The sequence below is a fragment of the Nelumbo nucifera genome, chromosome 2 (genome assembly GCF_055504915.1).
Source record: "Nelumbo nucifera cultivar China Antique chromosome 2, China Antique-T2T, whole genome shotgun sequence".
NCBI lineage: Eukaryota > Viridiplantae > Streptophyta > Magnoliopsida > Proteales > Nelumbonaceae > Nelumbo > Nelumbo nucifera.
The window spans coordinates 60,235,830-60,368,820 of NC_142650.1; the positions used below are offsets into that span (position 1 = coordinate 60,235,830).

Here is a 132,991-nt window from a genome sequence, read left to right on the forward strand (position 1 = left end):
ATTGGCCTGATTTGAGATCCAACGTTTGACATGAGGGGTTGGGAATAAAATGTGTGATAGTGGACGTTGGATCCATGGATTTCATTTTTGTTGCCCTTTCGGGATTAATGCCACGAGCCGAGTTGGCTTGTCAGCTCGAGTTTGCCGTTTTGGGCCCAACCAGGATTGACCAGCCAGAAATTAGACTGGACCGTTGATGGGCCCAGATGAAGGGCATGTTGCTTTTTGGATTAGGATACGCATCGGCCGGGTTAATGTGTTGAGGTTGAGGATATGAATTGAAACAGATGGGGACCATAGTGTTGGACCGGTTTGTATTGGTAGTAAGCCCATTGGATAAAATCAGTGAATCAAATGATTGGATTAATCACTGGCCCATAAATTTTTTATTGCTATTTATGTTTTGATACACCTAATAAAAAAAATAAGAATTTTCTTTTGAAGGAAAGACTATCCTTATGTAGAGCAACCACTAAGAACTGTTTCTCTACCCAAAGAAAAAAAAAACACTAAGAGGTAGGTAGCAATGTGAAGGTTGATGTCCTAAGTTCTCTGCTAGTTGTAGTGGAGATGTGGGATCAAATCCCACTGTCACCAAGGTTGGGGCGTAGGGGTATCAATTGGACCGGATTTGGTAACATATGTCCATTTACAAATTGAGCTGGGTTCAGGGTTTGCTCTTGTCAAAATTTGAATCGGTTCGGCCCAAAGCCCAAACCAACACAATACAAAGTTAGGCTCTAAGCCCTGCCTGTGAACAGGTCTCTTTACAGATGGACTAGATTAGGACTGTCAAATAGGTCGGGTCTACACAATGGACCCAAACCGATTGAACCAATTATAATGGTTCTGATTTCATGATTTTGTCCTGATTAATAATTGGGTTGGTTCCATTTCTAGCCTGTCCTAAACTGATTTTGTCCTAGAACCAATTATTTTATTAAATATATATTAACTTTTTTATTTTCTTACAATTTTTATTATATTTTATGTTTGAAATGGTAAATTTAATGGATAGTAAATAAAACAATATTATTAAAAAATGCTTAATTTTTAACATATAAACAATTCAGTATTTTTTTCTATCATTTTTATTAAGCTTATATTATTTAAATAAATATATATAGTTCTCAGAATAATCGGGTCTATTGGGTCTCTGGGTTTGTGATTTTGTCCCGATTAATAGGTTTGGGATTAGTTTTACCTGGACCTGACTCATTGACAGTCCTAGTCTGGACTAAATCTGGTCCGACCCCATACAGACCAGATCCAATCCAGTCCGAATGAAATGCAAATAGACGGGACCCAGTCCAGCCCCCCAAACTTGAGGGGGTTATGGGTTTGGGGGACGCATCACCCCATGTTGTGTAGCCCCAAAAAAAATATATCAATCATCAAGAGAAAATTACAATCCTTATGAAAAAAAAATCATTATTCCAGGATAAATGGAAAATTCATGGAATCTTAGAATCCTTAGCTACAACACAATTACGCCTACGCTTCTGTGTCAAAATAAGAGAGAAGCATAAAATTGAGGGAAACTTGACAAAATTTGCAAAATTCCTTAACAACTTTTCTCCGAACTTTATATTTCTCTCTTATTTTCTTTCAAACTAAACACAGCCTTAATGATTTAAATCCAAGGGTATTTTGGGTATACGTTAAGAATGTCTAGGAATGAGATAAAATAATCACTACAATGCCTGTATCTCACTATGCTCTCAAGTTACTGAAATATTGAATACCACATTTTTTTTAATTATCCACTGCCACCAAAGATTGGACCCATTAACATTTTGAATATGAGGCCCAGTGGGCCAAACTGTGACTCCAATCCCTACACAACCCACTTCAAATATCATCATAAATACTAGAAGAGAGGCCCACAGGGGGGGGGGACCATGACCATCTAACAAGCAAAAACTATTTTTTTAAATTTGCTGTTGGGTCCGTCTCTGGATTATTAGAACCATCCAACCCAAGATCGCTAATAATGGTTCATATTCAAATCCTGTTTTTTTTTTTCCTTTTGAACATTTTAAATGAATCATCGGTTGGGCTGTCTGTCAAAGGAGAATTGAACCAAAGTGGTCCCTTTTCTGGCTACTTTGTCTGGACCTCATTCTCATCTTCTAGAACAGAAAGCCTCACAGTTTTCAGGCACGAAAAGGATTTGATTGGAGAAGGCCCATTGGCTCCTTTACATCTGCCTGATATTTTGGGCTTCCACCCTCTTGCAATTGCTCCAGCTTCGACCATAGGAGCTGTGTTTATTGTGTCATTAACTCTCATACCAAACCAGAACAAGTGCAATTATAAATGAAAATTATTTTTTTTTTAGATCTTTGTTTTTTTAATATTTTTCGTGGGGTTTGGGCCTTTGGGGGAGCGTCAGTGTAATGGGCTTATAGTGATTAACGTTTTAATAATCTCATTTAGAGTCCACAGATTTAAATTGCTAACCAGGCCAACCTCACACTTCTGTGCTTGGGATGAAGACATTCTGGCCCACCACTCCATCGAGTACATTAGCGTATAAAGATTTCTTTTAAGCCCTAAGGCTGATTGCATTCAACTCAATAAAAATTACATCTCATCAAAAGCTAAAGACATTAATGAAGTCAGGAACAATATATGGGGTCATTGATTTATCATGATAAACTACTTATTTTGCTAATTTATGAGCTATCGTGTTATTAAGACAATATGTATGAGGAACATCCATATAGAAGAAGTCTCTAATTAGGCTCGGATATCTTACGATTCTTACCTACAAACTGTTCCCACAAGACATTAAAAATATCTCCCTTGTTATTCATTGAAAGATGTTCCTAATACATGGTGGTAGTGTCTTGTGGATATGGATGTGAAAACAGTTTATAGATAAGAGATCTGGAGTGTCGATAATCGGCAACTATACATCGAATGCACCATGGTGGATTAAGGTCAACTTCTGAAATCAATTTGATAATATATTAAGCATCTCATTTCCAAACAAATCAAGTTTAATTGCAGAACTTTTGCAAGAAAGAGGACTTCAAGTATAGCATTTGTTTTCACTTCTTCAAGAACCCCAAATTTGACAACTAAGGTTCTTCCCATAACGAACTTTTCAATAATGTTTTAAAAATTAATCTGGAACTGGAACTGCTTTGACCATTGTTTATGGGTCAGTGGTTTGTTCATCCGTCCCAAACGGATGATCCATTATAATTTAAAAAATAAAAAATAATTAAAATAAATAAATGGACAAAATCATTGGCCAAGTCGAATAGATTAACGGCTCAACCACCCAGATTAACTAATTAATGACCAAGTCAACAATTCTTGACAAAGGAACAATTTAGGGATGAAATGAAACCGATTGCTTAAACAATTTTCACGCCAAAATGGTTTGACTGTCCTGAACAATGATGGTATAAAAACCACGCCTTCTAGCATAATCTCTAAGAACAATATCCACACCAGCTGACTTAGAGGAGCTGAACCTATCCACTACATCCACATGTCTTCTCCCTCTACCCAACTATCTCACATGTAATACTGCACATGCCCCATTCTAAGCTAGTTACCCATAATAAAAGAAAGAGTTCAATACTCCATTTTTGTTGACTGTGCAAACATTTTAATGCCTACCATACCCTCATTTTTTAATCTTTCCCATCTATCCTCTGCAGCCCTCTTCAGCACTACCAACCCTGGTTGGTCTATCTCCTCCACTACTTTGGCTTCTCTTCTCCACAAATCATTCACTTTCTTCATTATTAGGGCTGCAAATGGATTGGACTGGGATACATAAATCCAAAATTTATTAATTAAAATTCAAATTTGAATTCAATAGCATCTACTAGAGCTAAATAGGATTCATTGAATTCGGGTATTAAATAGTATTAATAAATTAAACTAAAAGGATCAAAATATTATATATTATCAATAAAATGAACTACAAGAGACTTTATATTTTATATTGTAAATAAAATGACTTGAAACTGGCCGAGACTTCAAACTGTGACTTTTACTATGCTTGGTGAGAGAAACAAAAAGTTGAGGAAAAGTTCTTAACAAATTTTATGAAATTTTTTCGGTTGCATTTGGTTGTAGTGCAATTTTATTTGTAATAGTATAAATGCATGAGTGTGAAAGTGAAGGAATGCAAACTCTGATTTAATTTTGTTAGATTGGATCGTGGTGAATTTATATTTAATCCAATTATATTCATATAATTTTTTTTAAGTAATATACATCACAAGTTCGGATCACTTTAACCAGATAGTATTTGAATTGGGACAAACGGATATCATTTAGAGTCTTATCAAATAATGTACTCTTTTGCACTTGTTGTAACCCTAACGTGTCCATCTACAGACTCTCCATTGATGCTTCTCTGTCCACCCTCTCCTTTTCGTCTTCTCTCTGGTTCTCGTAAGGATGCAATCTAACAAAAGGAAAAACAACCCTTAAGGGGTAAGGGACTGGGCTATCTTGGCCCCATTAGTAAATCAAACTTTTGGCCACTTGCTCATTTCCGGTGCAAACCCATCATAGCATGTTGTGTCTCCACATCTCTAATTAATGCACCAAACGTTTGGGATAACTTAATCAAACTCGTGATGAACTAGGAAATGGGCTGGGCTGGATAAGGGCAAGAAGAGATGGGCCCCAATGTATGAATGTTTGCATGGGTCCCACGTGCGGGGCCCAATGTTGGGGAGTGGGTGGACGTTGGAAGAGAGCGTGGTGAGTGGAACCCACACGGAATTTTGGAAGAATAAAACTGTTTCTTCTTCAGAGTTATATCCACTTCACTGCAGAGGATGGTTGTGAGTTTGTTCATGAGATATTGGGATATTCTGCTTGGAGTCACCATTAACATTCAACGGTTCACAAACTGCAAATCCATTGCCACACCGTTTGGAGACGGGATCTGCTCTTCACATTCGGGTGCCTCATATGTACATTCGTACATTGGGAACATCTCCCGTAGATAATAACTTAAAAGTATGAAAAATATTCCCAATGCATAGTAGGATGTACTTGTGAGGAGCAGATCCGGTTGGGGATTTGAATTTTGGAAATTAATTTGCAGCAGTGGTTTCTGTATCTGATAGACTCTGAACTGTTTGTTTGTTTTTTTTTTCCTCCATTGGTTGTCAAAATAGAACACCAACAGGAGCAACAGCAGCTCTGAAAGTATGACAAGATTTCAATTCAATCAAGAGCAGGTAGCAAAATAGTTAGCAAATTTCTGATGACCATAAGATGATAGTGTACGGAGTGCATAAGGATGACAGGTTGAATTGAAGGAGTGACAACTTTGCTCTCAGAAGAATTTCATTGAAAAGATATAGTGCATAAGGCTGACAGTCAACTTCAAATATCTGTGATCTCTTAATAGCATTAGCACCATATATGCCTTGAGGCTTCAGCTCTATTCATCAATCATTCTTTGTGCTACCCTTCGCAAAGACAAAAGATGACCTGCTTAATCAGATTTTCAAGATACTGATTCGGATTCGAATATCTTATAGGATATATAATTCGATTTGAATTGTAGTAAAAATTTGATGATATAATATGAATATAATTATAAATAGTATATATATAATATTTCATGACTAGTGGATTGGATTGGGATAATTAGAATTTGATCTATTCATTAAATGAATAAATTTTTCCAATTCAATCCAATTTATTAGGATCAAGGGAGATATTCGAATCCAACTCTTACTGGATTGAATTTAGATTCGAATCGGATCTAATCTGATTTATTTGAAACCCTAAATGAAGAGTTGCTACATATTATATCTATGTTCCACAAGATCAAGTTAACTTCTCGTTAAGCTCTATGGATGTTGGGTAGCATATTAGCGTCATACTAGAACAATCCCATGTTCTAGAATTTCTTATTGATGATAAGAAATAGCTGATATTGTAACCATCTATTTTGCTGTTGTTATGGGATCTAAAATTCCTAATGGAACTAGCTAGTCACCTGAACTCCATGGAGTTGAGGTAGGAATGGAAATCAATTCCATTTTCATCCTTTTAGAAATTAGAATACTATACCTATCCATATATCTAAGAAAATTGCGGGGGTATTGATCATGTTATTCAAATGAGAGAAGGCCGCGTCATCTAAGTAACGGACGGGTGCTCTCCTGACATTTAACGTCCGTTTCTGAGTAAACTAAATATTTTATTAATTCGTAAAATTTTAAAACCCTCGCCCAATGTATAAAAAAATCTTGACATGAGTACTCAAGTTGAAATTACAGCAAATATGATCTTATAAATGATGGGTCTCAAGTTGCATGTAAATTGGAATTTAACAATGATATGGATAATAAGACATAAGAGCCACAAGAGATAATGTTTTTTGAAACACTGGATGATACATATTATTTCTACAATGGATATTTTAGAAGTAAAGGATTTAGTATTAGAAATAGCACAAATCATAAAAAAATGGGTTAATAAAATATAAGTAATTTTGTTGTTCTGCTGAGGATTTTCACTAAGAAGATAAGCAATCAATTAATGCAAAACATCATTACAACACAAGAAATGGTTTTAAGACACACATGTTAGTTGTATTGCAAGAAAATTGTAAATATGACATAACTAGATTTGTGGAGGAACACAATTACGAGGTTGTAACCCCAAGTAAGACATTCATGTTAAGGTCGCATAGAATGATGATAGTGGCCTAAACTTCTCAAATAGATCTTGCAGACAAGTCGGGAATAGCCCCAAAAGAAACTATGAAATATATGGCCAATCAAGTTGGAGAAACAAAGAACCTAGGTTTCACTCATGTTGATTATTGTAATTATTTATCTACAAAAACTGACTTAATTACAGTTACAAATGATTGTCGTAAAAAGCAAAATTTTAACAACACTTGTTCAACATTGTTGCTATGTTAAATGAATTGGCAACAAGGGTTACTCAACTGTTGCTCGTTGAATCTCCAACTGTTACTAAAACAATGAATTGGAAACAAAGGGTATCACTCATTGCTACCTGTATCACCAATTCTTACTAAATCAAGGTATCGATAACAAAGGTTAATCATTTGTTGGTAATTACATCTTTGGTTGTTGTTAATTTCATTGAACCTTTGGCAACAATCATAGAAAAACATAGTTATAGACATATTTAACACATTAGCAGATAGATTAAAGAACAAAAGTTTACTTTAATGGATAAGGTTTAACACTCAATTCTATGATAGCTAAAATTATGTCTCCAAAAAATATTGTGGGTCAAGTTTGGTAAATTTTGGCTTAACCCAAACTTGACAAGATCGATCATATCAAATTTGATTTGACTATGGAGTAATTAATCAAAATAGGGTCATCCTATGGCATAAATATAATTTATTCTTTTTAGAGTTTGACTATGATACCAGAACAAATTGCAACAATTAAGCAGTATAAATTCCTTCCACATTACAAAAGAATTGACTTTTGGCAACAATAATATTTTAAAATCATCTTGGAGCTGAACCATTTTTGTCTCCAAGTTATGGGTCACTAGTTTGATCATTCGAGTCGAATGGGTCAAATTGTAACACATCATCATATGTATATATGTATTTATATATGTATAAACATTTACTATGGCAATGAAAGAATGTATAATCATCTTCTATGTATGTTTAATTTACATTTTTATTTCAGTTATTATTGTTTTTATTTAAAAAAAAGTTAAAAATTGGGATTTGATGCCAAAAAATAGTTTTTTTTTATAAAAATAGTGGGGCAAGGTGTCGTTTGCCCTTCGAACAGATCTCAAAAGGTTACCCAAAACTAATATAAAGATCACCTTAATTAGACAATCGAGTACAAAGTTATGGCCTCTAAAAATTTGTATATACGTTTAGGAGAACTAGACCTAGATCATGGATGGGTGATGGTTTGAATGGTTCAACTATTCAAGTCGGTGGTTGGTTGAAAACATAGATAATTGTTGCTTGACCACAACTATAACTAGTTATTGCCAAAAACAAATAATAATTGTCAAAAATTGAACAAAACTATTACTAAACCAATGAATTGGGATAAACTTGGCAAAATGTTGACCTAAACTAAAAAAGCAAGTTAGGGTCTCCCTAAAAAAAGTGGGTTAGGCTCCCTTATGCAATGACCTGAACAAGAAGTCGATGTGACTAGACCTAACCTTAAAAGAATTTGGGTTAGGTTGGACCAGACCATGGGCCACCTATTTTTCGTATCAACATTTTCAAATTGATATTAACTTGGATGGTTGAACCATTCAAATCATTTGAATTAAATGATTAAACCTGTATTTTTTGTAAAAGCGATAGTTTGGTCAAATACTAGCTGACCCAAGTGGTTGAACCATTGACCTATTTGATCATTGGGTCAACCCAAAACTAAATATTAGGGTGATGGTACAACATTTATTGACTTAACCCCAACAACCAACCTGACCCGAAATGATCCAAAAAATGCACTAACCTGATTCAAACGGGCCTAACCCGATTTTAGGTCATAAGAAAAAAGATGCTATATCTTTAGTTTTTTATTGTCATATTAGGGCTGTACTCAGATCAGATGCAGAAAAATCCGCATCTGATCCGATTATTGATAGCATACATTTGAATCTGGTTCAAAATCCGATTGGATTTAAAGATTCAGATTCAAATCCGAATCCTAATGGATTCAGATCTGATTTGAATTTAATATGACTCTTCTACAAATTTTCTAAAATATTAGAAATATTGAAAATAACTTTTACATATATGCATCGTTCGAATTCAAGATAATCGGATCAGGTCTGAATTTTCGAATACCATTGACAACCCTATGTCAGATGCTATAGCTTAGTTTAATATTTTAGGTATCAGGTATTACTTTTAAAAAGAAAATTCAAAATTCTATTTAGATGGTTCAAATTAATTTAATTTAATCTTAACTTAAAAATAACATTGAGAGAGAAGGAACCCGCGCGCAAAATGAGTTTCCGCCTGGACCCTCCCCACAAACTCATTTTTCTTGGATTTCCCCTTTTCAAATTAAACATGTTTGTTTTCTTCTCAATATTGATTGTCTACCTCGATCAACCAGGTAAGGCTTTCAATCTTTTCTCAATTATTTCTATTTTCTCTGCTCTTATGGTTTGGGTTTAACGTATACAATCGTAGGATTGTTGTTGTTCTTCTTCTTCTCTCTCCTTTTTTCACTCAAGTAACACTTCGCTCATATACTCTCTCCCAAACTCAATTGCCAATATCACATCATTGTTTTTGCTCAATGGAAAAGGCTCCTCAATCTTGATTAATACTCACTTTTGTTGATTTTTGTCATCCTATTCAATGCTGGTGCTTAGTGGAAGTAGATAAGCTTTTCAATATTTCATTATTTTTTCCGTTCTTTAATTTAATTTGAATTGATGGATTCTTCTTCTTTTTCTTGTGAATTGTGAATCCTATGAACGTCTTTGTTATTTGAACCAAAACAGGGGTTATGCCCTTTTTGCCTTATTTATTTAGAAACCCCTTTTTAGAAATTTAATTTAAAAACCAAGATAGGTTAAGTTAGTGATTGCACCCATAGGCTCCGTTTGGTTTGTGGGAATATTTAGGTGGAATGGGATGGAAAAGTGTAAAAATTGGACTTTCCAGTGTTTGGTTTTATACATAGGAAAATAATAGGAAAAACATGCCAGTAGTTAGTTTTTCGTCGGAAGAAGAAGAAGGTGAGGGAGGAAGACGGGAAAAACAAAAAGAAGAAGAAGGTGAGGGAGAAGAGAGAATAGGGAAAATAGTCGCCTCTTCAAATCGCTACCACTGCCTGGTTCTCTTGCCACTGCCGCTTCCTCTATCAATGCCTTTTCAAATTGTCGCTGCCTAGTTCGTCGTTCCTTCATCCAAGGAATCTAGTGACGAGGGAAAATAGTTGGCCAAATAATCATCAAACCCAGAAAAAATTCCAAAATCCGACACGCTGTCTTCGGATCCCATTGGGAACATGTCGAAGAAGGACCAATTGATGGAAACATTGCTATCCGCAGGGGCTGGTCCATTAGAGACCGGTGAAGGCAAGGGGTATTCCAGCGTGGTCTCCATCGGTAAATGATCGGAACGCTCCTTATTCTGTGGGTCTGCAATCGCAAATCGAGACGTAGTAGCTCGATGGTAGCAGGGTAGCAGATCGTCGCTGCCTAGTTCTTTTGCCACCGCCGCCTCTTCAGATCTCCACTTCCTGGTTCGTCGTTCCTTCCTGCTGCCTAGTTCTCTTGCCATCGCCACCTCTCCAGATCTCCACTACCTGGTTTGTCGTTTCTTCCCGCTTCCTGGTTCTCTTGCCACCGTCGCCTCCTTTGTTTGAATGGGGAAGGCAATGAACAATGGTTACTTGCCGATATCTGATGAAGAAAACAGTGGAGAATAGATCGGATTGTACTGTTCGTGTCGATGTTTGTCGTCGTTGAAAGGCAATGAGCAATGGTTTCTCAAATTTTCCACCGGAATCGCATTGTTTTGGTGCGACCCAAATTCCACGTTTTTAGGATCTCTCATCCCATCCCTCTATTTCCCTCAAACCAAATGAAAGAAGAATATTCCCTTTTTCTCATCTTCATCCCACAAACCAAACGGAGTCATAGGGTTTTTTAAATATCACCCTTTGTGTCTAAGATGATTACTTTTGTTCGCAGGAGCATGAGGAGTATAGTCTTATTAGTATTTTAGGAGCAAGTTAGCTTCAATTTTAACTCAAAAACTAAAATCTTTTTTATGAAATATGAAATCGAATCATATTACAAACTTAAGCTTTTTGGTTACCAAAATGAGACAAAATACATAAGGTTTAACGTTCATCCCTGTTTCAAGAACTTAATGCAGCATTAAATGCAAATTACTAGCTATAAGGCCAATCTTTGTTACATCATTCATTTCCCATATAAATTGTTAAGTGTTTATATAACATGACTAATTGCTTATCTTTGCAGGTCAATGAGACTTAGGTCTTGTGCAAGCTATCCTTTCTATGAGAGTTGGGTGAGTTTATTCTCTATTCCCTACAACAAATTTAAGGGACCTTTGATTCCATTTCCATCTTTATAAGATAATAATTTTATTTAGATTTTCAAAGTTCATATATATATATATAAGATAATAATTTTATAATTTAAACATGTAGTTTAGATTGGGGTTCCTAAATCAATAATAATAGAAGTGGAGATATAGAAGTTCTTGTTTCGTGTGGGCATCCATGCTACTTCTCATGCCATGCCATTGTTGTTTTGATGTTAGTTAGAAGTTCTTGTTTCCTCTCGTCTTGACGATGAAGAAGATTCCTTTAATTAATAAAATCTCATAATTAATCCCTTTGAGGATGTGTTTGGAGTTGATTTAAGATATTAGGCAAAAGCCATGGAGTTTATGAATGGCAATGAAATTAAGGATTTGAAGTGATTAGTTTCACTCCCTTATTCTTGGCATGGGAAAACTACCATCATCTTGGATATTAAGATCATTACGTTCTTAAAAAATTTCAAAATTTAAGTTCAATTAGGTTTTCGTATTAAAATTTTACATTTTGTTGGATAAGCAAACCTGCCTCATGGACTATTATTATCATAATGTTGTTAGGTTATCTATACATTTTGAAGGAACTATGGTCGTTTTATAAGTTTTAAATATTTTTGTTTCATTTTGGTTCTCATACTTCCAACAATTGTCATTGAAATATAGATTGATATTCCCAATGACAAGGGGATAAATCTCATAACAAAGCCATGAAGGACAAAGTTGAAAGTTAAAATTAAAGAAGTGACAAATGGAATTGCAATATAACCATCCTAAACCACCACCTAGTTATTTATATATTAGTGGGGTTGTGGCAGCAGTAATGTATAGAGCCCACTAATACTACACAATGTGGAAAGCCTATTTTAACCAACCACCTACACAACTAGACTTCACATCATTGGCTATATATGTCAAAATTTATCAAAATTTTGAATGGTATAAATTCTTTAACTTGGGAACCTGACTACACCTAGAATACTAATAGAGCATTCTTCTTGCTTACTCTAGAAAGTGAAAATTTGTAATCACTTCATGTCTTAAATTAATTTGCACAACATCAATCAAAGGAAATGGGCACATAAACCACTAAATTAAAATATCAAGGCAGATCAATATGATTAATTTGTGTGGTTTTATTCTAGCATATGCATGTATAGCTTTGTATCTTTTCTTTCTTTGATCAAAGTTGTATTATTGTCGCTTCTTAGGTCTGTGTGCTTACACCTTGTATCCCTATATGTCCATGCCAAAATATGAAATAATAATGAGTGAAAAGTAGGTTAATAATTACCAAAAAAAACTCAGCTTCATTGCTAAGGGTCCATTTGGTTCATAGTCGGAATCGGAATGGTCCATTCCCATAATCTGTTTGGCTCAAACAGGAATGGGAATGGAAATTAAAATTAGCAAGAATAGGATTTCATTCTCAAGGGAGGGACAGGAAATGATCATTCCCTCAAATGGGGGGATGCCATTCCATTAGGAATGGGAATGAGATTCTGATTCCATCCAACCAAACAGTTGGAATGGAATAGCCCATTCCGATTCCGATTCCAGACCCCTATTCCTACAAACCAAACAGACCCTAAATTCAATTTTCTTGCCATTTCAATGCATGGTATTTGTATGTTATCTTGGAGGAAAGTAAATAAATGTTCATCTATATATAACTGATATTCTTTGTTTTCTTGAATTACCTTGTCAATGCCCTTTTCTTTATAGAAGATAGTTAAATGGACGTATGCAGTTCTTTTCTCTTTTTTTTTTTCCATTTTTCCTTTTGGAGAGCTATGCAGAAATTGGATTGGTTCAAAATGACAACCCCCAATGGATGAAAATGTACGAGGACAGGTTTTATCCTCCCCCGAGGAGGTTTGTTTATGCATCAGAAATTCTTGAATATTTTCGTATATTTGTAAAATGCTCTTACAGTTTTATGAAAAAAATTAACAAGCAATGCATGCAGATGTTTCCTATTTTAAGTTTCTCATATTTAATTTTATTCACATCATTAAATCTAGGACATTTAATGCTTCAACAAAAATACATCAAAATTTGCATTCAAATGATTAGCACTGCCATGCTTTTGCACCAATTCAAATGAAAACAACATCATGAGATTCATATCTTGCCTTTTGTTGAGAGCCCACACAGTGGCCTCGTTCCTATTGAAATGCCCAGCGCAAAGACCACAACCATTGGATTATAGTGGGATTTGAGTAAGTAGCTCACGTTCTATCAATTTTCACTAACCAAATAATTGGACTTTTTTAGTTTTTTTATGCTAACTAGGGTTGTTAATGGACCAGATACTGGTATAATTCGATCCGGTCCAATATGTGTCCATTGCAGATGGACCATGTCCAATCCAATCCGATGAATAGTTTTGACCGGTCCAATTTAATGTCTGGACCATCCAATCTGTTTCAATTTTGTTTTAATTTACATTAGTTCCAACCCAAACCTGGTCCATCGAAACATGTATTCTTATCTTCTATCAAGGGATTGGATATTGGTTCAATATGATCCAATCCAATATAAATCCATTGTCAGTGGACTAGGTCCAATCCAATCCAATTAATACTTTGCACCATTAACTCTGGATTCATCCAATTCAATGTCATATTGGTCCGTCCAATCCATTCAAATTGATTTTGATTTGGACAAGTTCAACCCAAAATTGGTCCATTCACACCCTTAATGCTAACTAATCACACTTAACATGATTGTGATAGTGCATCTCCCCTGTTAATTTGAGTTTTCTTTATGTTAATCTCCAACTAACACGAAGATGAGATTTGGTGGTTTGATTAGTACATCCAACATCACCAAAGAGAAAAAGATCACAGTGCGATTAGATTTAGATCTCATCTGGACAATATCCATTAAGAAGCTGAAGTGAATCCATCTGGGGATGTTAATATGCCACTCTAGGACCAGATCCACCCATTGTAATACCATAGATATTTTTAATGTAGACTGCAAAGGCCTCCTTTATTTGGAATTTTTGTTACAAGTAGGTTTATGTTTGGTGTTTATGCCCATCTTTGTCTTAACCAATTTCCTAAACAGATAATTAATGGACAATCTTTGTAATGTGATTATCCCATATGATGACAGCTCAATCTAGGTATAATTGTAAACAGGTTAGATTCAGATCCAACATACATAGATATGAATTCAATTTGATTACATATTTTCTATATGTAGCATTTACCAATTTGACCTAAACCCAACTAGTTGAAATAGAGGATAACAAGAACAGGATCTAAATAACACAAATACTAGCAAATAACACACATAATCCCTCGGGGTCAGGACCGAATCAGCCCCCACAACGTCCCATAGCACATCCTTGTCGTGTATTGGGATCATTTCTTGATGATGACATCATCATTCTTGGTATTATCATTGGGAGATGTTCCCAATACACGACGAGGATGTGCTGTGGGACATTGTGGGGGGGGGGGGAAGTCTCGTGGAGGGCTGATTTGAACTCCTTGGGGTCAGGACGGAGATTATAATTCCTGCCCATTGCCATTAGTTGTTGCCAAATCTGTAGGCGAGGGCAGTAAGGGAACTTCCAAGGCCAAGAGCTGAAGGTCCCACCTATAGAGAGCAAAAAGATGTTTGAGGCCCTGAGAGTGTTCCCAAGTGCGAGGACTCTGACGGTCAAGTTAGTTAAGAACTAAGGGAAGCTCAGGTCACAATAAGAGAGTAAAGTAGAATACTCAAGTGTGCATAAATGTACCTTTAGACTTTGGCACCCTTTTATAGCTGGAGTCCCTTAAGAGAGGAGTAATGGGCAATTGGTAATTGTCCCGTGAATCTCAATCATGGACAAAGTTATCACAAGGATGAGGGCCAAGCGTTACAGTCTCATAAGTGCGTTGAGGGTAAATGCAGTCGCCCACGTAACGCTTGTAGTAAATTCTCCTCTTTATTGATGATTCATCGGAGTTATGATAATGCCTTTGTCAAGGCTGAAGTGATGAAAATGCTCTCATAGGATGCCATGTGTCACCATTTGGTGAGCTAGTCAAATATACCCACATCACTTGCTCCCCACTCTCGAGACCAAGGCTTTGTGGTAATATTTTATTGGATATCTAAGGCTTGGCCTCGGTTGATGAGAGTAGAGTTAAAAATTTTCTAAGTTCTAGACCATTGACGGGTGACCGTGACTGGGATGACTATGCGGGTCTATTATTGAATAGCAGTGATAGGGATGAGTATGCACGTCTTCTATCGAAGAGATGTTACCAAGACCTGCACATATGTCTATTGCCAAATAGTTGTGACGAGGATGGGTTGGTTTGGCAGAGCTCGCTGCCAAATGTGTTCAATGTGAACATAAATATACAAAGTTCATGAAAATGACATTATTTGTATTTTCACTCTTCCCACAAATGAATTTAAGAAATTATGACTCAGTTTGGAAGGAGTACAAATACAAATATATCTATACTACTAATAAAAGAGCGAATAACCCCACTTTTCTGGACTTTTCATTAAACATATTTACCCCTTATCTAAGCAACATACAACAGGCATAAAAAATGGCATATATGTCCTTTGCTCTCACTCCAATAACTACCCACTTACAACAGTTAAGAAACTGCCCACTTATAACTACTCAAAAACTGTCCACTTATAACAGTTAAGAAATTGCCCACTTATAACTGTTCAAAAACTGTCCAAGAATTATAAATATAGTTTTGTCTTGGAGATTCTGTCACGTGCAAATGCACGTACATGTTTACTAGTACAGTACAAATGCATACAAATAATACAAAATGCAAGGTTACATATTTGTATTTGTACTCCTTCCAAACTGAGCCTATGTTAAATTTCTTAAAAAATTTTTGTTCCTCTTGCTTTATATCGAGCCATTGACAGCCTTATAGGGTCAATTACCATTTAGCTGTGTTAAGGAATGCTGAGAAACCTGTAACTTTTTAACTTTTCATTAACGTAGGGTATTATCATTGATTCCACAACCTGTTGAATAGCCATTGAATTCAGATAATCCATTTTATAAGAATTCAGTTGCACTTTTGCATGTTAAAAATATCTCCTCAAGAATTTGAAATAAATGTATGGGTGGTCTTTAACGTGGGGCTAGAATTTGACATAGATGTATGGTGACATTCTTAGGCCTTGTTCGCTTTTCGATAAGTTACTTACCCAGGTAAGTCTGGGAAAGACTTACCCGGGTAAGTGCATTTACCCATGTTCTTTTATTTCCCATGTAAATAAGGCAATGGCCATTTTAGCCATAAAAATCCATTATTAAATGGACATTTTTGTCCCATTCAAGTATTGTCAATTTTCCCCTAGGTGGGAAAGTTATTTACCCACCTAGGAGATGGGTATCACTTACCCGGGTAAATGATACCCAGGAAAATAAATTTCCCTGGTCCCCACATAAATCTGAAAAAAGAACATGGGATTCTTTTCCCCCTCTCAAAATCCAAAAAAAGAACACCCCCTTAATGTGGGGTTGCATGTCGTATACGCAAAGTTTTGGATTTCAAGAGATCTCGAATTCTCGATTAGTTGAGTCTTGTTTAGGAAGGCCAAAGCTTTTATTGTGTTACTTTTATCGAAGGTGACAAAAAGAAATTTTAGCAGAAGCAATTTTTTTTAATTTTTTTAATGAAGCATTTTTTTAGGGAAATTGTCTAAAACTCACCATGAGTTTTCAGAATTTCTCTTAAACTCATCACAACTTTTCAAAATGTCTAAAACTCACCATGTCACTAACTTGACGTTAAACAGGTTAACGGGTGTTAATATATTATCATTTTAACCTTCATAGAAAAATATAAAATATATACAAAATAAATTAGTGGGTGTTAATATATTACCATTTTAACATTTAGACATGAAAAAGGAAAAAGTTCAAAAAAATATTTTCAAATATAAAATACATAAAACATAGAAATTACAAAAAATATAAAAAATTATAGAAATTGCAAACAAAAAAAATTATTTTCAAATTATAAAAACTATAGAGATTGAAAAACAAAATAAAAAAATGAAAATTGTAAAAAAACACAAAAAATTATAGAAAAACATAGAAATTGCAAATAAATAACAAAAAATACAGGAAAATTTATAGATTGTAAAAAATAGAAAAAACGTAAAGAAACAGAAATCATAAAAACATTGGAAATTATAACAAAATACTAAAAATGCAAAAAAACAAGAAAATTGAAAACTAAAAAATACCATTATTTCAATAACTCACCATTCAAGGGTTATTTGGTCATGAAAATTGTTATTTATGTTGACATGGACACCTTTGTTAAGAAGCATTAACGGTGCACTAATGGAAGGTGAGTTTTAGAAAATAAAAACTTACTACATGGTGAGCTTTAGATATTTTGAAAAGTTGTGGTGAGTTTAAGAGAAATGTTAAAAACTCAGGGTGCGTTTTAGACAACTTCCATTTTTTTAATTATAAGGGGGCATTTGATTGCACTTTTTTAGGCGTCTGAATATGAAAACGTTACTTTTCAGACTTTAGACTCGTTTGATTTCTCCTCTTAAAATTGATTTGAATTTTGTTTTCAGATCTAAAACTATAGCGTGTGGGTCGGCTCTTAACGCACTTAGACGCGTTTCAGAGCCGGTGCATAGTTGGAACTACCCTTCCAATCTTTTGGAAATAACGCATGCTACCCCTGATTAACCCCAACCCAAAAAACCTAGTCATTCGTGTTTTCTTAGGGAGGAAACGCTGCTCGTGAATGCAAGCTCTAGGAAGAACGCCTCTCTCTCTCTCTCTCTCTCTCCCTGTCTTCCCGCCACCGTCGCTGCAACTTGCAGCAAGGACGGTACAATGAGTAATAATATAATAATAATTATAAATTATTTTTACTAATTATAAACTATATTAATATTTTTTATTAAATATTCAATATTTTTATTAATTTTGCTTATGCTATTTATTATTTATTAATTATTTTTATTAACTAGTAATTTTTAATTATTTCATTAATTTTTATTTGTGTAAATTATTAGTTATTAATTATTTTAATATTTTATAGTCATTAATTAGTTTTTTATATTTTAATTGTTTCATTTATTAATTATTAATTTTTTATTTGTATTGTTTCAATATTATTTTGAGGTTGAAAAATATTTTTTATGAGATAATGCAAATTGAACTAAACATTTCAAAATAGTACGTTCTAGGGGTAAAATAGTAAAATCAGTAAATTTTAAATGGTAAAGGGTTGATCCAACACAAACAAATTTATGGATTCAGAGCCTTTAAAAAGTAGAAAAGCACCTATGATTCTGTTTAGATTCCAGACACAAAAATGTATTTTTAACCTTTCAGATATGAAACTTTAGATTTATCAAACACCACCTAAGGCAGTAAATTTGTGCTTTCCAGAATTTTTTCACCAAACACTATTTGCAGGTGATCCGAATTGGGACCACCTCGAAAAGCCAAGAGCTGGCAACGGATAGCCCTCCCAAACATCCACAATACCAAGTCCTCTCCAAACGAGTCCTAAGTTGGATAGAACTCCGGATCTCCCGCTCATAAGAATTCTACCACGTTTACCCACAATTAGATTTGTTCATGGATTGGATTCGGGCTTGGCTTCTGCCAACAATTAAAAGAGACCCGACCCGAAACCCAAACCCGATACAGTATAAATCAGGCCCAAAGCCCAGCCCGTGAACCGGTCTACCCACAATGCAATACCTACATCTCCCGTGAGATCGAATCAGTCCCACACAATCCCACAACATCCCACATCACATTCCCGCCGTGTATTGAGAATATCCCACATCACATCAATGTTTCCAATACACGGCATGGATGTGCTGTGAGTAATTGTGGGGGCTGATTTTCCATGTGTAGTTGCGATGTTGTGTGATGTGGGTAAACGTGTTCTTTGTGGGCAGGAGATCCGGGCTCGGACAGTCGGACGTACAACACTGTCGGTAGGGCGAAGAAAGTCCTGCCTCCTGCGTCCCAACATAAAGCCCTACCTCATGCGTCCTTCCCAATCAAAAGACCAAAACCTCACTTCATCGGAAAAACCAAATGCCCGAGTGAGGAGCGGCCGGCGATTCCCAAGTATTCACCGTTTTCCTGGTAAGATTCTCCTCTCTCTCTCCCTCTCTTCTCTATTACGCACGGAAAACAGGGACTCTACCCCTTCTTTCTTGTACTTCTTTTTTACATTTGGTTTATTCTCAGAAAAATAGAGGCTTCAATAAGTCTCCTTCCCACCGTATCCCTCAATAGCAGTTCTGTTTATGCTGCATTTGTTGTGTTCTTGCAGATTAGGAGAAGCAGAGAAATCATTGAACCACTACAAACAGTCGGAATCTGGAGCCAACTTTAACGAGATTTCTCTAGCTGAAACTCTCCAAACCCACCTCAATCAGTGCACCAAAGCTCGGAAGCTAGCGGACTGGCAGACTTTTGTTAAACGCGTTCCCGTATGTTCATGAATTCTCAGCTATATTTTGTCATTAGAATGAATAGACCCGAAATCAAATAATCTGGATCACCTTACATAATTAATTCTGCATACCATAATTCCACGTTATCTATTCATCTTTAATTGTGAAGAACGACTATGCAGTATATACGATTTTGTTTGCCAAAGAATATTGAAAACACGACAGTAAATTGACTTGAACTTTATAAATCATTCATGAATCCTGTCGGTTCTCCATCGAAGACTCCAGCGCTTTTTTTAAAGGTTGCAAAGTCGATGGATGATATTTTCTTCTTCTTGAGAAATGTTCTTAATCTGTGGCTTGTTAGTTATGACCATAAGTGCTAGATATCTGGCCGATTTTGTTCTAATTGATATGTTATGCTTTTGAAAATTGTCTTGGGTAATCTATGCTTTGCGATTATGGCATTCAATATGTTCGATGTATGGACTGCTATGTCAACCTACCATTGTGTGGATTTTTAGAGATTACAATGGGAATGTTCTGGCCTTATTCTTAGGACTTATAGGCCACGGAAACTCTACAAAGGCAGACCTGACTGTAGTTTGGCAAGGACTGAAATTATTCAAGTCACTCAGTTGTAGCTTGTAAGAACTTAGAGTTAGAAGGAGATTCCAAAGTGGTGGTGAGATTGCTTAAGGATGAAGGGTTGGCTCCATGGCAAAATGAGAATATATTGAGGAGGGAGGGAGAAAGATTTAAAATGTAGGGTGGTTGGCCATAGCCTGGCCAAGTTTGGGGCGCATGGCACTTTTATATTACCTTTATTTATTTTATACTTCTTGAAGAGAATTTTTTTTTCTGCCATGAGGTTAAGGTGGGAATGAGTTGAGGTCCAGTAAATAAAATAAGATAAAAAGTTGAGGTGGTAAAATTGAATTTAGGCTAACCAAACTATTTAATAAGATAGTGAAAGAAATGAAGATGCCTGATGATTGGAAAAACAACAACATGGTGCCTATATTTAAGAACAAAGGCAATATACAAAGTTATAACAATAACTATTGGGGGATTAAACTTATGAAACCACACACACTGTGGAAGTATGTGAGAGAATAATTGAACAAAGATTACAACTTGAAACAAGTGTATTAGAGAACCAATTTGGCTTAACGTTAGGGAGATCAACCGTGGAAGCTATATTTCTTTTAAGATGATTGATAGAAAAGTTTAGAGCGAAGAGCAAGGATCTTCATATGGTGTCCATTGATCTAGAAAAAAGGCATATAATAGAGTTCCTAGAGAGATAATATGGTGGGTCTTGGAAAAGAAAGGGGTTCAAAATAGGTATATAGACTTAATTAAGGATATGTATGAGGGGGCAACAACCAATGTTAGAACACAAGTAGGGGAGACTTCAGATTTTATAATTACTATGGCTCTTCACAAAGGTTCAGCACTTAGCCCTTATTTGCATTGATTCTAGATGAATTAACTAAACATATTTAAGAGGAAGTTCCATGGTGCATGTTGTTTGCGGACGACATTGTTTTAATTGATGAAATTAATGAAGGATTAAATGCAAAATTAAGCTTATAGACAAATGCCTTAGAAACAAGAGGTTTTAAAATATGTAGGACTAAACAAGAGTATCTGACATATAAATTTAGTAATAATAGGAGTGTAAATCAAGATACACTTAGGATTGGAGACCAAGAGATAACTCAATGTGACCATTTCCGGTATCTTGGTTCAATAATTCATACGAAGGGAGAGATTGAGAAGGATATAACACAAAGAATTAGAGCAGAATGGGGAAAATGGAGGGGTGCATCTTGACTTATAAGTGATAGGCAAATACCACGTAGATTAAAAGGAAAGTTCTATAAAACAGTTGTAAGGCCAGCTATGTTGTACGGAACAGGGTTTTGGGCAACCAAGAAACATGTCCAGGAAATAGATGTGGTAGAAATGTGAATGCTAAGATGGATGAGTGGAAAAACCAGAATGGATAGGATTAGGAATGAAGTTATCTATGGGAACATAGGAGTAGCTCCAATAGGTGATAAAATGAGAGAGAGTAGACTAAGATTGTTTGGGCACATGCATAGAAGACCACCAACTGCACTAGTTAGAAGAAGTGATTTGTTACACATTAAGGGGCTAGAAGATCTTGGGGTAGACCAAAAAGGACATGGTTAGAAGTAGTAAGAAATGATTTAAGCACTAATAACTTAACAATGGATATGATTTTAAATAGAACAAATTGGCAAAATGGACTGACCCCATATAGCTAGGATAAGGCATGGATGATGATCATTATCATGGAGAAAACATGAGGTGGATTTATTTGAACATGATGATAGGCAGTAAATGTAAAACTTCTAAACTCAATTGAGACTAACTACATGACATTCTATCAATAACAACAAAGAGAACATGAGAAAGCATGAAGCTTTACTAGTTGGAAATCCTAATAAATGATAAAGAAAAGAAGAAAATCAAGTTGAGATGGCTTCTGCAGGCATTTGATGGGTTTCTATCCAGTTAGGGTTCTCGAAGCAATATGCTTAAGCTGGTTTTGAGTATCATCATTTTGGGCTGGTGCTCAGCCATTACCTATGTGCCTATACTCTAATGCTCATGCGATGGATGCAGAGTAATATTTGTCCTTTAAAGGGCTGAATCCCATAACTCCCACCAAATGTTTTTTTTTTTTTTGTTCTTTTCTTGCAATCAATCTTTTGAGGTTAGGTCCATCTGTGGCAAGTCTTGCTCTGTGGACATTCAAATCATGGGACTTCTGGTCCAACCGAACTATGGGTCTTGTGGTCTGGAGCACTGGTAAGGAGTTGCATAATTTCATTCTTGTATTTAATTGAAACGCAGTGCTATTATCATAGGCCTGTACCCTTGTGGAGTCCTTACGTCACAAGAGGATAAAGTGTGAGCAGTGAGATTCGAGGTTCAAAATTTTGACACAATATGCTCCATTTTGGGTGTGTCATATTGTATTGGTAGGTGACCAATATACCTTTTTAAGGATTTTCCGAAAACTCTTTTTTTTCTTTAATGTTAAAACGACATTTAAAAATTGACCCCTAATCAATATTTGAAAATAATGTGACATTGTGTTTGTTATGATTCGGCCTGCCTTAGAATTCTATCCGTCTAAGATCGGTTAGGTAGAAAGAGGTAGAAAGGTGGAAGAAAGAGAGAAAGAGAGAAAGGGAAATTCTGGTTCGAATTGGAAGTCTCAACATGACCTACTTCCAGTCGGCCAGACAAAACTTATATTATTAAAAATGATTGAAAAGACATATGTGCCCTTATTTAAGTTAGGAGCACTAGTTCCAACACAACATTACAGATCAACAACATTAATCTAGGTATAAAGACAAAAATACCCCTACGCTAACACTCCCCCTCAAGCTAGTGAGTATATTACATATGTAGTCCACTCTTCCCCGACTCAAGCCTTTTGTAAATAAGTCAGCCCACTGATTTCCTGTATTAACATGTGTAGTGTCTAGTTCTCCATTCAGCACCTTCTCCCTCACAAAGTGGCAGTCAACTTCAATGTGCTTGGTTCTTTCATGAAACACCGGATTAGAGGAAATATGAACTGTAGCCTGATTATCACAATAGAGCTTCATTGGAGTGTTGATGTTGTACCCTACTTCCTGTAGAAGGTTCCTTAGCCACACTAATTCACAAGCGGTGTGCGCCATAGCCCCATATTCTGCTTCTGCACTGCTTCTTGCCACAACCGTCTACTTCTTACTTTTCCATGTCACCAGGTTACCTCCTAGGAAAGTGCAATAGCCTGTAGTAGACCGCCTATCAGACATAGAATCGGCACAGTCAGCATCAAAATACCCATCTATTTCAAGCTTTCCGCCACTCTTGTATATCAGACCACGACCCGGAGCCCCTTTTAGATACCTCACAATTCTTAGAATTGCATTTCAATGAGGAATCAGAGGTTTTTGCATGAACTGGCTTACCACACTAACCACAAATGAGATGTCTGGTCTAGTAATGGTTAGGTAGTTCAGTTTACCCACAAGTCGTCGATATCTGCCAGGGTCTTCAAACTCTTCACCCATATCACTGCTTAGCTTGGTATTTGTGTCCATGGGTGTTTCAGCTGGTTTGACACCCAACAAGCCTGTTTCTTCCAGCAAATCAAGCACATATTTTCTCTGGCACAGGTTAATACCATACTTGGATCTTGCTACCTCTATCCCCAAGAAGTATTTCAGCTTACCAAGATCCTTTGTCTGAAAATGATCCTGCAGATAAGTCTTCAGCCTGTCAATACCCATGTTATCATTTCCAGTAATAACAATATCATGTACATACACCACCAACAGTATTTTTCCTCTCGGAGAGTCATGACTAAATACAGAATGGTCAACTTTGCACTGTTTCATAACAAACTTCTTTACCACCTCACTGAACCTACCAAACCATGCTCGAGGAGATTGTTTAAGCCCATATATAGCCTTCCTTAGTCTGCACACCTTACCATCCTCCCCCTGAGCAACAAACTCTGGAGGTTGCTCCATGTAGACCTCCTCGAGTAAGTCACCATGCAAAAAGGCATTCTTGATATCAAGCTGATATTAGTGGCCACTCATACATGGCTGCAAGAGAGATCACAACACGAACTGATCCTATCTTAGCAACCGGTGAGAAGGTTTCTGTGTAGTCAATACCATAGGTTTGAGAGTACCCTTTTGCAACCAATCGCGCTTTCAGGCGTTCAACACTACTATCAGGCAGATACTTGACCGTATAAACCCATTTACAACCAACAGCTTGCTTCCCAGGAGGAAGAGCAGTGAGGTCCTAAGTATGATTATGATGAAGGGTAGAGAGTTCTTCTTCCATGGCTCGGCACCACCCTGGAGAGGCAAGGGCTTCCTGGACATCCTTAGGGACAACAACTGATGATAACAAGGTGACAAACTGGCAATGGGAAGCGAAAATGTGAGTAAGTGAAACATAATTAGAAATGGGATGAAGGGTGCAAGTGCGTTTACCTTTCCGCAAAGCAATGGGGAGGTCAAGCTCAGATGCTGAGTGCGGGTCTGGTGCCTGATCCGTCGACGGAGATGTAGCCAGAGGAGTAGTAGCTGGTACGCGTGGGCGATGTGTACACACATGGCGGATAGGTGGGCGTTCAACTGGTGGTGGCACCGGAGGCAAGGGTTTGGTCACGGCTGGAACCAAGGGAAGAGGGTCGACAACGGGAAGTGGAAGAGGAGGAGCTGATGAGGAGGAAGAAGCATCACCGGACCCCAAAAAGAACGGAGTAGACTCAAAGAAGGTGACATCAACACACACAAAGGACTGTCGAGGGCTAGGATGGTAACACTATACACTTTCTGGGTTCGAGAATAGCCAAGGAAGATGCACTTAAGAGAACGAGCATCGAACTTGTCATTCCCGGGACCCAGATTATGGACGAAACAAATACACCCAAATATCCTCGGCGTAAGAGGAAACGGAGACAAGGCGGGAAACAAGACCTGAAACGGAGAATGACCATCAAGGATGAATGTGGGCATCCGATTAATCAGAAAGCACGAGGTAAGCACTGCATCACTCCAAAAGGGTTTGGGAACATGCATGTGATGCATGAGGGATCTTGCTGTTTCCAGGAGATGGCGATTCTTTCTCTCAGCCACCCCGTTTTGTTGTGGGGTGTAGGTACATGAGGTCTGATGTATAATGCTGTGTTGGTCCAGGTATTCCTGAAATGATGAGGATAAATATTCGCGGCCATTATCAGAACGGAAAACTTTGATGTGGGTACCAAACTAGTTACGAATCTCAGCATAAAATTTTTGAAAAATGGTAAACAATTCACTTCTTTCTTTCATTAGATAGAGCCACGTCATCCTTGAAAAATCATCTACAAAAATGACAAAATATCTGTATCCATTATACGACATCACTTTATAAGGACCCCAAACATCTGAATGAATTAAAGAAAAGGGACTCGACACACAGTTATCAACCCTAGAACTAAAGGGAATATGATGGTGTTTCTCAAATTGACACGACTCACAATCCAAAACAGAAAGCTGACTCAAGGACAAAACCAAAGACTTCAAGACTTTTAGCGATGGATGACCAAATCGGCAGTGCCACTGGAGAGGAGAAAGGGATGACTGGAGAGCTGTTGAAGTTCTACCACCACCACCGTCAAGGTAATACAGTCCACCAGCTTCATGCCCTCCACCAATCTTCATCCCCGTCTTGAGATCCTGAAAAACACACATAGAAGGATAAAAGGTAATGGAGCAGTTAAGTGATTTGGTCAGCTTACTAACAGACATAAGATTAAAAGGCAATTTAGGAACATACAAAACTGTGGAGAGGGATATAGGATCTAGGTCAACATTACCAACACCACAAATTGAGGATGTGGAACCATTAGCAAGGGTGACAGATTGTGATGTTGAACAATGAGATAAGGAAGAAAACACACCTGGAGTTCCAGTCATGTAATCGGAGGCTCCAGAGTTAATGATCCAGGGATTGGGTGTGGATGCCAGACAAGCCATACTAAGTGAGCGAAGGTCGTCGTGTTCTGCTGTGATTGGATAAACCTCTCATATTCATCACGGGGAACACTCACCATCTCCTTCACGGGACCATCTGTGGGTGTAGGAGGTATCTGATCAGATGAATGATTCTCCTGTCTAAAGCTGGAGCTTGAGTCACTGGTCGCGGCATGATTGGCCCAGGTTGAAGGTGGACCATGTAGATCATAACAATAGTTAATGGTATGTCCATCCATACCACAATGATTGCACTTCCTCGGGCCTGAGCCACGTCCTCTACCACGGGCTCCCCCTGAATCTCTGCCCCCCAGTACGACCACCACCACGATTATAAGTAGGCCCACCATTGCCACTTCGGCCATATACAGAACCACTACCACTACCACGGCCAGACTGAGCTCCCCTAGCTCCACCTCTAGTACCAAGACCTCTCGATACAGCAAAGGCAGATCTATCTGAGATATTAGAGTTCTCAGTAGATCCGATAGAAATCCTCCGGAGTCGAGCAAATACCTCTTCTAAGGAGGGAAGAGCTGGTCCTCCTAATATCTGAGCCCGTACTGGTTCATATTCAGACTTCAGTCCCACCAAAAATCTAGTCACATCAAGCTGTTCTCTTTGTTGTTGCTGAATCTTGACATCAGAGGAGAGAGGGTGATAGACATTCAACTCATTATGTATGTTTCTAATGTTGGCATAGTACTCCTCAAGACTCTGATTGCCCTGTTGCAGGTTAAAGTACTCTTGATACAGCTGATACACTCTGGTTGTATTGTCCTGACCCGAGTACAATTTCTTCGCATGGTCCCACACATCTTTGGCAGTGTCAAGAAACATGAAGTTTATACTAATCCTGGGTTCCATACTATTCCACAACCATGTGATGATCTGAGCATCCTCTTGCTTCCAGTCTTCATACTCGTGAGAGTTAGTGGAGGGTTTCTCCTCTCTTATGTGTTTTACCTTCTTCTTTGCCTTCAGAAAGACTTCGACGGATTTAGCCCAAGGCACATAATTCTCTCCATTTAGTTTAATGGAGGTCATCTGAACATTCAGGTAGTCTGTAGGCACCATCACACTAGGTTTACAATCACTGTTATCTCCCATTATGTTATCACCGATTCTGCACACTTGCTGAATTCTATTACCACTGAATTCTGCACACTGCACACAACTAGATCACACTTGTCACACTGGTTTCAGCACTTGTTGTTGCTGAAAAGTGTGCTCTTTACACCACAAACCCTACTCCTACGACTACCTGAAATCTCACCACTATATGATCATAACTCTTCCTTTAAAATACACAAAACCAGCATAAACCCTAGCACATTACTGTCTGAAACCCTAGTATATGGTCTGAAACACACTTCCTATTTGATCCGTAACAGATATCATGCACTGAGATCTCTTACCTTATCACTAACGTAACAACCACACGAGCAGGAATTCAGTCCACACACGACAGCCACTGCACCACACAGATCAGCCCACTATTCTTCATCGATTAGGGGAGGGCGATCTTAGAAATCACAGCAACCGACCCGACCACACACGACCTGACTAGAGGCATAGAAACCTCCAAGGGAAGAGGGCGATCACTCCTTTTCAGCCCTTTCCCTTATGAATCGGCCTGCCTTAGAATTCTATCCGTCTGAGATCAGTTAGGTAGAAAGAGGTAGAAAGGTGGAAGAAAGAGAGAAAGAGAGAGGGAAATTCTGATCTGGAAGTCTCAACATGACCTACTCCCAGTCGGCCAGACACATATGTGCCCTTATTTAAGTTAGGAGCACTAGTTCCAACACAACATTACAGATCAACAACATTAATCTAGGTATAAAGACAGAAATACCCCTACCCTAACAGTGTTTATTGCATCCTTTCTTTACCTTTGCTGCTGGGGGTGGGGGGTGGTTGAGTTTCAAATTGACGTGCTGATGCAATCTATTATCTGTGACTGCTGTTTAGTATGGCAGAATGTGGTTAAGCAAGTACAATTAAATTGAACATGACTAATGCTATGAAATGATGTAAACATAGTTGGCATGATCCACTTGAGTGGATTTTTTTCCTGAAGAATTTTAGATTTAATGTGTTCATGCAAAGAGTGTAAAGCTGTTTAACTGACCCTTGTACACAAATGGCTATACATTGGGTAATGTGTGGTTTACCTAAAAAATGCAACATATGGAAGCTAAAAGTTAATCCTCGTAAAATCTTTGCAAACGGTCATCCACGATCTTGTTTTGCCAATTCTTCTACTTCTTCTGGACAAGTTCTTTTGTTATGAAAAACATTGCATTCATTTCCATCCATGTTAGCCATATCACCACAAAAAGAAAAGAAAAGTGCCCCTTCTTTCTGAGAACTTTGGTTTGCTGACTGAAGAACAATTCTCTCAACTTAAGCAAATTGTTTTCTTAACTGTCTATGTTCTTCTACAACAAAGTGGTGTGTGTGTGTAGCCATAGGGAATTATGTAATTGATCGTCATACAGTTTTATATGGTTTCTTGTCTGCAATGCATGCACATTCCTTTGAATAGTTAATATCTTTGTCACTAACTGCAAGGACTATTCAGAACGGTCAATTTCATATCTGAAAATTCATTATTATTCTTTTGAGACATTCTTGCATCTGGGATTTGGTTTCCTTTTTTATGTTGTTGGTTTTACTTTGTAATGTAGCCAGGTTGGTCCTGATCCTCGCATACAATGAGATTAGAAAAGTGCTGGTTTTGTTCATCCACTGTTTACCCTGGTCATGGTATTCAGTTTGTACGCAATGATGCAAAGGTAGAGTTGTTCTTTTCTCTTCCTTTTTTCTACCTCATCCTTTTGCCTTTTTTTGACTAACTTATAAGGATAGTTGTCAAGACTACCTATAAAAAAATAAAAAAAAATAAATAAAAGGAAGTCATACAATCTTCAATAAGAAAACTTGGTGAAAATGGCACTGATAGGTGCCCAAAATCAGACTTGTTTTGGAATCCAACCATTTCATCTAAGATAGAGCAACTTTCATTGTATTGGTTCTACTGTAAAATCTCAGGCTGGCAAGTGTGGAAATGAAGGTTTAGTCTAAGAGTACGCAATTTGTGCTAAAATGAGTGAAGTGAGGTCTTTATCCAGTTCACCAGCCGGCAAGTGTGGAAATGCAGGTTTAAGTCTAAGAGTAGGCACTTTGTGCTAAAATGAGTGAAGTTAGGTCTTTATCTAGTCCACCCCTGTTATCTAGGACAAGCACTGGGTAGCTAGCCCAGATTTGCTACTAACAAACAAGGGTGCTAACTTCACACTTTTGTGCCACCAGTCCTTTACACACAAAACAATGCACTTGTGCCCAATAACTTAGTTGACCATGTATGCAAATAAACCCAAATTATTCGATTTTTAACACATTCTCTTTCTCCCTCATATATTTTGTTAGAATGAGCTTCACTAATGGGGAATCTCATAATAATTTTTGCATAATAAGCATGGCATAGCAAAAGGAAAAAAACGAGAGGGTTAAACAGGTCCACTCTGCCACCAGTCTGGTTTGCTCCTAATTAGGTTAGTTTCATGCTTGGTTTGATGGAAGTGAAACTACATGCTTAGCTTAGAGTCTAGGTTCAGAACTTTTTATTTCATGTTTTGTTTGGTGGAAATGAATTTACAAAGGTTTGACTTGGAGTATAGGCTCAATACTTTCAGGGATTTAAGTTCTGCATCTTTCATATATCTAAATAACTTCTCTCGTCTCCTCTTAATGGCTCAAGTCTTTATCTCTTTCTCTGCTTGTTTTTTTGATTGGTATCGCTTTCTCTGCTTGTTACTTGTCTTGCCTTGCCCAGACTGCACCATTATATTTGCCAGGTAAGCGTGTAATGGGCTAGGGCTGGAATTAAGCACAACTAGATGAGTTCAGGTTGGACTCAACCTGCACTACATATTCATGTAAACCTTCTTTTCCCAGTCAATATTCATCTTTATCTAATAGGTCACAAACTTTTAAGTTTAGCCAAAATAAGTTAATAATATTAGTTTTTAATCACTTGCATTAATGGTGTCTTGCTTAGACTATAACTTGAACAAACTGGATGGATGGATGCAACTTTGTAAAGATAGCTCCATGGTTGTGGGTAAATGTGTTTTGGCTAAGTTCTAATTGCACAAACACATGCTATTTTGTTTCAACACAACATTGATGTTGTTTTTACTCATTGATTGGGCAAGCCGCTTTTGATTACTACATCCTACCCGTCCCAAAACCCCAGATAGCTGGGACCAGCATTGGGTAATGGTCGTTTAGTTTTGATTATTATGTATGCTGCATAGTGCATATGCATGTCTTATTTTGAGGTTGATGTTGCTGGACCCTGATGAGCATTCCATATGCAGATTTTCCGGTTTTGTAGGTCAAAATGTCACAAGAACTTCAAAATGAAGAGGAATCCTCGCAAAGTAAAATGGACAAAAGCATACAGGCGGTTGCATGCGAAGGATATGACGCAGGTAAAGATGATTTGATTCAGCTTTATTTCCTTGTAGATCCTAAATGGAATATAGCTTTCTGCATCCAGAAAAGACAGGTGGTTGGTTTCTTACTTACCGTTTCATTTTGTTTGAAACAAGGATTCAACATTCGAGTTTGAGAGGAAGAGAAACAGGCCTGAGAGATATGACAGGAATCTCACTGAGAACACCTTAAAGGCTATTAAAAAGATTGATAAAGTCAGAGTGGATAGAGAGGCCAGACATCATGCCATGAGGTTTTCATCTCTCTTTCTCTCTCTCTCTCTCTCCCCCCCTGTTTTGTGTAGAGTTTGGGTCTACTATGCACAGGGTTGCTGCTAGGTGCTCGTACCAATCTCAATGGATGATATCAGTTCCACTAGTTGTGGCCTTGGATTCATGCAAGTTCAGAGTCCAGAACCATCACACATTGGAAGAACATCTTTCCACCTCTGACTAATTGGAGAACATCTTGTGCATAGCATATCCGAACTCCTTTGCCTGTAATAAGAAATTAATATGTTCTTATAATCTCATTTGTGTGGGTTTGTTAAAATGCTGCAGGATGAAGGGAAAGAAAGCCAAGGTGCAGAGAGAGGCTGCAAAGGAGTTGGAGCAGAGCATCCACATGGTCAAGGCTCCTGCTGTACTTCGAGAGGACTCATCATTCACACTTCCAAAGATCAAGGTCAAGGCTTCCCATCAGCAGGCCGAGGAGAATCATCCCATGGAAGAGTGATTTTAGTAATATCTATATTGCTTTTGCAGTTCAAGATGGTTAAAAAGTGGGCTTTTGGTGGGGGCAAATGGGCCATTCCAATTTTGATTGTACAAGGAAACACTAATCATTGTTCTTTTCTTTTCTGAAGAGATAGATGGTTTTGCTTGCTTGTTGTCATTTATTTTCTGAGGCTTTGTGTGGAATACCTGCATAAACAAGTTTTGCTTTGGGGTTTTCCCCCGATAAAGGAGTCAGTTCAGCTTACCTCCATGACTATCATTAAGAACGAAAGAAAACCAAGAAGTGTTTCTATTAAATTCATTTTCTGAAAGCGGTTTTCACCTTTCAATGTGTTCTAAACTGGTTCAGGGGGCCGGTTTAGGGTTCTTCCACCCCTTGAACTGGTCAGACCCCCAATACACTCACTGTAGGGGTCCCGGAATGATATATATGTAACGATTTTTTGAACCTTGGCCAAAATTGCTAATGCAACATTTTCAAGAGAAGGCGTTATTTGTCTGTTTGCAGGCTAGTGGACTTGTACTTGAAGCTTTAATAAAATCTAATGTTTTAAAAGCCAACTCAGGTTTTTTGCCTATGGATTGTGTTACCTAGGGGTGTCAAATGATTGGTTTTGGTTTGGATCTAATCCAATCCAAATCTTATTAAATCGGATTTGGATGTTCCATTATAATTATTGGATTGTGTCAATCCAAAATAAATTAGTTCTATTCTTATTGGTTTGAATTGGATCTAAACCAAATTTCTAATAATCCGATCATAAGGTCAAACCCTTGTCCAATTTGAAATCAATCAAAATTGAAGCCAGAATAAAATCACTTTTATGAAAGTATTTTTACGAAACCACTTTTATGATTTATGAAAAGTATTTTTATGAAAGCACTTTTATAAAAATACTTTTACGAAAACACTTTTATAGAAGTAGTTTTATAAAAGCATTTTTACAAAAACACTAATAAAAGCACTTTTGCAAAAGTACTTTTACGAAAGCACTTTTACAAAAGTACTTTTATGAAATCACTTTTACACAAACGCACTTATGAAATCACTTTTAAAAAAAAAACTTTTATGGAAGTACTTTTATGAAAGCAATTTTTTAATACTTTTGTAAAAGCACTTTTACGAAAGTATTTTTATGGAATCACTTTTATAAAACACTTTTATGAAAGCACTTTTACAAAAATACTTTTATAAAAGGACTTTTATACACTTCTACAAAAGTACTTTCATAAAAGTACTTTTACGAAAGCACTTTTACAAAAAACACTTTTACGAAAGCACTTTTATGAAAACACTTTTGCAAAAGTACTTTTACAAAAATACTTCTACAAAAGTACTTTTATAAAAAGTATATGAAAGTACTTTTATAAAAGTGCTTTTACAAAAGCACTTTTACGAAGTACTTTCAATAAAGTGCTTTTGTAAAAGCACTTTTATGAAAATACTTTTGTCAAAGTACTTTTACAAAAGTGCTTTTTCAATGCCAAAAGTGTTTATTATATAATTTTTGATATTTCATTCGGTTTGGATTGGATCCAATCCAATCCATTTACATTTTAATGGATTGGATTGGGTCCAGTCCATTTGTAAGTGGACACACATTGGACTAGATCGGGTTGGACCAAATCCATCCAATTGACACCTCTAGTGTCACCGGTTTGACAGTTGTCGAATGGGTCAGACCATGCCATATGTGTGTAATTATTTTTACACAATGTTTATTAACATATATTTGTGTAATTATTTTTACATATACACATGTATTTTATCAATAAAATAATTTATAATTATTTTTGCATGTAATATATGTATATATAAGTCTTATTTTTGTTTAGTTTATATTTTCTAAATCAAATTTTAATTTTTATTTATAAAAATGTTAAAAATTAATATTTGAGGCCCAAAAAGGGTATTTTTTTTTGGCAAAAATAGGGGGGCAAAGTGCCTTGGGATGCATAGACCTAGAAAAGTTACCCAAAATCAAGAAGAAAAGATCACCCTAATGGTCATTTGAGTACAAAATTATAGTTTCTTAAAGTTTACATACACATTTAGTGTGCAGAGTCGTCACTGGTCCAATCACCCAGGTTGGACAATTTTTGGCCAAAGTCTGAGTTTTAGAAGTAGATCCAGAACCATGATCGGGTGATAGTTGAAATGGTTCAACCTATCGGATCAATGGCAGGCGGGAAAGCCTCGTTTCATTGTATCCGTACAAGCACAATATCAGGAGTCTCCCCAATGTCCTTGCGAGAGAGATTTCTAAAATTAGGGCCAATGGTTCCTTTTAACATTTTGTTGGCTGTCTTGGTGCATTTGGATGTCTAGAAATGGCTTTGTTTACGCGGGGAGTAAAAAAATTTCGTCTTGCTCTCTCTGCAATTAGTCTGGGGCAGAAATCCATGGTGGCCATAACGAGAATGGAGACTCACTCGTCACTCCATGTCTCTCCCAAGTTGCAGGTCTGTGGATAATATTGACTCTCACCCTAAATCAATCCATGGCAATTTGATCGTGACAAGGTTGGATGGATCTTTTGTTCAATTGTTCCTAACGTTTTTTGCATGTTTAGGATCTATTAAAGATGGAGGAAGAAACATTTTTTATGCTGCTTCTAGTCTCGAGGTCATTTGATCTGGTTTCTACTCTGAAGTTAAAGCTGCTTTGGCAGGTGTTCATTGTGCAAAATCTTTAAGGTGCTTGAAGATTAGTCTTAAATCAGATTGCAGAGTTTTTGTCGAAGCGCTTACAAGGAATTCTAATCAAATTCCCCAGGATTCTTGGCTTCCTTTTTGTGATCTCTGCAATGAATTGAAGTCTATTAATCGTGTGCAAGTATCCTTTTAACCTAGAAGTGAAAACTATTGCTTACTTGCTAGTGTCTTTTAATAATGTGGAAATATCTCCCCTCTAAACACATTCAGCATTAAATTAAGAGATCATTTGGACAATATTACCTTCCAATAATTTCATCATCGACAAGATAAATAATTATGTATTTTTGATTGGTATATAATACATATATTCAGAGGGCAAAACTATGACATGGACGTTTTTTCAGAGGTTCCAGCATTCAGGATATTAAATAGCTTCAAATTAAAAAAAAAAAGAAAAGATTCTAAATTCAAAACTCTGGAAAAGTAGAAAAGTTGTTTCTAACAGTTGAAACTTTTTTAGTGAATCAAGAACAGATCAGCAAAAAATTTATTGATGGTGGAAAGAAGGCTAACTTGATTCAACTAGTTCTTTTTTTTTATTTTTGCTGCAAAGCAAAAAAAAAAAAAAAAAAAAAAAAAACTAGGAAGTCCCAAAAGTATGGTCATGAAAACACACAAGTAAGCCCTATATTACAATAAACAGCTTTCCAACTCAGGCCCCAATAAAAATCAGTACTATTGCCCATTTAAATGAGGCTTTTTGTTTTTCAGAGAGCAGAGTTCAGATTTACTGAAGTCACCTAACACTTTGTTCCTCCCAACCCTGAAGCCCCCAAATAATACCACATGATTGGTTTCTGGATAAGAAGCAACTAAGGACATCAGCTACTAAGGCTCCATTTAGGAAGAGTGCAAATAAAATATGCAAGATTCACAAAAAATGACAGCATTTGTATTTGCACTCTTCCCAAACAGAGCCTAAAGAAAAAAATGGAAGATAAAACAATGGGACCCCCTGCCTCAGCTCTAATTAGTTGGGTAAAAACCTTCTTCTAGCTCATTGATTAATTGCATGCCTGCATGGTACTGGGGCATCTTCTATTCTAATCCATTTTCTCTAGGCACTCACAACACTTTTTTCTAGCACCATGTCCAAGAAAAACCAGTACATATAGTTAAAAACCTTCTCCAGATCCATTATAACATGTCCAGACATCCTTTATGAAGATAAAATTTGCACTAATTTCACAGTATACTTCTCATACACTATAAAGGGCCGTTACCCAATGTTGGTCCTGGCCATCTAGGGTCTTGGGAGGATTGAACAGGATACAAGACTAACCTATGGCATTTTTGCACAAAGTAGCTACTCTTAGGCTCAAACCTACATTCCTGAGATTTTAGCATTGCACCAAACAATGAACCCTACTTAGCACACACTGTTTTCATCATATCCAATTGAATCAGGCCCCTCACTTAACTGCTTGCTTCATATTATACCATGATGAAGAGTGTAAAGTATTTTAATGGCTATAGTGAAAACCTTATTTAAATGGTTGCCGAAATCATCCAACTCTTTCAGAGAAATCCATGCTAGATCAGGAGTGGATTGTGGAAAAAATTGAATTATATTCTAGGGCGCAGCTGTTGAATAGAGGATAGCATTGAGATTCATTACTCTATGCTACTGAAATTCCTTTTTTCTTCTCTTCCTCCATCCCCCAAAAAAGCCTATTGGGCTCTCTATGCTTTGTAAATGTTGTACTTTCTACTCTCATTTAACTGTTACAAATAAAGTCTTTTGTTATTAACAGAAAAACTTAAATCATTCATTGGGACAAATATTTATTTATCATATGACAAAGAAGACCATTTTTATCTAAATCACTTTTGAAATGATTTGGCAAAGAGGATGAAAAATGAAAACCATACAAGCTGTTTAAAAACTAAAGTTGGTGAATGGTGATGCTGCACACCTGGTTCAGAAATCAGAACCCATCTTCACCTATTGGCCTACTAGGAACTACGGAAAGAATATAAAAGAAGAAACTAACAATTGTTTCATCCCTTCTCTCCTGTATGACATACAGAGGTTTGGCCCTAGAGGAGGGGGGGGGGGGGGGGGTAGCAGGACAATGGGATTGGGATAGGAATTATAGACAAGTGATTCCACTCTGCAATTTATCCCCATTTTAGACTGCAGTAGCTAAATTGTCAATTGAATTTGATGGCATGAGACAACTTGAACATGATGGAAAACCTCAATTTGATTATAATCTTCTTGTAAGTAATCCCTCAAAATGGAAGTTCCAAATTTAAATGGGATAGTTTTAGTATCTCTTACAATATTGTTTTTGTTATTTTCAGTTGATGTCTTGATGAAAGTCTCAGGCATCACGAACACTAATCTTGATGGCAACAAGATCATTATAAAAACTGCATCTTGAAGGCCACGACTGAGTATAGTGCCAGAAAAAAAGAGTGAAAGGATTCATATCAAGATATATCAATTACCTAGTGAAAGCACCATTTTGGTATATCCTTTGGCAGGGACCTGATAAAAATGTACATGCATTGGTATTAACAGCTCAACCAGCAAAATAACAGCTTATTAGGTTAGGATTCTCTTCAAATTAATCTGACTGCCATTATTGTAGTAAAATTAGGCATAATTGGAGTCTAAAATGAAGGCTTGATTGATGTACACTTCTTATGGCAAGTTTGATAGCAGATGCAAAATTGCATATGCAAGTTCTATTTCTATTCTTGGTGGTTGGAGGTATTGCCATTTCAGCAGTTCAAGACATAAAACTTGTTGATTTCAGAATGATAAAAGTGATAAACATAAAAGAAAAGTTGAATGCTATGGCATTCCTGCCCTCTCAGCTCAGGTCAGGGAACTCCATTACAGCAGAGTGGAATGCTACGGCATTTGGGATACAAAAAGCTGTCGAAACAGTCATCAGTTGGCTCTTGGCTGACACAGTTTGAAAAAGCCCCATGGTACTTTCAGAATGAGATAAAAAAAGGTAAGAAGATTGTTAAGTAACAGGTAGGAGGAATTCCATTCCAGTGGGTGTTGAGGTCGGCTAATAATATTGCAGATCAACTAGCAAAGCAAGGGGTTAACAGGGCATTGTTTTTGGGCTCAGTTGTAATGCTTAAGTTATACTTGATGTTTTGCTTTCTTATAATGCCTTCCTTGTAATGGGGTAGCCGAGGCCACCCGATCTTTTCTTCTATTAATAAAATCTATTCTTGGTACCGATATAAAAAAAAAAAGAAAAGTTGAATTGGTGACTGTAGTGATAGTTTAGGAGCATAAGGGTGCATTGAAAGAGGAAAGGAGCGACTACAGTGAAGTTATTTGGCTATAAGCTTTTGCATCCAAGCTTGGAAGAGTCACTCAATTAGACAGGAAAACATTTATATGGAAAAATGACTAACTGTGATAGATTAACTATCTTATCATTTATCCTTACGTCCAGTCTCATATTTGACAATTGGCATTCCCCACTTCCACTGTGATGGTTGAATGATAGTAAACTCTTATTGAATTAGCCCATCTGTCCATCACAATTACTGTGATTACTTAACAACATCACCGTCAATTCAAACAAAAATACAATTTTATTGATATTTTATCCGAAACCTACAAATGGTTCTGAAATTACATGAGAGCAACAAACTGGAAGATGTACTGCTTCCAACTTATATACAGATAATTGAAGAAAAAAATTATACAAAGCTAACAAATTATATCGAACATTCAGTACATGGAACCAGATTCCTCAAATGTAGGGCATTTACGACTGGAAAATAAGAATATAATAATAGTAGCAAACAGATAGAGAAAGAAGGGACCTATCAAAGAAGGGTAATGAGGATGAAGATGAGCAGAGCAGCAATGAAGGAGTACTTAAGAGCTGCAACCAATATAGAAAGGGAGATTAATAAGAGCTGCCAGAGAACTTGAGCGCTTGCCCATGTGAGCACGCCTGTTAATCCGATGGCCAAGATGTTCTGCGGATCTGGGTCGAGCAGATCCTTCCATCTGAGATTGATTATTGGCTGTGCATCCCGTTTTAAATCCTCCTCGACGCTGAACCCATTCTCATTCTTCCCTTTCTCGTTAGGCTCCTTGTTGAGTCCTCTATCGTCTTCTGCAAATACGATGAATCTTGTCAATTTTCTGGGGCTTTGAGTTGGGATTTTGGTGAAGAAGGGAGGGATGCTCCGGGAGCTATGATAATCAAGAGCAATAGATACGGGTCTGGTAACTGATGGGTGTGGCGGGAGAGAGGTAACAGACACCGCTAGCATGTTCGCCGCCTCAGTCCTCACCTATTTCAACAAACACAGAAGAAGAGGAAGAAGAAGAAACCGAAAAGGCACCACCGGCTCACGGCCACGCGATCCCTTCTTGTCCGGTCATTTTTGTCCGTTAAATTGGGCCTAAATATTGAGCCCGAGCTTGGCCCTCGTATAAAGCTTGAAGCCCATATTTGAGCCCGAATCCTGATTAATAAGATTGGAAAAATAGTTTTTTTTTTCTTATTTTTACTCAATAATAAATCTAATTTATTTATACTAAACGATGTCAAAACCCCAAAAATAAAGTGTCATCCCACTATGGCTTGAGAATAGAGAAGACGAACGAATAAAAAATATATATTATATATTTTAGTATATAAATTTATATTTATTATATAAAATATTATCAGGTCGGGCTGGGATTTGGATTGGGCTTTTTCGAGAAAGCCCAAGCCCGTTGGCCTAAAATTTTGTTTAAATCTAACAAAAAATGGGTCAGGTTGGGACGGTCCATTGAGCAACCCATGATCAGGTCTAACAAGCATCTTAACAAATGTTTTAAAAATCAATTAGAAACAATTTGCACATGTTTATTTGTAATTGTAATTGAAAAGCTTTTCACTTAAGGCTGTGTTTGGTTGCAGTGCAAAAAAAATGCATTAGTATAAATGCATGGAAGTGCAAATGTAAAAAATGCAAATTCTTGTTTAATTTTGTTTTGGATTTTACTTTATTCTGCTTCATGTCTTGGTTTACTTCATTTGCACTGTAATCAAACAAAATAAGCAAGAATTTGAAACAAAAATAGGTCAGGATTTACATTCAAATTATTTGCACTGCCATAGTTTTGCATCAGTGCAAATTTATTTATAAATTCTAGACTCTATCTGTCTCCCTAAACCTCCCAGCCTGTATTTGCCCCAAAATCTATAGTGGCTTGGATTTTGAGAATCCAAACCCTCCCCACATATGAAAATACAAAACCCTCTCCGATCCTATCCTTTCTTCATTCAAGGGTAGGAGAATTCCTATTATTTCTTGTTATATATAAGTAATAAATAAGTAAAATAACACAAACAAACAACAAAATTTTCAATTATTTGATTAATATATGTCAAAAACACATAAACTATCAATTGTACTTTACATAAAATTTAAAATAACATTAAATTCAACACCTAATACATAAACTTTATATGCTTTCCAACAATACGCGGGTCAAGAAAGATCAGATTTAGACTAATATTGTACTCTATGCATACCTACTACCAAAAAACCTGTACTTCAAGCAAAGAAACATGCCCCAGCAACGTGGGTACCCGCTAGGTAGATAGAAATTGCCATCCCTATTCTTCCTCACTACCCAACCCAACCCAACCCAGGCCCCAGACCCACAATACTTATGGCAGATCTCTACCACCAAATTTATTGTTTAGAAATCTATAACCTAGATGGTTAAATGCACGAGGGGTCTCATATTTGATATTTTAATTTTTGGTGTAAATTCCATTGCCCAATGTCTTGTTTGGGTGACAGTGACATAGACGTGCAAAACTAATTATCTAATTGATTAAGTTGCCATCATGATCCAGCAATATAATGAACCAGCCATCTGGTTTAATTACTTGGTTATTGATGTATGATGTTGAGCTTCATCAATATTTAAACTTGATCTAGAGCAGTAAACCTTTATTATTCGGAAAATTGTTTCAATGTGTTAGTTTTAATTGTTTCGAGTCTTTTGAGACCTATACTCTTGGGTAAGATTTTATCTTTCTATGCTCAAATTAGATTTTAGACTTCACACACAACCCAATTTGCTTGGTCCTGGTATTTTGATATCCTATCAAGCTAGACTAGAACTTTGAGGCATGGTAAACCAACTGAGAGCTGGACTGTAAATTGAGTTTTTTTGTTTTGTTTTGAAAAGATTCTCTTTTTATCCTAATTACGCTTTGTTTACTAGAGTGTATTTATTCATGTTCTTTTATTTTTTTATGTAAATAAGATAATGACCATTTTAAACATTAAAATTTATTATTAAAAGGGACATCTTTGTTCTGAGGTGCGAAAATTATTTACCTCACAAATGGGTTGATGAGCAGGCACCGTATGGACTCCCCACAGTTTCCAATGCATGATTGTGAGGAGTTCATCCGATAAAATATTCCTCTAATTAAGAGTTTAACCATACTTTGGCTGCACGTTAAATCAATATATTTTTCATTGATTTATATTTTAAGAAATGTATTTTCATATTTAACAAGAGGTTATTGAAAGATATTATTGTTCTCATTGATTCATAGTGTATTTTCATTTTTAACAAGACGTAAGCCAAAGATATTATTGACCATACATGTACCTCAAATTTTATGTTTGATCGTCTTGAGCATGAACCATTGGGCACGCTTTTAACCATTTGGACAACATGCTTTCAGTACCGCCATTGGGCGCACTTTTAACCATCGGATCACAATATGCTTTTTAACTATTGGACCATTGCTTCCTTTTCACGCTTTTAACCATTGGACAATATGCTTCCAATACCGACCATTCACACAACATGCTTTTTAACCATTGTACGACCGATTCCTTTTCATGCTTTTAACCATTGGACAGCATGCTCCGTCACTCCCTATTTTAACCAAATTCGCTGATAGAGAGGGGTTGAGACATTGAAGGTGTCTCGAGCTGAGGGCCTGACATAATCCTAGTGACTAACTAAGATCGAGCAGACTGATTGAGAGTAGTTGTTGACTGAGATCAAGTAAACTGACTGAGAGTAGATGAGGTCCTGACGTTATCTTGACGATTGACTGAGATCAAGCAGACTGATATAGAGATAGAGAGACATAAACCTAGGTGGAAGGAAGAAGAAGAGGGAGAGAGACCGACTGAAATCGAGCAAAAAAAGAAGAAAAAGAGGGGGGGGTGTGGGAGAGAGAGTGGAAGAGAGGAACAGTTGTAATGGCGGTGGTGCCTTGACTGATTGAGATGGAGTAGAAGAAGAAGAAGAGAGTGTGTGGGAGAGGGGAACAATTGCAGTGGCGGTGGTACCCTGACTGACTGAGATCGAGTTAGGTAATGGCACGAATGAGCGTGCAAAACGAGGTCTCCCACGCTTGCGACGTCTTTCAAAGTTGACACCATCGAACCTTATCTTTGAGCTGCACTGACTTCGACAGTTTCACTGTCTCTGCCTCCTTGTTCTCTCCCTTCAGCCTCTCATCCCCTTATTTTTCTCTGTAGCGCTCTCACCATCTCTCTCTCTTATCCTCCTCTCTGCTTCTTTTCTAAATCGTCCTCCTCTCTTCTCTCTTTCTCATTGTCCTCTTCATGTATCAACCTCCTCTCTGCTCTCTTTCTCTATCGTCCTCCTTTCTCCCTTTCTCAACATCCTATCGTCTATCTATTTGCATCACATATCTGCTCTCTTTACCCGAGCGAGACGTGAGAATGCCCTCATGATTCATGAATCAGTAACTTGTTAATTTTTTCCCTCAAAATGCCCTCAGGAATCAGTTTATTTCACTCGCCATGTTTTGCGAAGGCTTGCCGAGCAAGCCATTCTATCTGGAGTGCTTCTCTCTTGGTGTTTACGTTCCCGAAGCAAAAGGATTCGCCGAAGGAGAAGCCGCCTCGGTCTCCGCCTTTCTATCTCTGACTCTCTCACAACCTTCTAGCATTTTCATTTTTTCGATTGCAGAGTTTTAGTTTCGCCAGTGGTTGGTTACATTCCTTCTTTGGCCATCTACTGCAGCTAGGGTTTGTGTGGTGCTATACCTAGAGCGCTTCTCCCCTATGCTCTCATTTTCATGTTCTATTCAAGGAAACAATGGAAACGTATCCGGTAAATCGCGCGTATCAGACCGTATCACATTGTATATACACACCAATACCAATCAATACGCCGCGTTTGCTAATAGCATCCGCAAAACATGGCACGAGAGCCTTAAGCTCTCCGTCAAATCGCATGACCATGCCATGCACTATCATATTTAATTAATGAAATATCAAATTTTTATTAATGTCTATCAAAATAAATAATCAATATTTATCTTTAACAACCCTAATTAAATAAATAATGTTTAAAATTAGTATTTTATAACTAAATGGAATAAATAATCTATTAATTTTAGTATTTTATATCAAAAAGATGATTTTAAACACAAGAAATTTATACAAATAAAATATTAATAATAGAATAATTACCTTATTTCTTAAAATTTATAAATTTGCACATGATATATGTCTTACAAATTTTATAATTACTAATTAATATTTTAATTTACATTAAATGACAACATATTTATTAATTACAAAAAATAAAATTTTATTTGCAAAATATTCAAAAATATAATATTAAATTAGACTTATCAAATCCACTGTTCTGAAAAAAGTGATTTTTAATTTAAAAAATTATACAAATAAAAATTTTAATAATTAAAAATTATGAATTTACATATGATATATATCTTAGAAATTTTAACCAATTTTATATATTTTAAGTTAAAATTATATATATATATATATTTTTATAAATTATTAAATGAAATTTTAACCACTTGGTGGCATTCTCTTTCTTTCTATTGTAAAAGGTATGCAGTGTAGGTTCCATAGCTTTAAAATAGTATTGTTTCTTGTTAGGAAGTTAATTCGTATCCTAAATCAAAAGTAATATCCAGACCATAGATAGATGTGGGTCCCATTCTCTAAGATATATCAAGTTTGTTTTTTAATTAAAAATTAGACTTGATTTAGTCTTTCTCATATATAGCTACATTAGCCATTCTATAAGTACATCTATTAACCTCCCTATAGCAATGAACCAACAAAACAAATTGTAATTATTTCAAAAAGAGAGCCTCCATCTTGCAGTTTGGACATTTCCGAGTTTTCAAAGCCGAGATTATGGATAAGGAGTCCAACTCAACAATAAGCCTTCATAAATGGCATGAGTCTCTGTAAGGCTTATTCAAAAGGGTACTTTTTTGGATATTTGTCTTAGTTTCTTCCCTCCTCTCTCATCTCTCATTTGCTGCACATTTTACGCTGCAGTTTGTGTTTACCCAATCTATGTTCAGAGTAGTTATCTGAATGAACAAGTTTTAATATTATACTTTTTATATATTTTTATTTCAATAGCTATGATTTTTTATTTTGAAAATTTTAGGATGGCATGAAAATGGGGACGTCTTTGTAAGGAGAGTTGAAGTAGTTCTGCATTGTAACCATTGTAAGCGGTGGTTAGAATTTTGTGTATGAGGTGGCTGCATTTTCCTAAAATGTTTGCCCTACTTTTCTGACTTCTCTTTGCTTGTTCAAGATAACGGAGATGTTTATAAGAAACTATGAATTTTCCATGCACAATTTTTGTTAATTTTTCCCCTATTCCAGTGGAGGATATAGGCATCAGAGTTAGAGGCTTGGCAAGAGAGAAGAGGGAGGGAGGGATGAAAAAGACCAATGACAATAGATAAATTAAGGGTAAAAGGCTTAAACCTCTCTTGATATTTAACCCAAATACTTATACCTCCCCTCTCACTTCTCATAGGACTTTAACCTCCCCTGTCAGAGTAAGGTGGCGTTATATTTAACTGTATTAATGAAAAGACCATTTTGGGATTCAAAATTCTTTAAATTTATAAAGAAAACCACCGAACTGGAAAAAGAGCGTTTTTTTTTTTGACAAAATTAGAAAGCGCTGATTGTATTCTGAATCACTTCACCGTCCACTCTTTGTATTCTGAATCTCTCTATATACCATGGTTTTCAAAAGCGGGCCGGACCGAAAATCTGTCAGGTGACCAGTTTTGTTTTACCCCAGAACTGTTATTTCACCAAAAATCGTCCACTCTTTGTATTCTGAATCTCTCTATGTACCATGATTTTTAAAATCGGGCCGGATCGGAAAAACCGGAAATCTATCAGGTGACCAGTTCAGTTTTACCTCAGAACTGTTATTTCACCAAAAACCATTGATTTAGTCAGCAAACCACTGATTCAGGCGGTCAAACCATTCAAACCGTTCGAACTGTCTAATGGTTTTGGCTGTTTTTTAATATTTTTTTTATAGAATGGGCTGTCTATTTGGTTTGAACGATCGGATCATTCGACCTGGGAACCAGACCCCTGACCGGTTCATTGTCTAGTTCGATTTTAAAAACCTTGCTATATACAGATAGTGGATGTTGACATTAATCATATGGTATTTGTAGAACCAGTTTGGCTGTACAGGAGGTCTAGACCTAATATGCTATGAACGGACCAACAGCCTTGGTGGGGTACCTAGGGGAACAAAGTTATGAATATGGGTTTTAAAACCGAACCAGTCAGGGGTCCAGTTATCGGTTCGAACGGTTAACTGATCGGTTCAACGGTTTACTGACCAAAATCAATGGTTTTGGGAAAAAATAGAACCGATCAGATAAACGATTCCCAATTTTTCCGATCCGGTTTTAAAAACCATGGTTATGAATTCTCCAATTTTGTATGAAAAAAGGAGGAACTCTGATCAATTGCTACGAGGGACCTCGATCTTGTGCATAGATACTTTGTCGTATGCAAGCAAAGGGGCAATGAGGGGTTTATAAAAGAATTTAACTATTCCATGATGTTATATATACATAGCAATTTAGACAGAAGGCTAATGGAAGGGAACTTTTTGTCTTATTACTTCACTAGGGAGGTTTAAGTCCAATTTGAAAAATAGTGGGAATGTTTTAGTATTTAAAAGAAACATTAAATGGAGGTTTAAGTCTTTTACCAATAAATTAGTCTCCTTTTAAAGAAGTTATTTTTCAATAGCTACAGATAATGAATGGTCTTTTTTCGTTGAAATGATAATTGGTTGGTACATAGGGTGGTCCTATTAGTTCTTGCCTCAATTTCTATTTAGATCACCTCTTCGGTTTTAGGGTTGATGCAACTTTTAATTTATTTTCCTTTAATAGTTTTATTTATGTAGGTTATTTTCTGAGCTGATGTAACTTGAGATGAGATAAGGTCCTTCCCTTCCCCTTACCTCAATTAATGTCCAAACAATCTGTTTCTGGAGAGGCAACAATCTGGAATTCTCACCGATGGGCTTATGGTATTGTCCTAAACTTCTAATTAATATGGAACTTCTCCATTGGATGGTTGTGTTGTTGACTTATATATGTTCTGGGCCCCAGACGTGACCGAAATGTCACCATTTTTATACTGTGAGCAAGGTTCAAAGTATCGTTATATATTGGTTGATATGTATCGTTTTGGGACCCTTCTGATATGTCCTTATAGTAAATGCATCGAGGTCTAACCGGTTCAGGGGATGAATGGGTCCTTATCGAAATGCCCGATACACTCCTACTGATGTATCGAAATACATATCAATATTTTGAACCTTGACTGTGAGGCCCATGTCCATCAATGTTTGTTGGGTTCCAGCCGGCATCACAAGGAATGGGATCTAGTGGGCATGTCCTTGTAACCACACTAGTGTTTTAGAAAATTGAGGGAAGGCTGAGGGTATTTAAGAGACAAGCGCAACAAAATTTACTGGGTGCTTATTTATTGTATTTATAAGTTATTCCAAAAGGTTGAAACAGCAACAGCCCTTCAAATGACTGATTAATAGTTGATTTCGACTAACCTTGATTTTTCTCTTCATCAGACAAAGCTTTAGGCTGTTTATGTGGAATCCAACTTGGAAAGCCAAAAGTCATTGCACTTTGAATTTGGATCTGCTACTTCCGTACATCGAAACATCTCCCTTCTCATTTATTTTTATTGGAAAACCAAAAGTAGTGCAAGAATTAAAATATCATTAGAGGGTTCCAACCAAATATTTTAAAATTTTAATGCTTAAAAATGTTTTTGTATCAGTGTCTTAATGCCTATCTGAATGCACCAATACGTATACGATACTTAATCATTGCAGAAATATTCTGGATGAGTGGCTGCAGGGGATTGTTGGATCGTTTATGTGAAATTGATCTGGATTTACCTCTTTTTATTCTTGGTGTTATAACTTCCCCGCAGGATTTGATTCCACATAAACAACGGAATTAGCCAACCCTCACCTTTTACCTCAGCCCTCTCAAACATACACTTGATTCATAGAAAAAAGAGAAAAACCAATTAACCACCAGCTACTATCAAACAGCCCCTTAGCCTTGTGCTATATTCAGTTCAGTTGCTCCCCGGCAACCGGTCAATTAAGGGTTGGTGGCTGGTGGTGGGTGAGGTAGGCCATTAATAAGTAGTGATGGTGGGGTACTGGGGTAGAGGTCTACAGCAATATACTGGAACCCATACCCACATTTGCCGACTGGTCCGCCATTAATATCATATTAAGGGCTTCCTGCCTGCGTTCTATCAAACAGATATAGATAGATATCATCCACTGAATCACAAGCAGAAGAAATGCACCGCCGTTCACCGGTTCCAACTCAGTCAACGAGTTCCCTAGTATGATGGGATGAGGGTGATAATGTACGATCCTGTTTTGTGTGTCTTTTTTTACGGTCTTTCGGTTGTTTACAAGTTAGATAGACCATGGTTAATAGATTTAATTACCAGAAAAGACACGAAAAGCTAATTTTAGAAAGAAAGCTTTAAATGAAACATTTTACATTTTTTTTTACGGACCAAAAAAAAAGTGCAATAACCAAACTAACTTTAGGCTGTTCAGATCTTCATGCAAATTAAGACATATGACGTGACCAAATTCAGTTTTGACCCAGCAAAACCCATTGCTGTTTCTGGAAAGCCACTGTTTGTAGTTATGCAGGCTTTATATCAAAGTACAAACTAACCACCAAGCTCGCAAAATTAGGGTCAACTAATACCAAACAACAGACATATGTCAGGCTTGAAATTTGAAATCCTGTAGTATTCAAAATGACAAGTTTTAATGGGAGAGAAAGCAATATGACTGTTTGAAGTTTTCAAATAGTAGACCTAACAGCATCTTACCACATTAATTATTTGTCTTACCCCGCAGTTTACTGCAAACCTTATTAGGATCAGCAATTAGTCCAATTCTGGTTGGGCCCGGTCTGATCTATTTCAAAGGCCATTATTTACCTGGTCTCAGCTGCTTAGGAAAAAAGCTAAAAGCTTAAGCTCTTGGGTGAGGTTCAAAAATAGGTTTTTATTATTTAACCATCTAAGAGGGGTAGATCGGATATGATTAGGGATGTCAGTGGGTGCCTTCTATTCATTTAATTGGATTTGGACAAACCCATACTAAATCTGACCCGTTGACATCCCTACATATGATCCTAACCTTTGGTTTTCCTTTTTAGCATGAATGGCCACTCTTAGACTTGAACATGAACATGTATTTTTACATTTACTGGTCTGAGATTTTACTATTATGCCAAACAATAGTTCCTTCTGACATATTTCAAAGAATTTCTTTCAATGAAGCAATGCATGTGCAATTAGGGCTGCAACTTGGGCGGGCTTGGATTGATTTTTTTTTTCCAACAAAATTTGAAAGAACCCAACTCGAAGCTCGAGCCTAAAGTTGGGCAACTCTAGTTATACCCCTATCTGCAATGATCTAATGGCTGACATGGATAAGCTACTTCACGGATCACTCAGCTTCACAAGTGGACCTCAAATTGTCTTTACATTGAGACGTGTGACAAAATTTGTGGCCATTACCAAACAACAGCTGATTTAACATACTTGTTAGTGTTTATGGAGCAAATACAAATTTTGGTCCCAGTTCAATTTTGCATTTGTTAATTTGTAAATATAACTTATATTCCTACCTGATGCAAAGTTTACTTTTTTTTTTTGGTCTCATTTGCACTCTTGAAAGAGAAAAATTGTGCCTCCTAAAATAATTCAACATTATTTTCTCCTACCTTAATTCTCTTTCATACATTTTACTTCTTACCTTATACTTTCCAAATAAATAACTTTTCTCATACCTTAATTTTCTTTCATATAAAGTGAGGCCCATTTGCTTTCTATCTTGTTCCTCTTCTCAAACAAGTGTCATTGTTCTTGCCTCGCTCCATTCTCTTCCATAAGAAGTGAGGATTGCATCATGTAACTTCTTAATTTACTTCTACAAACACCCAAGATATTTAAACCAAAAGTAAATCAGAATTCACACTCAGCTAATTTGCATGAGCCCAGATCTGCTCCTCACAGCAAGTTTCTCACACCAAATTCACAGCATGTTCCATCCATATTGGGACATTAAATTCTTAATTCTTAAAATTGCCCATTAAATTACCCCTTCTTTGTATTACTTGTTCCTTTTAAAACTCTATTTTACCTTTTCTTTGGAACTTTCTTATTTATTATAAAGACAAAGTTGCCCTTATATATAACATAACAGTATTTTGTGTTTATAAATGAGGGTATTTTTGTTAATTTAAAAATATACATCTTAGTGGCAGAACTGATACTTTTGTTTTGTGGCCATTAGCTAAGCAAGCTACGGAGGTGGTAGAAGTATTTGACTAAAACCCTAGGGGATGTACAAGTAATTTATCAAACAATTAAAAAAAAAAGAATGGGTATGATCCGCTTAAGAGGCCTCTCACAAGAATGATGAACCGATTCTAACCATTGGATTGTTTGATATGGGTCTCATAATCTCACTCCAATACAAGGTGGATATAGGGTGTCAATTACATTCTAAAAGCCATTACTCAATGTTGGTTCCATCTATATTGGGTCTTCGGAGGGCTAGAATGGGTATAGTCCTAAATCCTAATCTTTGACATTTTTCATATAAAGTGATTGCTCTCATCTCATATTCGAAACCCTATTCTCATGTTTGTTAGTCCGAGATATTACCCGTCACCAAAGGACCCTTATGTTGTAAAAATTTGAAAAAAGAAATATTCATCGAAAAAATGTTTTCTAATCTAGTGAAATGGAAGTTTTCCTATAAATGTGTTGGGATATTTAATTCACACATCTCTCATACTTATATATTATCCTTCATGGGAGATGTTCCCGATATACAGTTGTTATGTCTTGTGGGTAGGAGATTGGAATTGTTAATAAAACTTGCACCGTTTTTAGGAAATCTTGTCATCACTCCACATAATTCATCGGTTACAGAATCCTCTGCACTGATAATATTGTATTGAACCCTACAGTCCATGTCAGCCCCATTTGGTCTGAAATTTTTCATGAAATTCCGGAAATCATTCAAATCCCAAGTAAATTTGCCACTTGAAAGATTCGTAGGATGTTTAAGGGAGTTGTCAGATCTGTTTGCACTTTAACAATTATTCCCCACCTTCCACTGTCATAGTCTTATGTGAAACCAATCCAATGGTTAAATCCAGCACCTCCTGTGGACTCCTCATTGAATCTGGACCCTTTATTCTTTATTTATGTGCACGTGTGTTGTGCTCATTGAGATGGAAAATTGGGATTGGTGATCAGTAAGAAGTAAGAACTGCATGGAGTTAGTCAACTTAAGAATTAACCAAGAAAGTTGAATGAAAGCTGGAGAATTTTCTTGGATTGAGTCTATATTAGTTTATAAGAGAGAGATGGCCTGAAACTAGTTGTGGGGAGCCAAATAACTATCAATTTGGTGTAAATTATGTATATCTTGAGTCTTGACTTTGAACTGTCTACTTTAGAAGATATGGAGTGAAAGGATTATTTTATATCATTGCATTAACTAACACTTATGGGGTCTTAGCTTCTTAGCTTATTTAATTAAGAGAAGACTAAGTTTAGACTGCACATGCAGTTAGTAGATGAGACGTATACAAATGTTTTCAAATTGTGTAATTAAGGCCCGTTTGATGCAATTTTTTCACACTTTTGTTGGTTATTTACAAGTTTGGTAGACTGTGGTTCAGTCTTTTCTCGTTTGATTCGTGGTAGATTTAGTTGTCGAAAGATTGTATCTTGAAAAGACATGGAAAACCTGTTTTGGGCTGGTTTCAGAAAGTTTTAAATGGAGCTTTTCAGTATTTTTTGATTCATCTTCGCACGAAAAGATACGCTTGAATCAAACGGTCTTTAAACTATCAAGATCTTAATGCAAAAACTCACTATACATTTTTTGACCTTCAGAGCTACCAGAAGATCTTCTCAAAAAGACTTATCAAACGGCCCCTATATTAAGAGCTGATGTTTAGTGAAAATCAATCTAAAAATCAAGACACAAACTCCAACACACTCCCTAAAACAAGAAAACTAAAATCATAAACAAATAAAGAAAAGGGAGGCAAAGAAGCGAAGAATGAGAAATTCAGATATATAGATGTTGACACTCCATACCCATCACTGGTTTTGGTACAAACTTTAGCTTACACTCCAAACCAGACCTATTTTATAAACAAATCTCTGCAAGTCAGAAAATCACTAGTGCTAGATGCCTAGATCTTTTGCATCCGTGTGAGGATGGGAGATTACCATTAATTATTGAGAAAAAAGAACAAATTCTAGGCAATTGATCATTTTTAAGTTAATTAGCTCCTTAATTAATTGGAAATAACAACCAACCGCCATTGGAATTATTTCCTTTTTCACAATTTTTATTACTTATTAATACATTTTAAATACATTGGTTGTTGGTTTTGATCACGTTTATACATTTTAATTCTAATGTGCATTATCAAATTAGGAATTTTTTTTTATTGGAAATAAATCAGGATATATAATTTAATAATTAATAAATTGTTTGACCAAAAAGTACTTAACAGCAAAATACCTTTTACTTTATGGGCAAGAAAGGGACTTTTTATTTTTTTTCAATTTTGTTTTGGGGAATGGGAGTGGAAAACCTCCACTAGCTTATTTTTTTTACATGAAGAAAGAATATATGGGAAATAAAGAAATATTTATTGAGGATATCTGGCCAGATCAATAGATACTAAATGTTGTGTTCATGGAGTTCTTATCATACATTTTGTCCTTGTTTCCATTTTTTTTAATATTAATTCCTTGTCTGCAGTTTGTTTTTGCTAATTAGTTTTTTAAAAAACTGTTGGCATTGACGATTCTGGGGGTTTATTATATTGTTGAAGCTTGCTAGTTGCATGAAGCATGACATAACGTTTTGTTCCCATGAAGGAATTGTTTTCATTCTCATAGAACCAAGACTAATACATGAGCTGGATGAGGATTCTTCCGACTACATTCCTCTCATTTTGGCTTGTTTTGGAGGTCTACAAAATGTGGAGAACCCTCAAAACCTAAAAACAGGGGTGTGTGTGTGTGGATTACTTGATCAAGTGGGTTTTCTCTGTTGTGATTTTTTTTCCTGATGTGAGCTTCACAGGCAAAGGTCAACCAACCTGATTTGAAAAGCGTTGATTCTTGAAACAGAAACACCGAAAACATGCTGTGTGTGGTGTATTTCTTGCTTTTAAAACTTAAACTTGAACCTGTTTCAAAACATGCTTTCTTCTAGTGGTTCAGAAGGGCTACTTAATTCAACACCATAGAGTTTTAAGTGCCCGTTTGGGAACTGGCAGGGCTTTCACACAGCGGCTTTTCACATTTTGAGATGGACCCCACATAGAAAAAGCACAGAAGTGAAATTTGGCGAAACCCCGGAATGTGGATGTGAACTTTTTGAATACTATGGATCTGCTACCCACAAATTCTTCCCACATTCATACCCACGGAGCACCAGTGCCACTATTGGAAAGTGGAAACATCTCCCCTTGAATGATAAGGGAGATATTTCCAATGCGCAGATGTAATTACTCGTGGGTAGGGATGTCGGAATAATTTGTGGGTAGCAGATCCGAGCCCCTTTCTGAATGCTTTTTAGGAATAGCTTATCCAGAACACTGGCACTCAACCATGACGGCTTCTTTGCTGTAGTGGTTCAATCTAAAAGCAGAAACCCTCCCAAACGGGCTCTCAATTTGAACTGGCAATATGTGAATCCAAACATAGAGGCCAGAGGAGCATCTCTCTCTCTACCCACCCGTGTGTGTGTGTGGGTGGGTAAACAGGTATTGAGCCCGTGATGTGGGACAGAAAGGACTGTCCAGCTGAGCCATTGGGTCGACCCAAAGGTATCTAATAATACTTGCATGACATTACCTTTAGGGCATCCAATCCATCCTTTAGTTGCCAATTTTACATTGAGTCCAACTTAACTCTGTCCCACTTGGTGGAGCAGATTTTGGTCTCCTCTATTTGCCAAAAAACAATCCTACTGGCCGTAATGGGCAGACATGCTCTAAGACAAGACTGCTTCTGGGTCTACATAACCCAAAAACAATTCCTTCTCTTCACTTGCACCCAAAAGCAATAATTCCTCCTCTTGAAAAAGTAACTTCCTATGACAGATTCCCCATGCTCTACCCACTCAAACATTCAACCCTTTCTGAAAAACCTTTCACTATATCTGGAAAAGCAAGCCTCATTAGCATGCAATGATAATATTATGTGTTGGACTTTGTTTATAAATTACAGCCTCTTTTCTTTACCTTTTGCCTTCTATCCATTCCATCCTTTCTTTGTAGCTTTTCAGAAATTGAAACTTGAGCCAGTTTCTTTTATTATATATGTATATCTCTTAGTGATCTGTTTATGTTCCTGGAGCTTTTGGGTTATTTAATTGATTTCTAATGTATTTAATGTTTCCTCTCCCCAACTGTGAATTTATGATGGTCTGCTGTATTTAGGATGTAAGAAGAACTGAACAAGGATTAATCCCTGTTCTGCTGACTCAGAGTAGATATAAACAGTGAACATTGAATAGAGGTGAAGTAAAACTGAGGTGTGGATCAGTGGATGAAAGTTTGTAGCTCACATTATCACTTGACTCTTAATCAGAGATTCATAGGAGCGTGGGTTTGGAGTTGGTGGCCTGGTGGGTCTCTCCATACTGGTTTTTTATTTGTGGACCCAACACTCACCATCAACTTCAGTCATCATCTCAAGCCCCACATCATCTCCCAAGCAATCAAAAGCATCCCCAGCCCCTTGTACATTTCAGTTAAGATCTCCCTGTTTGGCAGTTCTTAGAGCTTTTGATATCCATTGATCAAATCGAGGTCTTCTTCTCTTGGATTTAATTATCAAGCACAACATAGTATAATCTTTTATTAATTCTTCTCCTTTTGCGTGTGTCGTTTGGTTTCTCCAGAAATAAGAAACAATGAAGCTCCAGTAAAATTCAGACTTCAGACCGGGTCCGACTTCAGTTTTTTGTTTTTTTTTTTCCCTCTAATTTTTAATGTCGCATATGAATTGGCAAATGATGAAATTAAATAAAGGATGGAAATTTGGAAAGCTTTGTTTGAATCTTTTGTTTCCATTTTCACTAACTGCGTTTTTCATTGTATTTTATGTAGGTGAGGGTGTCATATTTAATGCTAGATAGGCTGGCCGGGAACCTGGGTTGATTTCTTCCCCTTCTTTCATTTCTCTCTCCTTGGTTTCTTCTCTTGAAAACTGCAAAAACAAGGAAAGACAGTTCATAGGAAAACAGATAACCCATTGATGTATACCTTCAGTCTCTCCATATTCTCTTAAGACAGAAAGCAATCCCCATATTCTCTAACACAGAAAGCCAGACTCAAGGACCCATCTCTCCAAAACCTTCAGATCCCTCTCACAGTCTCACCTCTCCTCTCTCTCTCTCTCTCTCTGGTACTATTTTAGTGTATCGGAAGTATCCATCTCTGAATTCCCATTTTCTCCATCTGGGTTCTCGTCTACAATGAGAGATATAGCATCTTGTTTGGGCGAATACGCCATAAAAGTAAATGATCCTTCTTGTGCGGGCACTTCAACGCATGGTTGTCGTCCTCCAACATCATTGATTCCTTCAATCCAGAATGCAGTCACCTGTGTCTACAAAGTAAAGCTCTCCACCCAGAAGCAAATCCTGATCACAATAACCTGGTCTAAGAATTTCATGGGTCAAGGCTTCAGCATCAACTGCGGCGACGACCCATCTTCTGCACTCAAAGTCAACACCAATTCACGGTTATTCAGGAAAAAGAAAGGCAGCCGGATATTGGAATCTGATAATTCTAAGATTGAAGTCTTCTGGGATCTCTCCACAGCTAAGTATGACTCTGGTCCTGAACCAGTTGACGGATTCTATATTGTGGTCCTGGCTGACTCCGAGCTTGGACTGGTCCTTGGAGACATGGGTGAAGAAGTGGTCTGCAAGAAGTTCAAGGCTGTTCTCTCGGTTGCCCAATTCTCTTTGATCTCCCGAACAGAGCATTTCTCAGGGAATCCTTTGTATTCAACCAAGGCGCAATTCTGCAATACTGGGACGGCCCACGAAATTTTGATCAGATGCAGTGGAGAAGACGAAGGGTTGAAGTATCCAGTGCTATCAGTCTGTATCGATAAGAGGAAGGTAATTCGAGTGAAGAGGTTGCAGTGGAATTTCAGAGGGAACCAGACCATCTTTGTTGATGGGTTGCTGGTTGATATGATGTGGGATGTTCATGACTGGTTCTTCAACCCAGACTCTGGATATGCTGTTTTCATGTTTAGGACAAGAAGCGGGTTGGACAGCCGGTTGTGGTTGGAGGAGAAGACAGCGCAGAAGGACCAAGAGAGAGTTGAGTTTTCTTTGTTGATCTATGCCTGTAAGAACCCATAAAGAAATTTCTTGTTTCCATTTTTTTTCAATTTTATTTTCTCTCTCTTTCAATTCTCTTTCTTCTGGGGAGAATGAATGTAGTTATTCATTTGATGATGATTATAGGAAAGAAAAAAACAGAAAATACTTGGCAATGACATTCTGGTTTTTGAGTTGCAGAAATGTGTATTGATAAAACTTGAAATTGGTTGGTTTTGATCATACTTGGAGTTGTTTTTTTTCATCTCTTTCTTTCTTTTTCTCTCTGAACTCTTAAGTTTCAACACACAAGTTTTTATCTTTTTCCGTTTTCCATGGGAGGAAGTGGACACATCAGTTTGGATTCTCCAAGGAAAGAATTTTATTTAGTGTAACTGTAACAACACTAACAGCATTGACAGTGGCATCTGGTATGGTTGCCATGAGAAGCAAACAACAAGAAAAGGATAAAAGGAGAAGCCACCCAAACCCCAAAATAAGCTTTTGGGGATCTTAAAAAGATTTCAGTGGTTATTTTTAGGAGAAAAAAAAAAAGAACCACAGTCTCCGGTGGTAAACTGGTAATGAATAATGATCTGTAAAATTTTACCTTTTTAAACCCATCGAAGCCAGTTGTCTTTTTGGGCATTAATGAGTTTGTTTCCACGTTCTATAAAACATAAAAGGGAGATAACGGCATTAACAAAAGCTGTGCACTGTGCTTTCCAAGAAAAGCAACCACCACTCCAACCCTTGGAGTTTCACATGGTGGATACAGAGGTTTTACTTTTCATTCTTTTTTCCTTTATTTTTCTCTGGGGATAATTTTTTTCTCCCAAATTCTAGTGTGGATATTCAATGGGGCCACGAAGAAAAACAAGAAAGGCAAAGAAAATTAGGAAACAACATTTGTTGGTAAATGAAAAAAAAAGGAACTTTGGAACTTGGATTTGAGTTGTAGCAGTGTATCAGTAAGTTGGGAAGGTGGCATTGAGTCCTGTGTTTTTCTTTTGGGATCCTTTGATACAAATAGAAATGCTGGAATCTCTTCCTACAATGTGATTCAAATGCTGAGCATCCCTGTATAGGTTTGTATCTGAGTATCTCAGGCATTTGTTAGAAATTATTCATACCTTTTGTATAGTTTTTCCTACCCTTTCTATCAAACCAAATATGGATTTAGGGTGATGATTATTGGGGCAGGGGAGGGAGGGGTTAAACCAGCTAAGTGCCTACTTTTTTTTTAAAAACAATGCCCATGTGATTGGCGTATTTTTGTGTTTGATTATATATATATATATATATATACATAGATTCAAGAGTCATGTAGATGTAAGACCCATTAATAGAGAGCATATAATTTTGTGGGTTTGATTTTACGTCTCCATTTTTGAAGGGACACCAAATGACTGTTGAGTTATCAGCAAAAATAGGGTTTTCGAGACCATTTGAGATTATTGGCGTGGCCCTATCTTTTCTCTATGTGTATGTTTATTTTGGTTTTAGTCAAGATGATGGATGTGCCTAAGACTTTAAGTTTATCATTAGTACATCATGCAGATACATGCCTTGGCCTCACGTCCAAACCACCATCATCTTAGTTTATTTACTTTTCTCTCTACTAAATCTACTAAATCCTCACCCTCTTGTCCATTTTTAACTAGTGACTAGTTACTTGAACTGATCCATGATGATGTATAGCAGGAAAATACAAGTTTCATTTTACTTTAGTTTGCCCTCCTAGCCTTGTTAGTTTGTAATACAATTTAATTTGCATTGATGCAAAAATATGGGGCTGCAAATGAGTTGAGTCAAATTTCAGTTCAAATTTGTCATAAGTTTTACTCTATATTTTGTTTATTTGCGGTGCAGGTGAAAGTAAAATCCAGCGCAAAAATGATTCAAAATTATGCAATTTGTTTTATTTGCAGTCCCATGCCTTTGTATTAGTGCAGATAAAATTGCAATACAAACAAATAAAAAGATGGGTTCGACTATGATATGGAAAAGATATGGTATAAGAAAATTAACTGACCAATAAACTGAAATCACAAAAATTTTCCCTAAAAAGACTCAGTTTGGAAAGAATATAAATACAAATTTATAGAGTTCAAATTGATCAAAAAAAATTATAGAGTTCAAAATCTTGTATTTGTATGTATTTATACTGTAGATATTTGTATTTGTATTTCACCAAACTGAATCTAAGATTGCATTTATTTGCAATACAAACAATGAATTGGGGTATTTATATACCTCGGTTTAAATTTGTGAGCATTTTTTTATTATACAAAAAATGCAACGATTAAGAGGCCAAAAATGCTTTTTTCCTGACATCTATGTATCCTGGCCCGTGAGAAGAGTGCAATACTGTACCCATTTTTGGGATACGCACTTGTGCTCTTCGGATAATAGATATAAACAGGATATAGATTGGCATGTTTGACCAAAAGTTAATGTTTGCTCCCACACTTTGCAACTTGCACCAATTTCAAACAAACAAGAAGGATGGAAAAACGGGTTACACTGTGAATCCACTTTGCTTTTTTGAACCCAAAAAAAAATATGTACGCAAACTTGCAAAGTACATATTTGCCTTTGTATCACAAAACCAAACGCAGCCTAAAAGAAAATTTAAAAAACAATATACAAATCAATCTATCATGCAAAGCTGATTGGCAGAAGGAGGATGAGCCCCATTCATTCACCATGTGATTGGAATTTCTGGAGGGCTTGCACTATGAAGAAATCTAGATCACATGCTGATGTCCTAGGGATCAACATCAAATGGCCTAAATTCATTTAATGAATGAGCACTTGTAACTAGGACCCATTTAATTACGTTCTCTGATCTACTGTATATGGAACACATGGCAGTGGTCGACAGTATATTGTACCACTTGCTTTGATGGCATCCTCGTTTCATACATGCATTAGCAATTTAACATGAGACAAGAGACCCTCTCACTGACATCTACAAATGAAGAATTTAAAATAGTTTTCTTTTTTTTCCTTATTTAATTGTGCCCTTCTTTTTTTTTTCCAAGACCCGAATCCAGCTTAGATAGGGCATCCAATGGGTCGGGTCTGACCGATAGACCCAAAATGATTGGGTAGATTCTGGTTTAGGATTAGCACTGATGGATCTTAATCTATTGTCCTAATCGGTTCTACCCAATTTCAAATCAATTTAATAAATTAAAGTATAAAATTATAGGCCCTATAGGGTCTGGTTTGGTTCCAATTCCTTAATATTTTTTGTCGATTAATTTCTGATCTACCCAGATCTGTCCTATTGACAGTAGGGGTGGCAATAAGCCGAGTTCTTCATGAGCTACTTGAACTTGGCTCGACTTGGTTTCCGAGCCGATTTCGAGCCCAATTCATAGGTTCAATTAAGAAATGAGCCGAGCTCGAGCTTAATAGAGCTCGGTTCATGAGGCTCGCGAGCCGGTTCGAATATATATATATATATATAATTCTTAATTTTTAAATATCAAATAATTTTTTTTTTGTATTTAATTTTTATTTTTATAAAACATTTTTTCTCAAAATCGAGCTCGAGCTTATGAATTTTTTACTCGAGCTATGCTCGAGCTCAAGGTTCTAGCTCTTGAACTTGAGCCTTGTACTATTTGGCTCAGCTTGAATCCACCCCTAATTGACAGCCCTAGGCTCGAGGGGCCGGATTCAGTATAGGTTTTGCTTAACCCTAATTGATGAAGCCAACTCCCACTATCCAGGGCACTGCTTTTAAGTCATTGTTGATCTAGATCAGTGTTCTAAGACGGATTGTACAGTTGGACCATAAGAATATTACAATCATGCATTAGGAATATCTCTCCTGTCACTCATGGGATCAATGAATTTGGATTTAGTCCTCACATAACCAGCCTAACACCATCCTCAGAGGTCATAGCCATGTATTAAAATCATTTACATACTTGTATGTTTTTATTTATGGGAAAATATTTTTAATGCACAGCTGTAAGAGACAGTGAGGAAGGTTTTATGAGGACTGAATCCAAATTCATTCGCAATACATAGCAGTAGTGTCTTTATAAATAAAAATAAGGAAATAGTTTGTGGATAGTAGATATGGAGTGAATGTTCTAATTGCCTAATTAACTAGCAAAAGCCTGATCTATTGAGCACTCCGGCTTTTAATCATGTTCGAGTCTTACAACGTTGATTTTGATGGTCAAGTATTCACATTCAATCAAACTGAGTAATCAGCTAGTTACTAATCAAATATTCTAACTAATAGGAGAGATCCGAGAGGAGAAAGAAAGAAGAGGGAGAAAGATGAGAGAATTAACCAAAGCATGGTGAGATTTGTACTTTGGGGATAGTCTCATTTTAGGGCTTTAGATTTTAAAATTATAAAAATGCCCATGTTCTATTTATCTTTCTTTTACTTTTGGATTTCGGTGCAAATCAAAATATGGACATTTTTATAATTTTACCTATCATCGTGACCATTTTTGTATATTTCAAGAAGTTTAGGTATTAAAGTAGTACATTTGAAAGTTTAGACTATAAAATTACCTCTAAAATACCTACATGTAATTTACCTTTTTTTTATTAATGGCCACAAGAGCAAACTTCTTCCTCCATCCATGATCCACCGTTGTTATCTCTCCCTCATTAAAAGTATATAACCTAATACATTGATCCAACGGTTGTATCATAACCTACAATTGTAACCATCAGACCTTTCTAACCTAGACAGTCAAAAAGAGGAAAATGGTTCCAATGCAGGGTTGGGTTTTAAAACATTGCTTCAACAATAACCAGACCCAAACCAAAATCGGGAGTGGTGTTGAGTAATGTATTAATGTGAGTGGTTTTATTTTCTAAAACAAAAACAACTGCCATGTCACCTATCCCACAAATATTACCCCTATACTCAATGAAGGACTGAAATGCTACATTTTACAAATGCTTCAATGCTACTAATTTAGTTAATGGGTTGGGTTTGGCGTAGCTTAACTTCAACCCAAACCCAATCCAATGCTTGATTAAGGCTGGCCCACTCTGACCTGATAGGGGTTGGGTCAAGATGGGTTTATCACTTGGGCTCAGTTTGGAAAGTGTATAGTATAAATACGTATAAAATACAAGGTTTTGAACTTTATATTTATATTTGTATTCCTTCCAAACTGAGCCTTAAAGATTATCGTAATGCAGTAATGCTCATTGTGTTTTATTAGTTCAATTGGTGAGTTTAATTTGACTCTAACAACCTTATTTATTATTAATCCCCTAATATTATCAATTGATATGAATCATACAATATAATTGATTTATTGTCATTGCTTAGAGATGCAAATGGTTTATTTGGCTATCTTCACAATTTCGTGCTCTTTCATTCCATCACATCCGGCACCATGAAAATAAGATAGCTCATACTTTGGCCACTAACTTTAGACATTGTAATTGTGCTCAAATTTGGGACCATTTCCCTCCTGATATTATTTGTAATCTAATCAATGCATAATTTTCCTTTGCAGCAAAAGAAATGGTTTATTTTCATCTAATACTATAATGATCTCAATTAAAATAAATTTGTTTTGGTGAATTTATTTAGGCTTAGTTTGTATTTTGTATGTATTTATACTGTATATATTTGCATTTGTACTCTTTTCAAACTAAGCCTTAGAAAAAATGTGCCGGTACAAATGCAAATAAAGGAAGAATGGCTCTCTCTCACTCTCAAACTAGTCCATATGTCATTCTCTTGCTTTGTTTCATATATCTATGGCAGTACAATTGATGTATCATGGAATGATGGTCTTGCTTTTTCTGTCCCAAACATTCAATTACTAGTTTGGACTCTCCTTCCAACCAGATTTTGTTAAAGTGGTGGTTGTTTGGTATCACAGTGTTTTAAGTTACAACACTCACAACCTTGAATCATGACATTGTGAATCATACATCTCCTCATGACAAATATATATGTAGGAAATGTTACCGGTGCACGCTGAGATATATGCATGTGATGTGGGGCACCAATATGATCTCATAGGAATAAACCCAGTAGTTCATAACATTGTCAAACATATAGGACAAGTGAAGTGATGATGATGCCTACAAATGGAACAAACGTCTTTTTGAGGTTTCCCCTCCAACACCCTCATACACATAACTCAATGTCAAATGTGATGCGGGCGATCCAAGTCCAAATTGTCCGTTTTTATATTCTTTAACAAGTTTTTGTTTTCTTTTTTCTTTTTTTAAAATCCTCTTTTGTTTGTTGATGTCAAATAGCCTATGTATATTATAACACTTGGTAGAATCAAAATGGGAACACAATACCATGGTTCCAAAAACCACATTGATTATTTTTTGCTAGAACTATTGCCTCCCTAGATGATGCAACTGCTAAATGATTGTGGGTTAACTCAAAAGGGTTTTGTGAAGAATTCACATCTGCCCCCATAGAATGCATCTCAAAAATGCCCCACATGCATATCTCAATGTGCATTGAAAACATTTTTCATATTTGTTATTGAGAGATATTCCCAATACACGATTGGATGTTTTTGGGGCACATTCTGTGGGGCAGATTTGAATGCATCGAATTTTACTAAAGATTTTATGGAAAATGCATCAAACATTTTCCATACTTTCCTAAAGATTCCCTAGGTTTGCAGTTGTGCATTGGGAACATCTCCCTTATCTTTCATTAATTCAAACTATCTTCTTCTTCGTTCTCTAACTTGAACCCTTTATATATATATTCAAGCTTATTGCTGGCCATATATTTTAGCATTGCACCAAGAAATGACTCCCATTCTTATATCAACACCTACTACATTCAACAATTCAGTCAGCATTCTCATTGCTGATTCTATTACTTATAAGAACACTGAGGTTGGACCAAATAGCCTCAACAAGGGTAAAAGGATCACAGTTTGGACCATGGATAGTTATTTTCCTGTAATGGGTTTCTTCCAAATGATGACGACTTCATGAACATAGCTATTCTCAAATTATGTTACTTAGATGATCGTAGGACAATCCACATATCAATTAGATTTATATTGGTTTTTTTTTTTATTTTCTATGTATATTCATGTATCTCTTAGTTTTTCTTTCATTTTTCAATATTTTTCAAATATATTCCGATAGATGATATTTCATATAAATCATATCTTAAAAGTCGCCTTTTTCTGATGATAATATTCTGTGATACCAATACTTAAGACCTTGATCACAAGACCATTACTGAAAATTAGGAGTGATCATTTCAGCCCGGCCCGAAAATTCTGGGCTTGGCGGATCTCCTACTTACAACCAATGTTTTAAAAAGGCTTAAGGTGGAGGCGAGGCAATTGGGTACTAAAGTGGTGAGGCGTAAGTCTGGAGGTGGTTTGAGGCATAAGCTTTAAATATAATTAAAAAATTAAAAATTATGATAAAATAAATAATTGAAAGTTTATACAATTGTTTGTTTTAATGTATGGTTCAACAATTGATGATTGTTAAAATCAAGTTGGACATGCCAAAATTTGTATAAAAAATAATCCAAGGATAAATCAACAAAGAAAATGAAACATTCAAATGAGAATAACAAATTTGTAGTCAAATTAATAAATAATAATATCATGTTCATTGTATGGAACATGTATCACCACAGCACTTATATGTTCTTTGAAATAACAAATTAATAAATAAGTAAATAACAAATTAATATTGATCCAAATTTAATATATTTCTGAAATGCATTTCGGTTCAGGAAATATTGATAAAATGCATTTTTATATTGAATCTAGATTCATATAGGAGAAGAAGGAGGAGGAGGAAGAGGAGGCTGCGGAGGAGGACCTATACGCACTACGCAGTACCACAATTCAAGGAGGAGGACTTATACCTCTGTACACATGATTCAATTTGTTTTCCTCCCTCCAATATTCTTGATCTAGAATCTTGAGTTTGGTTTAACAAAATAGGGAGGAAATAGCAGTTTTGATCGATGGAAACCCACATTTTTTGGGGTTTTCACTTTTCCTTTTATTTATTTATTTTTTTCAAAATTATCCATCATGAAATCAAGTTTTCCCCACCCAAAACCCTTTTAATTTGAAGCTACCGCCTCATGTAAATTGAAGCAAAAGGTCAAAGGCCTACTACACCTCACTAAAATTGAGGCTTACGCCCCTTGAGCTGAGACTAAGGGGGTGTTGTGGATGAGAAATTGGTGGGTGTGAATTGGTCCACACCACACCCTGTGGCAAGAACCAACCCACACCACACCACAGTCCATGGCTGTTCTAAACTGTGGACAAATTGTGTGGATTAGACCAGTCCACACCCACAGTGGCGTTCTGTAGGTGTGGTGTGGACCATGTATCTCATATACATTTTTTGATTCCATGTATCTCATATACATTTATGAATGATCTACACTAACATTTTAAAAAATGACCTAGAAATGGAACCGTTCTAGCCATTGGTTTCCGAGTCGACAATCCAATTGTCCGTTTCGAACGGATAGCCCGTTCTGAGAAACAAATTAAAAAATAATTAAAAATAAAAAAGGTAAAAAATCATTGAACAGGTCGACGATTTGACTGCTTGGGTCAATGGGTTGTTGACTTTTGGCCAAAAACCGGGTTTGGGGTAAAACGGAACCGTTTGCCTGGACGGTTCTCAAGCTGAATGGTTCGACCATCTGGATCAGCAGCAATTTGAAAACCATGACCTACACAGTTAATCATAAATATCTAATTTTTGCATTTTATATAATAAATATATTGAAAAATGCATCAATGAATTAATATTAATTAATTTTTTTATAAAAACAATAGTAAAATAATTATAATTTTAAATATTTAATATATTATATTATTGATAAAACATTAAAATTAAAAAAATAATAATAATAATATTTTATTGACAAAAATATTAAAATGTAAAACACGATGGCAAGGCCAAAAAGAATTTGGCCGTCTCGCCTCGACCACAGTGGGAGTCGAACCCACGACCTTTTGATCCGAAGTCAAACGCGCTAATCCACTGCGCTATGCGCTCTTTATTATACGTCACTTCTCTTTTTATTTATATAACTCTTTCAGTTCTTTGCAAGCCATCATCCTACTACCATCAGGAAAACAGTGGGATCCTATCTACCAACAATACTTGGGACCCATTTGAGATGATACAAAGTCACACAGATCAATGGAATTAAGTGCATTTGCAAAGTCATATCATAAAACACATTTATAAACTTAGGATTCGTTTGATTCGTGGGATTAGAGGTCTAGAATTAAAATGGAATTGGAATGATCCATTCTAATTCCTACAGTTTGGTTGGACAGAATGAGATTTGAATTCCCATTCCTAGTGGAATGGTAATCTCCCATTTGACAGAATGGCCATTCCGGCCTCCCCCTTTGAACCAAACAGGTGGAGAAATAAGCAATTACGCCACTAACCAAATGGACCCTTAACTTTGATCATGCCCAGAACTACATTGCGGTTGTTGCAATCTCTCTCTCTCTGGATTGGTTTTCTTATCTAACAGGAGACCTTGTTGATGCCACGAATTAAAATTTGGCATCCACCTCATCTCTATCCCAGTCCACAGTGTGGACCTATTCCATTTTCCAGGTGATGCCAACTTAACTTAACTATGTCTTTTGCTTTGTCATACGGCAAGGAACCACGTACCCACTATACGCTCCATAAAACAAATGACAACAGACCAGATGGATCCATCTGGTCGGTCCTATTCAAATTCCTTACTACAACATTGACCCAAGTAATCTACTCCAATGTCTCATCCTGCAATTGGAAGGAATCACTCATCTCTAGACCTGCTCAATTGTTCAATAAATATATCCCACTGCTTTAGCCCCTCATAGTAATTGCTTCATCAGTGGTCCATGGAGAAATTGGGTCTGCCACCTAAGCTGTCATATGTTAGATTCTTGGGCCCTCCAGATCTCTCTGGTAGACAAACTTCTTTATTAGGCCCATCCTCATGCTGTTGATGCTGCCACTTCATGTTGTGTTTCCATTTTTTCTTTGCTTCCAAAATGGGCCAGAATATAGTTCTACCCAGTTTTCTTTTTCACCATTATTATTTTTTTTTTCTTTGGGTAGAGAATAGATGCTCTTGTAGAAGTGGTCAAAGCAAGAAGCCCCACATGGCCATGTGGTGTAGGGCTTCTGTCCATGTATGTATTTATAGGTAGAGACCCAAATGGGTTCAGTCACAAGCATCATCAATTAATATGGGCCTACTTAGAATTTGGTCTATGTTCATCATGGTCACTGATGAATACTGTGTTCTGTAGTCTGTAACATTTATTTCTACATAGGTAATAGGGTATGTGCGCTTATAAGAGTTGCTAGAGAGGGTCTTTTTTTTTCATACTAAACTGTTAATATGATGATAAATTGCATGTAGTTGTTATGTATTAACAGAATAAACATGATGGAGAAAAAATTGAATCTGCCTTTAGAGGTAAGCAAGAACATTGTTTTCTTTGAATGGTATGTTTGGTTTGAATGAAAAAGTAGGGAAAGGAAGGGAAAGATAAGGAAACCTTTACAAACCTTGTATAGGTGTTCCTACCTTTTCCTTCAAACCAAACATAGCTGAAACTGAAAGGCAGGATTATTTACTCTTTTGCTCCTCCTTCGCTCTTATGTCCTAAAATGACAAAAATATCCAGTGTCAACCAAAAGCTTTCATAATTTCCTTTTACATCACATGCAGGTTTTTATCCTTGTGTAATCTCTCTCTCTCTTCACGTACAATGTGACTTGTCAAATGTAAGCACTGTTACATTTTTGTCCAGTTAAGTTTCATTGTTTTGGAGAATGCTTACAAATAAAAATAAGATAGGAAAATAACCTCTTACCACTGTTTCAGTGTCTTGTCAACCTTTCAAAAGAAAAGAAAATTGGAAATGCTGATTTTTCTTCCATTTGGAAACATGAATCCTCAAGAAAATTATGATTTCTTCTATTCGGATTCGGCTTTTCTGCTCCATTATTTGGTGGTCTGACGAAGGTTTACCTTATCAATATTTGTAAAAATTTGGAGGGACTATCCTCAAAGGTGATATATTTTATTATCATGCCCTTTAAGTAATTTCCTCGTTTTCTAACCAATTGGTCTATGAAATGGGTCAATAGTTTAGACATGTATAGACTAGATGGGGATGACCTGCCATGTGGCAACTGAGCTCACGAGCAGATATGGTACGGAGCGTTGAGGCAAGACTGCAGAAGCCTCCTTGGTTTTGAGTGACAACAATACAAACTATAAAAAATGGAATATGGTTTATTTGGAAGGCTCGTAGGGTCTGTTTGCTTTTGCAGTTGGAATCGGAATTAAAAATTAAATCTTTCAGAATTAGAATTTGAATGGTCTATTTTTATAATTTGTTTGAAAATGAAATAGAATTTTATTATCAAGAAGGGGGAGGGAATAACCATTCTCTCAAATGCGAAAATGTCATTTCACCAAGAATGAGAATGAGACTCCGATTCCATCCAACCAAACAATTGAAATCAGAATAGCCCATTTCGATACCAAACCTCTATTCCCGCAAACCAATTGACTGTAGAGTTAGGCAGTTAGGCTTGCTCTCTGTAGTGAACTAAAATACCATATAAGAACACTCTGCCCAGAGATGGAACATGGTCCGTTTACTTATATTATTTTGGCCCTGGACTAAACCTTTTTCGAGGGAAACATTCTCAGCCCACATAAATTGGGTTGCACTTGGGATGGGCCTGATCATTTCAAAAGTAATTAATATATTATGAATCTTCAAACTGGGCCATGGTCTATTCAACCCCAGCTTGAGCTTACTTTGGACCCCAAAATTGAGCCCAGCGTGATCCCATGACTCCGTGGGCCTGGCAGATTTGGGTTTGCTCAGGCCTGAACCACGTTGGGGATGCAACTCTGCTCTTTAATGGCCTAGGCCCTAGGGCCAGGACTGAACTAAATTTACTTGCGTCGTCATGAGCTCGACCCAACTTTAACTGGCCCTACTCTTTCCTGAATCATATTGTTAACTGCAAAAACACGGGTAACTTGCTCATGGCCTATATGTCACTAGGGGTGAGTAAATGGACATGTTCTACCTAGAATTAAATGGAATTGACCTTGAATTAGCCCTACCCAATGTGTTATCGGATAGGGTCTCGTCCCAAATTCTTAGAACCGATTCCCATCTAAGCTAGTTCCAAGATATAACGGTTCACCCCTATCCAAACCAACTCAGAGAATTAATCTTGATTGGTTCCTGGTGGAACTAAACTTGTCTTGACAAAATGACAAAATACTTCAAGGATATGAAGATTTGAACCCCACTCATGGTTAGGAGTGCAAATGGACTACTGAATCAAGATCTGATTCAAATTTAAAAACAATCCTATTTTATCGAATTTGGATACCCTATCAAATTTTTATACCGGATCGGATTAAGAAAAAAAAATATCCATTTAAAAATCGGATCGAAATCGAATCACCACATGTTCTAAATATTTAATAGACTGATGTTTCGTATCTCGGTTCAATCTTTTGTAGTGTTGGTTTAGTTGTCTTTGACAGGTTTCATTGCAATCAGCTTCAATTAATTTAGTTAATTTCCTTCACAATCTTAACTACCACAATGTGACATTTCGGATTAAGTTTTGTATTTGTCTCAACTGTTAATGATAAACAGATTATATTGATCTACGAGCACTCTTAACTTGGACATGCTGGACATGCGGATGGTTGCACAACCAAATTTGATTACTATTTTTTGGGTGGTTGCAGCTCTTATTGAAGTTTATTGACACTGAACAATTTCAGAGGTAAGTGTATTTTTTTTTAAATAATTTGTGATTTCTTTCCTTTTTTGAAGTTGAAGGTGTGTAGTCTTTTTATTTTGTTAAGTTTCAGAATTTGTAATAATTATTTTTTAACTGTACTTATCTTAAGAATTACTAGGGCTATCCAAAGATAGGAATGGCAACGGTATAGGGCAGGGCATCCGCTCCCAGTCCCCGCCCCGTAGCCAAAATCCCTTACCCCGTCTCTGCTCTGTCCCCGGGTTGAACAGAGAACCTCCTTCTTATTGGGGATAAGGAATCCTCAAATTTTCCCCACCCCGAGTTCATACTTAAAAATATATCATATTTGGGGTATTTTGAAAATTATATTATGGGAATTTAGGGGTATTTTAAAAATTGGATTATTGAAATTTAGGGGTATTTTATACATTAAATTATTGGTTCTTTAAGGTTTTAGGAATTTGGGGAAATTTTAAAGAAATTTTAGAAATTAATGTTAAACCTAGGCATACTTTAATAATTTACTGTCGGATTCGAGGAATTATATGCAAAACCCATCCCTGCCCTTTCCCCAGTTTGGGGCAAAACCCACCCAATTCGGCGTGGAGCGGAGTGGGGCCCCAGTTTTATGGGAAAAGTTGCCATCCCTATCCAAAGATGTCGATTATTTCTTAGAAATATGAAACAAGATTCTTGTTTCGAAACACAGAAATGTGGTGGAACAATGCTAAATGGGACCTTAAGTGATTTGGTCGTTTTTCTTCAATTTAATATTTGTGTACAATAAATAACGTAAAGGATAATGTTTAAAAATTTTAAATTATAATGATAAACTTTGAACTATATATTAATATGCTACCAAAATCTATAGATAAAATTACTTAATTGAATCAATTTAATCAACAAAGGTAATATAAGGTTTGAACAATATTATTGTTGCTATTATTATTGAAAACCAAGATTTTAAAGAATAATTTCCATTTTTGGGGGGTAAAGAAAGAGAATATGAATCTCCTACCCCTAAGAATCCTACCACACCTACCCAGGGACACCACAGCCATGCATTGAGAACATCTCCCATGTACAGCTGTAGTGTCCAGTGGGTAGGATCGTTGTGGGTAGGAGATCCAAGCTCAAAGAAAAAATAAGTTCTATGATGGCAATTTTCCCCATTTCCATGATCCCCATGTCCCCACCCCATGGGGATGATTTTCCCCTTATGGGAACGGGGATGGAAAAATTTTCATCCTTATTGGCGGGATGGAAAGAGCACTCCCTGCCCCATGAAGATCCTACTAATATGTATGCATTATGTATATTAATATTATTAAACATATGTTGAATATATTTGAATCTTTTTAATAGGACCGTAAATTTTACTTATTTTATTTTTAGATTTTTTAAATAAAATAAAAAAACAAAAAACAAAAATGATTGACATTATAAAAAATCACAGGGGATGGAAATAACCTTGTCCCTATTTCGAGGGGGGTGTAAAGAAAGAACAAGAAAACTAATCATAAAACCACCAAGACCAGAACCAACCCTAGAACCTAGGTTCCACTTCCACAAACCCATACCACCTAGCACTAGTATTGACCAGTTTTGAAATTCAATTATGTGAGTATGCAGCTGATCGACAGAGAGTTGACATGGGAAATGCAAGGAAAGATGGCTCCCTGTAGTTTAGCTATGGTGGTTTAGCTGGGTTTCCGACTCTGCCGTCTTTGTTCTTGTTTTCAATGACGTGTGGGGCTGATGCATACAAGCTTTTCCAGTAATCCTTGCAATTTTTTGTTCTCTTCAGCATGTCATGGTTCAGCTTGACAAAAAATACTCCTTACCTTTTGAATTTACTCTATTTTCCTTTCCATGTTCGGCTCATCATAACTTCAAGTTCGAATCAAAAGTTCGAAAAAGCTAATATATTAATCAGAACAAGCTTGTGAGCTTGAAGCCAAATATTCTATTAGCCGAAGTCAAATTCGAAAAATTAATGGAACTTGCACCTTTAGTTGTGAGGCAGTAGGTGAGTTTATTCAAGATTCAAAAGAACTCAATTGCATGTTAATATTCTTTCAAAAAATGTGTATGTTAATACATGGTTTCCAAAACCGGATCGGACCGGATGGTCAAAATCGGACCAGTCAGACCAGAAAACTGGGAAATGGTCAGGTGACCGATTCCATTTTTCCCCAAAACTGAAATTTTGCCAAAAAACATTGATTTGGTAAAAAAACCGCTGACCCGGGCAATTAAACTATTCAAACCATTCAACGGTTTTGATCTTTTTTTTTGGCAGAATGAGCCATCTGTTCAATTCAAACAGTTGGACCATTTGACCCGGGAACCGGACCCTTGGCCAGTTCGTTGTCCGGTAGGGTCCAGTTCGGTTTTAAAAATTGTGTTAATAAGCTCATGTCCATTTTGCAAGGTGCTATTTGCACATATAAAGGACTAAAGAGTATTATTTCATGTGTGCTTCACAAATTAAGGCCCCATTTGCTTTCCAGTAAGTTATTTACCCAGATAAATAACACAATGACCATTTTAACCATAAAATTCCATTATTAAAAGGGGCAACTTTCCTCATATGTGGGAAAGTTATTTACCCACCTAGGAGCAAGGTTCAAAGTATTGATATCAATGGCTTCCTGATACGCCCCTCCAGGGGTTGTATCTGGTCAGACAATGGTTCAGAGGGTAGCCAGGCCTTAAACCAACCCCTCTGGACCAGTTTCGAAAAAAATAAATAAAACCTAAAAAAATACTGATTTTGAACCTTGCCTAGGAGATGGGTATCACTTACCCGGATAAGCGGTACTCAGGCCTTAAACCAACTCCTTTGAACCGGTTAAAAAAAATAAATAAATAAAACCTACAAAAAAAATACCGATTTTGAAACTTGCTTAGGAGATGGGTATCACTTACCTGGATAAGTGGTACCCAAGAAAATAAACTTTCCCTGCTCCCCACATAAATCTGGAAAAAGAAACGCCTCCTAAGTAGAATGCCAAGGGATGCCTTGGCTAGTTATTGTTATTTCTTGTGCCATGGAACACATTGTTACATGCCTAAATACTGCAACACGAAAAATGATATTCAATGTCAATAATAACCATCATTTCTGTCAAACAATATAACAAAAAAAGAAAAAGTCATTTGAGAAAAGAAAATGTCACACAGAGATAATATCCCTCAAGAATAAAGTGTTGGGAAAAGACCATGCAACACAAATATGATAGAAATGAGGCTTATCAGGGAAAAGGGGGAAGCATGATCGCTTTTCATGGAGAGATTACATTCTGCTGTCCTAATTGGTTGTTTTATTGACCTGAGAAAACTCTTTGGTTTATTATAACTAGGCGATTCTTGTGGGGCTGTTCACACAAGTATTGGTGAAAGGCAACAGAGAAGGGTAGAATCTTTAGCTCAAGGGTTTGATCTTGCTAACCTTGCAGTTATCAAATATAAAAAAAAAAAATGAATATTTCCTCCTTTTACCCGCATTGCAATTGCGGGTCCTGAAAAAAGAGTGTTGAGAAACTTGAAGCCCTTTTTTCTCTGCATCAGAAGCTGCTCGTTTTTGGAAAACATGCTTGTGGCATGATAGACAGAGAATTTCAGTTCCAAATTAACTAGATTCACTTTTAGTAGCACCATGGAAACAATGCCATCAATGTAACTTGAAATAGTATTGTCACGACAACATGCTGGATGATGATCCACAACACCAAAATCACTGCAGACGCTGGTCTAAAATCCAAAGTCCAAGTAATATCAAATGTTCCCTATGTCGCTTAGGAGACCAAGGTCCAAATTCTCCATTTGCCTCTTGGTAATTGAAATTGCATGCCGATTCTGCATTCAGCAAAGCATCCCATGGGAAGATGACATTTAATTATGCTGTGGCAGACAATAAAACATCTATTGAAAGTTGCACATCAACACCTTACCTAACGGGCTGCCGTTTGCTAGCTGAGGGCAACTCAAATTACAAACTGTAATACAATCCAATTGTGTCCATTTTCACGCCACAAGTACATCTTATGCACCCCACCAAATATCCTAGTGTAGCCTTCATGGAAATGTTGGGGGTGCTAACTGGTTGAATCTTGTTCCCCGTTCTTCTTGCCCCTCCAAAGTATGATCTGACCATCTTTAAATAATATAGGGACACAAGGCACCAAATCCTACATTTATGGAATCGTAAGAGAAACAATCAAGTGGATGTTGGAAACAATCTCGACTGAATATCATGAAATCAAATTATGTTAACAACATTTGAGAATTGAAGAAGGCTAGGATGGGGGGAGGGGGAGGAATTTTACAATTCTGAAAGGAGTACAATTCAGTCATAAAAAGGGTGGCTTACTCTTAGCTTCACACCAATCTTCTTACAGTCACTAGTATCCACATAGGTGCATTCCAGTCTCACAACTTCTTCAGTCTTGAATGCCTCTCTCACTCTCTGCACCACATTCACATACACACCATTCCTGGCTGCACAACATGAAAATACCCTCATGCCCATCAAAATTATGCATCATCCTCCCATATGATATATCAATACTTACAAAATGATAAGATAGTTGGAGTGAATGCCATTTTCAACAGATGCATCCAAAATGTAAATCGACTCACTGAGTTTCATAAGAGGGGGAGAGTTCAATCCCCTGTTTCTCATCTCCTTGGTTTCCTCAAATGTTAGGCCATCTGCTACATTTTTAACTAATCTTGGGTAGATTGGGGGATATGGATTCCATAGCATCAAAGGGATAACTGGCCTGTTCTTGGGGTCATAGTTTCGACCACGGTACAGGAGAAGGATATTTATATGCCGATAGATAACTTTGCCTCCAGTTTTATCCTGTGGATAAAGTACTAATAATTATCAAGTGCAACAATTTCTGGCAAACAAATCCAAAAGAACAAAAAATTACAAAATCATTAGAATATAAGGCTCTTCAGGGGAAAACACACACACAAACAACCTCAAGGTGGAAGCAAATGTTGTCCATGTCAAGAGTTGGTACTCCCAAGCATTTGATTCTGACTGCTTCAGCTCTTTTCCAGTGGTTGTGTATGTCATCCAACATATTGTGAGTTACTCCACCCTTCCCTAGACACCGAATTTGAATCAAAACCATTCAGTTGTTAATACAGAAAACTTGTAGAATCCATCATCATCTATATGAATCAGAGTTGTGAACCTTATGATGCACAGAAACAAACCTGGGGGGAGATGATATAAAGCTAGTTATTCAAGTCTATGGATAAAAGATACTGACCAAACAAGTTATAGAACAAGTAGAGAAATACCTATATTAATCTGTCGGGAACAATCGTTGTGTCGATATCGCTCAACAAGCTCTTCAATTTCTTCCTCGGTGAGTGGATCACCAAGCACTGAATTCTGTTCTTTAAAGACCTCTGATGCATCTGCAAATTGTTCTGCTGGTGCGGAAGTCCCAGTCCATTTCCGGTCGAGACGACCAGGACCAAATGGAGAAAACCTTGGTGGTTCTCGAAACCCTATAGGCTGGATTGACGGGTTGGTTTCAGAGTACGAGTATCTGAAATCAAATGGAAGATCAGAATGGACTGGGAGATTCTGTTCTTTTTCAGAAGCTAAAGCTTTTATGGGACTCTTAGATTTTGAGGGTTTTGAAGTGTGGGAAAAAGGAGGGTCATAGATATCATCAGAAATTGTCGAGGAGTGTTTTATACACAAAGAGCTGCAGAGAAGTAGCAAGGGTGGTGCTAGATGGGAGAGGTTTAAGTTTTGGGTTCGAGTTTGAAGAATTGGAGAGTGCCATGAAAGGAGCTTCAGCATCTATGAAAACAACTGGCTACAAAAATTGCAGGAGTTGCTACAACATTTAGTTTATTTTGTAGGGCAGTTCAGTAATATAAACCCTTTGATGACCACTTTCAAACTTGAATCCGCATTCTCCGCTTGCCAGTCCAAGATATTATCATTACACCAAGTAATGGGCCCTATAGAATTGCACCAATATTCAATTTTACATGAATAATAAAGATAGAACAGCATTATCCTTTACAGTTACCATCATAATAGAATTCTAAATACAATTCATAATTTAGTGGGTTCAATTCATTGCAGATCTACCTCAACTTGAACCTAAGACGGATCAAATTTTATTTACCGAAGCCCAATTCACCACTTAATTAAGGTTGAGTGGAAACAAACCAGATGGGAGAGGGAAGATTTACCATTTGACCCAACCTATTGGCATCCTTAGGTGGGATGCAGCTGATCCAATACGGTTCAGACAAGGATTAGATGAGTGAATATGGCAGAGCAATGGATTGCAGCAATTTGTACAGAAATATATCCATGAAAAAAATTATAAATTTAGTAGTATCACTATAAACTACCATTAAACTGATAAAAATGCAAATCACTATAAAGTATAAACTACCATTAAAATCAAACTTGAGTTGGGATTTGCTGCCAGAAGAAGTACATTACGATGTTTATAACACAAAAATCCAGCTGCAAATCAAGAACATCTCTCAATGAATGACAAGGTAGATGTTCCAGATGTGCAGATGGATTGCCTATTTCATTAATCAAAAAGTTTATACAAAGAAACCCCTGTACAATGAGAAACTGAACAGAGGATGTGCAGATTTGCCCATAACAACCAAACAAAACCCCAAAAAGACTTGTCAATTCCGTACAAAAAGGAGATCAAACTCATAAAAAGAGCTAACATGTCTGGATCTAAATAGAGGATGGACAGCCAGCCAAGAATGAACCATTCCCAATATTTTGCTCAGAATTTCTTTCTTTGAGTGCTCAATTCTTTCAAACACTGCTATTCATCTCATTCCATACAGCTCAGATACTGCTGGCAAGGATGATGCTCCAAGTGACCTTTCCAGCCCTGCTTAAGCCTCCAAGATACCACGCCTCTATTAATCCCCTCACATCTGCTGGTAGACATGTTGTTACCCCAAATAAGCCCAACATTTTTAACCAAATCCAGTGAGAAAACTCAGAGTGTATCAGCAGATGTCTAGACGACTCCATACTAACATTGCATAAGGGACAAGCCAAATCAGCCACTTCTATGCCTCTATTAGCCAGGTTCTCTTTAGTTAGAATCTTGTCCAACACCGCTGACCAAACAAAGAATGCCAATTTAGACGGTACTTTTTTTTATCCAAATCCTGTCACATGCAAAGGAGGTGGTCTCCTCTCTTGATATGCCTTTGAAAAAGGACTTTACAGAGAACACTCCTGATTTCTCAAGGATCCAGTTTCTTCAATCTTCCCCTAAACCAGTTATTTTTGAGTCATAAAATCTGTAGCAAGTTGATTAAAGATGTCACCTCCTAGTCATTTAAGTTCCTTCTAAAATGAGGGTTCCATGCACAAAGTCCATTCTGCCTTTCCACATAATCTGCTACTGATGCTTCCTTGTTTATAGCTAATTCAAACAGGTCTAGGAAAACCATCCTCAGTGGGCTGACATCACACCATTAATCCTTCCAAAAGAGAACCCTCCTGCCATCTCCCACTTTATACTTTATACCCTGCTGTATGAGATCTTCTTTTTCTTTTGAAGTAATAAAATTGGGATTGATTTTTCTCAATTGCCTTCCAATTTCAACAGCCATAGGATGATCAAACCTCCTCAGTTTCCCATTCTCTGCTGCTGATCCCATATTTGGCTACAATTAGTCTTCGTCATAAACTGTCTAACTGCTCATTGAATCTCCATAACCATTTTCCAAGAAAGGCAGTGTTCACATCTTTCACTGATCTGATCCCGAAACCCCTATTTGCTTTGGAACAGCAGATTTTCTTCCAGTTAACCAGATGACACTCTGAGTCCTTCCAACCCCTCCACGGGAAGTCCCTCATCTTTTTTTCCAGTGCTGTAGCCCACTTAGCTGGAATTGGAAATAAAGACAGAAAAAAATACAGGAAGTGAGGACAACATACTTTTAATTAAAGTGAGTTTACCCTTGGATAGGTATTTGTCTTCCATGATGCTAGTTTTCTGTCCACCTTCTCCAGGATGGGCTCCCATATAGATTTGGACTTGCAGTTTTCCCCCAAAGGCATACCTAGGTACCTAGACGGGAGTTTACCAGCTTTACATCCCCAATCATCTGCCCCATTCTTTCAGATTTGCTACCTCCCCAACACCCATGATCTCACTCTTTCGAATGTTAATATGTAAACCTGTTACCACCTCAAACCATCTTAATATTGCCTTCATATTCCAAATTTGTTCCCACGAGGCATCACAAAAGAAGAGAGTGTCATGCGAATTGAAGGAGTGAAATCTCCACCTCCCCATTACCCACTTTAAAGCCTTCTAATAATCCTCCCTCTCGTGCTCTCTCAACCATTCTGGAAAGAGCTTCCGTCAGGCAAATGAATAGAAGGGGAGAGAGTGGGTCACCTTGTCTCAAGCCTCTAGAGCTTCTAATCAAACCACATTAACTCCCATTGACAAGAACTGAGAACAAGGCAGAAGATAAGTACTTTTATCCAATTTCTCCATCTCTTTCCAAAGTTCATTCTCTTTAAATTCCAGATTACATGACAATATGCCTTCTCCAAGTCTACTTTACAAAGTAATCTCGCTTGTTCACTCCTTTTCCTTGAATCTATTAGTTCATTTGCTATGAGGACGCCATCCACAAGCAACCTTCCTTCTATGAATGCACCTTGGGTCTCCGTAATCAGATTTAAGATCACTCTAGACATTCTGTTAGCCAATAACTTAGCTAATATTTTGTAAAGGCTGCTAATTAGACTGATTGATCTGAAATCAGCCAGCTTTACTGCTCCTTTCTTCTTTGGTATTAGAGTGATGAAGGTATGATTTAAGCTCCTTTCCAAAGCACCCCTCTCATGGAACTCCCTTAGCACATTTAGCATGTCTTGCTTCACAATTCCCCAGCATTTCTTATAGAAAAGTAAAGTAAAACCATCCGAGTCTGGTGCCTTGTCACCCTCCAAGCCTTTCACCACATCCAACACTTCCTCCTCTGAATGGTGCCTCCAAATCTCTAGATTTCTCTGCTGAGAGAGAATTAAACTGCAAACCAACTAACAAAGGTCTGGATCTCCAATATTTCCTTGTACAAATTTTTGTAGGACTTTGTTATATGGGTTTTTATCTGACCTTCCTCTTCAATTTCCACCCCCTGAATTTCTAGTTTTTTTATTGTATTTTCTCTCCTTGCACTAGCCATTTTGTGGAAGAACTTTGTATTGTTGTCTCCATCTCACAACCACTAGCATCTTGACCTTTGTCTCCATTTAATTTCCTCTTTTTTTTTTTTGATCAATTCCATTTAATTTCCTCTTTGTAAGCTAATTTGTGAAATTCCCTCTTAGCCATTTCTCTTTCTTTCTTTTTTCTTTTATCAATTTAACCATTTCTCTTTCTGACCTCTCCTCTCTACCAATATCTCCATTTTCCTCTTGTCTATCAATTTCAGCAATTTCCTCTAGGTATCTTTTCTGATTATTTTCATTCACCTTTTTTTTGACAGATAGCAAAGACTTTTATTAATAGATATTAATAGAGAAGATTATTTTCATTCACCTTTAAGGTAGTTTGTGCCCAATCTTTTATTTTTTGTTTCAACCCCTTCAGCTTTTTGCTGAAAATGTGGCTTGACGAACCTTCAAAGGATAAACTATTCCACCATTCAGCTATCAACTCCACAAAACCTGGTTCTTCAAACCAAGCATGTTCAAACCTGAACGGAGGGTGGCCTCCCCTCCCCTTATACCACCACAGTTCAGCATGACTGGTGCATGATCAGATATTGGTCTGGGTAGAGCTTCTAGGGACAAATTTGGGAAATTTTCCTCCCACTCGGGGGACACCACAAATCTATCAAGCTTCAGTAAGGTTGCCTCACTCTGGTTATTTGTCCATGTATATTTCCCCCCTAGTAAAGGTAGATCTAATAGTTCCCATCTCCTCATGAACTCCCTAAATCCCCTCATTCCCCTCCTGTTTTCTCTCCGACCCTTCTTCTCATAGGAGAACCTGATTGTGTTAAAATCCCCCCTACAACCCCAGGGGCAATCCCATCTCCTTTTTGTATCATCCAGCTCTTCCCAAAAAGAATTTCTCAAACCCTCTTCGTTTGGCCCGTATAGCACTGACAATACCCAATCCCAATCGCTGTCCTGTGAGTGGAATAAAAATGATACCAAAAATTGTCCAATGATCTTATCTTTGACTGAGATTAATTCTGTATCCCAGACCACCAGAATCCCCCCAGATGTTCCTTGAGCTGGTAAAGCTACCCAATCACAGCTACACTCCCCCCCCCCACACCATATACTTCCCACCACTGCTTGACACATCTTCTCCATCTTTGTTTCCAGCAGACATAAAATTCCCGGATTCCGTTTCTTCGAAAAAAGTGTTGGCAACTACCCTTCTATGCCCTGAATTTAGGCCCCTTATATTCCAAGATACCACTTTCAGCAACTCCATCTGTACACCAAAATTTGAAAAAAGCTATTTACAATTTACCAGACCCTATCCCTTTACCCCTTCACCACCCCTTCAATACCTTCTTGCCCCTACTCGCACTACCGGCCTTCTCATTTAAACCCCAAGCCAGTCTGAAAAGTTCTTTTTTCTGTTCTACGACCCCATCTCCCCTTCTCTAATACTTTTCTTTCGATTACTATCAAGTATTCTTTCCTCACTCCTTCCAACCCCTTCATTGGCACCCCCAGCAAATCTCCAATGTTTAAGAGATTTGAGAGAACTCAACTAGAGATTTTGATGGGGTTGCCTTCCCTCTCTTTCCATGATAGAAGAGTGCAGTGGCTGCAGGTCACTATATGTTGTTTCCTTACCTGCCATAATCACTGCGAGCGGCTGAACTTCTTCATCCCCAGGTGATTCGCTACTCTCGTTCATGGTAATTAGGGCTCCACCTTTGGATGATTCCATCCTTTGGCACTACCCTGGTCCCTCCCGAGCTCATGTGTTCTTTTTCTCGCCCTCCCCTTTCTCCCCCAAGTCCTCCCCTGTATTTCCCCGACTACTACTCTCCGCATTGTTGTTCAAAGTTATCTCCCTCCTGAAATGCGATCATTCATCGGTCATCTTTTCTCGAGTTCCAGCTTGGGTTGAAACTAGTTCAACCGAGCCAGTCCATTGGTTGGTTTTCCCCCAGTTTGTATTTGGCCCTCCACGTTTGAAGCCACATGATGGGCCTTCTCTAAACCCTCAGGTTTAAAATACTAGTGTTTAGAGCTTTTGGTGGTGACATTAATGATCCATTGCGTCTTCTCCTACATCGCCTTGATCTACTCCTCCCTCTTCTACGGTCCAGATCGCTCCATCTTTTCGCAACAACGCTCCATTAACCTCTCGCACAGCTCTTCAAAATTCAAATTTTGAATGTTAATATTAATTTCAGTCTGCCTGCCCTCTGACATTCTACAGCTCAGATTTTCTATTTGACTTTTCTTTTTGCTCACTCTTTCCCTTTCGGTGTCAGTGATTTCAGATATTGCCACATGCCCCTGTACCTCACCCGCAACTGCCCTCTCCGTCTCCCTGACCTCACCCTCTTCTCCGGCACTGATCACTCTTCTTCCTTCCTCTCCAATCACCGCTTTCCCCCTTCATTTTTTGGCTTACTTCCGAATCAATGTCTGAACCTGCCAGGGCCAAGTGGATCAGACGTTTCTCTACTAATACTGCTTGCCTTGCATCCTCCGTCTTTCTGCAACGTTTTGGAAGTATCTCCAGCCACAGGGTTACCACCACCATCTCACTTCCTTCTAAGATGTTTGTTGTTGCCGGAGGGTAGCCCTTCCACTTTGCTTTAAACCATTCTGTTGCTTCCTTTGCCTCCTGTGAGTTGTTCATTTGTACATACCCTCCACATAACTCCCCTATTTGCCTAACCACTGTTTCACTCCAAAACTGTAAGGGAAGGCCAAATATTTTCACCCAATATTCATCACGGTCGTTGAGTGGTTTTCCTTGCCCCTCAGAGTACACCTCCTATGGAACTAAATGCATCACAGAACCTTCAACATTTCTCGCCCCTGTTTTCCATACCCTGAGCACCTCTGCCTCAGAGACGCTCTTACCCCAAAAGCTACGTTCCATTTTCTCGCCACCCACTGTTGTACTTTTGGAACCAAGTAAGAGGTCTCCACCAAGCCTACCAGGCATGCTTTCAGGAACTTCTTCCTCTTTTCTTCTCCCTCCCTGTTTACTTCCACAAAAAAGTTTTTCCTTCCAACTTTTATTGTGGCTTCTCCCTCTTTCATCCATTCCAAAGATTTTGCTTTCTCTGCAAAGGACTCCACTATTTGATTTTCCCCTTCCTTGTATCTTCTTCCTCCATTGCCACCAAAGGGTTTTGACTTCTGGTAATATGTCCTCCTAGGGTAATTTCCACGGCGTCTCATATCTCCCGAATGGGATTTGTGCCAACTGAACTTCTCGCTGATCGTTTTCCACCGATCGTCACTACCAGCGACCAATGGGATCTGTTTAAGGAAGAAAGATATATGAAATTAGCATAGTTGTCAAGGTGTTGCTGGCAGCAGACCCGAGCTCATCAAACTTCACCATGTTGCTCAAGGAGCTTATACTCATAAACAGTGCTAATAATTTTATTTCTCATTTATCTTAAAGATGATACATATCATTATTATATAATGCTGACACTTGCCTTGGATTCACAACCAGGCCATAAAAGTTAAATCACGATGTTTTAATAGCATTATATAACGTCAATACTTACAAATTATAGTTGTTCAAATGTTTTAATCTTAAAATCCAATAGTGAGCCAAGGCATTTAAAGAGGTATAGCAAAAACATCTTCAAAATCTAAATGTTATTCTTTTCATCTTTTCGTAGTTTTTTTTAGGAAAGTTTAACCAAATTTCATTAAAAGAAGAAAAAGTACATGAGAAGATGTACAAAACAGGGGATAAGCCCCGAAAAGCTTACAAGGGAGGAAGCCCATTGCTATACAGATTTTCTAATCCTGCACCAATTTTAGCTAATCCATCTGCAACGTGGATTCAGCTCCCTCAGGATCCAGAGCAGGTTTACATTTAAACATTCCAAGGAATCTCTTGCCTCTGCCAAATAATGGCACAACCTCCAAGGACCCCCCCTCCTTGTCCTTCTGCCTTTTAATGGTATTTGCTGAATCTCCTACAATATACAAGTTCTGAATACCCAAGCTTTTTACTATTCTGATTCCAGTGAGAGCAGCCAACACTTCAGCCTTAGTTGAGTCAATATAGCTGATTGGGCCACTTAAGACCCACCAGATGCTACCCCTTTCATCCCTCAAGATACCCCTAGAAATTATATATAAAAAAAGGTTATTTTGAGTTTATTTTCCATCATATGTAAGATAAAGAGTCGTTGTATGTGAATTATTTAATTCTCAAGTCAAACTTAAATATATCATCTTAGACTTTCATTGTATAAGTGGTAAATTCTATTGATTTAGGTAGATACATGGTATACATGGATTAAAAGTAGGGTACAATATATTTTGCATTTTAGCAATATCTACATTTTATTTTAACAAGTTTTTAAAAAAATAGAAATAATCTTATGACTTACAATAATATGATTCACAATTCGATTCGATTCAATTTTCTCTACAATTACAATTTTTCTGAACATTGGTCAGCAGAAAATTGCAGAAAATGCAGAAAAATAGCAGAAATTTGCAGAAGATGCAGAAAAATAGCAGAAAGTTGCAGAAAAATAGCAGAAATTTGCAGAAGATGCAGAAAAATAGCAGAAAGTTGCAGAAAAATAGCAGAAAATACCACAAAATAGCAGAAAATTGCAGAAGATAGCAGAAATTGCAGAAAATTACTAAAAAATGCAGAAAATTACCAAGAAATTGCAGAAAATAGCAAAAACTAGCAGACAATACCAGAAAAATGCATAAAATGCCAGAAAATAGCAAAACAAATGCAGAAAAAAACCACAAAATTGCAGAAATGCAGAAAAATAGCTGAAAATTGCAAACATTATGCAGACAAATACCAGAAAATTGCAGAAATGCAAAAAAAATAGCAGAAATTTGTAAAAAAGCATAACTTTTGCAGAAAAAAAAAAATCAGAAAAAAATGCATAATATAACTAGCCCTTCTATTTGACTGACTTGATGTTTTGACATCAAACAAATGTCTTTGAATGACACATCAAAATAGCGATTGATATGGAGCGAATATATAACTCCATATAAACAATGAATCATATAAAGAGACATCTATTAGTTCATACAAATTATACATATGAGAAAATAGAATGGTCCACATATACAACCTAGATGGGTAAACCCACCATCATTTGGGTTGTTCTTCTGCCTAGATCCATTTCTAAGAAATTGTTCATAAATTTGAAAATATACAAACTACGTGTTTTGCCCCCAAATAAGATTGAAATACATGTGCATTCCAATTTTACAAAGTTTTATCCTAATTGTTTGGGTTTGGTTACCTGTGTCAACCTTCCACAACTGTGAATTTATGATGGTCTGCCGTATTTAGGATGTAAGAAGAACTGAACAAGGATCAGTCCCTGTTCAGCAGACTAAGAATAGAAATAAACAGTTAACATTGAATAGAGGTAAAGTAAAACTGAGGCGTGGATCAGTGGATGAAAGGATCAGTCTCAAAGTGAACGCACTGCTGTGGGTGGTGGTATTGGACAAAAATCTAACTAAACAGAATTTGACAAAAAGAGGAATTCTGATTCAAAACATGCTGTGTGAGCTGTGTGGGCAAGCAGAAGAGGACAACAATCATCTCCTCATCCATTGCCCTTTCGCGACGGGAATTTGGAACCATTTTCTCTCTTCGGAAGGTATTTCCTGGGCCATGCCAAAACAGGTTTCAGATCTGCTGGGTTGGGATTTGTTAGGCCTTTCTAGGTTGGCTAGAAATGTTTGGTGGGCTATCCCTGCAGCTGTTATCAGTTCCATATGGGCAGAGAGAAACAGAAGAATCTTTCAGAATAAGAAAAATGAGGCGGACTGTCTTGTGTCTGGTGCAGTGGGAAAGTTAGTGTCCTGGACTGCAGGTATAAAAGGCATGCAGCCTAGGGCCTTGGGGTCTCAGTTTAGATCTGTTAGTATATTTGAATTGTAATGTAAACTGAGAGGCTGTTCTCAGTCTTTGCTCCCTTCTGGGAGGCCCTTTGTATGGTTCTGATTTCTATTAATAAATTTACCTTACCTTTTTCAAAAAAAAAACAATAATTCAACATTACAGTTCAGGGCAGCATATGCTAAGATTATTAAACCATCTATATATGCAACTTAATATGACTAAAGTTATAAGAATAAGAGGATTAAGCAAATAGTGGTGATCCAATGAGTGCATACTTGTTGGGTACTGAAAGGGAAACAAATTTATTGTTAAAACTTAGGTGACATTACATGACTTAGTAAAACAGAAAGGAGAAAACTGATAATGCTACAGGCTACAACTCACTCCATGCATTAAGTTAGCTTTGCTTGTCAAACATTCAAGCAATCGCCAAAGAACCCAACTCAACTTTGTAAACCACCTTTAAGTATCTACATTTAGACTTCTAAGTAGTATGTCCAATAGTCACACTTTGTTACAATAGATAACAATTCCTTCAAGTTACCTCCTACATGTTTATCACCCATTGGATGGGAAAAACAAGTTAATCTTTTTGTCATCTAAACTCTCTAACCAACAAGTGATGGGCATGTATGGTATATCTACTAAACAGGTTATATGCAACTCCTACAAAATGTGACGGTATTGTAGAGAGAAAAAAACAAAAAAAAAAATTGATCAAGCTTCACATCATGGGCAAGGCTTATCACTTGAGCTTAAAGCTGTCAATGTATTGGATCCAAATCTAATCCAATTAAATTGGTACGTACCGGATATCCTGTTATGCTTATTGTTGGATTGGATTGGGCCATACCAAATAAATCCTTGTATTATTATGATTGGATTTAATCTATAACAAATTAGATCAGTAACAATCCAATCCAAAGTTAACTCCAAGGTTAAGTATCAACAGGCCTCTATAGAGACTTGTGGAAGGTAGGAAATCATCAATCTCCAGAAAAATTCTATTGAATTCATCATTTTATTCGAGGCTGGATCTTCTGCAAGAAGAAACTCATGACATATAGCCACAAATTGGGAACATCTCCGACACATGTATGTTAAACTCATAGGGAAATGTTCTCAATGTACAGTTGGATGCCCATGCTTGTAGAGTGTGTGCAAAGATTTTGCTTGAAAGAGATCCCATTGTAAGAGAATAGATAATACTTGTTGCTATGGATTATATATAATTCAACACTCACTATCAACATCAGTCATCATCTCCCAAGCAACCAAAAGCATCTCCAGCCCCTTGTACACAGTTTCTACCACCTATTAGGCCGCCTGGAACATAACACCTTAATGACCTCTCCAATCTCACCTCAAAGCGCTCCCCCCTTTTGAGCAGCCATCAAAGTCCATGATTTCTGCACTCTCAGTATTTGGATTTTGGATCAAACTGGTGTAAACTCCTTTTCCCTATATGTAATTATCATTTTTTATGTTAAATTTGATACAGTTTTCGAGACCACACAATAAGAAATCAAACTGGTGTAAACACTACTATTACATTCATTCAATCTGAAATCAAATGCCAGGTAGAAACTACAAAACCATACAATAAGAAACAGCTATTTGAGATTAAAGAAGATGATTCCATCTTGATTTCCTACTTCAGTATGTCAATCACTATATAAAATCTATGATATTAAAGAAGATGAGCAATGTCAAAAATATTTACCTATCCAAAGCTCTGATGTACACGCGACTTGAGAACTCTGAGAAACGACGGCGATGGAAACAGGGACACAGCGAGAAACAGTGGCATTGAAGCTAAGAGGAAAAACCTACTTCAATGGCGGAACTAGCAGAGCGTTGAGAAAATTGTGAAAATTTTTCGATGGCGAGTGGCTTGAAACCCTAACGTGGAGTATAGTGGCTTGAAACCCTAACTATGAAAAAACTTGCTTCGAGGGCATGGCGAGTTGAAAGATCTTTGTTCTAGCTGGATTCTCTGGCTTGCATCTGCACATCAGAGACACTAACTAGAACACGTTCCAGCTGCACATCGGAAACCAGAGATCTTTGTTCCAACTTCTCTCTCGACCCAATTGACCCTCTTTTACTGACCTTAATGGGTCACTTGATCCAATATAATCCATTACTGGAATGGATGGGTATGGATTTGAAGCGGGTGGGTCAAAAGGGTCAGGGTTAAGATTGCCAGCCTACCCATGTCGTATAAGGTGTACTAAGTATCGAAATAATAAAGAACATTAATCAAGAGGATTTATGATTAACAATTAAAAACATGTTCACTAATTAAGGAGTAGAACATCCTAGAGTAATCTTGAAAATCATTGAATGACACTTCAAAATAATCAAGGGTAATGTTGATACTAGGAAAGCACTGTAAATTTGCTCCTAAGCTGAGGTGAGGCCAAGGTATCTAAGGTGTTCAAGGTTCGAGGCCCAAGGAGGCCAAGGTATCCGGGACCCAAGGACTAGTGGGTCGACCCTATGAAAAGGACAATGTCAAAGGCCCTAGGTGTAAACTCCGATGGTTAAATTAGTATCAGGGGGTGTACAGTGGATGATGTTCCAGGTGTAAACACCCAGAAGAGGCACAAGAGAGAATAGAAGATCTCTAGAGATGAAATTCCAATCCCTTACCTTGAGGGGATTACTTCCTATTTATACTTGAAACCATTTCGAGGTAGATGAGTTAAGACGGTCGGGATGCGCAAGAAGTGTGGCCATCCAAGGCCGTCAGGTGGCTCCGCACTATTGGCTCCCTGAAATCCGTCAAGCTCTGCCACGCGCACACCTTGATTGGATCCCCTCTGAATTGCGCTGCCTGACATGTGTAGGCCCGCGATAGGACGGGGCCATTTGCGCCTACGTTAGGTAAGATAGTAAAAAGGGATAATCTAAGAAAGTTATGGAGTATCTAGAGTTGGCTATACTTAACTACCATCAACCTACTTCTGCTACTCTTGCGAGAATTCCAACTCCAATGAACTATAGACTTGATCTCTCACCAATACACCACTCTAGGGTCCTTAGACTTCAGGGCATACACCGTATCTACACCAATACACCACTTTATAGTAATTACTAATTTAAGTTTTGTATATTCTTGTGTAGAGAGAATTTGGATTTTGGAAATCCAAACTATTGTAGGTGTTGGGTGAGACCGGATCTGCTCTTCACACAGGGCGCTTCATTCACACCTCACATGCACATCTTACCATGCATTAGGAACATCTCCCGTATGCAGCCAACCAGGGTGAGAACTCATCATTGGCTGTGGAGTTAATGTTCTAAACCACTTGCAAACCGCAATGCATTTGTTTTCCAATATTACTCTTCCAAAGCCCAACCTTTTAGCATCCTTTGCAAGCTAGAACCACCCTACCCCTATGCATTTTGTGTAGACACATTTACGCACAAAGAACCAATTGAGCAGCTATAACAAGCAATTCCACATCATTTGCTTAAAACAAACCGGCCACTCATATGCATAGGCTCCCAAATAAAAATCTCACCTTACAATTCCCTTTGACCCATCTAGGCAATGGGGGTTGCCACCTGACACTAAAGTGTAATTATTGTTAGGATTTGGATATGCTCCTCATAGAGCGTTCTTCACACCAACCTCATAGCACATCGCAACCGTGTATTAGGAACATCTTCCCATGTATGACAACATACAAGTATGGGAGATGCTCTCAATTTGTGGCTACGTGTGTGAGATTGGTGTAAGGAGTGCTTTGTGAGGAGAAAATCCAGTCTCCTATTGTTGGTTAATCTCTTGCACCATTATGCAATCACTCAACAACATCTCTTGGACTTGAATCTATCATTTGACATAGGAAGGAGTTGTAGGATCTCCAAATGTTCCACCAAACCATGCTAATTGGAAGCACACATGTGCAAGCCCATCATTGTGCCTATGGGTGGCAATGAGCCGAGCTCGGTTCGATTTCAGCTGAACTCGAGCCCAATTAAGTGGCTCGATTATTAAACGAGCCGAGTTCGAGCCTAGTAGAGCTTGACTCGCGAGCCAGCTCGAATATATATAAATATATATATATAATAAAAATATTATAATTCTTATATTTTTTAAATATAAAATAATTTGTTATATAATTTTTATTTTTATAAAATATATAATAAAATATTTTTATATAATATAAAATGAGCCGAGCTCGAGTTTATGAACTTTTGACTCGAGCGGAGCTCGAACTCAAGGTTTTGGCTTGAACTGAGCTTGAGCCTTGTAGAATAGTCTTGAGCCTGGTACTATTCGGCTCGGCTCAGCTTGAATCAACCCCTAATTATGCCTATCAGAAAGAAGAAAATCTATGTTTGGGATCAATGTTAATTCCTATGATGATATTTTTTTTTCAAAAAAATTGATTTCTTAGAAATTAGAGAAGTTGCTTGTTTGGTACCATTACCGTCATGTCATTCAATTTCTCAAAACCAATAATGAATTTGTTTGATAATGATTATCAACATTAATTTATGGGAACTATCTCCCCTATGCATGTCAGATGCCACATCATCCAAAATTAATATGAATCAGCTTGAAAAGTGGAATCATTGTTTTTGATGATTCATATTTTCAACCCCACTTTAAATAATTGGTTTCTTACCAATTTGAGGATTTCCTCAACCAAACATAAAATAATTGATGATTTGAAAATCGTTGATGTTGCTCTAATGTGATGTCAATTTATTGAGGAATTGGCATCGATCCCGAACACCACCTATTCAACCAAATGGGTGAGAATGATTATAAGTGCAAACGGGAGTTGAACCACACTGCCTTTGCAAATTGACAATGGAATAGCATATGAATAATAGGCTCCTTGTATAACATACACATAGGGCAAGAGCAGAACAAGATGTGTCTTCGTTTCCTTTGCATCCCATCACATTTTTAATCTGGGTTGTGTTTAGTTTGAAGAAAAAAATAGGTAAAAGAAGAAAAATGTTAGAAAACCTTGTATATTTTTTCTTTCTTTCCTTACCTTTTCCTTCAAACCAAACATAGTATAAATCTTGTATACTTCCACACCTTCCCAAAATCCCTCCTCCCTCTCTGTTTACTCCTGCCAAGCAAGCTTATAACCTGATTTTACCAAATAATTGCCCGAAGAAGCCATCCTTAATGTAAATCCTGACTTAGGTTGAATGAAATTGCCTTGAGCCTATCTATATAAAAATGAATGAAGGATAAAAACTTTGTTTTCTTTTATACAAAAAGAATAAAAAAGTATATGACAAGGAGCTAAGCCAATTTTAACAAAAATTCTTTTCCTCATAATTTATTTTTTCATCCTTAGGAGAAACCGACCTAGTCTCTACTATGAAGTCTTTGTCCAAACTCCATGATAAATCCTAATCGATGATGTAAAGTAGAAAGTCATCTTCATGTATAAATCCCACTTGGTGAAATATAAAATGGTTTTTTCATATTTTTAATAAATATAAAATAAACTTTAAAATATATAATCTCATAACAAAAAAAAGATTAAAAGGAAAAAAAGAAAAAGATAGAAATGGATTGAGATAGAGAAATAAAAGGAAAAGGAGAGAGAGGAGACAACAGATGAGGTATGAGGTTGAGGTTTGGCAGCAAGCCTGAAGTCACACTCACACTACTCGCCACTTGGCAGCAAGAGAGGAGATCCTGCCAACCTCCGAACTTCTAAGGAGTTATTAAAGCCTAACCACCGAATCCGACTTAAGGCTTTAGCCCTCGGGTTTGGTGTCTTACCAACCTTCGGGCTTCCGCTTCGGCTATCGGACCAGTTTACCTCCCTCGGGATAACAATTAGCTGGGCCGTGGTTTTGTTAACACCTGGTTATTTATGGGTACCGGTATTGGACTTTCTTTCCTTTTCCTTTCTTCTCGGGACCCTACTCCCCCGGTTTTGTTTCAAATATCTCCCCTAAGCTGGTTTTTTTATTACCGCGGCTGGCTTTGGGCCCAACCTTCCTCTTTCACCCCCGGCCCATCTATCCCACCACACCGAGCCCATGAGTTCAGACTCACAGCATTCTCACTGGGTGTGATTTAAATTTGGCTGTGCATGAAAACTATTCTTGGGTCGGTTTTCACATATGCCAACAAAATGCATTCTAACAACGTACCAACGTGATCTCACACGACATATCTCGTACATGGCGCGTCCCACTTTTATGGTGGGTTTCAGTCTCATGGTGAGACATAGTTGGTGGAAAATTGGAATGTGTTTTGTTGGCAGAAGATTGCAATTCAAATATAAGCTCTAGAGTTGTTTTACTAAAAACTCTATAAAAAGACGATAATTCAATTGCATATTGGGACATCTCTCTATGAATTTGACATATGTATAGAATCGGAACCATTTTGGTCATTGATTTCTAAATCGAAAGTTCAATTGTTCGATCTGAACGGATAGTTCGTTCTGACAAAAAATTTTAAAATAAAAATAGCTAAAAACCGTTGAATGAGTTAATGGTTCAACAGCCTGAGTCAACAGATCATTGACTGATTCGATAATTTTTTACTAGAGATCGGGTTTGGGATAAAATGGAACCGATTGTTTAAATGGGTTTTGAGTCATTGACTTATAAAAAACCCTTTTTTTAAGCTCAATCACAACTAATCAAACTCACCCATAATCAATTATATTAATAAACTGAATGTATCATTCAACCCTCTAGAGTCTACACCTAGAAAACGTCACTCGGCCGTTCAAGTAAGCCCAACAACAATCGGCCCATTTAGCAGACAAATCTTGTGGTCCAAGTCTTAAACAGTTTTGGAAAACCAGTTCCAGGACAAAAAAACCGCCTTCAGTCTCGCAATCTACAGGATTGCGGTGGGGCTTACGTGGAGAATAGAGTTGATACCTGTCTCAATAAAAACCTAAACCCACCCTCTCTTTTCTCTGCTCGTCTCCCATCAGTTTCTCTTCCTATCCCTCCACCCATCACTCCTCTAAAGAAATCTCCCTCAGCTCAGCTCCAACTCAAGCATGTCTTGCTTCAAGGGCAAATACCATGGTAATCATTTATTTCTTTCAATCTTTCTGTTGATTTTTGTTTCTGGGTTTTTGATTTTGGTTCTGCTTATTACTGTTATTATATCTGATTAAGATCTGGGTTGCTTTTCATTTCCATCTTTGTGTTATTCTATAGTAGATCTAGCCATCTGAGCTACTCTGTTCTTTCATTTGTTCTTTATGGGTGGACTTGTTTTGTCAGATCTAGACTTAGTCGTTATTTCTATTTTCTGAGTTTATAGATCTGATTTCTTTGGTCATGTTTTAGATCGTAGTACTGTGTTTTATAATCCCCTCACAATGACGACCAAGATCCCATGATTTCTTGTTCTCGGATGTTTTTATTTTTATAATCAAAAAGCGTTTTTTTTTCTCGGTTATGATCGTTTTTTAAGATATTAGGATGGTGTTAGTCTCTCATATATTACACAGGTACTCTTGAGTGATTGATGGGGAAACCACGATTTGTAGGGATCTGTTGTAGTTTTGCTTGTTTTATGTTATATCAACTTTTTTTTGGGTTCCTAAAATGGTTAAGAAATCCAGAAGAAAAAGAATGTTGTGGAAAGAAACTTGTCACAAATCTTAAATTTCGTCCTTTATACTAAATTACCACTTCTCTGCCAATAATGCGTTCTTTTTAGAGATTTGTACATCTTTTTAGTGGTCGTGGTAGGTATCCTACATTCAGGAAAAATACGGATGTTTGTAGGGATTCCATCACCTCATCTCCATGTATCTTATCATTAAAGCTCAGATCTTTTATTTCTTAGATTCCTATTTCTGTGAATCATTTCCTTTTGGGTTTTTATGCATTTAAATTTTAGATTTTATTTGATGCAGTGAAATGATATGTGCAGGTTGCGTTTTGTTTAGTAGAAGATATGAATTCTAGATATTATACAGAACTGTGGGATATGTTCTGTTCATATGATCTGATCCCAAAATTCTATGACTCTACCTTTATCCTATGGTATCTAAATTCTTACTAGCATCTTTTATATCAGACTTTCTCATGTATAAAAATCTTGATGGTTGCTAGATGAAGTCCCTTTTCTTTTTTCCTCCTTGTTTCTTCTGAAAGCATCATCTAGCAGAGAAGATGTACATGCCCCATAAGTTATGGCTTGCTATTTTTCTATGATGAGTACCATATAATCTGGATCTTACTTGGATATTCTCTTTTCTTGTCCTGCAGATGAACTCATTGCCAATGCTGCCTACATTGGCACACCCGGAAAGGGTATCCTTGCTGCTGATGAGTCTACTGGCACAATTGGCAAGCGTCTATCCAGCATCAATGTGGAGAACGTTGAGACCAACAGGAGGGCTCTCCGTGAGCTTCTCTTTTGCACCCCAGGTGCCCTCCAATACCTGAGTGGTGTGATCCTCTTTGAGGAGACCCTTTACCAAAAGACAGCCAGTGGCAAGCCTTTTGTTGATGTCCTCAAGGAAGGTGGTGTTCTTCCTGGTATCAAGGTTGACAAGGGTACCGTTGAACTTGCTGGCACCAACGGTGAGACCACCACCCAGGGTCTTGATGGCCTTGCTCAGCGCTGCCAACAGTACTATGCAGCTGGTGCTCGGTTCGCTAAGTGGCGTGCTGTGCTCAAGATTGGCCCTACCGAGCCATCTCAGTTGGCCATCAATGAAAACGCCAACGGCTTGGCCAGGTATGCCATAATTTGCCAGGAGAACGGATTGGTCCCAATTGTGGAGCCAGAGATCCTGGTGGATGGTCCTCATGACATTCAACGATGTGCGGACGTTACAGAGCGTGTCCTCGCAGCTGTGTACAAGGCACTGAATGACCACCATGTCCTGCTTGAGGGGACCTTGTTGAAACCCAACATGGTCACACCAGGGTCCGATGCCAAGAAGGTGAGCCCACAGGTGATTGCCGAGCATACCGTGCGAGCGTTGCAACGAACCGTGCCTGCCGCCGTTCCCGCCATTGTTTTCCTCTCAGGTGGTCAGAGTGAGGAACAGGCCACTCTCAACCTGAATGCCATGAACCAGCTGAAAGGAAAGAAGCCATGGTCTCTCTCATTCTCTTTTGGCCGTGCATTGCAGCAGAGCACCCTCAAGGCATGGGCTGGAAAAGAAGAGAACGTGCAGAAGGCCCGAGCTGCTTTCCTTACCAGGTGCAAAGCCAACTCAGAGGCCACTTTGGGTACCTACAAGGGTGATGCTGCCCAGGGAGAAGGTGTCTCGGAGAGCCTGCATGTCAAGGACTACAAGTACTGAGAAATTTTGGGTTCTCTCTTCTCTTGTATGGTGTTTATGTAAGTGAGATTTGAGTATAAAGGAAGAAAAACAAATGGAGAGTGTTGTCCTGCGGTTACTGTTTATCTTCTATTTGCTAGGAATAAGTTGAGAGCTAATAGCTTTGAAGAACATTGCAACTTTAGTTTTTGTTCTGCAGATGAAACTTTATGGTCTGTCTAATCTGTGTAATGCTTTCATGGGTTTTTAGTAAATTGGGATCCCTTTCTTACTCGTATTCATGTGGTCATATACTGGCTTTGTAGTGGTTTTTGATGCCTGGCTTTCTCGTTCATACATTATGGTCTTACTCTTACCATGGAGAGAGAGCTTGGCATGCATAGGCAACAAGGAGTGTGTTGTTGAAAACATGCGTTCAGCTTCCATCCTATCGTTGTATTTTATTTTATTAATACTTTCTGATTTTTGAACTTGGTTGTGAATGCCATGCCCATGTGATGCCTGGCTTTCTCGTTCATACATTATGGTTTTACTCTTACCATGGAGAGAGAGCTTGGCATGCATAGGCAACAGGAAGTGTGTTGTTGAAAACATACGTTCAGCTTCCATCCTATCGTTGTATTTTATTTTATTAATACTTTCTGATTTTTGAACTTAGTTGTGCAATGCCAAGCCCATGTGATGGGTTGGTGAATGAATGTGCCAAACTGCCAAATGTGGGTGTGGCCAAGTTAGGTAGAGATTTTTTCTTTTAGCTTTGGATATAAACAAAGTGGGGCTTTGGGCTCTCTGGGCGGTGGTCCAACCCCAGCACCAGCCACCGCAACCTGCTGATGACCGTCCCCACTCGAGCCACTTGCATGTGGGGTCTGACCCTCACTCTTGTGCGTATTCTTGTAGTTGGAGAGGATATTTATTGCCAAAAGCCAATGCCCCCATTCGGAATATGCCTGGGAGATAGCTGGTACATGGGCCATTTTAACTCTTTAAGATATTGAACCGAATTTTGAATTGAAACTTGAAGGTGCTGGACCTGAACCTCAACTGCTTCATTCAACGACGGTTCCACAAACCCAAATCTGGTTTGGGGCCTGGTCCATATTGAGGGATCCATCAAATTTTCATTAACACGGTTTCTACGTGGTAGTGAATAGTGATCGTCCGGATTGCAGCTGGTCTTCTGTTTGGTTTAGGCAGAACAATTGCATCGTTTGCTTCTATTTATTTCATCTAGTTTTTTTTTATTTTAATTTTTTTACATGGATGAGAGAGCATTATTCCTGTTGTCCAACTCAAATCCAAAAGGGTCAGGATTCTTATTCTATTGTCAAATGGACAATTTGGATTTGCCATATGAATTGGACCCAACCTTGCAAAATAGCCCACTGCCCACTATCTAATTATATATGTCAACTGCTTTACCCATATTCTTTTTAACTGTAGCATCAGATCCGAAAACCATCCCAAGTCCCAATTCATTATAAAATTTCACACTAAACTGGAAAAAAAGAATAGTCTCCATGTCATACTGCATGTGGGTATGAATAATGAATAAAAAAGGGAAAAAATTGATGGGCCACCCGTCAAACAACTCAATAGGGAAAGCCCAACACAACATTTGGGGTAAGGTTGACATGGATGAGAGCACCAAATATCTCTCATCAAATGGACCCTCTGGATTTGTTAAATCATTTCCTGATGTGGATCAAGAATTCCCCATTTTAATATTTATTGTTTATTAAACTAGCTTTCTAAAACAGTATTTTAGGGAATTAGGGCTAGTCCACCTCAAATTGGCATGCCATCTCTACCTCATCAAATAATTTATTTCTCGATGTAACTGCTCATATAATATTACAATCCATCATTATAATTTTTATCAACTGTATTAAAGAATAAAAAAAAAACACTATGACACGTCCAAATAAACTACCATATATTATACCTATCTAAAAATGAAATAATAGGTCAATATCAAAATTCTAAAACCAAACCCAAGAGAAAGAGGTAACTGACAAAGCTGGGAGATGGAAAAAAAAACAGCCACTGAATATTTCTCAACCGACACCATGACCCTCCAAACTGGTTGGAGTGGCTAAGATTGGAATTGGATGAATAAAGGTTGGGAATTCTCTCCTTGGAAAAGTGAATGAGAAGAGTCTAACTTATACCTAACCTCATGCAAACATGTGATGGGTAGGTAGTACAGGTAAATAAACGGTGGGCTTTTTTTTTTTTTTGAGATAATTATACTATATTCCGAAATCTAAAATTACAGTCTTTTCCTAATTTATTAATAGCCCCCTATAAACCGCACCCTACCCATGGATTTAGCATATTTACGGTCAGGATTCATCTTACTTGTACGATGGGGCTAAGATTTTCAAGGTGGACTGTATTAATAGCCCCTATAAACCGCACCCTACCCATGAATTTAACATATTTATGATCAGGATTCATTCTACCTGTACAATGGGATTAAGATTTCTAAGGTGGACTGAACAATAACCCCCCCTTTCTTCAGTTGTTGTAAAATCCCGAATTGAAATCTAATCGAAATCAATTGTTAATCAGTTGATCCATTCAGTAATTTAGTATCTTGTTTCTTATATTTATAATGTATTGTAAATAAATATATAAATAGATAATATATAATAGTGTACATACACCAGTTTCGGTTAAATGGATTTTTAAGTTTGATATTATCCGTTCGATTTATTTTTTGGTTTTTGATGAACAAGGTGAATCGGGTTTGGTGTGGCTATGCTTAGGTCGAGCCAGTTTGTAAAGCAATCAGTCCTAAAGCTTAAGCTATGATCAGGCTTACGGCTGAAAGATTCATTTCCAACATCTCAATCTCTACCTATATTAATATATGGCCGCGCTTTAGAACGTTAAAGACAAAACCCAGCTTACCAAACATTGTTACGTATGTAATGTTTTATATTTATATATCATAAAAAAATCTTACGGTTTGATAACAGCAGAAGTTGTTGGACTGAAACGCTTATTATTTTTCCTTTTAGTGGATAAAAATAGTGAAGGATCGATCCATTTGATTTGTAGTTGGAATTAGAATAGTTTATCTCCATAGTCTGTTTGGTTCAGACAGGAATCGGAATGGAATCAAAATCTCTTAGAATTAGAATCAGAATGGTCAAGGGCATAATAATCTACTAAGGGCCTGTTCCTTTGCTCTAACATCTAAAAATGCAATAATTACATTAAAAGGTATATTGGCATTGATGAACTTACTTTGAACGAAGAGAATGTTAATCTGAATTATAAATTCTAAAAATTATTAAATATTCATTTTGACCTCATAAGAGTTTTTGTTTGTCTTTTTGGGGGTATCATTTGAAAACAAAAAGTTGTATGATTACATTTTAAGAGATAAGAGGAAACGAACAACCATTTTTGTCTTAAAGTTAAAAAATTCCTATGAAGAAATAAGGGTTAAAAAGAAATAAACATACCCTAAATTTCAGTTCTAACCATTAAGTAACTCACAATCTTTATAAAAACTTATTCACCGGAAGAAACATGTTTATGTTTTTCATTTCAGCCACTTCAGTTGTTATGAAATGGCCTCTTACCAAAAACTGTTATATAAAAAAATGTTTTGATGCATAACAAATATCCGAAAGATATGATATTTGAAAAACTTCTGACCAATCAACTGAAATCAGAAATTTGATAGCCAATCAGATGCTATTGATCAAAATTCTTTTGGTATCATATCTTTTCTGCATCATAGGTTTTCTCAATAATATACAGATACATGCCAAAGACGAGTTGTTTTTGGCCAACTTGTGACGAATTGGCGTTCATAAAACATATAATGTTTGTATTCCCAGTTCTTTCATAGCGTAAGCGGGTTTAGCCCAGCCGAATTCGATCCATTTGCATATTTCATATTTCATGTTGTCACTGATAATTTTTTCAACCTATTTTCAAACCAGTTGATCCATCACCTGGTTAGGATTCCTGTTCATTTAACCCCTGAATCACAGCAGAAAAAAACCTTTTACTGAGTAAATGACATAGAGACCCACCATTCAAACTGTCAAATCATTGACCGATCAAGGGATCACAGGTCACACATTAAATCTCTTTTCCTGCATTTTTAACCATTTTTTGTTATATAATAAATGTATGGTATTAAAGGCAAGAAAATCTATGATGCGAAAAACACATGATATAGAAAAGGTTTTGATCAATCAATCAAAACCCATCCGATCGGTTATCACTTTTATGATGCTGGTTAATTGATTATGAATTTTTCAAAGATTATGTCTTTCTGGCATCATAGATGAACCCTATTAAAGATATATCCAATTTTTTTTTCATAATTTTTAATTTTTTTTTCAATCCTTATCTATTTTTGAATTATTTACCTATCATTCCAAAAAAGAAAAAAAAATTCATTTTCAAGATGTGGGATCAAATCTTGGTGCCATTAAGATTGGGGGGTTAGTGGGTAATGGGTTTGGGGATAGGCTACAGCCCCGATTGTGTAGCCCCATGAAAACAAAAAGTAAAAATAGTAGTAGTAGAAGAAGAAAAGGATCACGTCAAAATCCCACCTGCTTAAAACATTCTTTTGTTCAGTGGAATTAAAGCACAAATTCTTTATTAATGTAAGATACAACCTTAGTGGATGATGGATATTTTCTGGGAGTAAAAGACGTATTCAAGGCTCAAGCAAGGGAGCCTGGTTAACCGCATGACCAGAAATGTTTAACGATGAACCAGACGAGACAGTAGATGAAGGTTCCAATCCGGACACAATTTAATTTCGACGACTGCAACTCTTTAATATGCATAACAAGTTTTGATAAATAACACTATAAATACCGGTCTGAACCGGAAACTGCAAGTCGAACCGGGTTACATCACAACCTTACCATTTCCTTTTCAAAGCTAACCCAGCCAGTTTGAGTGGTTTTTGAGGTTTAACTGCTGGTTGAATCGGCAAGGTCTAAATAAAACTCACATATTCATATGTATGATACTCAATTCATTTTTTCATTTAGGCTCTGTTTGTTCAATGGTATTTAACTGGGGTAACTTGGTCAATCGGTAAGTTATAATCACAGTACCTATATTTATTTGTTGTTATATCGTTATTGTTATTGTTATTATTATTATTATTATTTTAATCGATCAGATGGAACTATACAAGACAAGGGGTAGCTCTGCCCCAATTGTCACAAAGACAAATAAAAGAGAGATCCCAAGGGATACAACTAACACTCACAAAGCGTATGTTTGGCATCAATGCTGTTGCTCCAGAAAACGATAACACATTAACGCCACATCGGAAAAAATAGTGCTCCAGGAAATGCCTGTTTGTTTGGAAAGGTGTGGCTTGGAGCAACACCAAATTTGGCGTTTCCTGGAGTTGCAGCTCGTTGCTGCCAACATGGGCATGAGGTGGCAGTGACAATGACATGATGTGGCACTGGATAATAGGTACCAGTGCTGAAAATGTTTCCTGAAGCATTGGTACCAAACAGAAAACCTTGCTGTTGCTCCAAGAAATGTCTTACCTGGCAGCAACTATTCCAAACAAAAAAAGACACCATTTTCTCAAAAAACATTGCTTCCAACCCACACACATCAGCAGCACCGTTTTCTCATCATATAGCAGCAACGGTGCTGTATCTGTAGCATCGATGCTGCAACAACAACTTTTTTTATTTGGTACCAATGTTCCAGGAAATGTTTTCAGCACTGATACCCATTATCCAATGCCACATCACTACCACCTCACATCCCTGTTGGCAGCAATGAGCTGCAACTCCAGGAAATGCCAAATTCGACATTGTTCCAAGCCATGCCTTCCTGATTTCTAAGGCGTGGCTTGGAGCACCGTTTTTTTTATGGAAAAACGGTTCCAAACAAATGCCCGTTTCCTGAAGCACCATTTTTCTAATGTGGCGCTGATGTAGTACCATTTTCTGGAGCAACGGCACCGATGCCAAACAGACGCAAAATCTCCCACAAAAACGTTGCGAGCAAGCTGATTCACTATTGTATTTACTTCTCTATACGCATGATGGAAAGTGACACCTGCATCTAAACTAGAGCATGATTCAATGCATTCCTCTATGATATTCCTTAGCCTCAACTGGGGGGTGGGGTCTACGGGCTTCCTCAAGCAGTCAATGACGACCCTGGAGTCTCCCTCTAAGATGACCGGGTATTCCCTGAAGTTAATAGAGATGTTGATAGCTTCTCAGGCTACTTCATGAGGATATACATGAGAATGGGTAAATGATACTATCATTGAAGGTGGGTAAATAACTTATCCGCATACTTGTTGAAGCCGATAAACACTCTCTCCATCTCAAGCAGTCAATGACTATCTTAGAGTCTCCCTCTAAGATGACCAGGTATTCCCTGAAGTTAATGGCCATGTTGGTAGCTTCCCACACATGCCTAGTAGGGTGTTTGGTTCCCTTTACGTTTATTCAGTAAACGGTTTGTACTTGTGTGATTGTAAAACCGAGAAATATATTTACTGAGGGCATTTATGAAACATAGGCATCATTAGGCACCACATCAGTAAAATACCTTGTAGGAAGCTCCAAAATGAAATTTCCTGAAATAAAAAAGATACATTGATATACACAAATGCAATTAATGAGACATTTTCTAATGAAATACCTATGTGGCATCATCAATAAATATAATCGGAACCAAACATATACTAGATAAATGTCCTTACTCAAATAAGTAAAAACAACAAGGCATGTGTATCTGTGAATATATGTATCAACGCCAATATCATCTTATGAATATCTTAATCCTTGATCCACCATGCAACTAATACATGTCATATGATTTAATTTGACTGCAAATCAACTAGATGGACCAATCATATATCTGGGGATCAGATAGGATGTGCATTCTATATTGGTCCTATATAATGCACAGTTCTCTCTCTCTCTTCCAAAATAAGCTACTGGTGCAATATATAAATCTGGTATTCTGGTGCACTAATGCGGTTACAGAGAAAGCAGCTCGTGGCGGAGTAAATGTGGAGTCAGAATTCTCAATCGACCAAGGCAGTTTGCTTCCAGATCTGTCTCTGGACAGTAACTTCACTGGTGATCTTGGGGTATGGAAACATGACTCGACTTGACATCAGTCATTATATATACTGTCAACTTATTGATATGTCAGTTTCTGGATCCCCCCAAGCTAATTAAAAAGCATCACCATCACCTGATCACCAAGCAAATTCTTCGTATGCATTTCTAGTACTACTCTACGTCCTAATTCCTATGCAGCTTCGCGTCGTCGTCGGAGCCTTCTGTGTGAAGCTGATTCGGCCGGATTTTTCAATGACTGTCGCTAGCTCCACCTCGTGTCCTGACTCCTGAGTCCGGACCTGACCACACCATTTTTAATTTCTTAAGCACTTCTAAAGCAACTAACATAAACAGAGAGTTACTGTTTCCTCTCATCTACTGTGGCCAGTAATATTGTTTCTCTTTCGAGCTCTCACTTGTCTCTTGGCTTGTCTGTGTTGATCATGATTCTCATGCACAGACTTGTTTTAATGACGAAGAAAGCTGCTGCGAGAGAATTATTATAAACCAATCTCAAGCATGGCTGGGCGATGATCTGTTGAATCTACCAGTTTTCTATCAGAAACCTGAATAGCAAAATGAGGTGGTGAATGGGACAAAGACAATGCATGGCCGATCGAGCTCCACACTTTGTCAAAACTACCAAGGAATGGCAACAGGGTGGCTTCAGCAGGGATCATATTCCTTGTTCCCCATCTCAATTTTGAAACAAATCCTCATCCCTGACAGCCTCGATCCCTATTGAAAATAAAAATGACCCTCCATCCCCGATCCCTGACAGAAACAGGTTCCCCAATTTGGAACCCAATTCCCCAGAGTTTTTTAAATTAAAATTATTTAAAAAAAATAAATTTACTTAAAATAAGAGAAATTTTTTAAAAATAAAATATTTTAATGTGTATAATCTAAATCATATCATAAATAATATTATATATGTATATATTTAATATATGTAATCAAGGTCGAGGCAGGTTGAAAAATTCACTCTTCATCCCCAATTGAGTATCACTAATAAAATAATCGCTGCCCCGACCCATTTGGGTAAGGAAAACAGGGTATCAGACCGGGATGGAGAAAATTACCATCCCTAAAACAACCTAAGATATCGTCAAGAGTCCCCCAGGCAGCCCGATTGCCTACAGGCCCAGCACTGCAGCCACCTTGTGCTAGCTATATGAAGGGCCAGCTAGGCCTGGCCTGGTTTGGCCCAGGTCATTAATGTCTATGGTGTACCATCTAACGTATTATGTACTTGAATTTTGACTAGAATAACAAGGTCCACACCACATGGTCCACATCAATTGAATATTATTTGAATGTGGGGTTGCCATTAACTGATGTAGCGATTGGTAATATTCCAAGGATCATTTTTGGACTTCTGGACTGGTACAGATTAAAAAAAAAAAAAATAGAGGTATTCCATTTCAATGGTTACCAAACACCCCATAAACTATCCCATTCGATTTTCTTTTTGCACTTTTAGTCCAGCAGCTGCTTGATTCAAGCACTGTCCGTTGGTGAAACTTAGCACCATCACGGCTTAAATGCTCCTTTCACTTGAATGTTTTGGTAAAGGAAGGCTTCAGTGTCAAAGTAATGTCAATATATTGGATGATATTGGTACAAACTAGGGGAGACAATCAGAAACCCTTCATATTAGCTTGTAGGCTAAATCTTGGGTTTGGGTCAAAGAAGCCTTCATGACTGGGCCCCCATTACCTGCAATATTTCTTACATTTCAAGCCTCCGGGCCCACCGTCGGTTGGGTAATATTTAGAATATCAGTTGGACCAAGAATCAGCATTCAAATAATAAACATATGGCCCTTTAATTCTGCTGAATTTGATTGGGTGTGGACTGTGGAAAACCAGAAGACCCTCTTTGATAGTTCAGTCAATTATGCTGATTTTTGACACAACTAAGGCTATGTTTCAAATGGGCTATTCACACTGGTGGGCCTTGACATTTGAAACATTTGACAAGTGACAAATTTTAGGGGCCCAGACGGCCAGACCCATGTACAGGTCCTTTGTACTCAGTAAGAAAAGAAAAGAAGGAGATACTATGAGATGATGAAAACGAGATTTAATGTAATCCAGATATAATCTAAACAATAATAATAGAATAATGCTGAGCTGTTGAAAACATGACAAATCATTGTAAGGATCTGCTGCATGCAACGCTAAGATCAAGAAAAAGAGGTAAAAATCTACCAAAATTTACCTGCTCGATCAGTGCTACGAAATCAACAAGACAAGTCATCTTCTTTCTCCGAATGAGATGCAAATAGGTCGATACGACATTCAGTACTCTGGTGTATATATATATATCAAGTGTCTCTGTTGATGGAGCACCGTAAAACTAACATTGTTGTGAAAGCACATCCATTGGGCTGAGTTTGATTCCTCGGACAATAAACGAGAAAAGGAAAGTGGTGGGAAATCCCTTGGGAAATAAATTGCTAAAGTTTTTTTTTTTCCATCATAACATCTTTTTTCTCACTAATTTGAAGAATGAACCAAGTTCAACTCAGATTCACCAAAATAAAGAAGACCCATAAATTTGATTTGGAGAGAGAAATTGCAGAAAGCAAGATGCAAAGCTTTTACTGTACACTCTTGTTTATTGGTAAGAAGAGCAGAAAGTAAGGTGCAGGATGATTAATCCTTTCAATAAGACCACAGAATGGTACAGGGAACACAGATGATGCATAATTAAAGGGAAAGTGAATTTAGAAAGACATCAAGCCTTAAAAAAGCAGAAGTTAGAATCATATTATTTTTGGGTAATCATATTGTCCCTTAACTTTCTGCTTCTCTTAATATTTTTACAGCAAATAAAATGGTAACATCTGAAAATAAATAAAAATGCAAGAAAGTGGAAATAACAATACCTTATTTTCATTCATTCACAGCAGAAGGAATTAAGCTAGTCCTCTCGATAAGTAGACAAGGGGAGAATGTGAGATTAGCCAAAGAAAAATAAAAATATAGAAAAAATACAATAGATTAAAAGCGGAAGTGCAAATGGAGTACCTAATTAGCTATTTTGATTAGTGAAAAGATTTTCAAGAAGGAAAAGATAATTTATAGCCCTCTGCTGGGCAACCCTTTTTCTTTCTCCAAGTGGAAGGACAAATTGTCCATTCTAAGACCGCCAGTGATCATTCTGCTGATGCTTTGGATTCACCAAGTGTTTAGTGCCTATTCATCTCCTCCTCCCTCCCCTCTTCAACTTTATAGCCCACTATTTGTTTGGGACATTGAGATTTGAAATTTAGGTTTTGATATGTTTGACAGATTTACACTTGATAATATTCATGTATTTTCTTCTTCTACTGCTGCTAAAATTTGTTGCTTTTACCTCCTGTCTGTCTGTCTTGCCATGATCTCTGATCTGGGGTGGAGTTGGAGACCTACCAACAGTGAAACAGTGAGATAAAATACAGAGACTGGAATGAAGGGAGGGGGGGGGGGTTGCTTTTTGCAAAGGGCAGAGAGATTATGAGGTGCCTTGGGGCTTGTGTTCCTTTGTGCGTGCATGCCTGTTTCTTGATTTGACTAGTGCCCTTGATTTTCCTTTTTGCCATCTTTCCTTTGTAACAGTTCCCGCCTGTTGTGCTTTCCACTGTGGGTCGTTTGGTGTACGATAATAGGTAGTTTCCCAAGCATATGAAAGAAAAGTTTCCTGGTGTAGTAAAGACTGAAAAGGCTATAATCTTGAGGCGACAAGCTTTTCCTAAACCAAAGATGGAAGTCCCATCGATTTTTTCTATCTTTTCTCTTGTTTGATCTTCTTCTCCCCTTGTTTTCATTATGTTTTCTTCTGGGTTCTATCATCTATGGAGCTGGATTAATTACAGGCTAAGCTGTTGCTTTTAGACACTAAACACTAAAGAAGATCTGATTCATTAATGGGTGCAGAATGTGCTCCACTATTCTTGTAGCCATCTCATCTTTTGATGTTAGGAAGTTGCAATCATGAAACAAGTTCAGAGAGGACTTTTTTTTGCCACTTGGCAAACACATTGTGGAGTGAGAGAGCAGATAAAATTCCCAAGTAATCCGGGTATTTCACTTTGATGGACAACTAGTCTATGTATCAAGTAGCAATCCTGCTGTGCCCTTGTTAATAAAACTCCTCAGGCTCAGCCCTCCCTCCCCTCTCCAACCCACAGCCCAAGAGGAAAATAACACTACAAAGAAAACAACAAAAGAAGAAATTGATCTATCCATACAAACTCTAAATTATCACCTGGTACGATCGAGCAGGCGTCCGGACAAGATATTTTTTTGCTTGGCTTTGGAATTGTATGCTAGTTGCAGGCTTAATTTAGGCCAGGTTGGGCCGAATCTTGACCAGCATAGTAGCAAATGCTGCTTATATATATAATGAGCTGTGGTGTCTGTGTTTCAGTAGCCCAAGCAATTGCATATGAAGATCAAGCTAGCTTAGGGCTAAATGGGGTGTCTTAAATCTTAATTACTTGTAAACATTCAGTATTGTTCTTCATCAAATAACAGAGATCTGTCAGGCTGAAAAGATGGGCTACCACATTGAGAAGCCAAACTGCATGGTCTTCAACAAAGAAAAGAACTGGCGGTGCCATTTGCCCGCATTTATAGTCAAACACGCGTTACAATTGCTATTGCTTAGGCTTTGGAGAACTCTATTGGCTCCACTACTGCCTTGAAATGGAGCTCTACTCAGGTGTACGTGGGCAGCAGACTTGTCTCCTCAGTACGATATCTGGTCAAATATGACTCTTGCCTCTGTTGCCTTCCACCCAGCTGCTTAGGGTCGACAAGGATGTAGAGTTGGGAACAACACACAATGAATTTTTGGTAATCTCTCTATATGTGGTGGTGAGGATATCAATTTTTGGTAATATCTCTCGTGAATAAATTGGTAAATCGGGTAATTGATCAATTATTTTACGTTTTCTCACCGTTATACTGGAATCTATAGAAAATATTTGTTTTTCAAAAATATCCCTTGGTTGTCTGAAGAAAAACATAACCATCTACCGTCAAACTCGTTATCCAGGTAAGTGAAAGGGCCACTGAACACTGGTATGATAAGCTTCAATGAATGGATGAATGTAATTGTCTGTTTATTTTCTTCTTTTTAATCAGATTTTTCTGTTTCTGGATGTGCATGTGTATGGCAGACTTCGAATCAAATGTAACCACCTTCAGATTGAAAATGGGTCATCTCCAAAACTGTTATCTAATCACGTTTTGATAAATTTCTTTGATTACAACCGCAGCATACAAGCAGCTGTGCTTTTCAAAAAGAAACGGAATAAATTAAAGAAAGAAGAGCGACAATAGAACGAAAAGAAAAACCAAGGAAAAGGCCAAACCAAGATCAAGAAACAAATTCTGATGTCTCTTAGAATTTCGAAGTCATGACTGTGATATCTCCGACTTCATGACATTTGATCTGATTCGATTCCCCCGGTGCAACTTCTGGCAGTCCTGACACACAGGAGGCTCCTTGCTAAAATTATTGGCGACATGCCATGCTGAAGCAAACCAGAGATGAACAATATTAAGGGGAAATTATTAGATGATCGGTAAGTGTTCATGAATTAGAGCTAGCTAGTATATACCAAAGGAAGATAATTATAGCGTCACCCACAAAAACTTCTATGAAACAAATGGCTCCAACTGTTCTTGACTTGACAGAAAGGTTAACAGTTCTTCTAATCTAATCAAATCCAACAAAATATCCAAACACCCGAATCCCATCTAATTAAACAAGCAACCACAAAACCATGGTCCCATCTTGCATTATTTAAGCGAAGCACCCTATTTTCTGATGAGATTAGTTTACAGACATCAATGATGAAACTTAGCAATGGCAACGCATGCAGTAGCTAGCTAGGAAGCTATGGATGCTTGGGGGTGGGTGGATAGAAAGTTTAAATAAAGCGAAGTTTGACAACCCAATATATAATTTTTGACTAATCTCTCTCCCCATTTAAGTTTTAAGTTTTTAACTCATGCCGAGTCGTTAAAATTTTTTGTTTCTTGAAAAAAGACCAGCTAGAATTAACAAATATCGATTAATCCTCAGTTTAGCTGCTTGCTCTCACATAATCACACAGACCCATCTCCCGAGATGCAATTTGTCAAATCTCTCTTTCCTCTCAACAAGTCAACTGCTTCTCTCTCTCTCTCTCTCTTTACATCTCTCTCCTAGATTCTGAATTCTGAATAAAATAACTGAACAAAGTTTTCTACTTCGAGTAAACTTACTGGTTCTCTCCTTTGTTAAACCTCACCCCGTAATTCTCCCACAAATTCTCGCCTTCAGCCATCAGATATCGAAAGCAGCTGTCATGCACCGTCGTGGTGGCGCCTGCATTAGAATTCGAAGGAGAAGGGGCGTCGTTTGGTTGAAGTCCGACGGTGTCAGGCCCTTGCTCGTCGGTGTCGTGGCCGCCGGAATAAGCCCTTCCCTGGTTGTATAGGGTGTCGAGGTTATGGGAGCACGGATAGGTTCTTGAGTTTTCCTTGCGTTTCTTGTTGCACTCCTTGTTTTCTCTGAAACATTTGTTGATTATCTCCCATTTCTCTTTGCATTGCTTCGCACTCCTGTTGTAGCCCAAGCAAGCCATCTTCGCTGAAATCTCCTCCCACAATCCCCCCTTTGAGAACTCACCATGCTGAATTCTGGATTCCATGCTGGTTCCCAGTTGTATTAGACTTGAGATCTCCTGTTCCGGCCATCTATTACTGTTCATGGTGCTATCAAGCGTTTCACTTACATTCTCATTCTGGTTTTCACTGTTATCGTGGAGGTCTGGGGCCACCAGCTCTTCAGTGAAGGAGCTCTTTAGTTCTCTTCCCGTAAACTTCCTCAAGGCTTCCATTAATGCAGCATCTCGAGCTTCAATCCAAGCTCGCTCCTTAGCCCAGAACTTCTGTTCTCTATCCAACCGGGCTGCCTCCTGCCTCCTCCATTCTTCCTCCCTGGACATCCTCTCTTGTTCCTTGTGTTCTAAGGTCTTCAGCATTTTCTCCAGCCAGGCCTCTTGCGTCTCCATTAACTTCCTCATCTGCGAGTCCACGAACTCTCTAATCTTCGACTTCCAGCTCCGTCGACCCCTCTTAAATCCTTGGCAGTCTTTCGACATCATCATCATCATCTTCTTCTTCTCCTTCCAGTCGTTTCCCGTGTAGGCAATGGCGTTGAGATCATTGCCGTTGTCTTCCGACGACGAAGAATCCAATTCAGAGGAATTCGACAGGCTGAGGCTCTCACTGAACTTTTGAGCTTGCAAAGCTTCCTGGGTACTGTTATTTGTGGTTCGAAATCGAGGACTGGTTTCAGCAACTCGGGTTTCTGAGACGGAAACCGGATTGCTGCTTTCTCCATATAGAGCCTCAAGCTGACGAAAAAATCTATAGTGCTTCCCATCTTGTCTCCCAGCTTTGCCTTCCTTAGTCTTCTTATAGTACTTGTATAAGTTCTCGAATTTTTCTCTACACTTCTTTCCACTCCTTTGGTACCCGTGTTCCTCTGCCATTATCCTGTGACCAAGAACACACACAAAATAGAAACAAATATATTAAACAAATACAGAAAACCCTAGTTTTCAGTCTATGAAATGTCTCGGACTCTCCTCGAGATGGAAGTGTTAGTATACTGCTGCCAGTATCCCTTCAACCACGATCTTGGGAAGTTGCATTAATCTCATCTCATATGAGTGCTCCTGATCCCTTCCTTACTTTGGTACTTTCCTACTGGCTAAGCAATTTACTTAGACGGTTAAACCTTCAAAATTTGAAGGAGTCTGGTATATGTCTAACAGAGAATATGGTAAGAGCATCAAACCCAGATGGGCCTTTTGTGGAGCGAGCTTCTTGGAGATGCCACTTCATCAAGCAACAGAAGTAAATCAACAATGGCCACCCGACCCGAGATTTCAAGGTCACTGATTTTTAACACAGAACCAGTGAGAAAATGGGGAAAAGAACACTTGGGTGTCTCAGTAAACTTGAGAGGGCTGTCATTTTCGGGAGCTAAAACCAGTAAAAATTAACAGATAGATTACTTCAAAGGGGTTGTCACTTTACAGTGCAAAACCAGTAAGAAAGATTGAGAACAGTTGTATTTCCTAGGCAAAAACTATACGAGTCTTTCATTGTTTTTTCGTAAATCTTCTAGAAACCTAAACAGCTGAAGAATCAGTGATCATCGTCACTGGAGCTTGGAGAAGAACACCGAGAATAAGCAAGAAGCTAAGACTTATAAATTGAAGCAAAAATACCTAGACACTTCATCCCACAGAGGTCCTTTCTGATTAGCCTCCTTGAACTTGGGATCAAGACGAGATCTGATCTCCAGAAGGGTGAGAGTCTCTTGTCTGGGCCATCTACCGTTCCCTCCATCACCACCGATACTGACTTCCATCTCCAATCCACCACCACCACCACCACATAGAGCAGCCGCAGAAGAGGAGGGGTTGGAATCAGAACGAAAGTCCACCACTCCACGAGGCAACACCTCACCTACTTGATGTTGATGATGACCACCTAACATCATCTCGTAATGCTGGCCTGCTGTCAGATTCCGGTGACCAGGGAACTGTTCTGTGGGTTGAGGGACTACCGGAAAATGGCTTCTTCCAGCCATCAACTGCCGTAGATCCGGCAGGCCGTACTGGTCCCCCATCTCCATTAGACTACAAACACACGCACACAGAGAGGGAGAGATGAAGAAGTATTGAAAGGCGCGGTAGAGGCGGATCGTGTCGTTCACGAAAAGCTCCAATTTATGCAGGACGTATTGGCCCCATCTCTGTTCTAAGTCTTTAGAGCGCTCTCTCTCTCTCTCACACACACATACAGAGACACACGCACGCTCTCCCTTGTACACTAGAGAAGAGAAGAAATGGGAACATACGTAATTTCTCCTCCAATAATATGATGCCACGATTCGGAAGGAAGACGACGGATGGAAATCCAATGAAAGCACTGTCAAGCTGACGCGTGTACAGTGCCTAGGATCTACCTTTTTGACCGACCCAACCCTTTTCCCTCTCGGCTCGGCGCAACTGTCACAACGAGCCAAGCCTAACGGCCCTAGGGTCCTTATCCTTGACATTGCATGTGGACCCGGTTCGCTGGGTTATTAAGTAATAAGAACTGAACCAGTCTGTTAGACCTGTTATTAGTATTATGGATCCGGCCACCACTTTTTGAAGAGTTTGATCGGACTATCAAAAATTTTCATTTGAAATTCAATCGGATCGAAGGGATGTGGTCGAGTTGCACTTGAATGCGATCCAATATTTGGATCCGATTGAAGGCCAATTGCCCACTTCTAAAGTCAAGAAAAAAAATAGTTCTCAAAGATAAAAAGATTCATTATTTTTTTGACTTGTGCAAATAGAATAGTTTTGATATAATAAAATAGTGAATTTATTAATTATGATACATATAGAAAAGTCAATCGATCGGATCAAATAATTAAAGTTATACCCATATTCGATCTAATTATTAAGCGGATCTAACTTTTGAAATTAAACCGATAACAGGTTATCCAAATCTGATTGAATCATAGGATCATAGTTATTTTAAACTCCACTGACTTTCCTGCCTGTTATTTAACAAATGGAAAAATCTATAATGCCGGAAAGACATGATATCAAAAACTGAAAGGCTTTGACCAATCAAAATCAATATAAATTTTGATCAAAACACATCTGACTGATAGTTTATCTCTCAATCCAGGTGCAGGCAGATAGGAGTGCCAATTGGGCTGGATTTGGTCCAATACGATCTAGCCCAATGTGAGTCCATTACAAATGGACTTGGTCCAATCCAGTTTAATGAATATTTTGGACCGGACTAGAGAGACTGTCCAATCTGTTCAAATTCTTTTTAATTTAGATTGGTTCCAACTCAAACCTGGTCCATTGACACCTATGTTCTTATCTTCTATCAATGGACCAGATATTGGCTCAATCAAATATAAATTCATTATGGACGGATCAGGTACAATCCAATATATGATATTGGTTTGTCCAATCCGTCCAAATTCAATATGTCTTATTGATATGTTCGATCCATCCAAATTGATTTTGATTAATTTGGACAGTATCCTACTCAAAACCAGTCCATTGACACCTCTACAGGCAGGATGGGATCCCAAGTCTCCCCTTCGGCCAGCAGCAGACCTTAGAAACCAGATAGTTGGCACCTTGCATTATTATGTCTTTTTGACATCATAGTTGAACCCTTCACAAATTAGACATCTATCCTTCCAAAATAGAAATGGATTGTAGTAAGAAATGATTTAAGCGTTCATAATTTAAGATATATACATCCTTGGATGATGATGAGATTTATGCATCCAAACTTATATGGCATACATACATCAAAGTGATCCACATGTTTGCCACATCGCCCAGGTGGAAAGGTGTTCCACCTGGCAAAGGAAAGCCTGTCCCTCAAAAGAAACATTTGAAACATGTCCAACGCCGACTAGAGTCTCACCCATCTGATGGTTGAAGTTCAAATCTGATAACCTCAAAAAATCAATAACATCTTCCCTTCACCCTTCCAAACCTTAGAAGCCATTAATAGATCAGGAATTAACACTAGTTTGATGTACTAATTCTGAACAAGCAACTTAAGTTTGGGTTTAATTATAAATATATATATATATATATATTGAACACCCAACTTGTGACGAGGGAAGTGAGCATTTTCTTGAGCCCTCGGCATGAAACAAAGCTCGAAGGAAAGCCTCATATGCCGGCCAATTAAAGCATGAATGTGGCTTATCATTCAACAATAGGAAATTATGAAATAGAGACAAGGCTGTGGACTTGATGAGAAACTTTTTTATCAGAATCTTTTTTTCTCTTATTTAAGGCATTATAACCGAGACAAAGTATCCTATGAAAGAATGTAGGATTTGAATCCTTTTAGTTTTTTGCCACTGCTGGGACTAGAATCTTTCTTTGACTCATAGGTAGGGTCTCTATAGGTCTATAGCATGACTGTAGCCTGCTGTTCGTTTCTCTCTCCCAACTTGAACGAATGAGTAATCTTGACCTTGAAATGAGACAAGATAATCATGAATTGGAGACCATAACAAATTTGCATCCTATAGGTGGATTTCTTATACTTGAGGCAAATAATATTTATACACTAAAATAAATACTGGAGAAGCATGATATAAAATACATAATAGGTATACAGTATTAACAAAATGATTTTTTAATTAATTAAACGCAGAAAATAAAAATCATCCACGAAGATCACTTACAGTGCCCATCAATGAAAAAAAAAGCAATCCACCAATATCAATTACAAGTTGAAGGGGTTAGAAGGGTTGAGGGTAGATGAAAAAGACATGACCGAAGTGGTAAGAAATGATTGATGCGCTTATACTTTGCAATAAATATGGTATATATAAAATGAAACAAAATGTCGAAGCTGACCCCATCCCCATCCCCATATATTTGAGATAAGGCTTAGATGATGATGACAATGAAACAAAGATCATGGATAATATTAGCTTCCTTCTTGACCAAAGAAAGAAAAACAAAACATGAATGGATAATACATAAATAAATACAAACCTTTTTATATAATAATTAGTTATTAAGAATGACAACTGTTTAAATATTTTATTTCAAACATTTGTATTAATCGTGCATTTCAAATTTGCCTCTACACCTTACTTGTTTTAGTATACATATTTATTAAGCTAGGGATAAAGGCAATTGCTTGGTGTGATGGTAAACACTTGGGCCAACAAACATGAGAATGTGGATTGAGTCCAAGAATGACAATTTTGTGCAAAAAATGCCAAAGGTTAAGTCTAATTTCAGTCATATCCTCCCAAGATCTTGGACCAGTATTGGGTAATGTCCCTTCTTTTTTTTTTTTATTAATTAGAATAAGAGTTCAGCAGAAGAAGATCTATCTAGTTGTTGTTAGCTTACTTAGAAAGAGCCCAAATCTCCTCCCAACAAAAAAAATCAGCATGTTTCAACATAATCTGTGTCCATACATCTCATACATGGTAAGTCCCGGTATTATGGTTAATTGTGTCGGCACAAACTATGTTGGAACTGTGTTGGGACAGTTTTTGTTGGCAAATGATCTCACTTCCCTAGGAAAGCTCTTATTGTCAGCAGGTAGAGAGATAAAGGCAATTTTTAATGTAGGGGTAGAAGTTGGATAAGGGATTTGAAGATTTTACATTCGATTGAATCCGAATATTTGGCCGGGTCATTCAAAATTTGACAAAATCTCAACCTAAATCCACCCAAATTGCACCCCTATTTAGTAATAATACTAAAGTTTTTTTTTAATTGAGAATCCTAGACTTTACTAATTAAAACTAATTTAGAGGGTACCAATATGTATAATTTCATTTTTCAATACAGGTAGTTTAGGTGGGATATATAGCCGGTTTTATATCATGCCTAATATATATATATATAATTATAAAAAGAGAAGAGGTCTGATGAGGTGATGATAGTACTGTTATGGCTTACTGGTAGTGTGGGGCCTTTGCCCCCATTGTACATGCATCAACCCCATGTGTTCACCACCAATTGACGGTGATGCGTCGGATGTCTGTCTAACACCTCTGATAGCCGGTACGATACACCACAGACACATTTAACAAGGCAAGTCTCATTGTTTTAGGCTGGATAAGGCTATCTTCAGTGGACTGTGGACCCTTGTGCCTACAGGTCTGATGAGTTGCTCAGCCTAAGCGTCTATCTGGTTTGTTTAAAAGCGAAAACTCGCATTCGGCCGAGTTAGTCATCGTTGTTTCTTATAAGTTAGCTCTCTACATTGTTGATTATGTCAAAATCTTACATCCTACACTTTGAAAGCTTCATGCTGGATCAATAGCTTTAATGCTAAATGGGGTATAGGATTCAATGATCAAGTGATATATTATAAGGGTTATGAAGACTTGGAAATAGTTTTTAGATGATAATAGGACTGAATGTAATGGTTAAAGGGCAATAAATAGGTTTTAGGCCAAATTGTTGAAAATTGTACATATTTACTATTAAAGGGTAGAAAAATAAACGGGCTTCTAAGTTCTAACATAAAAGTGTTTGAAAAATATTTTTGGCATAGAAACAAAAGGTTTTGGGTTTTGATGTAAACTAAAGAAAAATGTGAAAATAAAGAAAGTTGTACATAATAGCATGGTTTTGAAAACTTGATTGGATCGAACAATCAGATCGGTTGATCCAGGAACAAGTGAGAGGTTTTGAAAATTGCTTTCTGATAAAAAAATCGTTGATTTGGTCAACAATCCGCTGAATAAGACAGTTGAACTATCAAATTATCAATTCAAACAACAGTTTTTGTTTTATTTATTTATTATCTTTGAAGCTAGGATGGGCCGTCCATTCAAACCGGATGGTCGGACTATTCGACCTGAGAACCGATCCCCAAAACGGTTTCATGTCCAGTTTTGTTTTTAAAACCTTACATAGTAGTTGTAAGACTAGTTATCTTGCAAGGAATAGAGTGCTGAATATAAAAAACATGCCCAAAAATGAATGTGGTGGAGATGTAAATGCTCATATGGATGTGTGGTAAAACCAAAACAGATAGGGTAAGAAGTGAAGTGATATGAGATGATTTATTGAGAGAAAGTATATTGATGATGTGCATAGTAAATCATCTAGAACACTTGTAATGAAAAGTGATATGTTATAAGTAGAATGCACTAGAAGAACTTGGGACAAGTCAAAAGGGAATTGAGTGGGAGTAATAAGAAATGATTTAAAAGTGTCCATCATTTAGGTTGTGTTTGGTTTGAAGGAAAAAATAGGGAAAGGTAGGGAAACCTTTACAAACCTTGTGTAGGTTTCCCTACCTTTTCCTTCAAATCAAACATAGCCTTAATGATGAATATGACATTGAATAGGACAGAATGATGAAATAGGATTCATGTACATAACCAACCACATATAATTGGGATTAGACTTGCTCATGGGCTGGGCTGGGCCAGGCTTTTGCTCTTTATTAACAAAAATTTTTAGGCCCGAGCCTGAGCCCAGTCCGACCAATAGGCCTACAACTTGGGACCGAGACAGACCCTCATAAAAAGCCCGAAGCCTGGGCCCGAGCCCGAAGCCTGACCTGGAAGTCTGAGTGCCGGTGCTTGAGTTTACAGATTGAGAGAATGGTGCCTGAGCTGAGTTCATCGATTCTTAGGAGTCTAAGAGTGAGAATGGAAACTGAGAAAGTGAGAAGATAGAAGATGAAAACAATGCTGGCCAGAGAGAGCTCTCCGTCGGTGCCTGAGTTTGCAAAGTGAAAACGGTGCGCTTGGGTTCGCTGGTTTTGAGAGTGAGAAATTGAGAATGAGAAGAAAAGTGAGAACCGAGAAGATAGAAGATGAAAACAGTGCAGACTGGAGAGAGAGAGAGAGAGAGAGAGATGAGCTCACCACCGGAGAGAGAGACAACCTAGTTCTGGTGGCACCGGATGCCGATGCTTGAGTTTGCAGAGTGAAAATGGTGCAACTGGGTTCATTGATTCTGAGAGTTTTAGAGTGATAAATGATAGCCGATTCTGAGAGTATGAGAGTGAGAAATGAGAATGAAAAGAAAAAGGTGGTTTAGGAATTTAGGGTTTAAATTATACAAAAGTCAGGTCGGGCCGAACTCTTTTGACAAATCCCGAACCCGGCCCGTAAAATAGTTGGGCTTGGGCTTTTAGGCCTGAGGTCATGCCCGGGACTAAAATGCATGTTCAAGCCCGTCCAGGGGCTGGGCCGGGCCATCAGACTACCTGGCCCATGAATAAGTCTAATTGGGACAAGACTTAGATGATGGCGATGATGATGATCAATTTCAGTCTTGTGGAGATGTTAAATGATTTTTTTCAATGAAGGAGTTGTGGACTGTTGATTCCTATAATGGCTGCTTATTGTATTTGAGAAAAACCTAGAATAAATTAACAAGCGATGCAGAATTACCCTTTGGGAATCATCGGCCATTACTCATAGCATAAACTATTAAAAATTCAGATAAACTCAATCAATTCACTTTTTCTTTTCATGTTTTTGCACTTTATAGTTAATTTATACACACAAGAAATACTTGCATGGTGTGGGAGCATTTCTTATCAGAATTACAACAACAAAAAAAAAAATGCCACTCATATTTTGACTCAACGAACATAACTCTAACTACTTATTCAATGGCTCTTAAACTTTAAACAGAAACTAATTACAAATTAAAAAAAAAATCAAATCCTTAGAATGAACCTCCATATATAGCATATAAATTGACCAAAACTCCTATATCTAAAAGTACAAAGCAACATAAATAATTCAAGCATTACCAAAACAACATAAATATATAATTCAGAGAATTCCATATATAATCTCTCGGTTCCTGTTATTAGAATTTTGTAAATTCAATATCCATAATTTCTTTCCTGCTAGAAAAGAGAAAATTACCATAACTCTGTTATAACATGGTAGTCCCTGTGAGAGAAGACACCGACAAATTGGAAAAAACTTTCAGTCCTTTTAAATTGTATGACAATCACTTTTAAGAGTGGATGGTGAATCCACGCCTAGTTGTTTTTTGTCAAATTTTTTGAATGCTGAATGAGGTGGCTTTGAATTCACCATGAAAAGGTGATTGTACCTAATACCTACAATTTAATAGGGCCAAAGTTCTCTCAACAAATAGATTGATTGAGAGAGAGAGATGGCACTAACAAAATTGATTGGAGTTCTGTTTTCCAAACCCAATTTGATTGTACATTGGAAATCATAAAAGTAACCTATATCTCAACAAAATAGATTATTTACTTAAAAAAGAGGCCGTTCATTTTTTTGATAAGGTAAGTGTATTTATCCATGTTCTTTTATTTTCTAAGTAAATAAGAGAATGAACATTTTAACTGTTAAAATCTTTTATTGAAAGAGAGAATTTTGTGTCGTCAAGTATTGACAACTTTTTCCCGAGGAGATGGGTATCATTTACTTCCTAGAGAATCCTGGTCCTCATATAAATCTACAAAAAGAACACAGGTTTCTTGATGAATGAGATTTTTCTCCAAAAACGAAAAAATCTTCCAAATGATTTACGTTCCAGTCGTTATTTGGTGCAATTCCTAGAAAGTTGAGTTTTAGGGTAATTTTCCCTAGAAGAAGAGGTGTGGCCTTTCCTCTATCTGCTTTATCACGCCATCCCATCTTTCTGTCATCATCTCCAAAACCTGCTGCTAAACGTTATAATCTTTTAGTCATAGTTTTCTTTGAAAGAATTTCTTCAATAATCTATTGTTTATCTTCGGAGAGCAAGTTGCAGAGTACCTGTACGATTGTTGGACAGCATGGAAATTAAAAAGAGAGAGTATTGTCGACTTTATGGGATTTGTAACCAGAGATTTCTGTCAACAGAGAGTACAGACTGGGAAGATCATCGAGAACAAAATTCTAGATCAAGCACAAGTATGCATGCATGTACAGTTTTCCACGAAATACATGGAGTGAAATTGAGTGCAGAATTGGATTCCCATTTTTTGTGAACAAAGGCTCAGTTTGGAAGGAGTTTAAATACAAATTTATAGAATACAAAACTTTATATTATATGTATTTACAGTATACATATTTGCATTTGTATTCTTTCTAAACTGATCCAAAAGAACATAGTTTTGCATCTCAAGAGCTTGACATAAATATTAGAAGAGACAATATGAACCGCAAATCATGAACCATCTCTATCTATCATCAGAATAATTTGAACTTTATAGAAGCAATAAATGCAGCAAAACAAGCACCATGTTTTTATTGATCTCCATGGAAACTAGGACAAAATCCATGATTGCCGGCAATGGATTTTTACATGATTCTGCACTTGGACAAGAGATATTGAATGGGAATGGCACAAGGTCTGCAACATCAATTGGATTTTTTCAAGATTGTAACATTTCCGTGATAGAGAAAAGTTTGGTCTTGAATTTTCTAAAAATATAAAAATGTTGGTAATCAAGAGAAGATAGTTGCATTATTTGTTTTTTATAGGGTTGGCAATTTCTACCCTATCCAGTGGGTATCCACACCATCCTTTCTTTGAAAAATGAAATTTGGGGTAGGAGCGGATTTTGGGATTTTATAACCTATATGGGTACATATACACCTTGAGTATGATATTAAGGTAAACCTAATTTTTCTTGACCCACAATATTGAAAGGCATATGAACTTATGTATTAGGCATTGAATTTTATAATAATTTGAATTTTATGTGAAAAATAATTGATAGCTTATCTGTTTTTTCAATGTTTTAATTAAACAATTGAAATTTTGTATATTTATTTATATTATTTTACTTGTTTTTTATGATAAAAATATTGTTTTACTTGTTCATTGCTTATATATAACATAAAATAATAGGGAATTAGATATAGATTCTGAACCCAACATGTCAACTTGAACCACCCCACTCCCACATGCCAAAAAAGTTTGGATTTTGAAAATAATTCACTACAGGTTTGGGAGAAGGTACGGATAAAAGGTTTAGGGAGGTGGATAATATATATATATATATATATATATATATATATATATATATATATATATATATATTAATATTTTATAAAACTCTCTCTAACCCCAACCCTGGCATCACTATTTTGAACCCTTACTTTGTGAGTTCAAATATAGATGATTAATTGAGCTATCCTACCGTCTAAGGCCCAAAGGACCCTTTAGTGAGATCTGGTCCTAATATCTTGCCACCTGGCTTGTATTTAAAGAATTAATACCCAAAGTAGAATAGGCTCCCAACCAGGACATTGGCCACTCCAAAATCTGTGTGCATTTATTTTATATGTATAATTTCTTTCTAATTATTTGAAGAGCAAATTTCATTCTTTTTTCTCTTTTCAGAAGGATTTCTTTGGCTGTCCAGTTAAATCCAGTAAAAATTGGATTATTAATCTGGGGGGATAGGTCCCACTGATCTATTAGGTGGGACCGGAATGATACCAGACTCATTTAATGCTGAACCCTTCTCGAGAAATGGAACAATGACAACTTATGGGGCCCCACATCCCACTATATGTCCTGTTTCCCTAAGTCCCGGCTTTTGCCTATTCCCTGTAACCTTTTCAAAAATTTTGGTTGCATGAAAAGTTACATAAGGGTGATTCAACTTCCAATTCCTACTCCGACCAAGCTTTTTGACTTTTATGTGATATTTCTGTATTTTAAGCATGTGGAAGAATGATATAGGTATAACCCCAATAATACATCAGATTTAGGAATCCATTGGATTGAATATTTATCTAATGTCCAAATGTAGGTTGTATTTGGCATTCTTTATTTTAAGGATTAATCTCCTTCTTTTGTTCATGACTTCTCTGTTTAACTTTTTGTACCTTAGTTTCGCGCAATTGATGATAATTGTCTAAAATCAGATTGGAAAATTGCCAACGAAAGAAGGTTTAGGAATATATATATATATATATATATATATATATATATATATATATATATATATATATATATATGTGTAAAGGTTTTCTGGGCCCTTTTCTACCATTAAAGAAGGGTGTAAAGAGGAATACAGTGATGGATAAGGATTATAGGGATTATGCACCTTACTGAGGCACCATTTATCAAGGTCTTAAAAGCTTAAAGTCAGAGATGAGGGATAATGGCCCAAAAATTGTGAGGTGTAATTTATAAGCCTCAAAAATAAGAAAATAATTGTTTAAACTTTGTAAATGATAAAAAATATCATATAATATGCTAAAATATCCATAAAATAGAAGTTTATAACTAATAAATTCTATCTTTCAAGCATTAGACAAAATAAAAACTTATCAATTAGCAATTGTAAACATTTTATATTTTAAGTTTCGAAATGAAGAGTTTCCAACTTATTCAAATGACTAATTTAGAACAAAAAGAACATATGATAAATTATCCATATAATTGACATTAGATTTATGATCATTCAATAATTTAGAAGAAAGAAAATAACTCAATTGGTTTCATCTATGCACATAAGTTCTAAACCCCAACCTTAACCCTAATCCAACCCAACCTTCAATCCAATCTACACAATCCTAACCCTAACTCCAATTAAATTTCAGCAACCCTAGCCCAACCGGAAGTCAACTTCTTCAGGTTGGGCTGGGCTCGGGTTGGGCCCAACCGAACTTTCTTCCCATCCCTTAAAATCTCGTAGAACTTCTTAATTTTAGGTCTGAACTCAACTTTCATTACATATATTAATCCTATGCTTTATTAGTATTTGTTTATCGATGTTTTTATTGTTTCTTTAAGTATAAAATTAAGAAAAAAAATGTTTGAAATTACTATAGTGTATAGTTTATTATGAGTTATGATTTATAATAGATCTTTTATGGGCAACAAGCTATAGGTGACAAATAACAGAAAGGAAATAAGGAAAGAAATCAAGCATCAAACTGACCCAACACAATCCAACTTGGATTCGGGCCAACCCGGCCCAAGTTGCAGCCTTACTCAAAGCCTAGACCTTTTAAAACAATGACCACACCACTTCATTAGGACGATTGAAGTAGTTGAATGAATTGAACAACTTATGACTTTGTCCTTTAATAAGTTATTAACTAAGGAGGTTGTGAGATCTATTGACCTACAATGGTTAAAGATGAAATAGGGTTAATAGATATATCTTTTACTATCTATATTATTTACCTTGGTTTTGATGCCATCACAAAAAGACAAAGCAGCGTTCTATGACCTACAACGTTCTGTTTCACCATTTGCATTAAAGAAAAAGATAGAAATGATGAATTGCTAGCTTTTGCTTTTCAGACAATTTGGAATATCTGAAAGAGTAGAAATAGGAAATTTTTGGAAAATATTGATCCAAATCCAAGAGTTGTTATTAATGTTATATACGGGACGTGGAAGGAGAGACAGATGATTTTCCGCGAAGAATTGACAAATTCTTCTCAAGTTCCTAGACTGCAAGATGTTGTTTTTAGAAAACTCCGAAGCCAGGTGAACTAAAACTTAATAATATTGATGGCAGTTTCTCTCAACCGGGGTCTACATGGTTTGGTGCAGTTCTGAGAGATGAATTTGGGCTCGTGATATCGGCTAGATTTGGCAAAACAAAGGGCTCATCTCCTCTACAAGCTGAGCCATCGCTTTTCTTAATGGGCTCAAGGTTTTGGAAGGACTTGGAAAGTTTTTTATCACAGTAGAATCTGAATGCCTCACTCTTGTACAAGTTCTCAACACAAAGGATTTTGATTCGGCCTTGGATGCTACTTTTTTGTGTGGAGGTATTGATGTCTTGGCAGCCAAGATGAAAACTTCTTTTAGTTATGTCAACAGGTCTTGTAACAATGTAACCCATCATTTGGTTTTTGTTGGTCAAATTCCTCCTTGGATTAGTTCACTAGCAAGTTAAGACTTCATTAGACCCTAATTTGCTAATGTGGTCTTTGTACTTTGTTTTTATCTTTTTAATGAATATTGCTGATTTGATACTCCACAAAAAAAAAAAAAATCTTATGCACTATCAAATGGAGACAGCATCTGCTTCTCACAGAATTCTCCTTGCACCAACATTATCCCAGCGGCACATCCAGAACATCTTGTATACTTACATATTTTTATTCATGGAAAAATATTTCCAATACACGGTTGGATTTGATGCGAGTAGCGTTTAGTGACGAGCAACTTTCAATTCTAACAAATGACCCCTTATTATTGAATCACCATTCCATGAGTGACTTTATCACAGGAAAATTTATCAAAGCGCCAGCTTCACAATCGGCACACATCAATGCCCACCCTTAAAGGGCCCCACCTTCGAGATCAACAGGGCAAATAGAATCATGTGGAAATGATGATTGTAACTGTGTTGGCTGAGTTGATTAGACAGTAAGAATAAAGGAAAAAAAGAAGGGAAATTCTATCTCCACTTTCAAAAAGCTCAAAAATCAATGGTCTCAATGACCAATAGTCATCTAATGATGCCGAATTTTATATAAAGAATCTCGCAAGTGGACCCATTTGATATTAGGGCCCACACAGATTCATGGCAGACGTGGTATTTTTCTTAGTCCTTAGACTGCATCTAGTCCTACAGCCCTAAACCCAAGGCTCTCTCTCTCTCTTCCAAAAGGGTACTTGTGTTCAAGCGATTTTGCATTGTCTCAAATGTGGGTTGGGGTGGGAGGGGGGGGGGGGGGGGGGGGGGGGGGGGGGTCCCATAAATTAAGCTTCAAACGCTCAAAAAGCCTTACAGCAGGTGTGCTCTCAACAACTGAAAATGTACTCTCTGTACAATATATGATCATGGCAATAGGAATTATTTGTACCAAGAACAAAAGTAGACATTGATAATTGGTAGGCATTACTTTGTAACTTGTTTTGTTCTTCCCTTTGGGTGATTCTTGAGCTCTTAATTCAATTGAATATCAATTCCTTTTTTTTTTCTTTGTAAAGTTGAAAAAATCATGGAAGTAATTGGATACAATGATACCTAGAGCAGGGATTCCCTCATTATTTATTCCACAGATGGATTTGAAGATTACAGTGACAGATTTACTGTCAATTAAAAAGATGACATGCTACATCTAAACCATAGATCTAATGAGGGTTCCTCGCAAAATCAGTCCCTTGTATTCTATTGGAATGCAGGTTGTTTTTATGCAAAAGGGACCAACTTGGAAATATAACTAAAATATTTTACAATGAAAAAAATATTGCCTTTTATGCTGAAACAAATGGAGTATATAGAGTAGGGGTTCATGCTTCAATTATATTTTTGGCCATTTTACAACAACAACAACAAAAAAAAAAAAGATTTTCACCCCTTCAATGAAAAAACAATGCAGCCAGAAGGAATTTTATTTTTCATCATCGAGTTGTTGATGATTAATCAAACCCTGCTAATAATGTATAAAAATACAATTACATATTTTTTTCATACCTGATGAAAATTGTGTATGAACTATGAAGGTGTTGTAGGCAAGGTTCAAAATTTTGATACAATATGCCTTGTATCAGGTGTATTGTATGATTGTATCATATCTTTCTGTTTTTGAAACACTTTTTACACAGATTCTAAGAAAATTGTTTCTTAATATTTAAATAACATAAAAGTGGCCCACTTTTGAAATTTTGGAAAAAAAAAGGAAGGTTCAAGTACTGATGCACCCCTTCTATTGTATTGGGGTGTGTCAATATTTTGAACCTTGATTGTAGGGCTGACCCCTAAGGCTTCATTTGGTCTGTGGGATGGGAATGGAAAATATGGAATATTTCAAAATATTCTTTTTTTCTCTTGTTTGGTTTGTGGGATGTCATGAAATGGGATGAAAAAAGGTGGAATTATAGATCAAAATTCTTGCCTTCTTGGGATGTGAAATCCCACTATTTTGGTGAAAACTAATGGGAATGTAGGGGAAACTTTTTTAACAAGAAAAAAAAAAACCTTCCTGGTACTATTTCTAAGAGTTAATATTAGACTCATGACTCATAAATAAATTACTAATTATTTAATAACATTTTAATAAAATAGTTTAGGTTAAAATAATTAATAAATGAATTAAAAATAATATAATAATTCATTAAAATTTTTAGATAAAAATAGTAATTAATTAACTAATTAACAGTAATTTACTAATTAACAATAAAATACTAAATAATATTATTAATTCATGAATTCATGAATAATTAAATCATAGGTATTGATAAAATATAATATTAATAGTAAAATATAAACTGATAAAAATTAAAATATTTATTAATGATAATAAGTAATTAACTAATTATTAATTTAATTAATTAATATCTAATTAATTTGAAAATACTACATGAAAAAAAGTATTATTACAAAATTAATAATTATTTAATAATTTTAAAAATAGTTAATAATGGATTAACTAAAATAATAAATAAATAATGATTTTATTATTAATCTAGTCAATGTTTAAATAAAATAAATAAACAAAACAAATTTTAATTAAATAAACATAATTAATAATATAATATAAAATTGTTAATTAATTCATAGCAATTATTAACAAAAAAATTAAAATATTAATTCTTAATTAATAATTAATTAACTAATTATCAACATTAATTAATGAAATAAATAATTAATAGTGATATATAAAATAGATAAATATTGATAATTACCTAATTATTTATTTATTTAATAATTGTTATTAGGGTTTATTTTCCCACTTTTTTTGTTTTTTTTTCAACCAAACAGTGAACCTTGAGAAATTTATACCCATTTTCCCTTTCTCATGCTATTCCCATCGCATCTCACTGAAACCTTACCACAAACCAAATGCAGCCTAAGGTTATGTTTGGTTTTGATAAAAATTAGAATGTAAAAGAGAAACATAAAGTTAAGGGAAAGTTATTAAAGAAATTTTAATAATTTCCTTCCTCTCGAGTTTTGTTTCTCTCTTACTTGCAATCAAACCAGTCTTTATGCAATGTGCCAACCTGCTGGTTGATAAGGTCTCCTGCTAAAAAAATAAATAAATTGTTGGGTGAATTCTTCTTGGAGTGCTAAAAAATTGTGAAACAATGAACAGTGCAAGAAGCCCATTATTGCAAGAACTTGAATTATGTATTACACTAAGTAAATGATTTAAAAGCCAATATCAAGAGGCTGAGGATTTGTTGGAAATGGGTTTGGAACCAGTGGTGAAAATTGATATCCCAAGACCCAGACCCAGACCTAGACCGGGTATGGGACAGGGACGGGTTTTGTATATAATTCCTCGAATCCATCCCAAACCCGAAGGTAAATTAGTAAAATATCTCTAGGTTTAATATTGATATTTAAAATATCTCTAAATTTTTCCTAAAATTTTAAAATCCTAGGATTTCATAATTTTTTTTTTGAATTATCCCAAATTCCTATATCCTATATATAAATTATCTATAAATTTCCTCACCGATGAAAAATGTATGCCCGCCTTCCACAAAAAACGGAGCGAATACGGAACAAGATATCGTGACTTCGGGGCGGAAACGGGGCGGCATTCCTACACCGCTCACTACAACTTAATTTTAGATTATTAGGTAGTGAAATATTTATGTAGGAAATCAAAGTGTTAACAGAAAGTAAAGAAGTAGTGCAAGTCGGCTTTTCAATTGTCAGAGGAGACTGAGCCGCGATCGTAGCCGTCGATCCGGACGGAAAATTGAAAAGGGGAACTGAAGGGGGTTCTGACGGGAGTCAGGTCTGATTGCTTGAAATAGAAGAGGGGATGGGGGGTGGAGGGGGGGGGGTGGAAGAACATCCCATCAAAGTGCACGAGGGCTGCTCAGAAATTCGACCCAGAAGGCAGAAGCGTCAGGTGTCTGCGAGGAGCGGCCGATGCGTGCGTATGCCAAATTAGATGACGTGGCGAATGATTCCTACGTGGCGACATCATGGGTTGAATCATTACCATGGGATGGGGTCAGGGGTCAGATCTCAGGGGAAGGATGGATGATGGACTCGAGAAGGACTCGGCTTTTAGACTGGTTTTAGTGTTTTAGAGAGAGAGAGAGAGAGAGAGAGTGGGGTTCCGCTCTGTAGTGTGTAAGAAGAGCAGAAGAACAGAGGAGGGATGGAGTGAAGGACTGAAAGGGAGGAGAGTGTTTGTCTTGCCGGAAAGGGAAATGTGGGTCCCACTGACCTAGCTGGCTGCAATGTCCGGACGAGATGGACCGATTTGATGGATGGAACAGTGATGGAGGAGAGAGAAAGAGAGGAAAGCTTTTGATGGAGAAATAAACTAAAGTTTTGTAAAGGATTAATAAAGAGAGTGAGCTTTTTGTCCCCCCGCGAAGCTCAGGCTCAGCCCCTTCTCGGTTTTATGATTTGTGGGAATGCTAATAGACAACGGGTTTATTGTAGAGGCAATCCTGGACGGTCGCCGTGTAAATATGGTGGGACCCATGGGTCAATGTTGTCTTATAATATGTCTTTTCGTGGTCCCACCTATGACTATTTGCCACGATTACCAAGGGTTTGGATCTTCACTTTTGGATACTGAGGCGCAGGCGATCCGTCCGCTGCGATCCTGATGTTATCGGACGGCTCGTATGTCGTATCACACATTTGCATGTTCAGCGCTGTTCACCTTCACCCACGTGTTCCTTTTTGCATTGCCGACATTGACAATCTTGTCGTAATCTGCTTTTAATAGAGACTTACACGTGGCATCCCTGACTCAACAAATTATCCTGTTCATCCTCTGTTTCAGATCTGCTCCCAACCAACGCTTACAACCAGATATTACAGTCGCACAACGAGAACAATCTCCCCGTGAATGACCAAGGAGATGTTCCCATTGTATGGTTGCAATGTCTTGTTGGAACAGTGTGGGAGTGTTTTATTTATAGCACATCATGCATTAATTATAATATCGATTCAGGTTCAAAGACGTGTACATTGTTTAAAGTTCATTTTCTCCATGGGTGTTTATTGCACTGATCAATGTTATGTTGTGATGATGATGATGCCGTATCATAGGGCTGGTCATTGGTCTACAGATTTAGGACCTTTGATAATTGGATATAGACATTATTATATATTAATTTATATGTGTTTGGAAGCGTGGGCATTTTTTGGACCAATCATTAAAAAAACATTTACATTTGCTAAATTCGTTTTTCACAAATAAATATCTTCATTTGTTAGTATTTCTATCATGTAGGAAGTAAGCAATACTAATGCTGTTTGGTAAGATGATTTTTATAACTGTTTTTTGTGTATGTGCACACATTACTCCGTATGATGGTACACACTAATATCATACTATATTATATAATGATGCTTATCAAATGGTTCAGATTATTTAGATGATTGTTTTATAATATCGGGCTTAAAATTTTAAATCCAATGGTTGAAATTGTTGTTGGATTAAATCAACAACATCAGCAAGAATAATGGCATCATATCCAATGGCTTTGAGTGATCCAATCACTTATTAGTACAAACAAAACCATATCCAATGGCTGTGAGTGATCCAACTAAAAATAAACTTAAATACCACTTATACTAAATGTGCACATGCATAAATTTTAAATTACAATTACAATTACAATTATTATTATTAAGAAAATTCCTCTAGATTTATCTAAAGTAGGTTATAAGGAGCTAACTACAAAATTAATTTCATCATCAAAGTGGGAAAAAGGAGAAACATCTAAATCCTCTAAAATAGAGAAAATAGAAAAGGCATCTGACTCACACTCAGTACACTTATTGAGTGCAGGGTCTGAAGTTGATTCCAAGAAAGAATTGCAAGAAAATCCCTTAATAGAGCTGAATAAGCTCTCATGCAAAAGTAAAAAGCCCTATTATCCTTGGCACACACCAGTAGATTTGTTGTTTGAAGAACAAATCAAGCCTCAAATTAGCTATGATGGGAATACCTTTTATGAGTTGAGTCTAGATAGAAAATCTGAATACCAGATTCATGAGATGGTTCATCATATGACTATGTATGCTAGTGCTAGTAAACTAGCAGGGAATGAAGAAAAGGTAATAGCCATGGTAATAACTAAGTCCTTTACCAGACAACTTAAGGGATAGTGGCAAAATTTCCTAACTCAAGAAGAGAGGGATTACATGCTTAATTCTTTAAAAAGAGATGAAGATGGTGAAGTAATCTTAAGTCAAGGCCAACCCATTCAGGATGCAGTAACCACTTTAGTCTTAAATATATTGAGCCATTTCATAGGAAACACTGATGATATGATGGAGAGAATAAGCGAACAACTTATTAATCTTAGATGTAAAACACTATCTTATTTTAGATGATATAAAGATGTATTTATGTCCAAAGTACATAAGTTAACCACCCCTAGACAAGACTACAGGAAGGAGCAATTCATTTCGGGTCTCCCTCCATTATTTATAGAAAAAGTTAGAAACTACCTTAGGCATCTAGGTGGTGGTAGACTGTTATACCCTCACTATACATTTGGGTATTTAGTACAAGTAGTAAAACAAATAGGCTTAGATCTATGCAATGATTTGCACCTAAAAAAGCAAATTAAGAAAGAAAAATCTGACTCTAAAAAAGAGTTAGGAGATTTTTGTTACCAGTTTGGGGTAGCTCCCGAACCAACCATCTCTAGACCAAAACACAGAAGGAAAAAACTAAAGTTTTACAAGAAAAAATATGAAAGGGAAACAAAGAAATCACAATATTCTAAAAGGAAAAAAGATTACAAAGCCCCTACATGCTTCAAATGTAGAAAAAGGGACACTATGCTAATAAGTGTTTTAAAAACTCAAAGAAAATTAACGAGTTAGAAGAATCTGAAAGGGAAGAAGAGGTAAGCTCAGAAAGAGAATCTTCCACCTCTTCAAAAACCCACTGCAATGACATAGTCTGTACTTGTAAAAATGAAACAAGTACAGAAGAAGAATCAAAAAGTGTTAATATGCTTTCATTAGATGAAAAACACATTCTAGAAATCCTAGAACAAACCTCTGATGAAGAAACAAGAAAAAAGCATTTGCTTATAGCAATACAAAATAAAGAAAAAGATAAAACACAAACAACAGAAAATATAATCTCATATGATGAAATTATGAAGAAAGCTCAAGCTAGTACTTCGCGACCTCTCACTCTAAAAGACCTAAAGCAAGAGGTCAATGATCTTAAGAAGGAAGTCAAGATACTAAAGTCCAGAGTTGAACAACTAGAATCCTATAGTTATTTGACGGACCAATCTGAGAAGACGTCAGAAGTCAAACATGTAGAATTCATAGGGGAAGAACAAGAATTTATATACTCAATAGACCTATTCTTGGGCCGGGCCGGGCTCGGGCTGGGCTTTCACTCTATATTAACAAATTTTTCTAAGGCCCGAGCCCGACCCTCAAAAAAAGCCCGAAGCCCGGGCTTAGGCCCAAGCCCGAAATTTAACCCATTCTGTTACTATTGCTGAAGCGGTTGAATAGTGATAGAGAGAGAGAGAGAAATTATAAAGAAAAAAAATAAAAAATGTATATATTAAATTATAAATGTATATTTTAATAAATATTATATTATTTATATATTTTGTATAATATAAAATACATATTATGTATTTTATAAAATATATAATATTGAGTAGGGCCAGGCCAGGCTCGAGCCGGGCTTTTTTGACAAATCCCGAGCCCAGCCCGAAACAAAGTCGGGCTTACTGTGTTAGGCCTGAAGTCAGGCCCGCGGGCCTAATTACATGACCAAGCCTGACCAGGGTGTGGGCGGGTCCATCGGGCCACCCGACCCATGAACAGGTCTAATACTCTATTGAAGAAGTTAAGTATAAAAAATGGTATTCAAAAGTAACCATTCGAATTAAGGATTTTAGCTTTTCAGCCATAGCCTTAATTGATTCAGGGGCAAATATAAATTTTATCAGGGAATGAATTGTACCTTCCAAATACTTTGAGAAGACTTCTCAACAGGTGAATGCTGCTGATGTAAGAAAACTAGGAATCAAATACAAAATCCCTTTGGCTCATATCTGTAACCAAGGAACTTGCCTAAAAACCATGTTCCTCATGGTCAGGAACTTACGACAAGATGTCATCTTAGGAACACCATTCTTATTGTCAATTCTACCCTATCAAATAGACTCCACAAGAATTACCACTACTATAGGAGAAATCTCAATCACCTATAAATCATGTTAGAAACACAAAATTACTACGATAAATACTCTAAAAGATAGTCTAAAAGGTAAAGTCAAATTTATCTCTGAATTACAGACAGAGAAAAGAAAAACAATTGGTTAAATCACTTATTGAGCCAAAAAACCCAATTAAAATTGAGAATTTCCAAACAAAAGTAGAAAAAGAGGTATGGACTGAAACTCCTAGTGCATTTTGCAATGGAAAAAGCACATGGTGGAACTTCCTTATGAAGAAGGATTTAGCGAAGCTAAAATCTCCACTAAAGTCAGACCCATTCAAATGAACAATAGATTATTATAAATCTATAAAAAAGAAATCCAAGATTATTAGCTAAAGGCTTGATTAAGCCAAGCAAATCCCCTTGAAGTTGCCCAACATTTTATGTAGAAAATGCTACAGAAATTGAAAGAGGAGTACCAAGATTGGTAATATACTATAAACCATTAAATGAAACTCTAAGATGGATTAGGTATCCTATTCCTAATAAACAAGATTTAATAAATCAATTATACGATACAGAAATATTCTCTAAATTCAACCTAAAATGAGGATATTAGCAAATACAAATACATTAAAAAGGTAGATACAAGACTGCCTTTACAGTTCCCTTTGGGCATTACGAATCGAATGTTATGCCATTCGACTTAAAAAACGCCCATTCAGAATTTCAAAGAATTATAAATGAGATATTTAATCCTTATACCTAGTTCATAATAGTATACATAGATGATGTTCTAGTATACTCTCTGTCATTAAAATCCCATTGGAAACACCTAAATATCTTTCTAAGGATTATTAAAGAGAATAACTTAGTAGTATCAGCCAGAAAAATGAAGTTGTTTCAGACACAGATTAGATTTCTAGAATATCAAATAACTAAAGGGAAAATAGCACCCATCCAAAGGGTAATAGAATTTGCCGATAAATTCCCCGATGAAATTAAGGAGAAAACCCAACTCCAGAGATTTTTAAGAGGCCTAAATTATGTAGTAGATTACTATAAGGACTATCCAGCGATCGCCAATTATTACAAAAAAAGACTTAGGAAAAACCCTCTAGAAAGGAATGAACAATTCACTCAAACAGTAAAAAGGATAAAGCAGAGAGTAAAAACCCTTCCTTGCCTCAATATTCCTCACCCTAAAATTCCTAAGATTGTTGAAACAGACGTGAATGAGGCAGGATATGGAGGTATACTAAAACAAAACAGGAATGGTAAAGATGAAATTATCCGATTTACCTCTGGAACCTGGAATGAAACCCAACAGAAATACTCCACTATAAAAAAAGAAATGCTTAGCATTGCCCTATGCATCACTAAATTTCAAGGCGGCTTAATACGTCCGTGTTTTACTTTACAAATTGATTGTGAGTTTGCGAAAGAAATTCTAGAAAAGGATGTTAAAAACTTGGTTTCAAAACAGATTTTTGCAAGATGGCAAGCTATTTTATCAATTTTTTATTTTGAAATTAAGCATATTAAAGGATTTGATAATGCTTTGCCAAATTATTTAACTATCATATCATCAATTAATCCATTCGACCAAAACCACCAACGCACGACCCAAAAAAGTTTAATTTTTAGGTTGACATTAAATTTTGCATTACATTTTCATTATTGATAAAATTATATGTTATGTATAATATTTATTTTTGTTCAATATAATGAATGTATAATATTATAGATGTACCCAATATTTTATTTTTTGTAAATATATTACATTATATCTTAAATATAACATTTATTTTTGTGATTCTTTGCATTTTGTATTTTTAAAAATTTTATTGTTTGACTGACATCATTTCATTTCTAGGTTGATTTTAATTTTGACATTCCATTTTCATCATTTATAAAAATACTTCTTAAATTTCATACTTATTTTTGTTTAGTATAATGAATATACAAAATTAGTGATATGCCCAATTCTTTTTATTTTTTTTGCATTATATATTTATTTTTTATAATTTAATTATGTTATTATTTATTAACACATTTGACCCCAAATGATCGAATTGCTTACCCACCACCGAGAGGGAAGAAAATGGTTTTGTTTTCAAATTGTTTTTCAAAATATTTATTTTATATTATTAAAATTAATGTTATGGATTTAATTAGTAGAATTTAATAATGAGGAAAATATATCTTAAATATAGGATTTAATGAGAGAATATACCTTAGATATGAGATTTAATGAGAAATAATAGGAAAATGGTTTTACTTTCAATTGGTTTTAAATTTTACATTTCATTTCCGTCATGAATAAAAAACATTTCTTATTTATCATCAATGTTTTCAACGGATTATTGACCTAGCCTATTGAACCGATTGAACCATCACTCGATCTTGATCCTGGGTTCGATTCTGTTGAAACTCCCACTTTTAGTTAAAAACCGTCTAACCCGGGTGATTCAACCATTGCCCTGTTCGACCCAATAACTTTATGTGTAAACTTTTGGAAGCCATAACTTTTGAGTAACTTTTCAAGATATATACGCCCCAAGGGCCTTAAGTGCTTTGCCTTGCTATTTTCGCGAAAAAAAAACCCTTTTTTGGCCCCATATTGAAGTTTTAATATTAATTATAAATAAAAAATTAAAATCTGAATTAAAAACATAAATAAATGTAACATAATACATATATTATATGTCGTAAAACATAATTATTCTATTTATTGATAAAATATGTATTTTTATATACACATATAGTGTTGACGCAGAGCGGTTTGACTCGTTTGACATCGATGGTCGAACTGATGACCTATAACCTAAGACCCGAAGGTGAAAGCGGGTCGGTTTTTAAAACATTGTTTATCATATTGATTATTGTTTAATATGTCAAATATATGATGTTAAAAATGCTCCCATTTTTTTAAATTTATATATTTTTGCATTTTATATATTTTTGAATTTTAATATTTAATTTTGATAACATGGATTGGCCCATTTGACCCAAATGGTTTAATTTTTACCACCACGTAGTTGAAAACACTATTTTGTTCAGGTAAATATTAAAAGTATAAGTTTTTATGTTATTGTAATTATTATTTTATTATGTATGGATTTAATTATAGAATTTAATGTAAGATTCAATGAAGGTGAATGCAAATTAATACCTTAAATGTTGGATTTAATTATAGAAAATTGGATGCATTGAATATCTTAAGATTATCTCTTTTCAACTCATTTAATACCAATAACTAACTAACCTATCTGCCCTCATTTTTTGTCAATAAAGTTAAATATAGAGGGGTAAGTTTTGTCCTCAAAAAATTATAGAAATATCCTTGAAGCTATTTGTACTTTTTAAAGTAGTATAGATATTTCGTGTTACTAATGTTGGACCCACATGATTGATTTGTGTTATGTTGGTTTGGGTCTTGCATGTTTCCATTATATATTTGCCTAAGAGTATCATGTAGACATATATTATCATTTTGGTTGTTGAAAAAATGAATGAAAATTGATGAGGGCGGATTTGGACCTCCAGTGAAATTATGACACCTGGCACCTCATGCCAATTAAGTGCAGCCTTTTGACAACCAGGCAGCTCGCCACTTATAGGCAGCTCGCCACTTACAGGCAGCTGGCCACTTATAGGCAGCTCGCCACTTACAGGCAGCTGGCCACTTACAGGCAGCTCGCCACTTACAGGCAGCTCGCCACAGGCAGCCTGGCATCTTATGAACAGTTCGCCTCCTCGTAAGCCACCTCGAAGACCTGCTTCGGGTAGAAGCACCTCGGCACATCACCGGCAGCTCAGTGAAAAGTAGCTCGGTGCAAGGTAGCTCGTTACAGAGCAGCTCGGCATATCGTAGGAAGATTTCCCACCTGACAACCGTACCTGCCAAATCTGAAGACCTGCACCCACGTCTCTCGCCAAGCGGCATTGTGTCTGCCAGCCCTAAGAGGTGTCCCTAGTCTGACAGGTCCATACTTTGTAACGGTTACATGCGCCCACCATCTCAGCCTTGGCAAGTAACGGCTACGGTAGAGAATCAGAGGCGGTTACGCCAGATCTGTCAAGACACCACTATATAAGAGCTCCGACCCCCAGAGGGGGGGGGGAGAGGAAAATGGAGGTAACCCCTGCTCTCTAGCTCTCTCATTTCTCTAATATCATCTTCAAGCTCTCTACTATCAGAGTGCTAACTTAGCCATCGGAGTGGCCCCGCCGGGTAAACACCCCCGGGTCCTCTGATTCAGTTCTCGCAGGTTCCTCGGCTCCCGCCGTCTACAAAGAGGAGCAGATCATCTCATGCAAAGGGCAATCAGGTTGCACTACACCAGGGAGCTCGCCACTAAGGCAACACACTCTGCAGCTCATCAAGGTGGCTCACTACCAGGGAGCTCGCCAAGTAGCTCACAACCAGGGAGTTCGCCACCAAGTAGCTCACCACCAGGCAGTTCACCACCAGGGAGCTCCATCATCCTCTGAGTCATAGGCCACCTGGGAGCAGGTCAAAAGACGAGGTACTTAGCCAAAAGATTGATACATCACGAAAAAATTGATACGTGACCAGAAACGGTTACATCAAAAATTAAATCTATAAGCAAATGCATTCAAAATTTATTCCCAATCTTTCCACAAAAAGAATTCATTTTTCTTTTCGGGAAAAGTTTCTGGTTCATATCAACATCTTCTCTTCCTATCCATTTTTCTTCATTTTAGAATTTTATTATTGGAAAGCATGTATAAGAATGAAAGTTTTACCAAACATAACCTTAATTGAAATAAATTAGCATTTTAATAAGAATAAAACACACCTTGCGTGAATTCATTTAGTATCGTTTTCTACTTGTGTTGATATGTATTCCTTTCTCCCCACTTTAAAATTTTATTTTATTTATCTACTTGTATGAATTAATAGAGTGTTGGGCTAAAACATGGCCCACAAATAAGGGTGGAATGAAGATTGAAGATACTGTTGTCTTTTGGGGTATCCAGATCACCTTGATAGAGAGTTCATCCAGCAAACATGTGCATATGTGTCCACATTAAACACAATAATAAAGGAGCATATTTAATGTCTGGGTTGGGTATCGGATATGATAAGCCCCATTACAAGGTGGGGAATGGTATTAGATAGTGAAATTTCAATGTGACACCCCACATTGAATAGCTAGATGACATGAGAATGGGATTGGGCTGCCGAGGGCAGCCTGCTATGGAGGAAGTGCTTGGC

General features: G+C 37.0%; 5 protein-coding genes and 1 non-coding gene across 12 annotated transcripts; 3 read left to right on the forward strand and 3 right to left on the reverse strand.

The window, feature by feature from the left end:
- Positions 1 to 19,041: 19,041 nt before the first annotated feature.
- Positions 19,042 to 31,554, forward strand: LOC104612489 (putative ribosome biogenesis protein RLP24). Of its 2 annotated transcripts, XM_010279917.3 has the most exons (6): positions 19,042 to 19,181; positions 19,372 to 19,531; positions 28,761 to 28,868; positions 30,456 to 30,569; positions 30,690 to 30,826; positions 31,134 to 31,554. In XM_010279917.3, the coding sequence occupies exons 3-6, from the start codon at positions 28,788 to 28,790 to the stop codon at positions 31,306 to 31,308; spliced, it is 507 nt and encodes a 168-aa protein (XP_010278219.1). In that variant the 5' UTR covers positions 19,042 to 19,181; positions 19,372 to 19,531; positions 28,761 to 28,787; the 3' UTR covers positions 31,309 to 31,554. The 2 variants fall into 2 exon arrangements, with proteins under 2 accessions (XP_010278219.1, XP_010278220.1); XM_010279918.3 differs by lacking the exon at positions 19,042 to 19,181 and having other exon boundaries at positions 19,393 to 19,531; positions 28,765 to 28,868; positions 31,134 to 31,471.
- A 21,160-nt stretch (positions 31,555 to 52,714) lies between these two features.
- LOC104612487 (uncharacterized) lies at positions 52,715 to 55,041 on the forward strand. Its single transcript, XM_010279915.3, has 2 exons — positions 52,715 to 53,416; positions 53,579 to 55,041. The coding sequence occupies exon 2, from the start codon at positions 53,947 to 53,949 to the stop codon at positions 54,847 to 54,849; it is 903 nt and encodes a 300-aa protein (XP_010278217.1). The 5' UTR covers positions 52,715 to 53,416; positions 53,579 to 53,946; the 3' UTR covers positions 54,850 to 55,041.
- An 8,728-nt stretch (positions 55,042 to 63,769) lies between these two features.
- Positions 63,770 to 63,843, reverse strand: TRNAR-UCG (transfer RNA arginine (anticodon UCG)). The gene has a single exon. It is a non-coding gene; the product is annotated as a tRNA-Arg (tRNA).
- A 6,845-nt stretch (positions 63,844 to 70,688) lies between these two features.
- LOC104612485 (RNA-binding CRS1 / YhbY (CRM) domain-containing protein) lies at positions 70,689 to 85,276 on the reverse strand. 6 transcript variants are annotated; one of them, XM_019200298.2, is made up of 8 exons: positions 84,472 to 85,276; positions 77,214 to 80,149; positions 72,937 to 73,614; positions 72,600 to 72,736; positions 72,259 to 72,484; positions 71,990 to 72,117; positions 71,571 to 71,807; positions 70,689 to 71,475 (listed from the first exon to the last, which is right to left on the reverse strand). In XM_019200298.2, exons 3-7 carry the CDS (start codon positions 73,448 to 73,450, stop codon positions 71,715 to 71,717), a joined length of 1,098 nt encoding a protein of 365 aa, XP_019055843.1. In that variant the 5' UTR covers positions 73,451 to 73,614; positions 77,214 to 80,149; positions 84,472 to 85,276; the 3' UTR covers positions 70,689 to 71,475; positions 71,571 to 71,714. The 6 variants fall into 6 exon arrangements, with proteins under 6 accessions (XP_019055843.1, XP_010278213.1, XP_010278212.1 ...); XM_010279911.3 differs by lacking the exon at positions 77,214 to 80,149 and adding an exon at positions 84,112 to 84,209; XM_010279910.3 differs by lacking the exon at positions 77,214 to 80,149 and adding an exon at positions 83,993 to 84,209.
- Positions 85,277 to 89,584: 4,308 nt separating this feature from the next.
- LOC104612484 (fructose-bisphosphate aldolase 1, cytoplasmic) lies at positions 89,585 to 92,294 on the forward strand. The gene is made up of 2 exons (XM_010279908.3): positions 89,585 to 89,792; positions 90,990 to 92,294. Exons 1-2 carry the CDS (start codon positions 89,765 to 89,767, stop codon positions 92,036 to 92,038), a joined length of 1,077 nt encoding a protein of 358 aa, XP_010278210.1. The 5' UTR covers positions 89,585 to 89,764; the 3' UTR covers positions 92,039 to 92,294.
- Positions 92,295 to 104,316: 12,022 nt separating this feature from the next.
- Positions 104,317 to 107,994, reverse strand: LOC104612483 (trihelix transcription factor PTL-like). Its single transcript, XM_010279907.3, has 3 exons — positions 107,399 to 107,994; positions 105,381 to 106,658; positions 104,317 to 104,644 (listed from the first exon to the last, which is right to left on the reverse strand). Exons 1-3 carry the CDS (start codon positions 107,806 to 107,808, stop codon positions 104,626 to 104,628), a joined length of 1,707 nt encoding a protein of 568 aa, XP_010278209.1. The 5' UTR covers positions 107,809 to 107,994; the 3' UTR covers positions 104,317 to 104,625.
- Positions 107,995 to 132,991: the final 24,997 nt, after the last annotated feature.

Bases quoted from the DNA above. Each gene is read 5' to 3' on its own strand.
- LOC104612484 (XM_010279908.3), top strand. From the start codon at position 89,765: ATGTCTTGCTTCAAGGGCAAATACCATG. The intron at 89,793-90,989 runs GTAATCATTTAT...CTTGTCCTGCAG, and splicing joins CTTCAAGGGCAAATACCATG to ATGAACTCATTGCCAATGCT.
- LOC104612489 (XM_010279917.3), top strand. From the start codon at position 28,788: ATGAGATTAGAAAAGTGCTGGTTTTGTTCATCCACTGTTTACCCTGGT. The intron at 30,570-30,689 runs GTAAAGATGATT...GTTTGAAACAAG, and splicing joins ATGCGAAGGATATGACGCAG to GATTCAACATTCGAGTTTGA. The intron at 30,827-31,133 runs GTTTTCATCTCT...AAAATGCTGCAG, and splicing joins GCCAGACATCATGCCATGAG to GATGAAGGGAAAGAAAGCCA.
- LOC104612487 (XM_010279915.3), top strand. From the start codon at position 53,947: ATGAGAGATATAGCATCTTGTTTGGGCGAATACGCCATAAAAGTAAAT.
- LOC104612483 (XM_010279907.3), bottom strand. From the start codon at position 107,808: ATGGAGATGGGGGACCAGTACGGCCTGCCGGATCTACGGCAGTTGATG. The intron at 106,659-107,398 runs GTATTTTTGCTT...TCTTGGTCACAG, and splicing joins CTGTGGGATGAAGTGTCTAG to GATAATGGCAGAGGAACACG.
- LOC104612485 (XM_010279909.3), bottom strand. From the start codon at position 73,450: ATGCTGAAGCTCCTTTCATGGCACTCTCCAATTCTTCAAACTCGAACC. The intron at 72,118-72,258 runs GTGAGTCGATTT...CATGTTGTGCAG, and splicing joins TCCCCCTCTTATGAAACTCA to CCAGGAATGGTGTGTATGTG. The intron at 71,808-71,989 runs GTAAGCCACCCT...CCATAAATGTAG, and splicing joins AGATTGGTGTGAAGCTAAGA to GATTTGGTGCCTTGTGTCCC.